Source organism: Ascidiella aspersa, chromosome 1 (genome assembly GCF_963924565.1).
Source record: "Ascidiella aspersa chromosome 1, kaAscAspe10.2, whole genome shotgun sequence".
Classification (NCBI taxonomy): domain Eukaryota; kingdom Metazoa; phylum Chordata; class Ascidiacea; order Phlebobranchia; family Ascidiidae; genus Ascidiella; species Ascidiella aspersa.
In genome coordinates this window covers 10,334,642-10,469,158 of record NC_139447.1, presented here as the reverse complement: position 1 = coordinate 10,469,158, position 134,517 = coordinate 10,334,642, and the positions used below count along the sequence as shown (strand labels likewise).

The window sequence follows — 134,517 nt, the reverse complement described above, 5'->3', positions numbered from 1 at the left end:
GCTTCATATAACAAAATCTCTGAAATTGTTTTACCAATTTTCTGTATTTTATTTATTTATTGATTTAACGACAAACTGATGGCAGTCTAACGACTGAAGGATACCTTTTGTCGTGACATATATACAACGCGTAAGATGACAGTTTTCAGGAACAACACGTTGACAATATTTTACGGTAAAGTTTAATCCTTGTGTAATCGAAAAAAGTGATTTCCGTGACCAATAGGTGTTGTACCTTTTATTGTAACAAACTTGTAGGATGTTAGCAAGCTGCAGAATTAATGTCCAAACGTATCAAGTGAAGAGAACATCACGAGAATGTAACTCCAAGAAAGTTATCTTGGTACAATGTCCTACATTTAAAAGTTTGGAGTATATTAGGCAGGGACATCTAGCCACCGCTGTGACTGGCTTAAAGCGATAACGTCACAACACGGACCTGTCGCATTTAAATCGGATCAGTGCGGCACAATGCCCTTCTCACAAACGAGGTCACTCCATAGGCCTCGCTGTCATATAAATGTTCGAGAACTTAAAACGTATCGATGTCCTATCAAGGACAAAATACACTTGAGTTCATTTTTTAATCAAACGTTTGCGAATTATCCGTTTAAACATTTTAAATTAACAGATTTTGCGTCACGATTTTTCGGTTCAGGCCTAACAGCCGTAGCAGCAGTGTCGCGTTAGGCCTGACCTTTGTGTTGAACTGCTGACCCGCAGGTAACCGACTGTCGCTGCGATTTTGTCATTCAGCCAAGCAAGACGACTATTATTCTACTTTCGCCACCAGAAAGTCAGAAAGTCACACATGTCCCGCGTAGAAAAGTTTGAGGACGATTTGCACAACTCTTTAAACAGCGTCTTAGCCATGTTTTGTCATGTTTTTTTATGTTTTAAATGTCCCCTGCCCTAGAGTTCAATTTAAGTACAATAAAAATATTATACAGTTTTGTGTGTGTTTTATATGTTCATTTTCCGTATGTGTGTTACTTTCCACGACCCGTCAATAAGGAACTACCAACTTTGTCGAGTTATCTTAAAATACCAGTGTTGCCGAACTAAGTAGATTAATTTACCAAGAAGATACTTTTTATTCGTGCTTTATTTCTTTCCAATTCACGCCGCTGCTTCCATAAGACTGTCCCCCTCTTTCCCACTGTCCTTGTCTGGTCGTTGGCCTACTTCATTAAATAGCAGCGTTCAGAATTCGAAAATCGATTTTGCAGATCCCAAGTGCTGCAGGTCACAGAGCGGTCGTCAGGCCTTTCGCTCGCCTTACAGGAATGCCGTATCGCAGATTGAATGGCCCGAAACTCACACTAGGAGCGCTGTTGGTGTTTATCGGCCAGCCTTCGACAACTTGAAATGCTGTTGAAATTACCAGAGGAGCAGTTGTTTTACTTATATTACTATGCGTGGTAGCAACAGTTTATACATTGAAATCCTGTTGTCTAATTCAAAGAAAGAAATTGGATCCCTAAACCAGGGGTTCTTAAACTGATTTGGACTCGAACCACTGACAAATTGTTTCGCATGAACTAAATATTTAGAGATGACGTCATAAATATAAGTTATAAAATATTGTGCACAGTCTGCTAATTTTGGTCCCACAAATTCAAAACTGAAATAAAGTAAAAACTTTATTTAAGAACTGCCCCAAAGAGTTTTTTAATTAAATGCTATTCTTTAAAAAAATGTCCATTTTAAAAATGTATTAATTTGGTCTTCGTGAACCCACTAAATCTGTACCCCTTATGGGTTCACGTGCCCCATTTTAAGGACCCCTGTCCTAGATGTCCAAAGAAACGGTTCCCACCTGGAGTACACAGCCATTTCGTGGCTCGCACTCAATTCAGAGCCACTTACTAAACACATAACCCACTCTGGAACGCGTGTGTATTGCGATACACTAAAGATCAATTTCAACTTCATTCATCTTGCGGGGGAGCATTCATAATTAATGCACACGTGTCAGTGCCTTGCAATGCATGCCCGTTGCGTGACATGCGCGCGCAAAAGGCGGTGACCTTTTTCAAAGAACAGATCCAGGTCCCAGCTTAAATGGCGGTTGTAGAAAAAGGTTAGCGTTGTGTGGGTATTTTGAAAAACGAATTATTCGTGATTAAAACGTTGACCGAATTTTAGTCGATTACTGGTTTGGGGTTGTAGATAGGCGCAGTATGAATATCAAAGCCTATACAGAAGCATGTATCATTTTTAACGTTTATTCCATTTCAACAGATGGCTTTGGTGTTACACGTTGATTGAATTGATAGTTCTACTGCGGGGGTCGTTTGCAACTTTTTTTAAAGCGGACCTCCTAAACATTTTTTTCGTTCGCGTGGAACAGGGTCAGCATGGAAATTTTAGTCATAAAACTAAACCCCCAAAACTAGTCAACCTAACCCCAAAGGACGATGCCCCCAGTTCAAAAATCTCTGTCCTATAGTGTTATGTTATGTCACAATAAACGAGATTAAACAACATACTGTGAACAATGCAAGAAAACACCCAACAGTGCACAAAACATGTTTTGAAGAAGCTTATGTATCAAGAAGAATTGGAATCCAAACCAATATGAAATGTCTCTCGACACTCTTGAGCGTTCGAAACGGTATCCGAGTGGGGATAAATGTGCGTTAGAAAACCGAATACCTATATTAAGTACAAATAAACATCAACATTTATAGTAGGCCTACATTATTAAAAAGAAGAACCCTCGACGATTTTGAGTGTCATCTTTTTTAGTGATCCCAAAATAGAGTCATTAATTGTTTATTTACGAAAAAGTTTATCACGATTAAAGCAAAAAAATGAAAATATTTTGTTGGTAATTTATACCAGTGTTCGCCCAACTATGGCCCACCAGCTTAATTTATCCGGCCCACGAAATATTTTATCAGTAATCTCAAAACACGGCCATCAAACGTTTATTAACGAAAAAGTGTATCGTGTGCAAATATAAGCTAGTTACTTAAAAGAGAAATATATTTAGCCACAAAAAGGCATCAAATGCAAGTGTACGTGTTTGCATTGTTTTGTTGTTATTCTATAGAGCCGGATGATTCCTTATTAAATGAAGAAATACATTTCTCTGTCAAATAACTAGAATTTATCAAAGACTGACTTTGACTACGACAGGAAAATCTATAGAATTGTCTACTGATTTAAATGAGTAGCTTTTGCATTATGATTTTAAATGTTTTTTTGTTATAAATTTTGACGGGTCGACCGTAATTTCACAGAATCAAAACAGGGGAACCGCTAAGTAAAAGGGGATAAAATGCAGGCTTAAATGTCTCAAAACATAAAGACGCTTTAAAAGCAATACACGAAATACGTTGCCGATTTGCCAAAACAATCTTTGATTAAGACCGGCAATCGACAGACACATAAACGCAAATAAAATCATCGACATTAATCCAAGAACGTCAATTTTCTTATCGCCGCGTGATGGTATTGATTGGGTACAAGGAAAATTGATTGATGCCGCAGCGGTTTTCTTCTCAGCCGAGCGAGTGCCGGGCATTCGACCGTTTACAAAACATGCCTACAAATAAAGGCTTACATTTTTCCGTTATTTCAGTTGCAGAAGTGTACAGTTAAAGACCATTGAATATGTCGTACATCAATCTTATACACTGTAAAATAGAAAAGGATACCGAAAGCCAAACAGTTTAATACTTAATCGTCAGAAAATATCACCTTTATCAGTTTCACACACATGTATAGAGAAAAACGGAAAACTGCCATTTACCAACAGGTAAATGCTTGAGTGCCTAAAACGATCAGATTATTACACTTTTGGCATATATAACATATATATGAGTCGCTCAAATTCATTATTATTTGTACAGGAATATACGAAAAACAAAACAAAAAAACACAAATGGATAACGCTGCACAGTACGTATATCTACTCAAGCATCTAAAAATATAAAAAAAATCTTTATGGTTTATACCGAAAAATCAAGGGTTCTGTAATACAAAGCAGTCATCTCACCGAAAACTCACCGAAAAAGGCAAACGTTTCCGGTGAAGCGATATGACGCCTTTCGTGTAAACAAGCACGTTAAGGTCCTGGACGGAAGCCGCTCTATTCCAGGGATGCTTTGACGCGACAGCGAAGGACGCAAAACACGGTAAAGACGTCAGGCACATCGCCATTGATTGTATTCGTATTGATCGAGCCCCCACCCCCGTTTTATCTGCTGCCTTTCGGCGGTGATGGGACAAACAAGGTGATCTCTTTTTTTCGTTGAAAGCTTAAGCAGCCCGAGCCTGTCAGAACGGGAACTGATCAGTTATTATTTTAGAGAAAGGAGTCGTATTTTTTTGATCATCAGAGAAAGGAGTCCTATCTATAACGCGTTTAAAGCAGGCGCTTTGCTATCTTACTGTTGTTGTTCGTTTTTAGTCTATCCATATTGAAGCAGCTTTGAAACGCAAAGTAAAGTCATGCGAGCTCGAACAAATCGCCCTTTATATTATTTATAAGGGAACCACGGATTATTTTATTCTGCTGTGTGTCATTTTTTGCAAACCTAATGCTTAAAGTCGATCATGACTTAGGGATAAAATTTAATGTTATTGAATATCATTATTCAATATTGTGTGTAGGTTAGTATGCTAAGAATGTCCCGATTTCTGTTTTTACCCCAAAATGCTACTTTGTCTAATAGCTTTTTTTAGTTTCACGGTCTGACCAATTCGTCAGCAATGTAGGTCAATAGGCATCTGAATGTACAAGTGTTTGACATTTGCCTTCCTATACGACAAAATGTAATTTATTACAAATTAAGTAAATGGGTATTTGATAATTATATATTTCAGATTTTAGTTTAATTTCTAGGTTTCACTAGTTCGATAATCCGAATTATAATTTACCTCGAAAAAACCGGAAAGCTTTAATTTCGATTCCAATCCAAATTAGAAAAAAAATGGGAACAAGATGTATTTGTCGAAATCTAATTTCCAGCAAGAAAAAGTGTTGTTTTCCAAAGTCAGGAAAAACACGTGAAAAAAGGACGAAAGTGCTTTCGCCGAAACTAGGTTAAATGGGTCACGACTTTTTACTTGGGACCCGGACTTGTCAGGTCGTTGCCCTGGATAGTAAAGTCGGTTTTATATCCGGCCGCTGCTTTTCTTTGCTCGTTGATTGACGCCTGGCCCAGCACACAACTATACCTCAATACACTTGTGTCAAGTTTACCCAGTCGCGTAGTAAAGGTTTTAAGTTATTCCGAGAAAACGAAACTCGTGGGCTCTTTTGGTTTCTTTAGATACTGGAATAAAAAGTGTGGCCTGATTGTTGTTCAAAAATATTCTTTTAGACCTTTCTACAATTTATGTAGTCTAAAGATCTAAACTAATACTAGTTAATTCGAAATAGGATGCTTGTTTAAAACAGTGTTTCTTAACAAATGGCTCGTGACCCAAAATAGGCCGCCGACTGCAGCGATAGTTCACTTAGTTAGATTTGTCGAGAGCAATCCAGTGAAAGATTACTGTAAATATAAAAAAGACATGGCTTAAATTAATTTAAATCGAAAATATATTCATGCTATTTGTCTTTTGTTTTGTTTGCTTATAAAACGTTCAGTGATAAGACTAAGGTCGCCAAGGCTTCATTGCTATTCTTACGCTTAATATTCGGGCCTCCACGAAAAAAAAGTTAAGAAACAATGGTTTAAAATAAAGGTTTGGTGTTAATCAGAAATTGGCATTAGTATTTATTGTGGGCTGATACGAAAGTGGAATATTCAGTTTTGTCAATAAAATGTTATAATTAAATAGTTGTTGAGGCAGCCGGGGGTTGTGAGTTCGAACCTCACTGCAGGTGCTTTCATCATTGATCGACAGATTGGTTAGTCTGCGAAAGTACTATGATACGTAAACCGTTATTGTTGGTCAGAAATCTACTTTCTTATGTGTGTGTACAGCTGAGATTCGTCTTACACGATAGGATAAAAAGTTTCAAGCAGTTTCTCAGCAGCGGCCATTAAACCCCAACCAGGCCTATATGAAGAGTCGGCGGTATTTCGACTTTAAATTAAACAGCGATTAACGTTCGACAGCTGAATCGAACAAAAGTCACGTCAATGCAACCGCCCTTTGCCATTTTTAGCGAAACGCGAAAACAAAATCAATCTCGAGAGCGGGGGCGAGCGAGCAACTCGTCTTTATTCGACCAGTGCAGTTGTGGAACGCTGCTCTGGAGCGTTTGCAGCGATGCGTCGATCAATTACTCGCCTTCAGAGAAAGGTTTAGAATGGGTTTCGAGTGATTTTGAAAGCTGACCGGCGCCGTTGTAAAGATACGAAATGCGAAAGCGATACGGTCGTTGCGATTGAAGTGCATGAATATACGTCAGTTTAACTTTGCGCGAATACATCGCATAAACAAGTTTAAAAATTACGGTGCTGAAATATCAGATATTTTTTCGTCAACATGTTTAAAATCGTTAAAGTTGCTTGAAATCTGCCAATAATTTAATCGTTGTTAAACACGTTAAAGTATCAGGTGGTACCCATAAAATCGTTCAGGTATTCATAATTTAAACATAAAATTTAAAATTGAACACGAAGGTGTTTAAAGGTTTACAGTTTTAACGTAGTTAAAACATTTTCGTGTTTAAACTAAACACCGTTCTTACAGTGAAATAAATCGTATTGGACCGGGCCGCAAATTACAAAATTAAAATTTCGACGTAACCCCATAATACGAATAAAAATGCATGGACTCAAAGAATGGCGCTGAAAAGTATATCATTTTGGTACATACGGAAAATTAGACTATAGCAAAAATGAAATCAGAATGCAAAATACACTGAAACATTCGTGCTCACATGTGTACAACTGTGATATAGAGCATTAGAGTCCATATGTTTTGACCACGATAACGGCTTACATAAATATTAGGCCCCCGTTGTAGAACAACAGAATACGTAGATTATTATTATCATTTGCTGGAAATTGTCGAACTATATCTATATAGTTGACCGGGTCCTATTCAACCTCTTGCAACGCTTTTATAAATACGGAAAATGCCCAGAAGTGTCGCCGGGCGGGGGGCTTTGAAAAAGTTAAAAGGACGTTACTTTTACCCTCCGCACCACGCACCGCTTGCTTTACCGTGACCACCAGCGACGACGCCCGCGTGCCATTTGTTGAGTCTGGCAGTCGCCTTCGTTATTCACGCCTTATAAATCGTCCGTCTACGACGCCAAGAGAACCTGATCCACGCGTTCGCTGCCCATCGCCGTGACAATGAAAAGGACAGGCCGTTGAAAGGCGAAAGCATTCGAGGTTGGAAGAATAGGGAAGGGTGCTGTGTTGTACGACTAGGTGCGACGTGAAAACTGATTTTGTTTTGATCTTGGCTTTATAAATTAGCGAAATAAAGAGTCGCAAAGACAACAGGCAGGAACTCGGGAAAATTTAGAAAAAAAATTTAGCTACATGTAATCGTTAGTATTTGTTGTTTTTTTTTTCAGTAGCAAGAATGGTCAGTAAAATGACCAGTTTAGACATATCGGCCTACACACGGGTTTATAACGCGCCGTTCTGTACAAAAGTCAAATTCCAGAAAAAATGCACGTGCAAAACTATAAAGAAAAATCGTGCTTAGAGAATGATCTCTTAAAATATTTCGTTTTTTAAAGAGTACTTTCGCGAAACGAGTTCAAAGCCAAAATATTTGTTGCCGGAAAGAAACTCGCTATAATAGTTTATCAAAAGCAGGAATAACCTTTTTAAACCGGTAAGCCTGGACCAGAGTCGGCATGAATTGTTTTAGTGGACACGCCATACATTGACGCCAAGAAACAGTATACTTAAGAAAACGGCTGCCTACGGTTTAAAAATGTTAAACTGAAATGAAGTCTAAATACATTCGAGGAGATATTTAACTCTCTTTGAAATCTTTGGAAAACTATTTTATTTTTAAAATAAAATTACGCAACAAGATTTTTAGTTGGGTCTTTATGAACCCCATAAAATAAGCCCACCTACCCCAGGGGAACCGCGGACCCCAGTTAAAAATCCCCGTTATATGGGGTATCGGATGGAAAAACATGCCTGTTTGTTTTCTCAACTCTGGAGTTACCGTAGATCCAGTCGCACAAAAGCAGATTCCCGTCGTAAAAGCAGGCGTGAATGATGAGTCTGTCGCACCACCAGATCTCTATACCGCTTTACGATGTTTAGATTGCCAGCATGTAACATATGTTGAATTGCTTCAGCGTATAGCCGTTTCCGATCCATGTTGAAATCGCTAAGCGTTTATGTTCCTGTTTCTCCGACAGTGCTTTTCGGCAATAAACGCTTTACAGTGGATCGGGCGGAAATTATTTCGACTGAAACCGCCTGAAAACACAGATGCTGTTATTGTGCATTCTTGACGCTATTTTTGTCGTGTTTTTTCCGGTGCTTGTGAAAGGCACTAAATTTCAGGTTGATGCCTCGAATTTGACACTGGTCTGCCTAAGATTGTTTTTTACTTGTAATTTTAAACATGCAAGTATATGTACTGAAAAGAAGTTCGTCCGGTACTTAATGATTTATCTGACGTTTCGGCTTCATATCCAGGATGACTTCATCTGGGAATCATATTCTCGGATGAAAGCATTCTGGATAGGTAGCCGTAATGTCGGATAAAATAAATAAGTACTGGACGGACTTATTTGCTGTATATTCCTGGTGGCAACAGTATATGTATATAGTTAAAGCTGCTATAACGCAAACAAGCCTAAGAGTTTACTTTCTACGAGGCAAATATTCTTAGCACCTTATAATCTAAATACCCTGGTTCGCCAAAGAAAATTGTAATATGCTCGTGCTGAGTCGTCATCATAAACGTGTATTGTGAACGGCCGGGAGTGGTTAAAATAGAAAAGTTTATAGCTGCTTTTGGTACTTTGGGTTTCAGCCTATTTACGACTTTATTTGTTTTAAAGTGCTAAAATGTTAATTGTAAATATCAGCTAATTTAAGGGAAAGATATATAATTGACTAATTAACACTGTTAAAAGCGCTTTACGAATAACACCTCTAACGTTTGGTCCCTTAAAAGCAGAAATGGCCAACATTTTAAACCAAAAGATGAAGCACTCCCTGGTAGAAAAAGGCGCCAAAAATAAACTGATTAACATGGACCGTACACACGCAAATGTCAACACAGTCCGGTCCGCTAAACGACATAGTGTTTGTGTCCACAATACCCTGTTAAGGTAGAGAGGTACACATTACCCCGGCGCGCAAATGGAATTGCCCGAGAAGCGCTAAAAATCGATTAAAATGCGGCAAAACAGCTGCCGTGACGTTATAGTGAACGCAATTCGTCGGTCAGCTTTGCCACGCCAACGTTTACAATCCCACAAAATCGCGCAACGCTTAGCGAAAAGTACGTTGGTGATATTTTCTCTTGGCGCAGATTCACGGCAATGTGGTTTTGGTGCTTTATAAGGGCGCTTTCTCACGTCGGCGTTTAAAACAACGTCACGCCTTTCAAGCTTAAATATGAACGACCGGGATCTATCTTTTACTGTGATGTTGCCGATTCGTGGACTGTGATTGCCCAAATTACTGCCCATTAAACTAGTGTGCAAGCCATATTTTTTATTTGATTTTAATATTACTTTATTTGAAAAATATTATTCTTCTTGAATTATGAAGCTAAGATATATTTTGAACAATAGTTTGTATTTCAAACTAATTAGAATGTCAAAGTTAATATTGTAGGATTTTTTATAAACAATCCTCTGTTTTAAAAATTCATGAAGGCAGCCATTATTTAAATTAAAAAAGGGCGCTGCTATAGGTAAAGACTTGCAGTTTTTGCCTTAATCAAACACTGTTACAGCATTGTTCATAGATTTGCAGTTAAACTACCCTTAATTATTTTTACATTGTTTTGTGTTAAACAAGGGATTTTAGGCGACTCTAAATTAAACCAGCTAACTAATGGGAGACAAACATTTAACACGGTACAGAGAAAACAGAGTTTCCTTAAAAAACGCCAATAGTGTTTAGCAATATAATTCTCGCAATAATCGCGGCTTCTTATCACCAGCCTCTGATTGCAAGCTCCCGGCCGACGTTACTTAACGACCCCTATTTTTTTTTACCAAGTAGATCGTGGCCTTAACCCACCTCCAATACTACTGCATCACAATGCTTCAAGTATACCAAATTAAAATCGTTATCTGCCCTCTTTGATGCACTGCAGCAGCGCATTGCCGAATTCAATTGCAATATAATAAGCACGAAATACCTTGGGGGCCGCTGGTCAAATTAGAACGTGGCGCAAGTCGGATCAATACGGCATTTTTCACCAACGCCTCTGAATGTTTAAAAGCTTTTTAGTCATTTTTGCACCAAAGCTTGATAAGCCGAGACGACTGCTGTAAAGCGATCCAATATGAATATGCCCCGATAGGGCATTAAAATTAGGTTTTGAGATCGTCGCGTTGTATTTTTGCCAGCCAGTCGCCGTAAACTGGCATAATCCTGCCAAAAATACGATCAACAAAGACCGGGACGGTCAGAAAATCAATCGCCGTCCCGCCATATGTTGCTTTCGCTCACCGTGCGAAATGCTTTTGCGTTATAGTAGCACAACGAAATAGCCGTCGTCGAACAATCCGCTGCGCCGAACGCAATGCGATACTAACGCTTTTCCAGGTCGTTTTCGAAACGGTTAATGGTTGACTGTTAAAGCAAGGACGTGAAAGGTTTTGGATGGTTGGCAATCGAGATCAAAACGCTTCGTTTTACCGTGCCTAGAAAACCTGCTTTTTGCGAGGGGTGATAAAATAATGTTTCCGGACTAATCAGCCATAATAGGCTTGAAAAAGAGGTCATAGTTTGTGTACATTTCAGCAAAAATATGCTAAATTAGTCTGAGGTATATGATAGATTGAGAAGTCTTATAGGAAGAAAGGTCATAGAGTCGTTTGTAACATTTATAGTCGCGAAAAAAATTATACATAAGTAGTGCGACTTTCAGTTAAAGGGAAGAGCAAGACTTTTAACTAGAGGTTGTCTTCTATCTAGTTCAGAACAACTATTTAAAACCCTTGAAACTGAAATCGTTTTCATACCAGCCAGGCCATTTTTTAAAGGTTATGCGGTGTTTACAAAATACTCAGGTTTCTTAATCAATTTCTGTCATAACGAGCAATTACGAAATCAAGCCATACAGAGTGCAGCTTTTATAAATATGAAAAAAGTGCCCTGTCGTATCAGCTACGAGTCGTAGGAATGCAGATATTAGCCAAGGGAAAATATGGAAATGATATGACTTAAAGTTGACTTGTTTCTAAAAATGGCCTGACAAGTGATGACTTGATGTGGGAGTTGTACTTTTAATCAAATTGTACTTAACTTATTTTTCAAATGTCTTGACTGGCACTCAAGTTATTTCAATGTGTTTCACTCAAGTTATTTCAAACTATACAGGTTACCCACTTTAGCCAGCCCGAACTATGCAGGTCAAAGTAGACCAATCAGGAATGCAGTTTTCAGTCAGCCGACGACGGTTATGACGAACGCGTGCATCCACGCCGGCGAAATCTACGAGTGTATGACGCGTTGGGACATGCAGCAGCCGATTAACGAAAGAACGAGATGTCTGGAGATAAAGCAGACGGGAGACCTGCAACGGCCACCTTATAGGCCTTTCCGCGCATTACAAGCCATTAGTTAGCACAGAGTCATGACAGATGTCGAAGCAGAATACCCGTGGGTTGTTCGTTTTCTTGGGTTACACCAGTGGTTCTTAACTATTTTAGTGTGTTGCACTGAATATGTGATAAGAGAAATCACCTCGACCCTTGCAAGATAAATGACGACCTTAACTCATCAGTAACAGCAGAATACTCTAACAAAGCTAGCAATTTAGGTCAGACACACTTATTTTAATGTATCTGACTTGTTCTAATACTGTTGCGTTTGTTTTTTTGCATATACTGACGATGCCTTTGTTGGCGAAATATAGGCTACATATACATCTTTTAAGATCTTTTAATGGTGTCTCAACTAATTTGCTAGCTTTCCTAGAGTATTCCGCTTTTATTGTAGTGTAATGTGGTTAGTCTTAAGAAGAACTTGTTTTTAATTAGACTTTTTTTTAATTATTGAGATATTACCTGACACAGCTTAAATAATAAACAACACTGCCGTATAACTTGCATTGAAATCAGCATGAAAAGTTTAATCATGACTGAATTCTAGTTTTTGTTTTTTAGCCTTAATATTATCATTTGTAGACTAATATTATCGTCAAGATATCGCCTGTTTAAATTGTTAAGTATCGATTTGGATTGATTAACTAAGTGTTAAGAACCACTCAGTGTTAGGGTTTGCAAAATAGCGGGCATCTCGTTTTTTTAAAAGGGCGTATTGGATCCGTATTTGTTGACCCCCTGCCGGTTTTGATGACGTCACACCCTCCAGGATAATGGTTCAAAATGCTAGCTTATCGGGCTGCCAGTTTGAGATTATTATCTAGTCCCTGGGGTTTCGTTATTTTGTAACAAGGACCTCTGAGAATGAATTATTAGTTTCCGATAAGCACGAACTGCTGATTGTTGCATAACCTAAAAGAGCAGGACACATTTTACAAGTTTTACCGGGAAGAAATTAAGCAGACTATAGAGATAGGTAAGAAACTAAAGCACCTTGATAACCGTCGTTGATGACTCGCGAGACAACTGCCACAAGAAATGGAACATGATTTAATTGTATATTATAATGTTTATTAATTACATATTATATATGCAAGTCATTTTTTGAGCCAAAACTCTATATTTTGTTTACCACAACTTAGCTTTTGTAAACCAAATCTTAATTTTGTTCACTCAAATTTTAGATTTTTGTGAACCAAAACTTGTTGATTTTTTGTGAACTGACACTTAATATTTGTATAATTGTGATAAAAAATCTATGTTGCCATGTTTAAATCGGGCCGCAGAGCTTGATTGGATTTCATTGCGGCGCGAGTAAAAGATACCGCTATAGGGCTTTCGTCCCATCGCCAGCAATAAGCCGGAAAAACCGGGCGAGATAGCGAGAAATACCAGCGTGCCGCCGCACCAATACATTATTGATTACGCCTTTTAGTTCAAAGGCTTTTGCTCACCACTGACTACTGCCTATACAGCCCCACAGCAGCAACACAACTAGCTTGTGTACAGGTGGACTATAGGTCAAAATAAATGTTTCCGATGTTTTGACTGAATGAATGGCATCGGACGGGCGGCGCGCTGATCGCCACCAGCCAAGGACTTTGTACCGAGGATTTAAAAAGGCAAGAAAGCTCGTCGGAACAGGAAAGAGGAAAAGAAGAGCAAGACAAAGAAGAAGAGGCGGCGATAGTTAGTGGCGAAATGTCGGTGCGCTTTCGGCCGCGGCCGCTCGCTCGCCGAAACTCAAGTTTCGTGGCCACGGCGCCGATCAGTAAGTGCTCACTTTCTATATCTCATTGTTTGTAGATTTTCATTGCGACGCCTGAAAAGCTTATATACCGGACTAAGAAGAGGTGCCAAATTAAACGTATTTAAAAAAAAAAAGAAAACAAACTAGAATTTTACATTATTTAATTCAATCAATTTAGGTTTGGTCAAGTCACATTTTGCTCTAATTCTTTGAATGAGCCAACTGAAGTGATCTAATTGTCCACGTTGTCATCATAAATAAATACAAACGAACGGGGTAGGTATAGGGACCGATAAATAGATACCATCCAACGCCTACCTACAGTTGGTTTGTATCTATTTGTCTTATCCGATTAAACATTGTAGGTTTTTTATACATAGTGAAAATGGTCTAGGGTAAATTGTGGCTTTAATTGCAAGTTTTTAATCGAACAGACTGAAGCAAAAGAAACACGCTGTAATGCGATTGATGAGTTCAACATCACTTTCTAGTTTGGAACTTTTTTTTAAGTCAACTTAAAGAGTGAGCAAATTGTGTTTAGAATTTCGACAATTTTTGTTTTCAAAGTAATCTGATCACCTGAGAAACGGAAAGAATCTTTGAGGTTTTGTGGTATATATTTTTGTATAGAATTTGAAAAAAAATACCAACCCACACCATTTGATATTGAAGAGGCCCAGTGGTTTGTTAAAATACAAGGCGGCAAACCAGATACAGTGTTTGTCATGACGTCACAAATGTCCTCTCAACCAGGGACACAACATAAATTAATTCCATCAGGGTTGTTGTCTTTCTTGTTGCCCTGAATCGAACGGGGTATTTGATGGCGTCTACACACGACTGAAGTGCTTTGTATTGATTGGCTGTAGCTTGGATGTTGCCAACCAAGACCAATAAATTTTTCAAACCTAGCCATTCAGGTTAAACCGTATTTTAATTTTCAGTTTTGATAAGATAACTTAATATGAGCATATACTTGTTGTAACTCCATATGTTTTTGGTATATTATATGTGTTATATATATATATATAGCCTATAATGCTTTTCAAAGCGTTGTAAGTTTAGTAGATCGTTTTTGGTGAAGAAATATTTTTCTATGTTGAAAACAGTTGCAATTTCTTTCTTAGTATGTAATAAACCATCTTAATATTCCTATTTGATTAATTCATACCTCGCACAAAGTTGTAAAGTGTATGGAGAATTTGATACTATTGCAGTGCCAATTGTATCAAATTCTTAGGGAGTTTATGTTATATATCGAATAGGCATTTGTTTAACATGGGGTATGGCAACATTGCGATGTATTTTCCAGGCAGTGAAGACCAAACTACTGTTTTACAGTCATTTGTTCCGGTGCTACCTTCGCAAAAGTCCCATCTTTAGCCTAAAACAATATCGTGAAACAACGCCGAAATTCGCTCGGTCTTTAAAAGCTGCTTAAATTTTTATGTAAGAACTTTGGCGGCCTTTTTTCCCAACATTTGCGGTTCTCATTTCATTTTTGCTGGAATTTTTTGTATTCGTATTAAAATCCGCGCAGTTGACCATATGTTTATTAGGCGATGTGTTGTGAGGGTGTGATTCTGTTAAATATAGAAAAAAATTGGCACTTGTAGGCCTACATTAAATATTTACATGCAGAGAAAAGCTATGTACTAGCACGGTGTTTTTTGTTGTGTTGTGTTGGTCTGTTGAGATTGTTATGAGTTGGATATTTATTGTACATGCTTATCTAGTCATGTAGCGTTATATTTGATGCCTTTAAAAGCTGCTTACTCACAAAGAGCATAAACGGAACCTCACAATATGTCAGAATATATTCTCACTTGTTCCAGTAAAGTTAGGTAAAAAGAAGAACCTTTTTACAAAATGATCTATTTTATTTCAAATATACTTGGTTTTGTCCAAACTGGCGATTAAAATACTTCCCTGAATGAATTTATTCTCAAATGGTTTTCCGCCTCTAAAGGTGTACCCTTGGGTAAGGAGATTATCATTTTAGGAATAGTTTCCTAGCAAATTGGCAACATACGGCAAACATAATTGGAGTCGCTTTTACAAGGATTTAACGGCGTTTCCACTTAATAGTTGTAAAAGAAAAAGTTGTAAAGAAATAAGGTATTTTGGACTGTTAATGTTCGTGCTAAACCTACTGGACATTGCGGCGAAATTCACTACAGTAACTGTAATTGGGAAAGAGGGTTAGATTAAGCCTCTGGATATCCAATCTGTCTCACACTTCTTTTCTATAGTGTGCTGTACAGCAGTAAAAGGCGCGAAGCAGGCAAGGGTGCTTCCAAGGACGTTTTTAAATTAGTCGAGCAACTTTATTTCGTCTAATGGTTTCGACCGTTTTACCGATCGATAGCCAAAATGCGTAAGTAATCCACGATAGCGGGTTGGTTGGCTCGACTGGGATTGCTATATTTTGACCTGGTTTCCATATGACTGGCCCTGTTGTATGCATAAGTTATGTAGTAAATTTTGGCGTGGCACCACTTGTACTTAAGTTGCAATCTCGTTTTTTTTCGTGAATCTATTCACAAGTGTCTTCGTTTTTTTTTTGTATTTTGATTGATAAAAAACCTGTTGTAATCGCTGAACTATGGGAGAACTGGGGGATGATCCTGAATTTGTTTTTAAAAATAAAATTATTTGGGGGGTTGCATGGCCTGGTCATCCCTGGGTCGTACGCCAGTGTTGTGTAAAGCTGGTAATGGGATAGGTTGGGATCATTATTTATCAGTTTTTCCCCCTAAAAAGTCAACCGTTACCTGCTGACAAAAATTTGAGGTCTAACATGGTGTACAATACACAATACACTGTACGAGCAATTTATACCGTGTAAGGAGTTTTGCTCGATTCTTAAGTCTACTATAGTAGTTTGCGACACATTATATTTTGTTTAATAATTCTGAATAGGGCAGGCTGGCGAAAACACCCATTTGTAACATTGCTTACCCACAGCCACATAAGAATTTTATTGATGGTAATACACTGTATTGTTAAACACGCAATATTAATACAATCGTAAAATTGTCCATTTTAGCGCGACTGAATCTGTCTTGTTTAAAATTCAATCTGTAAACTGTTGTCTAGCAAACAAAGACGTTTCGGGCGTTTTGGCATGAGACAAACATTCAAGGCCCTCTTTTATTGCCACGTCTTATTCGCAATGTTATTTTAACTTTTCTCGCTATCACCATATGTCTCCCTTCAACGTCAGTCGCACAGAACAATACAATGTCACGATAGTCTTTGACAAGGTCATCATTTTTAACCCAAGTTGCCTATAGGCTTCGTTGGCCACTTTTGTGAAGATTCCAACTTACTCGTTTGAGAAATACTAGAAAGTTGTTTTCGGCTCAGCAGTTACTTTAAGTCTGAAATCAGTAAAAATATATTTTTAAGTCTGTTAAGTAAGGGTTAAGAATTTTTTATGTCTTTATATGTCATAATCAATCCTGTGTGTCATATTACAGCCATGTGTTTACAGCTATCTTCAAAATACCCAGGAAAGTTTAACGCCTGGCAAAATTTCTTTCAGAATTTTAGATTTATAATTTTGGTGGACGAAAACTTGAGTGCAAAGTTTTAAAAGTGTCAGCGAACCGGTTTGCATTTAGCGTTGTCTACGTGCCTGTCTTCATTCTATTCTGCATGAGTTCCTTGGGAGTTTGAAACTAGTTTGAGCGCAACTTAATAATGAATCTCAAAGCCAAAAAGGTCGAGTAAATCGACACCATCTTAAGAAGTTTCCACAAACAATTGTATCATCATCAGTTAATGTGACTGAAATATATATCCAAACCTCACTTATATGATTTGCGCGACCTTTTTGGCTTTAAGATTCATTACCAAGTTACATTACAGATCCGTGCATAGTGTATCTAAGTTATTCGTAGTCCTAACAGGCGAACAGTTGAACTAAATTGATACACCCTCTATTAATTTTACCTTGTACCTTACTTACTTTAGCAATAACGTTTCTGAAATATTTAATTATCTAATGAGCATGTAGCAAGGCGCTATGACTTGTCGTATTTGAAAACAATAGTTATAGCCTACTCATCATTCACTGTCTTACTTTCCAACTAGGATGACGCTGTCTCGAACTTATTTTATCTTATCCAGCTTAGTTATCTCAATGTCTAGCTGTCAGCTGTCATTTGAAGCCATTAATTATACCGGATATACAGTTACTCAAACTTAAACAGTGACTCAAAATTCGCATTTGGGCGATTTGAAAATTCGCATTTAAAAATTCAATAGAAACTAGCTAAAAAAGCCATTAAACGATTAATCATTTACTGTGTAAAATCTATTTATGATTTCTGTAGTTTGTTAAAAACTTGTTTAAGCTTCGTAAGGTACGATTGTACAATTATTATTAACCTTATGAAAACATTAAGTATAAACAAATTTGTTTACAAAAATAGCATGTTGTTTAAATAAAAGTAAATACGTTAAGCAAGTGAGTTTTATAAGAAGAGAACCACAAAGTTCAAAATCCATATCTTTCAACACCTGGTTTTGAACAAGCGCCAAGCCGCATAAACTCCACTGATAGGCCGTAAATTCCTACATCCAGATGGCAAAGTGAGTTAAGGCGCCGACTGTGCCGCTGATTTATCGGGCCTCTATTATTAATGAGAGCTTTATGCCGTTGGGAGTTGTAGACAGGTGTTAGACCCTCTCTTAGCCGTGTCGCACTTTGCACTAGCTATAATGCGGTTTAGATTTTATCCTTCTGAGCGCGTTCGGTCTGGGGCAGAATGTTATGGACTTTCAACCGGGGTTTAGTACCCCCTGGGGCGCTTTACATGGGTGGGGGAGGGGGCACGGGACGACAAAGGAAGACAGCCTTTATAATAATGGCGGTTTTAAGCTTTTATGAGTGGTCACCTCATAACACTTGCTCTCAAACAACTTTTGTGACCCCTGTGGTATAAGTTAAAACAATATGCCACCGAACGTCATAATAGAGGCTGTAAAGCCATAATGAAAGCCACAGAGTTAACCATGACTGAAGGGTAATAGTTTTATGCTGGTTGCCCCCTAGCGGGAAAGACCCCATTGAGAAACTGTGGACTAACAATATAAGGTTTTGCACTGATTACGTTTACAAAGGCAGTAAAACAATATGCATTCGTAGTTAAAACGGCAGCTATGTTGTGGAGTAAATTTCGTGTAAAGGGTGAAACGGGAATTCTGCGGTTTCTGTATTGGTGTTTGTCGAAAAAAAGCCAGGTGTGAAAGACGCGTTTCGGATTCTGTGCCAGACACGCGTCGTAAACTCTCGCTGCTTCACAACCTGTAGACTCCCGTGCCACTGGGTCGTAAAGATGTCTTCGCGCACAGCATCGCAGATGTGGTATGCTCACGTTCTTGTCGTTCGCGTGTTAAGCTTTCAACTCCGTATCCTGCCTTCTGTAGAGAATGTCGGTCAGCTGTTTGATTAAAGAACTCAGTCAGAAGCGATCCTAGTTTTTCAACAAAATATGCAGCAACCAATGCATTTGAACACTTTGCAACGCCACATTTATAAAATACATAGGTTAAATCCGTGTTGGATTGGCGCCAATGCTACGCCATAGTACCGTATACGAACCCAAACTACGACTTTGGGTTTCGTGTACCACATATAATAAGGTATTATATCTCATTGTGAAACATTTGAGCTGGTTTCGCTAAACTTGTCTAAACGATTACTCCAATTAGGGCTGTTGTGTCGCAAGATTTCCATCGAGCCCTTTTCCACCATTCGCCGTCAGTTGCTCGTTAAATGACGCCCGGTCATACACGACCCAATTAAGAACAGAGCTAAGCCACAGTACAGAATGTTGAAACATAAAACTAAGTGACTATCTAATTTTTGCTATACTATAACGTATATTCAACAACAACAAGCACAATAAGTTTAAATGTTTTGTTTACAAATTAAAATCAGGATTACAACTGCAGCCACACCCAGGACCCCCATGGCTGGATAAGGCCGTCACCCAAGACTTTTGTAGACCGCGGGCGCGTTGACATCTCGGCTGAGTTGCGGTTTTAGGGGAAGGGGTGAATACACTGGGTTTCGGCTTTACTTACGCCGCCTTGACTTGTCACGGTACTTGGTTTGACGTGGTCGCCCATGTGTTCTGTGGTATCTTATTCCTTCTGACTTTTTCTGTGTCGCTCGTCTAACTTTCGGGTGATCGATATAGATTTGAATCAGCATTGTCTGGTTTGCGAGGTTACGCGGTCTTTTTTCACGTTGATAATAATCTAACCCACCATGAAAATTAGGTATTTTTACTTTTCACATGCAAAGGTTTGCAAAATTTGCTTATTTGCAAATTACAGTCGCCGCAAATGTATTTTGCATATTTGGGGTCGCTAATAAGTTTTTATTATTAAAAGCCTACAACGCACGGCAACCTTTTTTCTTTTCTTTTTTTTGTTAAGGAACGCTTCACGATTTTGCGTTTAATTTCAATTTGAACGTTTTAATTTGCTTTAAAACCAGAACGTAGTTTATAGACAACCCAAAATTTTAGGCAGCGTGTGCTTAATCGTTTGTTTATAACTATTACTTAAAAAATCTAACACTTGGTGTCGGTAGAGAATCGCTAATTCAGTGATCCTTCCATGACGTAATGCGAAAAGAGTTTCTAATTGTCTCTAACTTTGTTTTCAGCGAAAGCGAATCTTATAACAATGGAATAAAAACTTTAAATGTTGTTTGTGTCGTATAAAGTCCATTTGTTAGAATACCAGTACTGTATCAAATGTCCTTATCATTCGACTTACTATCGTGATCTGTGGCCATCCCACGTTTGCAGTTTCACAATGCGATTGCTCATTTTCAAGCACAGTTCAGTCGACGGCGCATTAACCTAGATTTAATACCTCTAACTGATATATAGTTCATTATCGGATTTTGCAGAGGGAGGTGAAGTCGTTCTCGCATATTATATTGAAAAAAACGCAAACTCATAAAAGAATTTGGCATTGTGCTCGAGCCTCGATATAATGTCATTTGAATAACCTCGATACAGTGTCATATAATTTAATATGAGTTGCACATAGTAGAGTTCACATTCCACAACATGCCATGGATTGCACAGTGCGTTTTGGCTGATTGGATTTCGCTAAAACGGGCTAAAACATATTATTAACGCACATAAATTCGATTTTAAATGGTTCAAGATGTCATAATATACTTCCTGCTGGATCCGCCCGTGCTTTGAATCTATGTCAACGACGGGAGAATTTTACGGCTTAAAGCCACAATTAAAGCGTCCTGGAGATGGCAGAAAAAGCCGAGCCAGTCGACATAAGGTTGTTGTCAGCTCACGGCACGATACACAGTCAGATCTGTTGTGAAAACACTCAAGGGCCTCGCAGTGGGTTGTCTGCTCTTCCTACAACGATCATTTGTCTACTCAGGGTCCTCGGTCGCGCCTCGACGCCCACGGTCACGCCTGAGCACGTCCGTGACGTCACAGGCCAGGTCGATCGGTCGACTTCGTAGCTTCGAGGTGTCTCTCCCGCTTGAAAATCGCTGCCGGGGTTTTGTGCCTCAGCCCGTTAATACGAGTGCCGCAAGTTGGTCTAGTTGTCACGATTTGACACGTGAAGATTTCAGGGTCGCGTTGAGGAAAGGTGAAAATGTTTAATCGGTGGCAAATCTACGCCTTTCGGATTCAGCAATCGTTTCAAATGGTGACCGTGTTCCTGAACCAGACGCCGCTTCTTTCACGAGCTGTTTACGCCCAGCGCTTTGCTGTTTTAAAGGGAGAGGCATATTTCGTAATGCTAGGTGTAATGTTATAATCTGTAGTAGGATGCAGGTTCTCGCGTTTTGGCGCACAAACTTTAAACTTTAGTTAATGTACAGAACCAGGCGTCCCTTTTTGCGCAAATCTTTGCCTCAATGGAACGTTTAGTCATTCTCGCCGTTTTTTTAGGTGTATAAGGTCGAGGTGCAGTGTAGCAACCTTCTGCAGACGGCGACATATTAGCAATGCCTCAAGAGACTGCTTAAATCAGTGGTTCAATTCTTTTTTTTACCAGGTTACAGATTTTTTAAAAGCGTTTTATTTGCATTTCAGACAAAGGGATAGAAAAAGGTGTCGTAGTGATTATTTGAGGCAGGTGAAAGATTTAATGCGCTTTCAATTGTTTTTACATGTGGTTCTTAACTTTTCGGACCCGTTGTACACTTTTGGTTCGCAAAAATTAGGGTCCGGCTATAATCGCTTCACAGCAACCGTTTGTTTCTATAAGGATTGTTTTGTGAAATGCGATATGAATACAACAAAATTGTATAAGAATATAGATTGAAAACACTTTGCGTTTGATTCCAGATTTAGTTAGTTATACATTAAGCCGATAACTGGGCATTAAACAGGTCAATACATTTTGGTTCCTTATATATATGTCACCACCAAAATCGTGCCACACACACATTGAGAACCACTCGAAGAAACCAATTCAAGTTAAAAAATCGAATACCGTTGTTGTTTTGTGCAGCTCTGCTTTTTAGTTGTAGAGGTGCAGCTTTGGAAATTTCTGTGTACGGCTCGGCATAGGACCGTGCGAGCTAATTTGATTGTCGACTGCACAAATGGAGGTAAGAAATCGATATTTGTCACGGCCAGATAGCCACGTATTTTACCGGCACCTTTTTCTTGTTAAGATTAACGAGATTGCTTTTTAACCAGATGACCGAAAAATCGAATACTGTAGACTGCGAAACAAATGCGGTTCTTATTTGTATTCGGCCTTTTTTGAAATAAGTTGTGACTTGCAATCAGTTAATTATAAAACAACACAAAAATGTTAAAAAATATGTTATATTCATTAAAACTTAAAACTTTATTAAACTAACATGATTACAACATTTTGCCTTTAATCGGTCAGCTTGGTATTTCAATATAAGGTATTGTTCCCACAGTTTAACCAAAATGATATTACCATTTAAAAAAATTATTTGGCTTTTATTGCAATGATCAAGTCTTTGAATGAATGGAAATTAGTTAAAGTCTTATGTTTCACGGGTACAATCTGCTTGGCGGTAGTTCAGCTGTTGCTCTGTTAGAATACCTCAGAAGATCGGAATGTTAACAAAAATGCTGTTGTTTAACAGCATATAGATCACGTTGTTTTCCCTGCTTAAAATAAGCATGCAGCAAATAGCGAATTGTGCAGTCAGCAGACATTTGCAACTAGACAAATTAAAATCAGGTAGGTTGTAGCAATCCTGCCAAGATAAAAGGCGATGCTCGACCCCCCCCCCTATTCGACATTAAGTGACAATCGATAAGCATGAGGTCGCGCTAATTTCCAAATTTCGGCAATTAGTAAAACTGTGGCCGTTTGCTAAATTCTTCCTCAAGTCAACCGTTGTTCAACTGACCCAATTTTACCGTTTGTTAAACTTACCTGAATTAAGTCATATTTGTAGTTGTTTCTCTCTAGTTAACCTTTGGTATTAAACCGCCCTAGTTCTGTGTTTTTTGCGTTTTAGAATTGAAAAGCTGCGATCAGTAAGTTTAGCGCAAACAGTTTCACACCACCAAAAACGCCTACGCAATGTAAAAAATTAAAATCGTTGATTTTCTTCCTCGCTAGAACTTAAAACAGCGAATTTCAGCTCTGCTTCACTTATTTTCCCCTAGCCCTGAAAACATCCGACAAACAGGGATATAAACGGTTGAGATCAGTAAAGTGATGAGGGTAACTTGCAGTTCCGCCAGCCGTCACGTCACGCCCATTGCATCCCTTTGCTGTGTTTGGACAGGGTTACGGTGTCTTATTCGTTGTCTCCTTGTTATCGCCCAAGTTACAGATTGACAACAGCCCTCACCCCTCACCCCCCAAAAAACGGCTTTCTTTGGTTCACCTTTATTTTTGGCCATTTTAAACTGTTGTGGCTCAACAAGATAACTAGTTATCTCTATTGCGATCACGGAGAAGGCTAGAAATTGGTCTATATCATGCCTGTGAAAGCTAGCTCCATGTAGAGGCCTTGTAAACTGGCTACAGGGTAAAAAATGCATAATAGAAAAGGTGACTGGCAAGAGGGTTGTACAAAATTCAAGCTGCAAAAAGGAGTTTTTGCGATGTTATAAATAGTCAGAAGCTATAACACAAAAACAAAAGGCTGAAAATTGGCCTAAAATGAAGGCTTCACGAAGTTGCATGTAATCTAACACGCATAGGTCACAAGGTTGTTTTCTGACACACCCGGTTAGGCATTTTGAGTTGGCATTTGCTTTGGCTTATCGCGTGTTGTTCGTTTGACAACAAGCGAGAAACATGGCGGACGTTTTTTTTGCCGACGGGCATTTTCAGTGTTGTAAATGAATTGTGCAATACGCCGGTCGCATTTTTGACTTTAAAAGTTTGATTGGACAAAATGAAGGTCTTCGAATTACGCGAAGTTTCGTGTATTTCGAACGGTTTCGAAGGTACACTCAAGTAACTTTTGTAGCTTAAGAGTTTACGACTTGAATTTTATTTGGGAGGCCGGTAACAACCAAGCAACAATATTTTAGGCGGCTGGTTTTCCTCGAAACAAATGCTCTGAATTGGAGCGCATTTTTGCAGTTTTAAACTAGGTTTGATTTCTTCAATTATTATTTGAAGGGTTGGGCGGACACGGCGCCTTTCGTTTTCATGTTGGGGTTCACGGTTGTACATTTGATTTGAGTGAAAAACCATTAATCATCAACAAAAATGTAAATGCGTCTTTGGCTACTGCAACCCATCTATGTCTGCAAGCTTCAAATTGGTTGTGATGCTCGTTTTATGAGGTTCGAACTACAACTTTTTCTAATTGCCAGGCTACCGACTATCGAGGTCAAAAAAATGACATTAACATTAGGAAGCGTGCTTTAATTTTGTCGAGTCTTGGCGTCTCGCCGCCCAATAGCTTAACGTTTCTATAAAACCACGAGTTTAGCCCAGGGGCTGGCTTGACACCGTCGTCACCCGTACTTGATTGCCCAATGATTTACTGCGCCGTCTGCGCCTTAAATAAGGTAGCCAATCAAATTCGGGTGGCCGCAGTGGCGCTTAGGCGACCTCAAAACTGAAATGTGCTCGTCTCAAGGTGCCAACGCATACTGAAACGCACCCAAAACACTGCAAAACAGCACCAGCTTGAAACTGACACTACATCGAATAAACACCAGTTTGTATAGCTTAAGATATTTCTTAAAATATAAAAAAATACTTTAAATTATTATTTTAAATTAGGACAGTTTAATTGTGAAAATCTTAAAACACTGTTGTTGAAAAATGGTAATTTGCAAATGTATTAGCGTTATATTAGAAGCTAACTTGGGTTGGATCCAAATAAATCGTTTAATTTTTAAGAGGCCACGAATAAATCATAACATTTTCAAACTGTAATTTTATCCATTTTGCCAGTTATGACGACATATGGTTTCGGACAGGCGCACATTTTAGCATAAGGCTACTTCGAATGCTTGTAGCCTCTGAACATTAAAATAATATCGAATACGCCTACTAAAACAGTGCTAATCAGGCCTAAAACGTTAACAAAATGAAATAAAGAATAATAGAGCCCTCTGATTTACCAAACGTAGTCCACCCGCTAAGGTGACAAATCGCCACGAATTTGCGTTGTAAAATAAGGTAGACCGATGCTTGTAAAAGTAGGAGAACGAGCTGTCTAGGAAACATGACTTGTCTTATGAAGTGTTATACAATGCCGTTATTGGGATGTGCTTTCGCGTTTTATATGGCTAAGCAACTTATTACTCCCTGACAAGTTTACAATTATGCCAACCCTGTCCGACAAGGTTAGTAACCCAGATGTCATCAATAAAATGTTTTCGAAGTCATTGCGCCTTAGTTTAGAGAAGAGCCCTTTCAATGTGATGTTCAAATATTAGGCATTTATTTCAACGATAGACCAGTGAAAAATGTCGTCTTAGATCAATTATATCGAAGCCAGTAGGCGTTATTTAATACCAATCCTTTTTTAACTTTAAAGCATATTTGCGTGAAAAAACATCAAGGCTACTTTTTCCAGAAGCTTCCACAGGGCGTCGTGTCTAATCAAACATAAAAAAAACCTTGAGTCAATCACAAAATCGTCGCCAGCAGCGGGTCTCAAACTTAATCAGTGGCATGCGCCAACACGCCCTCTTCCCCTCGGTAGAAAACTATCTCGAAGTTCGAACCGCGATGACGTAATATGTGTGACGTAGCAGCAGGCAGCAAGCTTATAGGTGAGCGGCTTTAATCGGCCATAGGCTGCGAAAACATGCCATCAGCGACTAGGAATGTGATACGACCGCACGTTCATCAGTGCTCGCTTTACCACTCCTGGCTTTCTTGTGCTCAGTCGCCTTACGACCTCCCCTTAGAGCGCAGGCCATTTTAGACTCTGGCGTCTTGCCAGGCTTTCGTGGCATTTTTGCAGCTAACTTTTGCAAAAAATTGTAGACCTATAAATTTGGTTTAGGCCGTCACACAAACTAATAAAAAGTAAAACAAAAATTGTGCTTTACGAAGTCAAGAATTGGTTCAAAACCAGTTGAATTCAGTTGATTCTCACGATTTCGTGTAACTTGATCGAAATAGTCAAAAATTCGTTAAAATAAAGGGGTTTCAAGCGTCGTCAAAGTAACTAGTATGAAAATGAAAGAAATTAAAAATACTGGGAATAGGATCTTACATTTAAACCTTAAAATTGGTCTCAAAGCGAAATCCGACACCTTATAAACCGGCACGTGGACGTTTGCCAAAAAAAAGCCCAAAATGGGCCCCAATAAATTTATCTTTATTTAAAGCGGTTATGAAAGCTACGCAAAAACGCGTAAAAACAAGTTTGCCTGCGCTTTGCGAAATCTAGCATACCGACTTCTTATACTTCGTGCCTTTGTATATTTACTCTATTGTTGTGCTGGCCCGCCTATCGGCTTGTCATCGCGAAATTACACAGGAGCGTCCTGCCTTGGCTTTTGTGACATCGGGACGCAATTTATATTATGCCTTGTAGGTGTTCATTGACAAAGTCGTGTTTTCACGAACCAAAATAAGCTTTGGAGGGGAAAATTAGACCTGGTGGTACGGCGTTGCTACAATCTCCGACATGACCTGTTTTGTTTGGCATTGGGAAATTTTTATAAGCAAAGTGAACAGTCGCTTAAAACAAGAGCAAGAGAGACTTAATAGATGTATGCTCTTTTTCATACCCCCTTTCGAAAGATGGAAAGCCCTGGTCTCTTAAAATGTTTTTGCAGTCTGCAAACCTTTAACAATGATGCAGTTCCAAACATGTTTTTTACCCAATTCTGTGTTTACTTACCCCCTGGACAAACTGATAAAACAAATTGTAAGTTTTGTACGCTTGCCCCCACATCGTGCATTTAAAATACATACAGTACAAGTCGTTTGAACCTTCATTTGTGCGTGAATCTAGCTAATCTAGTGTCTGTTAAGGTTTATATATTGTTTCTAGTGGAAACAAGAGTTTACGCTTCTTGAATTTAAATTAAAAAAAAAAATGATGTCAGTTCGCCCAGTGATAAAAACTTCTTTGTTAGCAAATCCTAACAGAAACTCTCTAGGTTTATGCGTAAACGAACAACAAACGATAATATACGTTTCCATGCACAGTTTTATTGCAAACTTAAAAAAGTGACATTTCGTTCTATTAGTTTGTACAGGGGTCAGTAAACAGAGAATTGGGTATAAAAATGTTTGTTTAAGTGTTTTTTAAGGTTTTGCTTTGGTGGCTGCTATGCTATAACATTTTAGCAGCTCGAAACTATTTCGTTTTTGTCCAAGAATTTATGTAGAAATATTTTCGATACCGATGAAGCATTTTGAGAGACCGTTTCTGATCCTCAGAACATCCACAAAGCACTAAGCCTTAAAAGTGACAGATACTCATTATGTATAACACCAGGACTAATTAGTAGAATTACGATGTTGGAAGGTGAGAATTTGTAACACGGGTACAAAAAATTAGCCAGAATAAGGGAAGTAACTTCGCTTTGCTCTGCAAAGCTTTGTCTATTTGCAATGTCGTTTGTCTTTGGCATTCGGAAGAAAAATCCGACAAACACTTGTTAAAAACTCCACCTTAGATTCATGTTGGCCATTCATTTTTGCAATTTGTAAACTACACACTTGTATTTTGGGTCTCCTGTGTCAGTTACTTTGCGATTTAATGATCAGTAGAACGTTTTATGTAGCTTTCTTAAAATCGACATAACTGCCAATTATGTTTTATTAAACGCCAATAAGTAAACATTTGAGGCAAAACGTGATGATTATTTTGGCAAAACATTAAAGTCTCAGCTTCAAACACGTCACCTTTCAAATCAATAACCTCCGCGCTGGCAAACCAAAAGGCGCCGCTGATGATGTGTTAAGTGTGTTCTAGGGAGTCAGTTCGCTCTCTCAGCACACATACAAGTAGGCCAGCTATGTCTGATCGTTGAATGCGGCGGTGTTGCAAGACGAACAACACTTTGCCGGTTAATATCGGCGCGGCTCGGCCGACTAAAGCACCACATCACAACCGGGCTCGAATAGCTTTGGTGGCCAATTGGCGGTCCCCAGCGGGCCGCGTTCCTAATGGAAGTGTGGGCGCCCTTTTTCTTGGCCTTCTCTTTTGCGCACGCGCCTAACCTTGCCTCCCGTGTGTGTCTGTTGCAGGACTGAAGAATGATAGTCCGAAGGCGAGGGACCACGAGTTGCCCAAGCGCGGTCGTCAGCTACGAAACAACAACTACAACACCACCACCACCAGCATCGGAGCAGGCAGCGGACAGCAGCGCGATAATAGAAGGCAGCAAGAGTTCAGCAGTGTCGCTGGAGGAAAAACAGAGGCAATCCCTGAAGAGTTGCCCCTACAGCAACAGCAGCAGCAGGAGAGCTCGGGGCCGCCCAGTTCTCTCGCGCCCAGCTCGCAGTCGAAACAGCGAAAAGCAAACGGCCTCGGCGAGCCGACGACTGTTGCATCAAGCGTTAAAGGCCCGAACGCAGAGACGAGTACCAGTAATAACAAGCAGGCGCCGCCCGTTGGCGCCCCTATTACCGGGTGCGCGGCACCAGTTGTAGTTGGTGCCCCCGCGCCGCCCCAGCCAGCCCCCGGACCCCCACAGGGGGGCGTTGACTGGAACAAGGTGATCCAGGCTGCCACGCAGCAGTACAACACCATGAACGGCACGACGCGAAAGCGCAAGCCCGTACAGGATTTAGGCAAAGCTGAAACCTCCCTGCTCTGTCTCTCGCTCAAGAATCCCTTTAGGAAAGCCTGCATCAAGATCGTGGAATGGAGGTGAGAGATTTTCCCAGAAAATTCTGTTAGTTCTGTGACAAATAGGTTATTGAAAGCCAGCCCATATACAGGCTTTTCTATAGCGTCATTTTCATTATTTCTAGGATTTTTCCTTTTTGTCAAGGTCTACAATTCTACATCTTTATTATTATCATTAGTCCAACGGGTGTAAATGCCAACTAGATTAATATTAGCCTAAATTTCGAGGGATTGTTTACTAGAAAGCCTCACTATTATAAAAGGATTGCTAGCCGACAGCATTTTTCAGAAAGATGAGGTTTTAACAAAGGTTCATACATCAAGGGAAATATTATATCCTGTTAAGAAATACAGTATGCAACAATGAGTGTTCCGAAAAGAAATTTCGAGATCCGAACTTACCAATTTCAACAAGGTTTATTATGCCAATTGTTTAACTTAGACTTAACTTGCTTAAGAAATGCCATTTCTGAGATCATTTTAAAAATGGCTTGTTAACAAAATTATATGTCCGGCTTGAAATGACATTTTTAATATTGATATCCGAGTAAAGAAAGATTACGTTGAAGCTGCGATGACGAATCACTGTTTCGCACAAATAGGGGCGTTTATGTGACCTTAAACGCCTAAATATAGTCCGAAACAAATTGCTGAATAAATCACATAAAATTTAGCCGCAGCTATAACTTATTAGATCCTGTTTTAACTCACCGAATAAATAACATCGTCACGCAGCGTTAAATCTAAATAAAAGCGAAAACGAGGTTAAAACGCACGCCCAGGAGCCCCTTTCACTTGAATCAATAGGAAGAAGCGTTCGTAGTTGAGGCAGAAAGCTGTAGTGGTTGTTGGAAACGAAGGTGCTTTCTGGTTTGCGCAATAAGCAATAGACCAACAGCTGTGCCGACCCTTCACCGGCAAAGGCACTTCGCTCCATCTGAGTCAGGCCCTGTGTCTCCACTCTCGGGGGGTTTGTGCCTCGCTTTATGGGATAACCAGTTGCCACAAAGCCGCAGTTAAGTAGCGCCTCGGTTGGTAGAACGCTCGTCTACAGCCGTATGCTAATTCAGCTTGTAGGAAAATATCCACCCCACAGATCAAACTGTTTGGTACACGACACCCTTTTATATAAATTAAGCTTTTTGCAATCATACAGGTTATTTGTGCTGAACAAAACATTTCTCGCTGTCTGCCTTGACACAGATTTGTTAAGTTAAGGTATATCTTTATCATCCTTTTTTCCTTTTGCATATCGAAATTAAGAAAAGTGAAAATTAGTATTTGGCCTTAAGCTTACGTAGCCTTCTGGAGACCCTTTAAATTGTTAAACTGATTGTGATTGTCCCGGCCCCCCCTCTGCAAATAAAGACAACGGAAATGTTGATTATTTTTTATAAAAGCAAAAACAAAGTTTTAGTTTTTTTAGTTTTTTCAAGATAACAGGCAACAGGCCTTCAGGATTTTTAAATAACACTATACGATTAAATTTCCACCTAAAAATACATTTTATCACGATAAGGGGGATAATATATTTCAAACAATGTTAAAAAAGTTTCTTAAAAAATATTCGTTAAAAAATCTCGTTTGCGGCGTTCTTCCTTCAAAGTGGTTTCGATTTCGCGTGTGACCACGGAGCCGGAAGCTTTATTCATTCCCTTGCTTTCCACGTCATTTTTGCGCATCGGGCCTCATTTCCTTATTTTAAAACGCCAATGAAATCGCTTCCTCTCTTGCAATATATTTCGGCTCGTATGAATTGGGTAGGGGGAATTTTAATTACCTAACACGTTTATTTTAATACAGATGCCTTATGTTTTCTTTAATAAGTTTGGCTGCCGGATGTGGTACCGACTTTTTCCCAAGAGTTAATAAACAAAACAGCTATATTGAAATAGGGCTATCATATTTTCAACACCCAAAAAGAGGACATGTTTTTGCCGGCAAGTAAAACGAGAGTAGAATTGTTACGTTTAAGTTCAATGATGTTTTATGCTGATTTTCGGTATGTCTGGTTGTTTTAGGATTCTCTGATTAATTTTCGATGAGAAATTTGTTGTTGCTGGCCGACTTGAGCGCAAATGTTGATTTGTTTGTTGCGAGCGCGATGGTGTTGCTGTTGGCGGCTACGAAGAGAGTTATAAGTCACGATTTAAAATCCAACGTTTTAAAGTGAATAACCACACACCTTTGTTTTATTAATGGGCCGTTTTAGGCAATCGTTTTAATTTTTTAAACCAGCAATTTAGCATGTTTCATTGCTGCAGTAATTGTTTGGGAATAAATACAACGCCTCGCCGAAAAGTCTTGTTGACAGTAAGAGCAACTTATTCGAAATGCGAAAAAAACAGGACATTTTGGCATTTTTGGGCGTCCTCGGAGGACCGTTCACTTTTCTTGAGAAAAGAGGACAAATCCTCCTAAAAGAGGACATATGGTAGGCATAACGTAAGGTGACCAACTTGCTATACGTTTACCTCTTAACGTATTCATTAAACTAGAGGTTGTTGTTTTTATAATGCGGAATCCTTAAAAGGCGGACTTCAAAAATGTATGGTTCATTAGAAGTTTAAAATACTTCTAATGAAATATAAGGGGACTTAAAAATGGGTTCGCGTGGACCAGGGGCGAGAGGAAATTTGTCAGAGATAACGTAATAAAAAAGTAATTTTAAGAAACCTGGTGTTTTCAGTCCAACTCGTTGGCAAATATAAACGGAGAAATCACCGAAGCGACCTGTTTTCTTTCGAAATAATTCCATTTTAGAGTTTTACACAAAGTCAACTTTAAGCAATATTTTTGGTTAGGCAAATATATATATATATATTTTTAAAGCTTTAACTTTGGAATATAAAACCAAAAATTAGGCCGCGGTTTTTGAAGTACAAATCATATTTTCTCATTCAAAATTTTACATAGTAAAAATTGGCCTGATGAAGTATACGAATTGTGTAAAACCTTGTTAATGTTAAGTCCTGACATTACCTAAAATACTCTTGCTCGATTATAACAATAACTTGATTGATAATTAATCACAACCAAGGGTTCTAACTTTAAATATGGCATATTTAACAATATATGGTTTAAATGCCTTTCCGTGACCTATATAGTACGTTTACGTAGTTCGTTCAGCTAACTTGGTAATGAATTGAATGGATTCTAAATTAGACAAAAGACAAATTTGCAAAGGTCCGTTCAAAATTAGACAACGTTCGACAGCGGTGGCGAGCATATTTAGCATTCCTTAACATAAAAAATTGAGACCCACAGTTGCATAGAAAACAGGCTTGTAAACAGAGGCGGCGGAGTCTCTAATTTTCCGGCCAAAGGTGTTCGTTTTTGAGTGCGACGGCCAAATTGTAGGTGCCTTAAGTGGTAAGAGGAATATGGTCGGTCTGTAATACAACCCTGCCGTTATGTGGCACGCGCTAAGGCATTGCTCGCATGGGATTATTAGCCAACGAGTGCTTTTGTGTGCTACATTGCGGATCCTTGCATAATGCATTAAAAGTTGCAAGCCTGCTTCGCGGCTGATAAGTGATATTATCGCATTGCAGGTACGCTGGGAGCCTGGGACAACATTTATTTTTGACTGATCTGATATTGGTGGCTAATATTATGTAATATTATGGGTTTTTTTTGGAAGGTTAGTCAAATTTTTAAACTTTTAAGACATTTTTATGAATCCGATTTTTTTTTCAAAACAATTTTGTTAATCTGATTTTCACAAAACGATTTTAGTTTTAGAAATTATAATTTTTGTTTGGGTCCTGAGGTACTGTATCAGGCTGTATAATAGATGTTGTAAAGCTATTCATTGTGGAGATGTTCAGTGTAATAAATGATCGTTTGGTAAGACAATAGTTTTTTATTGTTTATTTAATACCTCACCAGCGTGCTACACTTTCCAGGCGGCTTAAATTAGGATTGTTGAAACGACATGCCCGATGTACGCAATCTAAAAAAAATAATTATTTTGACCGCCTTTAAATTCTTAGGTTGCTACAATTTTTTTATTTATTTCGTAAAATTTATCCTTCGCAATCTGCAAAATAATGTTTATCCATGGAAATGATAAACTCTAATATATTTTGATGGGTTTAAACTTCAGTTAATCATGCAACAACTGTTATAAATGTAGCACAGGTCTTTCTTATATGTAAATAGTTCAATAAGGTAAAACTTGTCAAATTGCCCCTCGATATTTTATGAAAGTCTTAAAGTTATGGAGTCAGCTTAGCTAAGCAAATAAAGAGGGTGTTATTGTTCCTTTGCTATATTCAGTTTCGCGTTTCTTTCACTAATATTGCTAGCGAAAGTAGAATCCCTTCCATTGCCCAAATAAGAGTTATCTTAACTGTGGCGACACACGATTTTTGCGGCAACCTTGCGGCGCTTTGAGTCGGGTGCGAGGCAAATTACACGTCATTAAAGCAATTTCCTTCTTCACGCGCTTCAAAATTGAAACACGAACCCACCATAAACCTGGGTGTTCGCGGTTGATCTTTCTAGGTGCCGACCTAACAACAAACCACAGCATAAATCACTGAAAGACGTGCAACTTATCAAATTTAATGATATGGTATCGAAAATGTTACTTGATACCCAGTTTTAGTATTGGTACTCGTCTGATACTCGGCTGGCATATCTGTGCCATTTCGATAACCAACTTATATAGGAACTGTTTTGAAACGTTATGAAGCGATTTCTTATTTTGGGGTTTTTGGCAAGTAGCATTGGCATGACCTACATGTTGGTTTTTATCTTACGTTAACCGTGTGGGTGTGTATTTTTTAAATTTTGACGTACTAGACCAGTGAAAAAAAAATAGAAAGTCATCAAATTGCCGAACACAGTTGCAATTTTAAGCGGTCTGTTGCGACCGTTCAATACGCCTTTGGCAAACCGATCTGACACGGTTTGTAGCAAGCCAGGTAATTGCCCTGAACTTACAAAGTTCGTTTTAACCTTGGCCTGTGCACACTTAAATACTTCTCATGTCTCCGGGAGCGTTCAGCTCACTTACAGAAGTCCCTTTGAACTTTCGTCGGTGAAGTTTAAGTTCGGCCCAATTCACGCCGGGCTATTGTTTCCTCGCCATTTGATAGCCTCAGAACCCTTTGCACAGCCTTATAAAACTGCGAACCTGAAGAAATACAACTTCTTTAATTACAATTCTCCTACAACTTCGACTTGGCATTTTTGGCGTACTTTATATGTTAAGGTTCTCCTGTTTCACAGGTTACATTTATCAAGTAACTTTACAGATTCTAGTGCTTTTCTAACATTACAGGGTGGGTCTTTTATATCTTGTAACCAGGCGCGGATCTAGGAATTTCGTTTAGACAGGGGTGGTATGACATTTTTTTAGAGATGACATAACATCACAAAGTTACGTCAAAATGTTACGTTGCAAAGTTAAGACAAAGTGTAATGTCACATAGTTGAAAAAGCTACAACTATGTTTGTAAACGGTCTTTAAAAGGTTTTATATACTGTTGAAATCACCACGGTTATAGTAATGTGCGCTAACTTGTCACAGGCGCTTAATTTTGTGACATCTGTATAAAATAGTAAGCACTGACCACAGCCAGGTCCAAAACTTTGACATTTTTCATTTTGCTTTGCGCTCATTATCCATTTTATTGAAAATCTTATATTAATTGTTTTCTTTAAATCTCTTTCATCCAACTTTCATATTTTGTCTCTTTTCCAAGGCAAATTTTCCGAGGTCGGTGATACAGTCATTGCATAATTGTACAGGTGGTTTCAGTACTGCGAAATAACCACCTGTCAAGCGAAAATCTTTTAACTTTTGTTTACTTTTGATTAATATATATCCAAAATAGTTTATTAATTAGTAGACATTACATAACCCTATGAATTTTCTCGGTGTTGACCATGCGTACATTCATTTTTTCGCTAAAATGTTTGCAGAAAATATCCTCAGGCCAAAAATTGCGAAAGGTTGATAAACGGTTATTCAACTTCAAGCTTTGGCATACACTGGTAGTTTCAGTACTGCGAAATAACCACCTGTCAAGCGAAAATCTTTTAACTGTTTTTTTACTTTTGATTATTATTTATCCAACAAGGTTTATTGATTCGAAGACGTTACATAACCCTGTGAATTTTCTCCGTTTTCACCATGTACATTCATTTTTTCTTCTAAATTTTTGGCAGAAAATACCCTCAGGCCAATAATTGCGAAAGGTTGACAAACGTTTTTCCAACCTCACTTTTTACTTTTCGCCAGGCCCTTCGACGTGCTTATCCTTCTGACCATTTTCGCCAACTGTGTAGCCCTCGCCATTTACGTGCCATTCCCGGGCGAGGACTCGAACTCCACCAACGAGATTCTGGTAAGTGCTTGAACCTGACCTGACCTTTCCACTGCCGTTTGCTGATGCCGAGAATCTAGCACGACTCGTTCCGCATCGAGCGTTATCTCACCTACACGCTTGTAACTCGGCACTTTGCGGCTAGTTAGGTTCTCGGCAGCTGCTTTTTTGCATGAAACGTTCGCTTTACAATGTTTAGTGAAAAAATATGTGTCGGCCCGAAGAGATTGGCACTGTATTAAAGCTTCTAACAGTTTTTTTTTTATTTAATAAAGGGACGCAACAATGTACAAAAACAACCAGTAACTTTTTTAGTTCCTTTTTTTTTCACCAAAAGGGAACGGAGTACACGAAACACTTTGTTATTATTTAAGCATGCCTATAGATCTTAAACCACATTAATCTGAGAGGACAATATTGACAATAACTTAGTTTCAACACGAATAAAATATCTGCATTTAAAACCATGCAACTCGGTATTTAAGCTGTCAGTTGTTGATTTATATTTTATCTCGACCCATATTTGGTTGGCGATGTATAAAAATATCGCAATAAAGCTATTCGTCTAATCCAGGCCTTATAACTTCTAGTCGTACTATACTATAGGGCAGTGGTTCTAAACCTTTTTGTCCATGCTGCACTCCTTTCAAATCACAAACCAGTTCTTGCACCCCCTTCTATAATTTCTTAAATAACAAAATCATTGTAATTTTGTTTTTATACAAGTAACTGATAACACAATAACTCAATACTAAAATGTGAGTTAGTTTTACATTTTATTGAGCAAAGAGAGAAATAACATTAATACATTTTCTGTATCTGATTCAGCATTGCATCAGTTCTCGCGCCCGTTGGGGGTTCGAGCAACCCTGGTTAAGAAACCCTGCTATATGGTATTATGTGCTAGAGCCAATGCGATACTTCATCAATGTGGTAATTTAGTCATACGAAATCAACTTAACTGTAACATCGTATTTAGTCTATTGTGACACGGACAGTACGAAATAATCACAACAGTATACGTATAGTAATAATCACGTCCAAAATCGCGTTATGGCGATTTGCAAGACCTAAAATATGACCCTTTAAGTTATTACGACCCAAAGTTTTCTAGTTAGAAATATATACAACAAAATTATCGCCACAAACCAACGAAAAATAAACTTCCTAGCGGCAAAGTATATTTTTGGCTGAATAACCTGTAAAAATTACGTTTGCACATTTCAACATAATTGTATCGGTTTGAATGGCGGAAAATTTATCCCAAAATGTCGGGTTTGGGCATCGCAACAAACAAATAGGTAACGTCTAGCTCAAGATCGAACAAAAAACTTAAAAAAATACTTTTTTTGTTCAGGAAAAAGTGGAGATTGTTTTTCTTGGAATATTCACGATCGAGTCGATTATGAAGATCGTGGCATTCGGCCTGGTGCTTCACCCTAACGCCTATCTACGCAACGGCTGGAACCTGCTCGATTTTATCATTGTCGTTGTTGGGTGAGTAAGCTACTGGTGATTTGGATATCTTTTAACTCTTGTTAAAACACTTAAGTATCGTTTCATACACACCGGCCCCGTTTTCGGCGTCGTCTGTGAAATAACATTAGCAAAAATAACACGTCATTAAAAAATAAGTAAACTTAAGTTATGTGATTTACGTGCCTTTTTCATCTCTTCGTAGCGAAGAGCAAGAACCTTCGGGTGTTTTATGTTGGAAAGCTAGGGGAGAATGTAATAGGGGTAGAATTAGCAAAGGTAAGGACAGAGCATGCGGAAACTTTTACATGGAGTGTAAAATGGTTACACAAGTTCTGAACATGAGCACACAGAAACCAAAGATGAAAAATTAAAAAAAAAACGTAAGACTTCGTAATAAAGGCGGGCGAAAAATTGTATGGGGCCTTTTTTTTAGCTTATTGGTTGCGGGAAATTTCAAAGTCGGGAGTCAAACAAATGGCCAGAATTATGATTGAGTTTATTTTTGCATATAGATTACCGAATATAACAAGGCCAAAAGCATGGAAACAACTTTAGGCTTTTTTGCGGGGAATTTATCTACTCAAAAACCTGAAAAATGTTCTGTTTTCCAAGTTAGAACTCATTAAAAGCGTTCCGCGTCTTAATAAAATTAGATCAGACGGCTTAACCTATTAGGCGTAGACGTCTGTGATGTTGCTTCGTGGCACATGATCTTGCACATCGGATGTGGGCACCTTGGTGGTTATAACGGCGCGCTGTATTAATCTTACGACTGCTTCTTGGACGTCATTCGTTGCGTCAGAGCCTAGCAAATCCTTGTGAACTTTTTTTTATGTCTGAACGAATTTCCTTCGAGCCTGCCATTTATCGTAGAACTTTTAACCTGCCAAAACGACTTGATTTTGTGAGCATAAACTTGTAGCAGACTCTATGCAAAAGTATACCGATGTTTCTGACACACATTATCGCGATCCAATACGATACCAAACTACGTCTTTACTATGCTTAAGACATTGAAATTAGACATAATTAAAACGTTCAAGAAGTTTAGTATCTCCAGTTGCTTACCTAATAAGGTTGCCTTCCACATTTTAATCGATGTGTTAAAAAGCAAAGCTTGACTGAAATTCGTGTATTACTTTGATATCGGATCGGCACCGATACCGTTCTAGTATCGGATGAGTACCGATACTATACCACTTTGCATCGAGTATCGGCACCGATCCGATATTATCGGACATCCCTAGTGTACAGTGTGTCTGTATAAGGTACAACAGGGAAGATGTCAAATGTTGGTATCGGTACTCGTCCGATACTAGGGTGATATCCGTGCCGATATGATACCAAATTAACATAGGAGTTTTATCTATAATTTGCGCCCAAAGACAGTTATTTCAACATTAAAAGGGTGAATTTGTCGGAATTTGTAATAGGTTAACATCTATAGGTAACTAAACCTATTGTCCATAAACTGTTTTGCTTATTGGGGCATAGCAATGACGTCATTTGGTATAGGATCGGATGGCGATACTTTTTGTTCAAAATATCGGGTATCGCTATCTAAACAAAATATCAAGTGCATCCTTCAGGTACTTGCGCTCCTTGTCCATTTAATTTAACATCTTATACTAATTGTCTTCTTATTGAAAATCTTGTTCATCCAACTTTTATATGTTGCTCATTTTGCAATGACAATTTTCAGAGATCGGTGTTATAGTCATTGCATAATTGAACATAATTGAAATACAATCAACTGGAACATTGTGTTTTTCTTTGCAGGCTCTTCAGTATCGTTTTCGACCTTGCTGACATGGGAAGTACCGACAAAGTGCGGGCTCTCAGGGCCTTCAGGGTGCTCCGGCCTCTGCGTCTGGTGTCTGGCGTTCCCAGTAAGTACACACACTCCTAGCCTCCTACTACTAATAATGTTATAGTCATACAACTCATAATGATATTTTTTACGAGTCTCTGGGCCCAGGAAGCAATTCAGACAGGCAACCCGTGCTTCGTTAATTTGCCTTTTAAATGCTGTTTTTAACACTGTTTGAAGGAGGCCAGATTAGAATCCCTTCTAAAAGACTTTTAACCTTGCATGAAATTCGGAAATCACTCGAATGACATAATAATTACTCCAAACACTATAATATTTTACCCAAAAATCAGGCGCTTGAAACATGCGTGTACTACAAAATACACGCAGTATTGTTTTTTTATAATGTTGCGTTTCTGCAACCTTGCAATTTCCTGACATCTAATTAGGTACCTATACTGTGCCAGCACCAAAATCAAATAATAAATTAGCGGAAGTAAAAGAAAACCTTCAAGCGCTATAGAGAAATTGTGAAACAATTTACTTCAAGCTTTTCTGTTTTTTTCAAACGCCGTATGGTCCGCCAATTTTCAACCCTTAAAATTGCAACGTTTTGAAGGGTTTAGTGAGAAATATATAACCGTAATTATTACTCGTTTCAAAATGTTAAAACATAGCTTTGATAAAATATTATTTTTGCTTTAAGTTTACAACCAAAGTGTAAACAACAATCCTAAACTTTGTCATTTTTAAAAAATATTAATTTTACTCAACGTCCAATCCTGCTGTATACCCCCAAAAATGTTGTAGTGGATCAGGTATTGACCGTACTTGAGTGACGGTTAAACAAATTCCTTTAAAACTATTAGGAATTTAAAATTCTATTTATATTGTATTGAAAAACTTCAATAATTTCAAAGTTCATTTACATTCTATTGAAAAACATGAATAATTTGAAATCTAATTGTTTTGCACTCCATTTAAAACAAAGCTAAATGAATTTTATTCTATAAAAAGTCATCTTATAGGCCAATTTAGCCTATACCCATATAACACAACAAACGATTTCCGAGCGTGCAAAGAAGGCCAAGCCAATACTTAAAGCTTTGATATTACTTCTAAACAAAGCACCCAACTTCAAAGGCAAGGTTTCAAAATAAATCCCATCAGGGCAGGGGCAAGGCCGGACAGTGGTAAAGGCCTAGTAAGCTTCTATTTCTGTCCCGCTGACACAGCACCTATTTTCCGACTCTCTGATGTGCAACACGCGCCCGAGGTCAGTCGTTCGCGCCGACAGCGGATACTTTAGCTTGCCAGTGACGTATGCTTGGGTTCAGAGGTCAAAGCAATCTCAGCTGCCTTCATTGCACTTTACATCTCTAATGCTTAACACCAAGACTGGCAAACCTAAGGTCCGCGGACTTTGTGTGGATAAATATTAAAATTAGTTATGATTTTTTTAGTTATTTTTCGGCAGAAAGTCACAGCTAGTTAAATATTTAAAATATTGCCTAAAACAATCAACAAAATTTTTTTAGCTCTCTCAAACAAATTAATGAATAACCATGTTCACTTTTATTTTTTTTAATTTAAACCAGTGGTTTCCAAATTCAGTCTCGCCTCGCATTTGTAAGGTCGGCTTAGCTTTTATCGTTTTTACATGTACCTATAGTACTCAAATCACATTTTTGGCCCAAAGTTGTTCAACAGGTTAACAAATGCATACCGACGACAACATAAATGTTATCTTTGTTATCTTTATCGCTGACAGCGTCGGGAACATTTTTAATTGAGTTAGGTTCCTGGTTTAAACGACTCGGCATATTGAAAATGCCATTTATTACTTGACAAATTCGTTTTCATACAACGCCAAATTTATGCTTCTATGCAACATAGGTGGTCGTTATGTTTCAATCCATGGCGTTGTATCTTAGCCAACCCACAATTTAAATATAAAACAACACCACGTTTCCTGTGATATCGATCAACACCCCGATTTTTTTCCCTTATGAAACGTCGTCATGTTTACTGCTGTGTTCCGGTAAGTGTTTGACGAACACACATTTGTGAGCCGCATAACGTGAGGACAACGATAAGACAGCAGACCGGGTGTAAACAACCCGAATGTTTTTTCTCGACACGCGATCCTTTTTGCAAACATATTAGGACCGTTAACGTTTTATGGTGTTGACCTTGTAGAATAAAGGATCTAATAATCAATATAGTAAAGATACAAGGTTCGCTGCAGACCTGTAGGTCTTACAAATATAGCCTACTAATTTATATATAATTGGAGTCCGAGACAACACGTGTTATAAACATTAGTCCAAACAAGTCATATCCAGTAATCGGCATTTTCCTTCATTCAAAATTAAAACTGCCCTATATTGAGGTCTAACTCTAACCATCCTTTTTAACACTGCAACCATACTGTATCTAAAAAACAATTTAGAAACATTTTTACCAAATCTTTGACCGCACGCAATATTCCAAATCAAACAATAACTTTCCAATTTTTTTGGAAAAGCTTGTCGCAAAGCAACTTTTGAGTTATTCTACTCTCAAAACTCGGGCCCAAGTGTGATGTCATTGTGTCCAAAGATCAACTCAACTAATTGTAAATACAACTATGGATCACTAATTATCCGACTATAGATACTCCGAATGATAACAATTGCATCCCACCTTTTCAAGTGATGCTTTTATTTACTTCTCAGTCACATTAATTGAACACGATTCAAGTTCGTATCGAAAATTCTTAATCAAGATAATGTCGATCTACTCATTGGGTCGAATCAAGTTTGAACAACGAACAACGAATCAAGTTTGAACAACGAACAACGAATCAAGTTTGAACAACGACTCTAGACTTTGTCACGCCGTAATTATTGTAATCCAATTAAGACCAAAACCTAACCGATACTGCCTTGCAGCATGTTGTATGCAAAAGTAATGCAAGTGAATGGAGCTGTTCCGCGATGGCCCGTTGGGAGATTGAGTGGACAAGGCATTGTAGCCCCTTGCTGTGGCGAAAACGCCCTTTGCTAATGCCTCTGTTCGGTTGCAGGCGATTTCCCTTGGGATCCCTTCAAGTGATCTCTCCAATCGAGTTAAACGAAAGCCCTGGTTACTGTCGTATTTATAAGTTAAGGCGCCGAAAGTGTCTCTTAGATTTCGTTTGGCACATCAAAACGCTTTGGCGCCATTTTATGTTTTGTTGACACTCTATTTTTAATGTGAAAAATTACTTCCAACAATTACTTGTCGCACCTTTGTTATCGCCGTAACTAAAGGCGCCTTAACAATCCCGAGGCTTATTTTTTTTGTTAACCCATCTTTATTGATACCGGCCTATTGAAGTGGTATCGAATTTATTTCTGAAATGTATATTTAAAAACTAATATTTTAACAACAAGATATAACACAAGAAATTATAAGAATGCTGACTTCAATTAGGTAATGGAAATTATGCGCCTGCAACTTATTTTAGTGCTAGATTTGAAAAGGCCTTGCGATAAAGACGGTTGTGTACCTTGAAAATCTGAGAGAAGAACGTAGAGTTATTTTACCTATACAAATAGAACTTTAGTTCTTTGGCTCTTTGGCTCTGTAAAAGCATTCTTCGTGTAAACATGGCCAAGGTCACTACTATACACGACCTTGGCCTGCAATGGGAAACACTGGCATAAACGCCATGACTTTGGTCGGAAACCAATGGATTAAATTATTAAAATGGTTCGGTTGTTGTTGTTTCTCTTCTTATACTTTTATACAGAGGCTTTCCTAGATTGTTCCTCCTTTTCATAGCAGGCCTGCAAGTTATGCTGTGAGACATAATATTAATATCAGATGATTCATCAGTTTTTGATCATCTGTTATTTCTTTAGACCCCATAAGGAACAAATGTTTTAACTGGCTTTTAATGCTGAACGCCATAATTTTGGTAGATAGTTTGTCTGTTGCTCATTTTTTAAAGTTCTTTTGGTAATTGAAAGGCCTCCAAGTTGTTTTGAAGTATACTTAGTTTTTAGGTTTTTTATTTTGCTACCCGATTTGACGCAGGTTCTACTTGTTTTTAGGTCTTCAAGTGGTGCTGAACGCCATTATCCGCGCCATGCTGCCACTTTTGCATATCGCCCTGCTCGTAATGTTCGTCATCATCATATACGCCGTTATCGGACTCGAGCTCTTTAAGGGAAAGCTTCACAAGACTTGCTACAAGAACGAGACCACCGCAGATAACCAAATAGGTAAGTGCATTGTTTTCATATAACGTTGCTGGGTGACTTTGTCGTCGGGGCTAAGTTTTTTTTTTGTGTGATTGAAGTAGGCTAATTATTGAATCTCATTTTCTATTAAGAAATTGTATGGAATTGACAATACAAATACAATGAGTTCACCACTTAAATAAGGTACTCTATAAATTAGTGAAATAAAATTTGCACCCTTTTAGACTAGGGAAAAATGTGAACGAAATGTTGTGATTACAGTGATCCCTGTGTTACTTAAAACATTTATCTTTGTATATGGCCGTATTTGTCCTAATTCTAAATAGAGAAATCAGGTGGCACTGTATAAAGACAAATTGTATTTGATTCTCGACAAGCTTTCGCACAACCGTGCTTCATCAGGTCAAAGTTAAAACATTTATGAAGGCTTAACTTAAACAAACTATAGTAACGATTTTACTGTTCTACAATTTACAAATTTTTTTAACTGGAAAGATTTACTTTGTTTACTGTGGCTACTTTGCCTTTATATCGGCATATCATCATTTAACCTGTTTTGGTAATTTTATCCGGATACGGTATTCTAATAATTGTCTTCGTATTAGCAGTAAATATGTCGACAAAAACATTATTATGTACTCAGAACAAAATACATGCTAAATATTTTTACCGAAAGAGAATCAAAAAGAAAAAAAGGTGAGGGAGAGAATAAAACGCGAATGACGTTACGCCACGACGGCAAAATTCCCGCTTCTAATTCAAAAACCCCTCCTATTTCAGTCAAGCTGTCAGCTTGATCGGTCGATCTTCCAACTTATTCGAAATAATTCTCCCCGTATTTGTTGATTCAGGCGTGCGGGCCATTCTCTAAACTTTTCAGCATTTTACCCTACAAATAACAAAGGGCATTTTAGCACAAAAAATATAGTTGGTTAATCAAAATACGATCAAAAAACTCAAATATAAACCGTTTTTGTCATCACCTTACAGACTACGTCCTGGCCTTCGACGACCCGGCGCCGTGTGCCCCTATCCCGGACGCAGGGCGCCACTGTCCAGTCGGCACTACCTGTCGGGGCGGTTGGGAAGGCCCCTCGTACGGCATCATTAACTTCGACACGTTTTACTTTTCCGTAATCACCGTTTTCCAGTGCATCACCATGGAGGGCTGGACTGACGTGCTTTACTACGTGAGTTTTGCCTCTTTGGCATTTTTTGAAGTTTGGCGAAAATTTATTTGGGCAAGTTTAAAGCTAAGGGAACGGAGAGTAGGGATGTCTGGTTATTTTGGAACGGAAACGATGCCTTATGCCAAGTGATACTATTGGTTCTCGTCCGATATTAGGACGGTTTAGGATCGTTAATTAAAAAATTTCAGCCACGGTTTGAGATCTAAGCGTTTTTCCACTTTGAAAGACTATATTATTTTTGTGAAATATTGCTTATAGACACTATTCAAAATAAAGCTAACTAAGAATTAAATCTTTGAATCACTTTTTATACTCGAATTTTTAATGTAATATTTTTTTAGAAATTTTCCTTTTTAAGTAAAACTTAAATGGACGCAAAACGCAGTCGTAGTGCACAAATAAATTTAGTATCAGATCGGCACAGACACCACCGTAGAATCGAACGAGTACCGATACTACCACTTGGCATGGAGTATCGGCTACGATCGGAAATTATTGGACATCCTTAAAGATCTACGAAGTACTTACCAGGACTAACTCTAAAATTTGGAAACACCAAGACTGATGTCATCGTTCAGTATATAATAAGCTTTACAACCAATGTTTTGCAGACGAACGACGCGATGGGAAGTCTGCTTCCATGGATCTACTTCGTTTCTTTAATCATTGTTGGCTCATTTTTCGTCATGAACCTTATTCTTGGAGTCTTGAGCGGGTAAGTAAATATGTTTTCATTTCGATTGGTTTAGGATTTGGCATTCGGTCCATGAACGCCTCCCCTTACAAATCAATATTTAAAGTCGTTAATTATGGGAACCTATCGCCAAGGTTAAAAAAACAAAATATTGCTTTTCTACTACAGACAAGTTTTTCCTTTATTATATCTAAACAGGTTGTAAAAACGTTTTTATTAATGACGACCAGACGAAAAGTGCTGCGAAACAAAATTATTTTTTGCTTCTCTGTTTTGAAAGTTTATTAGGCTGGCTGACTAGGCCGTAATGACAAGATTAAAATTTTTCATGAATATGTTCCTGAATAACTGAAATAGTGGATAAGAAAGCTCTTATATTAAAACCTGCGGTAGAAACCTTATGTAATGGCGGAGGGAAGGGCTTAGCAAACAAGCAATTTATTTTTTCTGTTGGGGAATTTCCTAATTTATTTCAGTCGGCAAACTTTTTAAGCTACCGAACTTTCCCAGCCAACAATAGAATTGACCTTTTTCAAAGTCATTCTCGGACGAAAACGGTTGCACTGTTTTAAAACAATCGTTAGCAGTCAGTTTAGGTGAAATTTCCTATTCAAATTAACGTTTTGAAGTGTTTTTCGCCACCCTTGTCAAGCAGAAGGATACACTTACAAATTAATTAGATATTTGAAGGAGCAAAACGACGAAAACTTGAAAAACATGACGGCGTCTTGTTTTACCATTCTCCTTCAGACAAATTGCGGTATCCCTGCCCAGATCGTATTACTTTCATTTCAACAGAGTTTATAAACTTTGACGTCATGATGACTTTAATTTTTAAACGTCTGCGGCTAAAAATTTCTAAACAGTAGTTTAAACTTATGAAGAATTGACAAAGAAGTTTGCTCTTTTCTATTGGTGGTATTACGAGTGTGAAATTGAAAAAATCTTTATTGCTTATTACGCCTATGAAACGTAAACGGCACTAAAATTGAACAAAAAACGTACCATCTTTGTGTTAACCGGACTACTTTGAAATTCAAAGGACCTTACAGCGAGTTTATTCAAATTCTTTGTAATACATTATCACGTTACATTACAAATCCGTGCATAGTGTGCCCATGAACAAAAATTAACATCAATATTTTATTTATATATTTCGTTAAAAGTGTGTTTGCCGGATTGCTAATGCTGGCACGCAAGGTATGTGTAAAATTTTGGTTTGTTAGCGGCACAAATCCGGGGGTATGATGTTCTAAAATCTCAGCAAAGGTCACCAAAGTGTTTACGGCGCCGCTGACAAAGTCTCGCGGCGCTTAGTTTGGGTACCGCTGCTATATACGTTTGACAAATACATCCTACTTTCGTGCATAGAGTTGTTCAAGGAGCCTGAGAAGTTGATTGCTGTATATCCACCATATTGGAGTAAAGTATATAATACAGATTTAGGGAAACGAGTTGAGACTCGAGAGTCGACTTTATTTTCTCGGCTAGAGTCGAATCAAGTTGTTTTAAACCCCTTTCGTACTTTTGACAAATATATGTTTTCGTGTAGAGAGTTTTCCAAGGAGCGTGAGAAGGCGAACGCGCGCGGAGAGTTTCAGAAGCTTCGGGAGAAGCAGCAGATCGACGAAGATGTGCGCGGTTACATCGAGTGGATCACACAAGCCGAGGACGTCGATCCAGTTGACGAGGACTTGGACGGAGAGGATAGACGTGAGTTGTATAGCGGTGTCACCAGGGTCATGTCGATTGATTCTAAGCCAGTGATTCTCAAACTTTTATGGTTTACGGCACCCTCAAAACTTATAAATAGATTTTCGGCACCCGACTGGAATCGTAACCAAATAGTTATCAAGAAGCTTATCATTTGCAAAAATCACATTCCCAAAAATTTTTAAATATTTATTCGCATCCTTGAGCATTTGAAATGGCACACCAGGGCGCCGCGGCACGCCGTTTGAGAACCACTGCTTTAAGCACTTAATTCTGTGGTGCCCTTTGGGTCAAATGATACTGGTGTTACATGTTATCTTGAAACGTTATGATTAAATTAATTGGATTCTTGTTTTGAAAATATTTCTTATATCTACAAACATTTATAAAGAGATTTAAAATAAAATTTTCGAAAAAAAAAGTAAGAAAAATATTTCAAACGGCCACTATAGAGGCCTGAATCGTCTGATCAACTCGAACTATTTCAATAGACACTAGGGCACACCATTAAATATTCGGCTATAAGAATTTCTGTTGTGCCACCTTCCGCTCGTGCCCTAAGTACGTGCTTATTTTGCTTAATGGTTAACCCAGCCCTGGATGTCACAGGAATCTCGTTCATGTGAGCGTGATGAGTGTCAGTTTCGTGCGGTATAATTTCGTTAGACCATTTACATTTGTTTGTTTTTCATCTTGTCAAACACCTTGCTTTCCTGAGGCATTTTTTCGAACACGATTTCGTCAAGGCAAAAAGGCAAAATGACTTAAACAGGTCAAGTCATTCTATCTTAAGACAATAATAAATAGCCATCTACATTTACAACTTTACGCATAAATATTACAGAATTGCCCAAAATGTATTCACATGGTGTGCAAAGGCTTGGAACTCTTAATTGGAACGCTGAACTTAAATTATTTTTCGTTAGGAGGATTAGATTACAGGAGTGCGGTGGCATTTGCGAAACAGTGATTACACTTGAACAGTTTATCGATTGGCTTATATTTTGTGGCCCGACCTAGCATGGAAAAGGAATTCGCACTGGCATCACGCAATAGAAATAGCAGTAGCATTACAGCCCCGGATTGAATTAACTGCCTCCAATCAGGACCTGATTATGCGGTTAAGGATGTCACATTTGCATAGGCGAGTTCAATTGCTGCACGATGCGTTAATTTGCAGTTGAAATTTGTTAAGGCGTCAGATGGCAGCATTCTCTAGTTAGATAACAATAAACTAATGCACAACCCACTTCCTATTTACAAAAAAGTACCGTCTTTTGAAAACAGCAGTCTAGAAAATGACTTGAAATTTCAATATTTTGTGTTTGCAAACCAACGTTTTAACATTATGTGTTTGCAAACCAACGATTTTCATATATGCTAGTTTAAAAGGTTCCTTTTTGAATGAAGCATTTTGTTTTATAAGAAATCGAATGAAACCGCTATTTTCTCAAACGTTTTAAAAAAGTCTTGGAGTATTATTTTTTCAAACTTGTAATATCGAAACTCTTTTCATTTTTAAGAAAAGAGCTTTTGCTAAAACATTTCTTAGAACATATTACATATGAAAACAGAAGGAAATATCCTTTTCAATAAAAATCAGTTTTTCGAAAGATATTTTTCGCAATAAAATCAGTCATACATTCGTCGTGGTCCAATATGAACACTCAATTTCCACGCAACGACCTACATAATTTTGAGTCATATTTTTACGTAACGCGCCCTATTAACACATAATTAGCCTCTGCGTACATACGCACATGCCATAGCAGCATCTGGTTATAACCCGCGCCAGATGCCTATGGATTTCGGATTAGTATGGCGTACCGGCTTTGATTAGCACCTGGCCCAATCATTCACATTCAGGCGCGCAGAAGCAGCGGCTGATCATCAAGGTACTCAGTCGATCACCGTCTGTTTTCTACCACCATGTCATGTTTTAACCCGCAATGAGTGACGAGTGTTTTTCAATACCATACTCCAGTGTTGTAATGATTGAAGTTTTTGATTGAAGTCAAGTCATTGAGTTCAATAGCGTGGGTTGAAATGAATTGCTTTAGCGCATTTAAAAAAAATTTGAACTATTTTTCTCAATTTTTGCACATAGAATGATTGCATTGCTATACGTTTTTTGTTTTTCTGTTTTTTTAGTTGAGTTATTGCTCACAATGGAATGATTTTACCAATTTTAATGGTTTATCATTGTATGTAAGTCATTTCAAACTGACTTGTTGACAACACTGCCACACTCTATCTGCATTTACCTTTACTATAGCTTAAGAAGAAGTTCTAACCTTGCGATAATTGGGTATATTGTAGGTATGTTTAACTAGAGTTTGGCCTAAGTTCAAGCCTTCATCGACTTCTTCTATTTGTCTGTTTCGTATAACAGTTGTTGTTTAACTCCTAGCGTTTATTAGACAAAAGGGTTTTCGGACATATATGGACTTTTGAGGGGATTATTTAACTTAGCGTTTCTCAACTTCTTGCGCGGCGACCCAAACTCGAATCGTAAGTATGTGAACGAAACGTTGGCGACCCAATTATCTAAAACAAACTTTTTAGTAAGTGGCAAAAATGTAACTAAAAAAGAATAAATAAATTCGTATTTAAATAATATGCGCCATGTCGTCGTATCTATCCAACCGTTTTCCTAAAGTTTAGAGAAACTTAACCCAGAACAAAATCTCAATAAATCCAACAATGCGGACTAGACTTTAGTCGACTTAAGCCAAGTCATTTTAAAAGAGTAAATTTAGTGCACTTAAAACTGATACAAGATCAGGGAAGGGAGCTTTTCGACTTAAAGATAGGTTATCGCCGCCGGGTAACTCAGCAATGGGTCACATCCAGTCATCCACCCACCCCACACACACACCCAACTATCAGTCCACCGGACCATTGACGCAATTCAATCAGTCGTAGACGTCAGAGAAGACCTGGAATAGAAGTGTGCTCCATTAGCTGGTGTCCCAGGGGCCGGGGCCGTTCCAGTTTGCCCTCGTATTTCGCTGGTCGTGAGTTTGCCTCGGCGCAACTGACTTCGCGCTATCCGCTGCTACTGATATGTGGGTTTCAAATGTCGGAATGTCGAGATCAATCAAGCTTACATCACCTTTCACCCAGTTACTGGTGCACTTGCAGCGTCATATGCGCCCTTATTGGTTCGGTCCGAACATGCCTATTTTTACTTAACAAATTGGGATTTGGGTTTACCAAAGTGCTAAATCTACATTAAGTTCACCAAAGTACATCTAATGGAATTATAGTTTTACGACTCTCGATAATTCAATAATTGATTTTATAATTGTTTACTATTTTATGGGATTGACACCGATATCACCTTAGTATCGGGCGATCACCGATACCGCCACTTGGCATCGGGTATCTGCTCACATCCGATTTTATCGGGCATCCCTTGTTCTTGTTTTGCATGTAGGTTGGCAAACTGATATTTCAACTAAGTTTTTCAGGTATTGTTTTTTACTTACTCCAAATATGATTACAATATGTAAATATATTTTAAGTAAATAGTAAAGTTTTTTTAAGCTTCGGGTCCTGAAAGACTTAGTTCGACTTGTAGGTTGGCAACAGAAAGTGACTTTTCAACTATATTTTTCAGGAACTCTGGATGGAATGGACGACAACATGAGTGAGGACACGGCGGCGCAAGCTGACGAGAGCTGGCTGCAACGCCAAAGGTAATTGACGACTAATATAATTGCCTCAACATGTTGTTGACACTTAGCTCCTCTTGGAATGTACGAACCGCTCGTTGTGAAATGCACGAGACGTCACTTGTTTGAATGAGTTTGATGACTTTACATGTAAACAGGTCTCAAAATGGTTTAAGAAGTTGTTCCTATTATTGATATCCCATTGAACACAAAACGTTTTTAATATATCTTCAAATCGTCTTAAATTCAACTCGCCTTGATCTTATTCAAGTTTCCAGAAGGTCTAAAATCGTAACGGTAATAAACTTATGTTGAAACACGTCTAAACGTATTTTAAAAACGAATTTAGGCAGCGACATTAACGTCCTCAAGCATATTTCAATCGTCTAAAACTCGTTCCCGTTTTGGGTTTGTTTACGTCTCAAGAAAATCGTTGCGGTCTTGTATAGGGTTTAAAATGTTTCGAGAAGTTATTGCTATTGGTGCAATATGTAAAGTACTGTAAACAAACAAGTTTTTTCGGCCTTGGAGGTCACTTTAAAACAGTGCTTCTCAACTTATTTGTACACACCCCAACTCTATCCATCTCATTTTCGTTGCGACACTTTTTTACCAAATTGGGTTTACCTTGCGTCCCACTTTGACTAACCTTTTTATTAATGTTTGCCCAGTTTTACTTTGCTTTGTTATTTTCGGGCACGCGAATGTGGCGACGGCAAGGCATTTACCACAAAACTGGTGTCATTCAGTTTTGATGCAACGCCTCTTCTTAACACTAATATTAATAAATAATGTTTCTGAAATGCATGAAGAAAGTTGAATATAAACAAATCACAAAAAATGATTATGTTTCAACACTTTAACGGTTTTAATTTACTTTAAATAAATATTCGATTTGTTTAATTTAAATAACTTAGCCAAAAGTGTAGGGCCCGCCAGAAAGAGCTTTGCCATCAACAGTTTTAAAACGCTGCTATAAAATATCTAATTAACCTCTGCATCCACGTTTGGGTAATTTAATCAGCAGCGGGCGTCAACATATTCGATCCGTGTCTGAATTTAATTCACGGTACACCAGCACTGTATTGAGCAAAGGATGTTGACTCCAATTAAAAAATGCCAAGCCATTCACTTCTTTTCGAAACAATAAAAGTTGCTAAATTCCTGTTTTTTGTAACAAACTTTTATATATTGTTCTGCAATGTTTCACTTTTTTTGGCTATCTTGGCATGGTTTTTGGCTTACATTCGCGCTTCATATGTCACTCGATGTTACCGCTTCGACTTTGTTTTATTTTCCCCTCATTCCGCCACTTCTCCGTCATCGCCATCGTCATCAACACGTTACATGACGTCATTGCTTTTCAATATCGTAAACTCCGCATGACGTCACTACAGAAAGAAGCTGAGCAAGACGTGCTACAGGTAATATTATTTGGTGTTGTTGCTCGTTATGTCGATAATGCGTTGTCTGGAAATGTAGGTCAAATATTCGGTTGGGCTTATAACAAAAAATAAACTTAAAAAGAAAAACTTAAAATCGTTGTTTTAAACTTAAAAATTGTTGGAGCATATTGTATCGAGGTTGTATAGTTAAACGTTGAATGAATGTCAAATCGAACAATTCTTTATTTAGTTTCTAACTTGAAGTTGAAATCTAATGTTTAAAATGAATGAAGAATTACTTAAAACGTTCAAAATATGCTACCTATGCTTGTATATGGGCTTTGATATTAATTCTAAAACAATAAGTTGTATGACGCGATAAATTTGGGTAGGAGTTATTCTTATTTTTGGTTTTAAAGTTTTTTTCCAGTCGTCGTTATGTTGGCTGGTATAGCAATGAAACATTTCATACATACAGACGCAAGACTTTGTTCAATGGTTTTAATGGAGTATACTAACAACACGTAAAAGTAGCTGCACAACATCAGTTTAAAACCTTGGTATGCTATATTTTATTACACCGCCGAATTTGTGCCGCACAAGATCGCAACTGTCAGTTTGTAGAGCTCTGGTCAGTTATATTATTTTTTTTCGAATTTGTGCCGCAAAATAACTTAATCTTCTATTTTTTCAAATTAGCCGGCGATGGAAAAGGTGGAACCGCAAAACTCGCCGACGCTTCCGACTAGTGGTCAAGTCGCAGACCTTCTATTGGCTCGTGATCGTGCTCGTCTTTCTCAATACGCTCTCGCTTGCAACCGAGCACTATCTACAACCTGACTGGCTCACGCAAGTTCAAGGTAGGCAGTTCGCCTCTGCAGAGAGGAATCAGGTGGCACTATATAAAGACAAATTGTATTGAGTTTTCAGGTCAATGTATAAATGAAAACAATTAAAATGCACTTAGAAGCACCAGCGAGAGTAAAAGGCATTTTTTTGAGAAGCTAACAGCAAAATTTTTTTTTTATAAGTTCTTACATTCTAACTTACGAAATGTGGGTTATTTCTCCTGGAAACCGCTTCTGTTTATGATAAACTTGTATAAATAAAAACAACACAAAATTTTGTCAAAGTCTAAATATATTCGATTTTGTAGAACGTTAGAGTGTTGATATGTATGGATTTACCAGGTAAAACAGTGAAAATCGGAAAAAAATAATTGGAATTTTTCAAATTTGTAGACTTTTTCTGTGATACATTTGTAGAAAAAATATTAATATTAGTTCGTCTAGAAATTATTTTCAAACATTTTTAGTTGTTTCAGGTATTTTTAAGGTTACAAAAATTAAACCTAACAAGTTTAAAACCATTTAAATATACCTTCATATAATAAGCCCTACAAAACGTTTAGTAAATTTGTAGTTCATATAGAGAAATACCGCAGATAATTCCAGAAATTTCGAATCGAAGTTTCGTACAATGAGAGAGTCTTCAAATAGGTTTAATCGGACCCGTGTCAGTATCGTTTCACAGCGCACTTGAACACGAGAAATTGACTTACAGCTGGTTAACTCGTGTTTGTTCCGTTGTTGACATTCTACCCGACTGTCGGAATTCGGTTTAGTTGCGTTCAAAAGGAACCTCTGTGATTGCGAGATTGAAATTTCAATGTATTCCGGTACTGTTACCGTGTGTGCGATTTTGGTAAATTTTACATACCGCTTCATGCTAGTGATTTTCGCCTTCTTCACAGCATTCGAATGGGAAACCTATAGGTGCATGTCTGTGTTTCGTAACTTTTTTTCGTCAGGGCGCACATACAGACCTTTAAACACTTCGAAATGGAGCGAATGCTGCAAAGGTCTTATAAGAAGCATAATTTATAAAGTAAGGTATGCTCAATGAGCTAAGCACTTGCAAACCCTCTATTGCGCATAAAAGCTCTGCGGTCTATAGGGACGAGCGAAAAACTTAATGCTATTTCTACACTAAAACAGGACGATAAAATTCAAAAATATATAATGTTTTGCAAACCAGGTATACCAACGGGACAGGCAAAAATAATACAATTAAGTTCGGGATATATAGTTTCGAAAAACCTTACCCAAAAACACAGGTCAAAATTAGATTAAAACTAGAATTGTTTTATCTTTTCCGAATTAGGTTAAGAATAATACATGTCGCAAATTAGTTTAGATTTAGCAGCAATTTGTTCTCATTAGTCGATTTATACAACCAAATATTACCAAAAAATACAAATTGTTCACAATGCTAATTGTTTTACAGTTTTTGAATGCGACAAATGCTGCTCATTTGTGCTCAACCAAGAATTTATTATCTAGGACTCTGTAGGTGTCCAAGTCTTGCCGAAATACGGTAACCTAATCATCTCTAGACCCTATATTCTGCCTCATCTTCCGCAGAGCTCGCGAACAAGATCTTACTTTCGGTGTTCACGCTTGAGATGTTGCTCAAGATGTACTCGCTCGGTATGCAAGTATACTTCGTGTCGCTCTTCAACCGCTTTGACTGCTTCGTGGTTTGCGGAGGTATCGTCGAAATGCTGCTGACCAGTGCTAAGGTGGGTCTTTCATTCCTTATCTGTACATGGCCTTATTGGCCTATATTTTATCACTTAAAGAGTGTTTATCAACCTTTTTTTCGCTGCGATCTAATTATTAAGCGTAAGTATAAGGGCGAAGCTTTGGCGACCGAATTGTACAACGCGAATGGGAGATTAAGTTTAGAGAATTCATCGATCTTTTTGGATAATTATACACTTATTTCACTAAGCAACAGAAAAGATAAACAAGGCAACTTTACCAGATTCACATAATGAACATCACGATATTAACAAAAATGATTAGACCTTATACTGCCATCGCCGAAAGTTCATTTAAATTATTTTAGGCCTCCTTGGAAAACTCACATAATACATATTTTTATTGAAAATAGTAGCAGCAAAACGCAAAATACACAAAGGGGACATTTTTTAATTTCTTCGGAGGACCATTAATTTTTCTTCAGAAAAGAAAAGAAAAAAAATTATTTAAAAAAATGACGTATGGTAGCCCTAATTTTTGCCCACTCAGAGGCGTTATTAACGTTTCTTTTGTGATAAATCAAAGTGTGAACACGCTTTTTGTTGTCAAGTCATTATTACCAAGCAATTTTAGGTATTACGAGAAAACTACACAAAAACTCCCCCAAAAAGTAAAAAGAGTTACACGATATGTTTAAACTTGGCATTAGTAAAAGGTTAAGTGCCGACAAGAACACATCACTTTTGATAACAAATCTATGAGTAATCGCACATTTATTTTAGCAAACAGTAATGACTCATCTTCCACTTGCCTTTTCTAGGTCATGGAGCCTCTTGGAATCTCAGTGTTGCGTTGTGTGAGGTTGCTACGGATCTTTAAGATGACCAGGTAATGTATACTAGTCGTATTACGAGGTATTCACTTGTTTACACAAGTCTTATTGTTTTACCAATGGTCGGAGGCCATGAGTTCGAACCTCACTACAGTCTAGTTGTTTGGCATTGTCTTGCTTGCACAAAATCCCTAATTGATCAACTGATTTCGATTAGCCCCTCTAAAAGATCTCGATGTGTTTTACCAATCTTTATAAAGACTATATATAAAACTAAAAAATGGTAAATTATTTATTATTTAACGTAAATTTCGGTAAATTATTTTTTGTACGATTTGTTTTCAGTTTTGGGTTACCCTTTTCACATAAACATAACAAACAAACTGCTGTAGCGTTTCATTATGACGAAGCTGTGATTATTACGTCATCGTACAAAATTCAGTGCCGATATATATTTAAACAAAAAAACGATCTGATCAGCGAAATCACTGCCTCTTGCATTGGAAACAGCAAAAGTCCGTTATTTCATCCTCCTTGATTCCATATCTTCCTCAACCAGGTACTGGAACTCCCTGAGCAACCTGGTCGCTTCCCTCCTCAACTCGATCCGCTCAATCGCTGGACTCTTGCTTCTCCTCTTTCTTTTCATTGTCATCTTCTCACTGCTCGGGATGCAGCTCTTCGGAGGTCGCTTTAACTCAATCGCGGAAGGCGACGAGAAAATCAGGTCCAACTTCGACACGATCCTTCCAGCGCTGCTCACTGTATTTCAGGTGACTGATGTTGTAATGTTGTATTTGTTTCTTGTTTTTTTCTGTGGCGTGGGGCTTTATTTCAGGTGGCTGATGTTGAATTTTTTTTTTTTTTTTGTGGTTTTATTTTATTTATTTTTTTTTTTTTTTGGGGGGGGGGGTGGGTAGTGGTGGTAAGAGAACCCAAAAGCGCCTGAACCTATGGCTCAAGTGTTTTAAAGATGTACTGTAACACGTTACTTGATTTGTTTCTAAACGCTGCTTACTGTCTTTTGTAATAATAGTGATGTTGCTTTGAATATTAAATATTATTTTTGCAATTATTGTTTATATTTGTTATATTTTTGTATTCCCAATGCAGCTGAAAAATTAACAGTTTTGTATTATTGAAGGTAACGACTAGAATTTAATATTGAAAGTAACGACTAGAATTGATTCATTATCGTTTGTTTCGAGTAACTCCCTGTTCAGTTAAGACAGCGTCAGCAGTATGCAGAAATCAATTAGGCCAAAACTAAACTTATGTTTTAAACGTGCTGTTTGTTTACGTCATTTGTCTTGACTTGAGGTATTGCGCTGTTTGGAATTTTGATATTTAAAACAAGTTTTTCATGTGTCGTTAAAAAAGAATGATCTTTTTCGGGCGGAACCCATTTTATATTTCACTTAACTGTTTATAACTGTTTAACTAAAAGAACGTAAACGGTGGCGATCAAGCATCTCAAACATATTAACAGCCACACTGTTATCTTTATCTCCCAAACTCCCATGTAAAATCACGCATCTTTTCTCTGGGAATCTTAACCTAAGCAACAGCAGCACTTCTCAATCAACCGTTTAAAACAGCGCCCCTTAACTAGCTCTCTTGGACTTAGATCCTAACAGGCGAGGACTGGAATGTTGTGATGTACAACGGCGTGCAGGCGTACGGAGGCGCCAAGAGCGTGGGTCTCATCATCTCCATCTACTTTATCGTGCTCTTCGTCTGCGGCAACTACATCCTTCTGAACGTCTTCCTCGCCATCGCCGTCGACAACCTGGCCGACGCTCAGAGCCTCAACGTGGCGCAGAAGGAAAAGGAGGAGGAGATCAAACGGAAGAAGACGATGAGACTAAAGAAGTTGAGGTAAGCAAAGATGGCCTTTTTACCTGTAATAGAGTAGTAACAGTTCCACGGCCCCAGAGACTGTTTAGATGCAACCGATTCTTAGTCTTATGACTGTATTAAATGCTGGGTGAACAGATTCTGAGAGTTGGTAAAAGGGTTGATGAAAGAAACTCAGGTAAGAAAGGCCAGGTATCATGCTGTAGTTATAAGCCGCAATGCGAAGGCCTAACTTATATTTGAACTGACCAAATTAGGTAATGCTTTAATTTCAGCAGATTATAGCAATACTATTTACAGATGTTTTGGTGTGAAGTATCTGACCTTATCTCAGTAATCGATTGCTTACCTAAGATCAAATGGTTTAATGTTTTAGGGTCAAACGTTCTACTTGCCCATAAACAGTATTTATAGTTTTGACCGAGCTTTTGTCGGCCATAGGACTGTTAGTTTAATTGGGGGTTATAGGTATCTTGTTTTTTGAGGTCGGCGTGGTCTTTGCAGTTTGGCAAAATAAGCCCAAATAAAACGTATTTAGGCACTTAACGAACTTTAAAAAAAACGTTCATCTCTACAATAATATGGAATATAACAAGAGCAACATTCAGATGTGGACATTTTGCATTTTTTGGGGTCGCTCAGAATTTAATCGTGGACCCATAATCAATTCTTACATTAAATAAGCTAACAATGCGTTTAATAAATCTTCGCCTTTCATCCGTCGCAAGGAAACTCTTCAAGAAGAAGGAGACGGTTAGCGTGGAGACAAACGGGACTCTGGATGTTGGTAAGTCGGAGCAAGGATCCAAGGAGCACATTCCCCTTCATGATCTCGATGATGATTCACTCGTTGAAAAGGACAACGTTCCTATCAGGTACTAACAAGTGGTGTACAGCTTTTATGGTTTCTGGAGTCGGTCCGGTTCCAACTGCAAGAGTTTCCCAGTGGATGTCCTATCAAACAATTGGTTACTAAATTGAATTGAGTTGATTGCCATTATTGATTTGATTTCTAGGTATAGTTTTAAGTCCTTAATATTTGGTCAATTGTAATTATTTGTGCAAATTATCTAAGTCTGGCTGCAAATGGCGTTGCAACAAGTTTATACATACCGCCGGAGGCAACATTTAATCTTCAAGCACTTCGCAATTTTTTCGCCAGGATTGAGGTGACCGAGCCTTCCGAAACCAACTCGGAGCGCCACATGCCGGATGAGAGTGACTCGGGTTCGGAACCTGAGCTTCCGGTTGGGCCAAGGCCACGCCGACTCAGCGAACTCCACCTCAAGGAGAAGGCGGTTCCAATGCCCCAGGCCACTTCATTTTTCGTTTTCACGCCCACCAATCCGTGAGTAAAAACATTTAAAGAAGTTGGCTTTAAAAGGCAGTCCTGAAGCCTGTTTGGCAGAGTCAATTTACAACAGAACCAAATAACCAATTTCTGTACCTGGCAGCGGAAATGCGTTAACCAGGCCAATGCCGCCATCAACTATAACCTTATGAAAAAAATTAACAATTAACTGAGCGGTGAAAGTAGTATAATTGTCCGACGACAGGTTTCCTATCAGAACGCATGGAAATTTTTGGAAGTAACGTCACAAAGTTGAGTCATAAAGGGGACTTTCTAAAAACATAGTAATGACCAATTACCCATAGTAAACCTGCCGTTATCGTTCGATACAGTTCACAAATATGCAAGTTCAATTTTGGTTTAAATACATTCAAGGATATAGCGGGTGGCCTGGTGAAAAAGGGAATTATCGCCTGGTAAAAAATTTACCGAAAATTTATTTTATCGGAAAGGCATTTCTGGCAGCAATGATTGTACAAAAACTGTAACAGAAAGTCTTTTTTTGATTTTTGCTGCCCAGATTTCGAGTGATGTGCTACAAGATCGCCACCAACAACTATTTTAACCACGGCATCTTCGTGTGCATTATGCTCAGCAGTGTAGCTCTTGCGTGTGAGAACCCAGTCCATACCAAATCAACGCTCAACGAGGTTCTAAAGTAAGTCGTACTATCAGTGTTGTAAACATTTTATTTTGAAATGACTTTAGTCCAAGACAAGTCATTTGTGAATAAAACTAAGTCCAAGTCAAGTCTTTACAAAAATAAGTCCAAGTAAAAGCATCAGTTGCCCAAGCCAAGTCACTATTAGAGCAAGTCATATCCAAGTCTATAGTCACTTAAGTGCACGACCGGGTACTAGTTTATTTTTGAATCCCCGTCTTTCACTATAGCGTCTGATTTCGGTACAAAAGTCTAACGGTGCATAGATGCGAGAAGAGCTATAGCTATTAAATATAACTATAAATCTATAAGATTGTTAAGAGTTTATAGTTTGGACTTTAGCCCTACGCATTGCCCAGGTTATCACGAATGATACAAGTCGCCTTAAAGCAGTCTCGCACCCCTTTAGTCAACAACATGACTTAAGTGAAGTCACTGTTTATAAACGATATGACTTGACTTAGGTATTTTGGTAAAATGTCTTGACTTGTCTCAAGTCTTTCCAGCTATACAAGTCGTGCAGTTAAGCACTCTTTCCAAACTTGATAAAATGATCCAACACCCAGTTTAATGTTACAGAATGGCATTCAGTTTCAGTTTGTTTTTCCTTTGTTTGAATCTCTTTGAGGCGCAAATTTGTACTTGTTATTTTAAAATGTTGAAACAGCTTGAAAATGAATGTCAAAGCAAAATAGGTCGTGTAAATCGAAATCTTCTTAATAAAGACGTTCGATTAGCACTTCCATCATCATCAGTTAATGTGACTTAAATCTATTCAGCATCACGTTTCGAAAACGTCTTTTTTGCAATGATGTCGATTGACTCGACCTATTTGGCTTTGAAATTCATTTTAAGATACACATTAGAGATTCTTAAGTAGTGTACCCATATTCGAAATAGTCGTTTTTGTGATTGGACTGTCAGATTTCGTCTGCGTTCCAGTGCAAGATAAATACGGGAAGTATATGCCTAAAACGCTGATTATATCGCCGAGATCGGTTTGTGTTTTTAGCTGTGGCGTTCTGCACATATTGAGTTACAATTTCGCGTCATGCGTATTTCAATTTTTAATACATAGACTTATTGATGCATTTTCATACAAACTAAATATTGATGTTATTTGTTCGACTGAAGGTTTTGGAGTTCCATCTTAAACTGAAATTTTTTAACGCACTTTTCCGTAGATCAACGAGCAAAATGTTTCCTTTCTTTTGTTTTCTTTACATTTTTTTTATTGACTGCATTGTCGTACAAAGTAATTTTGACGTGCTTTAATGTTTTCTTAACAATAAAAAATAGGAAATTTACAACTTGTGTTCCTCCAGGTACTTCGACTACGTGTTCACCGGCGTCTTTGCAGTCGAGATCCTGCTGAAGATGGTGGCTAACGGCGTGATAGTGCACAAGGGTTCTTTCTGCCGCAATTCATTTAATCTTCTCGATCTGCTGGTCGTGGTCGTCTCTCTTATATCCATGATAGGAAAGTAGGCGCATTTTACTCTTACTGTTGTTCTCTTATGTTGTGTTTTAAAGTAAGCTGTGCGAGCGTATTATAAACTTATTTCTAAACCCAAAAAAGGTTAAGTTGCTGGTCTATCTTTTTAAAATAAACCAATTAAACATTATTTTTATGTTGCATTTTAAAAACATTTTTGTGAATGGCTTAATATAAATTGAATGCCGGACATGCCCAACAAATCTCGGTGAGTCTTCAACAGAATAACTAAACAATTCGATCGATTTTTTATAAAAGCAATGCAAGGCTAGAAAAAACAATTAGCCTACGGTGAGGTTCGAACCCACTACCTCGGCCATAAAAAGACCGCCGCTGTGCCAATTGTTTTACATAGACCGCTAAGCGTAAGGATAGCAAGTCTAGAAACAACCACATAGGCCTATGCTAATTTTATTAGTTGATTTAAAAGTCTAACAATTATAATTAGGTTGTTTAGCAAACGTAAGGTCTGGTCACCGCTTATGATTGTTTATTGGGCTATTTGGAATATTCAAAACTGGTTTTAATCGGCTCTTTTTTACCATTCGAAATCCATGTTGCCATTACAGGATGAAAATAGTTACCCTTTCCCCGCATAAGTGGCCTTTTAGTATTTTGGATAAATGCACAGTTTTGCTTTTTGGCAGTGTTTGGAAAACTTCTTTTGTTATAAGGTTGACGCGTATATGAACAGTTGAAATAATCTTGTTATCCATTTAGGCTTATTTTACTCGACATATTGAATCATATTTGTTTGACCAAGCTTTCTTTGTTGTTCAAAAAGCTGCTTGGGTCAGCTATCATAGTAAAATATATACAAATGAAGCTAAAATATTTTCAATTAAGTTTATCAGTTTTTAAAGGATTAAAACCGATACAAAACCGTCTAACCGATATAGAAAGCCATAGCAGGTATTGGTTTTAATGTATTGTCTTGTATACCCCTATATGTGACCACCTTAGAAGACTCGAAAAGAAATACTATATACATATTAGGGCTGTAAATTTACGGTTTCTTTATGGTGGCCTAATGAATTAACAACATCAATGTTATTAGATATTTTGGTATTCATATTTAGCAACATTTTTGTGATTTTCTGGCGTGTGTTATTCAAAACGTCATGTAAGAATTGATACGAAATAAGAAGAGTAATATAGAAATACCGCTGAGTTTCACTGGGACGCGTAATTTGGCATTCTGTTTAGTGCGTTGCAATATTAATGGCGATCCCCTTCCTTTCCGAAATGAACCGGCGGTTATGCGCAGATCCGGAGAAAAATGCAGATCGTTCGCATCGGTGTGTTACAAAACTCGCAACCCACCCCGCCCGATTAATATTGCATGATCGAATGCGATCTGGCAACTTTTTAATCTGTCGGCAACTGCCAGGGCGATTAGACCTCGTGTCATTGGCTTGTCGGTCACACACTGAACCTATTAATAAATATCAAAGGCGTGTCCTACGTAGATCGGCTGCTTTGTGCCTTCCCTGGAAAACAAACCCTTTATCTCTTTGCAAAGTCCACGGTTACGGACGTTAGCTTCATAAGGACTATAGGGATGTATTAAATTATGTATTATGTGTAATATTACGATAATTAGCATTCGGGTATATTCAATACAATAGTCTGGCTTATTCCACAATATTCGCGGGTGTCTGTAACTAGTTATTGTAATTTCCATACCGTTACAATATCAAGTCATTTCTTGCTGGAGGTTTAAATTAACTTCATATGGGTAAAATTAAGACATACAATGTTGTGTATGTGTGTAGTTATTATTGTCCCTTTTCGCCGAGAAATGACTTGTTGAAATATCATTTATTTCCCAAAAGAATTACAGAATAAATGCGTCGGGTCGCCAACCATTGCAAAAGTCTACATTAAATTATTAATATAATTAGGTCCGACCTCGCGTAACCCTCTGAAACCGATATTGCTAGGTGTTATCAGGTATCGCTTTTTCAAATGTAATGTTATTGATACACCTGCGTGCGACCTTAATATACTCAATAAGAAATTTGTTTATTTTGGATTAGACAGTACATCGCGTCATCATTTTTCATAATGTAATTTTTCACCCCCTTTGTAAAATCGGTGAGTTCTAGAAAATACCACAATATGAGCTGTATTGACTTAGTACATTGAAAGCCATTGCAGACTCGCCAAATCTGTCGATCAATGATGCAAGCAGGGCCGGCTAAAAAAACAACCAGCCTGCAGTGAGATTTGAAGTCACAACCGCCGGTCAAACCGGGACTGTCGCTCTACCAACTGGGATACACAGGTTTAGAGAGGATCGAGTCGAGAAACAACCATATACCAATGCTTGCCACATTTTGTTAGTAGAAGCAAATTCACATTGGAGGGATCTACAGTACCAGACCATTGTTCAATGAAACATGTATCGCCTTACATTGAAACTATACTCAGACTTAAAACACTTCCGTTTCTTTCTCAGCTCGGAAGGCTTCTCAGTCGTCAAGATCCTTCGTGTTCTTCGAGTCCTGCGTCCTCTGAGGGCGATTAACCGTGCCAAGGGACTCAAGCACGTGGTGCAATGCGTGTTCGTCGCTATAGGTAGGTGACAAAAAATTCTAACTGAAGGTTCCTGCTAAAGTAACTTAGTAAAAGATTTACAGCAAAGGTCGCAATTAAAACTGAGAAGCATGGTGTAGAGCGGATGTTAGTTTCCTTCTTTTAATAAAACTACAACTTATTGAATGCTCATGAAAACCAAATGTACATCTTAAACTGCAAAAAAAGTGAAAAAAACCTTTTAAAGTTAAACTCTCTTATATCGCAAGCTTATGGCTAAAATTATATTAATTTGGTGTTGGATCGGAATCCAACGACCTTAGTATCAGACGATACTACACTTGGCATCGAGTATCGGCTCCCCCCGATATTATCGGTCACCCCTGGTTATTTATGGAATAACTACCAACGTGTGACTATTGTTAATGCTCCAATCGTGCCCAGTTTTGGAAAACGTAACTGTCCCGAAAAACAACAACGTATGTCGTACCAGTTTAGCCCTAATGGGTTAAAATCTCAGTTTATTAGAAGGTTAGTTGACAGATGCACTCTTTTCTATCACCTGCGAAACGTGGCATTAATAATAAAACCTCTTTAAAACGTTGTAAATATGTTGTATATTTAAATTAACCAGATTACATTTTTTCATAACAAGCTTTCAAAGAGAAAAACAAATTTGTTGATGGGTAGTTTTTTTATTCAAGTGTAATGTGTAATTTTTTTTACAAACCCAATTTCAGGCACGATCGGTAATATCATCGTCATCACCACACTGCTCCAGTTCATGTTCGCCTGCATCGGAGTGCAGTTATTCAAGGGCAGGTTCTACTACTGCACAGATGACTCAAAATCAACAGCTGAAGAATGCAAGTAAGTGGTCTGGTTCACAGTCTCAGATACTCGTATAATACGGACTCGATTACTGGTGTTACAATACTTAAAACCGTTATTAGATATTGTTTGTACTGTAGTGTCTAGACAAGACAAATCGCCAGTATTGCTATACCGTATTGCTGTTCAGCTTTTGGATACCTGTGTATAGAGTATATATAGTCACATAAGAGCAAACTTACGCATAAAGTCGTGCGTAAATGCTCAAAAACCCGTTAAAAAGACAACCTTAGATGTCGTGTAATTCCAATGTAATTTCATCAAGTCTTAAAAACGTGTTAGACTAATAGATAACTCCTATAAACTTAACATAAAAGTAAAACTGTTAAAAATACACAAACTGAGAATCATATTAACTCTTTGCTATACAATTCAAGGGTGCGAAATATTGCTTAAATCGTAATTTTTTCTCACCATGCAACCAATAAAAATACATCACGTAAATTGTGACACGTTCGAATGTATAGGATTTGCTTTGGTAGTTTTTATTGTTTTGATTTAAAGTAGGTGCACACCGTATAGTGTTGAACTAGACTTATATGGAAGTAACTTATAGGAATCACACGCTTAACTGAAGGTCCTTTAAATTCAACGAAAACTAAAATACAAGTTGGGAAGGCAAATACGCCGAATAACATTATGATGGCTGAATTAGAACGCATATGACAATAATACTCGTAAGACGAGGATATATAATTCCAAGTTATATGTTGGGTCAGAAGCAATAAACGTGTATAGGCATTTTTGAAGACTTTTGATCAATACTTCTTTGGCTTGCAGAAAGTAGAGTTGGTCTGACTTAGACTTCCAAATGGCATGAGTGTGATAAAATCTGTTTGCATTTACTACTTAACTAGGTGTTCTTGAACTATTTTAACGCGGACCCCTTCGAAATATTTTTGGGCTGTGTGAACCGGGGCCGACATGAAATTGTTCAGAGATGACATCATAGAATAAGTAGCCCTGAAAAACCTGCTATTTTCGTTCAAGGAAATATGAAACCTAAAAGTGTAGATACATTCAAGGATAAAGCGGCCAAGCAATTTTTTCTGTCAGGACCCCTATAACTATACCATAGGCTCCACTCTAAGAGCCCCTGAACTAAACGTTGTTTTCCTTAGGGGCGAGTACTACGTGTGGCCACAGGATGGCGCCTTCCCCATCACGAAGGAGAGGGAATGGAAGAACGCCGACTTCAACTTCGACAATGTGGGAAACGCGATGCTCGCAGTCTTCGTCGTGGCTACATTCGAGGGATGGCCAGGGTGAGAAAGTAGCACTGGAAATTTCCCAAACCTTAAAAAAAGGGTTACAGTTTCGTGAGCATAGGTTAATGAGAATCATACTTATTGTGGCACACTTTAAAGATTGGTGTTAATTTGGGTTTGTATGAAACATTGAAAACTAGAAAAGCCTGAAGTAAAAAGACGAAAGTTTTAAAAGATATTAAGTGTCTTCTATAGATCAATTCTGTGCAGTAAATTTTTATCAAATATTCCTAAATTTTTGTGGGAGGGTTGCGATTGTGTGAGCAGAATTTTGAGTAGAGTCACAACAAATAGAGCACACAACAGACCAGTATTTTCTTGATAAAATTACTCTTAAAACCTGTCGGCACACCTGGCGAGCAATGCAAACCATCTTTTGTTTTTGGATAGACCGATGTTTCTTATAAAATACTTATAATTCTGTATATTATAGGCCTCAAATGAATTTATCTTTAAAAACTGTTGGAAAAAATAAGCTAAGGCAAGAGAAAAAGTAAAGGTTAAAAAAATATTTGCTATATTTTACAATTTTTCCACTTGTCCGCGGCGCACCTGGCAACATTCCATGGCGCACCAGTTAAGAATCGCTGCTGTAGACACAATATTACGTTTTACATACCGACTCTACTAATAAGTGTCCTCTATAGAATAATTCCGTACAGAAACGTTTTAATAATGTTTTATCGAATGTTACCACTACTACTAAACGCTAACAGCCAAAAAGTAAATTTTCAGTTGATAAGAGGTACACAATAATAGAATTGTTATTTGAGTTGGGTTTCAATTGTGTAAAAAAATAATTCATAATGTTCAAATTTTATAAAGTTTATTAACTAGTATAAACCAAATGCCGAGATCAATACCGCCTTGAAATTTTAATTCGTCATTACAAATTTACCACGTGTCCAGTTAGCCCAGTGTTTGTCAGCCTTTTATGGCTAGCGGCACCCCTCAGAAATAATAAATAGATTGCGGTAGGCCCCACCCCTACGAGATTTTTCCGTAGGTAATTCACTAGAATGTCAGAATAAACAAAAATGGAACAACACACACCAACTCTACACAACATAGGAAGCTATAATTGGGTTTATTCCACTCTAATCTTACACAAAATGTTGTAAGAGTTAAGCACATTACAGATTCTTAAAAATTCTCAACACTTAAGCATTGGAATTGGCACCACGGTTGAGAACCACTGAGTTAACTCGCCGCTTCTTCAAACTTGCGTAGACTCCTGTACAAGTCAATCGACTCTTGGAAGGAAGGTTACGGTCCCAAGTACGACGCGCGTCCAGCAGTCGCGCTCTTCTACTTCATCTACATCATCGTGATCGCCTTCTTCATGATGAACATCTTCGTCGGTTTCGTGATCGTCACCTTCCAGGAGCAGGGAGAACAGGAGTACAAGAACTGCGAGCTCGACAAGAACCAGGTGAGAAGGATAGAAGTGTATATAAGATGATTGGTTTAGACAAAAAAAATGGTTGAGAAAGAAATACTTTTTCAGAGAGAAAAACTTTTCAGAGAGGAAATCTTTTCAGAGAGGAAACCTGGTTAATAGAAGAAAATTGGTTAAGAGAGAAAAACTGGTTCAGAGAGAAAGACTGGTTCAGAGAGGAAAACTTTTTCAGAAAAGAAAACTGGTTCAGAGAGGAAAACTGGTTCAGAGAGGAAAACTCGTTCAGAGAGGAAATCTGGTTCAGAGAGGAAAACTGGAGACTTGTTCAGAGAGAAAAACTGGTTCAGAGAGCGAGACTGGTTCAGAGAGGAAAACTGGTTCATAGAGGAAACTGGTTCAGAAAGTAAACTGGTTTAGAGAAGAAAACTGGTTGAGAGAGGGAGACTGGTTCATAGAGGAAAACTGGTGCAAATTTAGGAGAGGGGTTTAAATTCAAGCTTTGGTAGAAGTAGGTGCGAAGAACAAGCGGAATGACAGGTATAACACGAAAAATATCAGTCAAAAGAGAAAAATTATTTAAAATATATGAGCACATCATATACCAGAACATATTGTTTTAAACGCAGGAAAGAGGGCAATTGAAAACCTTACACCTAGTCTAATTTTACAACATATTTATTAAAGGTAATACAGAACGAGACCGCTCAAATAGAGATAATTCGGTATAAAACAAGTAGAAGAAATGTTCGCAATGTAGAAGAAAAAATGACAGCGAAATTGGCAAAACACACACCTTTCGTGCATTTCTCAAACAAAATTGTTGTCATTTGTAGCGTCAATGCGTGGAATACGCGCTGAAGGCCAAACCGACGCGGCGGTACATTCCCAAGAACCCTTGGCAATACAAAGCGTGGTTCGTCGTCAACTCAACATACTTCGAGTACTTTATGCTGGCCCTCATTCTACTCAACACAGTGTGTCTGGCCGTGCAGGTGAGGTCGCCAAGCAATTGTTTCCCCCTAACTAACTATACATGAGTGGAAAATATGTAATTTCTGACCAGTGTTGTAATGACTTAGGTCAATGACAATGACTTGACTTGAGTGCAGTCGCATTTTTCAAATGACTTGACATTTTGGTCTTGGTCTTTTAACCAAAATGACTTGACTTGGACTTACGCCCAGGGACTTGGTTTAAAATTAGGTGTTTTCATTCAATATTTTTTAATAACATTTATTTATTTGTTTAAATGTTTGCACATAAAACAATTCTCTTACTATATGTTATGTTTTGTTATTTTCTAGTTAAGATAATTCTTATTATCAGCATAACTTGACTTGAAGTTGATTGACTTTGACTTGTCTTGGGGAACTGATTACTTGGAAAACATTTTTATTTTTTTATTTCAAAGTAATAATAACTGGGTATTTTGGGGGGATGTTCTTGAAATATTTTTGTAGACTTTTAAGTCGTTTTGTTCGCTTTACAGCACTATGAGCAGCCGGAACAGTTAACGGAGATACTGAGCTACATGAATTTCGTCTTCACCGCACTTTTCACGCTCGAAATGATCTTCAAGCTGATCGCATTCAAACCAAGGGTGAGTGCTGATTTCGAACACTGTACTTATTTAGTAGGTTACCGCTTTATGCTTTAACTGATGATTGCCAATCAGTTATAGGTAGGGCCGAATAGTTTGATTTTATATATGAGGAAGTTATTTCTTTTTTAAACGCATATTGTTTCTAACGTATTTAAAAAAACACTCGTTGTTAACCACTGCCTTTATACTATTTAAAGTATGTTTTGGTTTAAATACTGAACATACAGCGACAGCTATCATATTTTAAATTATAACTGTTATGAATTTTATCCCTTTTATTAGGCAAATCCTTAACACAATATGTGTTGCTACATCGATTGTGATTTTTACAATTTGTTTACCATACGAAATAACATGTTTGACAAATTAGCCTTAAAGTCTGAAAACAAAGTAAAATAAGACTGTAGACGTTTGTTTAATATAACATATATATTGCGACATACATCATTAGTTTCCTGAAACTTTAAAATGATTATGCAAGTGTAGCAAACCTACAACCTTAACCGTATTACCAAAAATAAATCGCATTGCCAAAATATTACTGAATAATCATTTTCGTAAGCTTTATTTTTTTGTTATAACATAAGAATTTGCGGAAGCTTGCTGCCAATGGCTTTATAACGATACACTTTTATTACCTGTAACACAGGGTTACTGTAGCGACCCGTGGAACATTTTCGACTTCCTGGTCGTTATAGGAAGTATCGTTGACATTTTACTGGTCCAACTCCACGTAGTAAGTCGTAGTGGTGAAATGCTGCTGATGGAACTAATTAGCGTTTGATGATAATGCTGGTAGCAGTGTTAGTGGTGGTGATTCTTAGTGATTTGTATGGTTTCGATTATAACGCTGCACTGGCGACGCGGTAGCTGTACAGGGATTTTCCCGGCGGCGATACGTTTTAGGTCGACCAACGACCGACTGTTTCACATATTTGAGCACGTTAAGCCGCGTTTGCTTCGTTGCAAACTTGTAAATCAATTGTCACTGTTAAGATTGAAGTCCAACCATAGCCCTTGGCATTGAGTGAAAGACGTTTTGATCTTAGTGCCATGCCATATATATTTTCAAATCACATCAAACAAGTCTTTTTTAAGCACAACCTGGTGGTTAAGAATTAAAGATAAAACATGTACCTACTATAGACACAAATACGAAAAATGTTAATAAGTTGAAATTGATAATTAAAAAAAAATAATTAAATTGTAGTCGCCTCTTTCCCCCGAAAAACGCGAAGAACGTATCGTCGCCATCCCAATCCGTCTGTAGTTGCATGAAACGTCGCGCTGGCCGTCGTCACGTGATTTGGCCGCCCTCGCAATTGCCTCTTGATCTTTAACCTCCTTCTTTCCTGACGCGAACCGAATTGACACTAAATGAGTTCTGTCATAGGCTGCAGGAAAAATATAACCTTAGCACCTATAGGTTGGTAAAACCACCCCTTTTTTAGCAATCAACTTAAAAGAACGGGGCTTCCCAACAGTGGCCTTGCCTTCAGCCATCCTGGAGGCCACACAGCAGTAATCGGGGTGCAACGAGCATATATCATTTTAATTATTATTCTGCGAAACAATCTGTGGTTTTCAGTATGACCTTAGAGGACAGCGTTCTTGAAACGCTCCGCGACGTATTTTTCTTTGTTATGTTAACTGGGGGCAACATAATGTTGAGATACCGAGGAAGAATGGCCAAAACCAATTAAAGGTTCAAAACCACTGGCTAAAAAAACGAAAAAAGCTGAAAATTTTTCTGGCTTTACAATCACATACAGATGCTCTGCTCTTCAATTTTTCACCGTTTTGTATTTCGTTTGCCTTTTATTCTTCAGCATTACTGCGCCGACCCCTGGAATATTTTCGACGCCATTATTGTGATCGGCAGTATAGCCGACGTCTTTGCCAACCTCTCGCAAGCAGTAAGTCGCCACATACCCACTCGCGCACACATGCCCCCTCCGAGCACGCAAGGACAGACAAACACCCCCACACTGTCACGCACGCGGTGACGTCATAAGCTCGAATCACCCCCCATTTGTTTTACTCAACCGTGTTGCAAGCTTCGTCTGTCGTAACGCTTCCACCGGCATTTGGCTTGCTATACGTTTTCGACTAAAGTTACTTATAAAATAAAAATAAACAGTTTTGAAATAGGGGTTTATCTTTAACGACTTAATAAAATTGGAGAAATAAACTAATTAAACCAACCAGCGAATAAAAATTAGAAAAATAAAGAACCTAAGGGCACTTTGAATCGAATTTCAAGAATATTAGCGACTCTAATACAGACCTACACGACAGATTTTGAAAACAATTCAGATAACTTTTAAATACTTTCAATGACCTTTTTCGGAATCCTACTGTTTACCCTTTTTTTCTAATTTCCTATTCCGAGAAAAATTGGAGGTACTTTGTTCCGCAAAGAACCCCAACAAAGTCGTCTGTCGATATTACAGCCTATAATAAAATCACAACCAACAACAATCCGCGTATAGCCAGAGTTTTTACAAAATACATGAAATTGCCGTGCGGTGATTTTTTATTATTCATGATTTTCATAGGCATGACAAAATGCCACAAAGTAAGGCACAATCCAACATTCGGTAAACATTTTCTCACCCATTGCACCCACGATCCGTTTTTTCAATCAGAAAAAAACATTTCCTTTGCCGTTTCACGTGCATGCTTAACGCTTTTCAATCACATTTTGTAAAACGCCTTCTTGTGCATGTTTTAGAAGCGCCAATCGGATTTTCAGCATGTCTTTCCAAGCTACCATGGCTGTGTGTTTAAACTGTACGCATGTTTTACACCCAAACCGCTCTAATTAATCGGTGTTGTTTGTTATTGTATTCAACCACGATATGCCCTATGAGGAGCACGTCATAGTCCTCTGTCATAGACACACGCACGCCTACTGCATGTTTGTTCGTTTGTACTAAAATAGAGTAACTTTAAAACGTATTTTAGTTTAACTAAAATAAATGTTTACAGAAATAACTATAGGGATGTCCGGTATTTTAGGGTGACAGGTAATACACTTTTGATCATGCATCATCACGATTCACCTGATAGTATAGTCTACCTTATGATGTAAATAACGCATATAATGTCAAACTAATCACATTGTCCCCATCAAAGACAATTAAAGCAGCTCTTTTATCATAGGCATTTTGACTTAGTAAACTATATTTTCCGCTAAAAATAATAAATTTCTAATTTTTCGCTAAATATATAATTATCACTGCGTAAACCGCGGTTAACATGGGTAAGGCCTGTTTCAGGATTTTAATCATTTTGTAAGGTTGGCCTTACTAATAAATAATATTTGTTATCGAATTTATTTAAATAATAAAACATAGGCTCAAAAACAAGGATTCATTACAGAAGTTATTATAGTTTATTATATATAGGATATATAGGACATCCCTAAGCGCATCCCTAAAATGTCAATCGCACCTCGGGTCGACAACAAATGGCGGCCAAATATCGTTTGTATAAAATGCCACCTCGTGTCATAGCAACTGTAAAAGATCACTCTGTTTGTTACGAAACCAGGGTGGCGAAAAGTCTTTCAGCATCAACTTTTTTCGACTGTTTCGAGTTTTGCGTCTCGTCAAGCTGCTCAGTCGCGGCGACGGGATTCGCACGCTGTTGTGGACCTTCATTAAATCCTTCCAGGTAAGTTTTGCCTAATTTGCTAGACATAAATTGCTCGCTTTTGTTTTGTTACTGTGTTTTGAGTAGCGGAGCGTTTTTGATACCTCGTCTTTTATATATTTCTTGTCCTTCCGCAAGTATTGCGAACTACATAGTACGAGTTTTATTGAATTGTTAAGCGTTTATTGGCAAGTAGGCTATGTTTAATCGGATAATTTAAAAAAAGTACAATCATTTAAACACAAGAATCATAATGGCCTATTTTTCATAATCGGCCATTTATTTTTAATGAAATACAAACTACGAATTATGGTCTATTTTCCCTGATAGACAATTTCTATTCATTTTAGAATAAATGTTTATTTCCGGAGTGAAATAGGCTGTATTACTCGCCAGTATTGTAAGAATGTTTAAAACACAATGTCACCAATTTCAGTATTAGCGCATAGTGGTATTGGAACGTTAGATTAGAGCAACGCTACATTTTTCTGTATACTCAAATTGCTATACGAGTCAAATTAAAAACTCTAGTCATTATGACGTCAATAATGTCATTAAATAACTCGAATTAAGAAAACTCAAGTCATTATGACGTCATTAATGTCATTATTTTAGTAGAACTTAAGAACAATAAAACCTGCTTCAATATGAGCTGTAAAACTCATATTATGTCAATCTAATACTTTTCAAACTGTTCCTCCTGGAAACAAACAAGTTAACATTTTCCTTCCTCCTCAAAGGCTCTTCCCTACGTCGCACTGCTCATTGTGCTCCTCTTCTTCATATACGCTGTGATCGGCATGCAGGTGTTCGGCAAAGTCAAGCCGATTCACGGGGAGCAGATCAATCGAAACAACAACTTCCAAACTTTTTTCCAGGCTGTCCTGCTGCTTTTCAGGTGGCTGCAGACAAAACGTTGTTGATCACAACTAATTTAAAATGACATAAGTTCCAGTATAATCATTTATAAATTAACTTAGGGCTAAGTCGAGTCTTAAAAAAAAAACTTTCCACAATTCTAGTCTTTGCGAAGTGAAATATTGCGACTAAAGTATTTCGAAATGACTTAGGTCCAATCAAGTCATTTCCATAATAAATAACGTTTAAGTCCGGCATTGCTACAACAAGTCAAGACCAAGTGGTATAAAATTAGTGACAAGCTTGCTTTTTTATGGAAAATGTCTGCAGGCTTAATTTAACTGTTGTTGGGCGAGACCTGATCAGCAGGCTGTATTGGCCCAGGTCTGTTTTAGACGTCAAATTCAAGTCTTGTTAACGTCAGAAGTCAGTTTATCTTTTATGATTAGTTTTAAGGAAAAAATATAGATGCTCTGGTAGACGCAATAAAAATTGGGACGCTCACCAATGATTCGAACTTAAGCGAAAACTTGTATTTAGAGATCATCATTCAATTGCTTTCAAGACTTTAATTTGAATAAAGTATATATAAACAACGTAACAGTATAAACTTTAATAAGAATTTAAACGCGTAAAACTTACGGAGGTTGGTAAACTAAAGTGTCAGCTCTACTTTTAGAATAAAGTAATTAATAACAATTGCACATTGTTTGCCGTTTTACATTCCATGTCCTCAAAAAGGATGCGTTACAAAACCAAAATAGCTAAAAGCGAAATCTTTTCTCTACAAAAAATAACTCACCAATAGTCTTTGGAACATCCTGTACTGATTAGAATTGCAGAATACTCAAAGAGAAGACATTTTAGCTCACTGTCAAACACATGTGTTGTTGCGTAGGTGCGCCACCGGAGAAGCGTGGCAGGACGTGATGCTGGCCGCCACCGCTGGTAAAGAATGTGACGACGAGTCAGATTGGAACATCACTGGCAAGGCGACCATCGATGATAAGTTCAAATGCGGTAGTGTCTTCTCCTATCCCTACTTCATCTCCTTCTACATGATCTGCGCCTTTCTGGTGAGTAAAAAACGGATGTTTTGTCCCTTTGTATAACTTTTTAAACGGATGACTGTATATTAAATTCAATTGTGCCAACACTGTATATACATAAATAAAAGGTCTAATATTATCCTGTTTGTAATGCTACACTATTTATATATATAGTAAAGAACGACTGTAAAACCAATTTGTGTCTTAACTATATTGTTTTATGTTTATCAAAACTCGCGCCACACTTACAAGCAGTAAAACTATTTCAATTTTTCTGTGTTATTTTATAACACTTTGCTATGTATTATGTTTGAATATTGGTAAAACATTAAAGACACTCTTCAGAACAATAAAGCTGGACAAATATATCTATATACATTACACCCTTCAAGCACGTCACCGTCCTTAATCCATATAAATTTATTCAAGGATTCGAATGTTTTAAATAATTTTCAACGAATAAAAAGTTGTAATAGCCGCCAACTTAGCAATTGTAGTCGATGTAATTACGTCTCAACTGTTTTGTATTTCGTTTCGATTTCAGATCATAAACTTGTTCGTGGCGGTAATCATGGACAACTTCGACTACTTGACCAGGGACTGGTCGATCCTGGGTCCTCATCATCTGGACGAGTTTAAAACCGTCTGGTCCGAGTACGACCCGGAGGCAAAGTAAGACCCAAGCTCTTCGGAGTTGGCGAATGTCTTTATTGTTTGCGGCGTTGTTTTACGATCAAAGTTTGACGAAAAGGAAGTTTAGGACTTTACAATAGCTCTAGCGGAAAATGACCGGGGATCTATGAATTATATGATGTTCAAGGGGAACAGCACAGCATATGTTGAAAAGACATAGAAATACAGACAAAGTATTTATTTGGAACGTCATTTATCTTGAAACGTAAATTTATACTAAACGTTTGATAACATTTTAGATTGATTTAAATCTAACAAAAACCTACAACCATTGTAATACCGTTAACGCTTGCAACGTTTTGAGTAGAACTTTGGAACAGTATATAACTGTGCACTTATTTTCCTAATTTAATCCCCACACCGATCGCGAAACCATTGTTTTTGCGCTTCACCTTTTTTAAGTCAAGTTTGGGCACAATACGGTCTGTCCGTTTCGAAACGTCTTGATCATTTCAATTTACTTGACTTATCTGACTTTGACACTCACTATTGCTTTTGCCTTCAGTAAAAATCCCTATCTTTACCACAGGGGCCGCATCAAGCACGTGAACGTGGTGAAGCTGCTGCGACGCATTCAGCCTCCCCTTGGCTTTGGCAAGCTCTGCCCGCAACGCATGGCTTGCCGCAAGCTGGTCACCATGAACATGCCGCTCAACAGCGACGGAACCGTTATGTTTAACGCAACGCTCTTCGCGCTTATAAGGACCTCACTGGGAATCAAGACCGAGGGTGGGCATTGTTTGTGGATTTGTTTGTATTGACGTCGACGGGTCTTAAATAGGTTACAAAAAAATTTAATATTTTTCATAAAATGATAAGGGTTAAACATGCAATGTGGGCATTGTTTGTATGCCTCGTCGCGAAAACATAATTTAAGTAAAGATGCGATGTAAGGTGTTTTTCAACGAATTTTGGCTACATTTGTTTGTGCATCGACGCAGCTGAAGTAAGTTACAAAAGCATTAAATTTATTTTATATTATGATAAAAGTGGAACATTAAATGTTTTCGCATGTCATGGTATATTTGTCCTCATTTCTAGACAGATATTACTAAACATGAAAAATATCGGTCTTTACTGGAGAGAAACTTAATATGTGCTCACTGGCGTCATTTTTACAGTTATTTTGTCTATACAGTAAGCAAAACAGCACTGTGTCCTTAAAAGAGTCAGAAATTGTGAATACATTAAAATACGAATAAACGCATACAAAATAATAAATCGACACATCTGCAGTGCTTTCAAGTTTCGTGTGTATTTCGGCGTGTGTAGGCAACATCGATCAAGCGAACGAGGAACTTCGAGCTCAGATCAAAAAGATCTGGAAACGAACTTCGATGAAGTTACTCGACCAGATTGCGCCACCTGCAGGAAGTAAGACTTCATGTTTCTGCTTTTTGATTGATATTTGACTCTAGGTGCTTCGTTTTTCTTAAAAACTGTTTCAGCAAAATGCCCCGAACTGGCGATCAAACTTCGATATTACAGCTTGGCAGGAAAAAAATTTAAAAAAAAATCTAAAATTCTAAATTTGACCAAGCTTAAAAATGTCAAAAAATTCTAAACATAAGAATAAAAAAAAAAATAAAAAAAAAATATTAAAAAACATGGAAAACTTTAAAATGCTAAAAAGCAAAACTAAAAAATATCCCGGGTAAAAAGGTAGGTTTGTTAAAAAGGTAGCAATGCAAATCAAAAAAACACATTGTGCCTTGCAGACGCAGCTTGTTGGCAATATCGCGCCATACAGTTTGACCTTATTTGCTCTATTTCCCCACAGACGACGTAACTGTATAAGTAAGTTCTACGCGACTCAAACATTAGCCTACGTCTTGCAAATCTCGTTGACGCTTTAGCTCGTTTTTACCTTATTTGGTTTTATTTTTTTACAGACGACGATGTGACGGTGGGCAAGTTTTACGCCACTTACCTCATCCAGGATTACTTCCGCAAGTTTAAGGAGCGCAAAGCCGCAGAAAAGGAAGCTGCAAGGGGAGGAAAACTGGCCGCCCCCACCAACATAAAGGACGTCGTCAGTCTACAGGTCAGTACCTGTTTCATTTACGACATTATCTTCCACTATCCTTGGGTGGTTTCTCGATCAACAATTTTATTGTTCGTCAGAGTTTTTTTTAAGATATTGGCCAAGAATCAATTTTTATGCGAAATGCAATTTCTACTGAGATCAATATTCAAGCGACACTCTTGGCGTTGTATTGCCGTAAGCTGCTTAATAAACACAAAAATTGTGGCATACTTAGTTTAAACTGCAAATTTACGTAACGAAGATATTTTTCTACCATCCAAGTGTTTCATTATATAGTTCAATCAGGAGTTCAATTAATGCGAAATTTGTGTATCTCCTACTTTAGTTTATTATTCGGGGAAGGTAGAACTATTGTATTACGAATGAAATATTTTAGAGAGGCGTCACAAAATTACGTCATAACGAGACATCTTTAACGAGTAACCCTAAGAAAACAGGGCTAATCTTTCAAAGTATAATGCACAAATATGATATTAAAAGACATTCAAAAATATTGTAAATGGCCCTGGTATAAAAAGAACATTTTTCCATTATACGGCATATTTGCGAAAATTGTTTTACCGAAACGACGTTCTGGACCGTTCCGTCTTACTTTCTTCACTGCTATTATTTTGTCTACATTAGGGGGTTCTTAAACTTTTTTTACCGCGGACCCCTAACATATTTTGTTCTCCGTGTTGACCACGGTAGACAAAACAAATTCAAAAATGACGTCATAAATGAACGTCACAATCAAATAGACTTCAGAAACATGATTATTTTTTACGTCACAAAATAAATAGACTTTTAGAAATATGCTGATGATTTAAGTAAAATGGAGTCAAAAATACATTCAGTGCTAAACGATTTAATTTTTAATTAAACTCTTTTGTTTGAAAAATAAATTACTTTTTACCTATATACTAAAAATAGTTCACGGATTACCAAAGGGTTACAAGAACCCCAGTTTAAGAAACCCTGGTCTACATACGTACTTAGCAGTGTGTTGCCTCTCATATAGGCTGGATTGCGCGCTCTACATGAAGTAAGTCCGGAATTGAAACGAGCCATCTCAGGTAATTTGGTGCCGGGAGATGGTCAGGCCAACGTATCTAACGATGAAGAGGACGAACCAGAACATAGGGTAAGTGCAAATCACCGACTAGCGATATGCCCTGTGTTTCTCGTTATGTCCAACGGTCAACGTCGTGAAGAAAAATATTCAAAAAACACAACAACATATAGTTTTTAAATAAAGATTTGAATTTTTGTTTTACATAAGAGCTAAACTGTAAGCGTCGTGAAGAAAAATATTTAAAAACGCAACACCATTTTGTTATTAAATAAAGATTTAAAGCTTTAGTTTTAACTGAGAGTTTCCTTTAACTATTGTTAGCTGTTTTCTTTAAATAGTGATGAAGCTGAACCGGGTTTATACTATTGATTTAAAATGGCTGTCTTAAAATTGCTGCTAGGCTAGGAATATGCTTAAATTTTAAAACGAAATGACAAGTTAAAGAATTATACATTCACATTCGTGTTCCAACAAAATAGCAAGTTGCATTTTTTTAGTATTTGTCATACCAATTGTATTTTTCGTTTTAATTGCAGCGACGCCACAGTCTGTTCGGCATTCTGCGTCGAAACAGCGCCACCTCGCAGTCTGCCGCCTCCAAGCGTCCGCTCAAAGTGGCTGACGACGACCACAAGAAGCGCTACAGCGGCAGGTTCCTTACCTCACAAAGGTGAGTAACGCGTGGAGCGTAATTTCTTGCCTTGACAATTCCATAATAGGTTGTGACGTCTACATGTGTCCAATCGCTAGCCTGCGTAGGTTACCTTTAACTTTCACTGAAATCTAATAAAATTGACAAGGTCAAAACGAAAAGGAACTGAATAGGAAGGGGTGCTTTTCAAGATGATGCCTATGCTTAAGTTTTGTGACCGCCAACAAAATTAAAAATGTTGAATTTCATATTTATTTAGATGAAATCACCTTTAAATTCTATTCAAAACAGTTTTTTAGCTGCTTAAGAGACCATTCGACTAGTTTGAGAAACGTTTTTGGTCCCTTAAAAACCATAAACCTTGCGTTATCCATAAATACTTTTGCCCTTGTTCTGGCCTCAATTAAACAGAAGACTTTCTTTGCACATTTAAGTCTTTTTGTTACTTGAACAACTTTTTTGTAGTTATCGTTTCCTATATATCTTATTCTTAAATCGGCCCGCTTATTGCTTGGTCAATCTGTCACACTTTAAATTTGAGGTGATCAAAACAACATAAGAAAATGTCATTGTGTTCACTCAACCTGCTTCCTTATCTAAAAGCACTTAAAGTTCTCTTCGCTTTTGACCTGTTCCTGTTTTTTAGTTGTCTTACGTGAACAACTTTTATAATTTTCTTGTCCTATATGTCTTATCAGCCCGCTGATTGTTTGGCCAACCTTTCATTTCGCAATATTACCCTAAGCCAGCCTTTCCTAACCTGGGGTAAATTTATCCCTGGGGGTAAATTTCCTCACTTTAGGGGGTAAATTAGCTGTAAATCAAAATATCCACATCCGCTGACGAGACAAAAAAATAGTGCCAGCTGTAGGTATTGGTAGCATAGTTTCCTAGAACTGCTTTTTTGAAGCTAGCCTAGTACCCTATTGATTTTTATGTATCGATAACGTTATGCTTCGCTAATTGATCATTTTTTAGTTTCTTGGCAATATCCTTATCTTTCAGTTACTTCATTAATACGTCATTTACTGTTTGAATAAATCAGGTTCTTCGGCAGTCACGGCATAGATTAAGGCAGTGGTCTCCAACCTGTGGGTCGCGACCCCAAGTGAGGTCGCCTAAAATTTTTGTGAGGTTGCCATAACTCACCATATTCGTAATGTTTTAGTACGATTTGTGTATTTAGTTTTCTTTACAATGAGGTATAAAAATTGCTGTTTTTAGCTCTTAAAGACCTGCTATATCAGTTAACGTACATTTGACAAAATTTGTGTTTTTTGATTTAGCGCAGAAAATGTCGCACTTTTTCTAAAACCACACCAAGTTACATGTACAAGTGTGTCAAATGTAGACAGTAGACGGAGATGTTGAAAATCGTCCCTCATTTGTAACATCATAACAAATGCTGTTGATTTCTAGTAAAACATCTGCGTTTTCTAAGGTTGCATTCCACAGGCCAAATTGTAAAGCATATTCACTTAGAAACACAAACAGGCGAAGAGGCTTATCGCTAAAAACATTTTTTACTTGTCATTATGAATACATTCCCCGGCGAAGTAGATGCCCGTTCTGCTGCATTCTATAGCACTTGTTTTAACATTGCCTATAATTGTCTCCAAAATGGGGCCGCAATGTAAATTCTGATTACATCTTATTTAAATTGGGGTCGCTTATTTCAAGGATTGGAGACCACTGGAGAACGTGTCTGCGAGCAGTTTTGAAAGTTCTGATACACTTTTTGAAATTTCAGTGCTGGTTATACATGTGATTGCCTAATTTGTCACTGGGTACGGCTTAACTGGCTAAGTTAGTTTATTGTTGATCTTTTTAGTCCAATGATTAAGACTTTAAAGAACTCATTGACTGATTATTATAGTTTGTAAAAGTAACAAAAAAATGTAATCTTAAAAATGGCGTGTCCCAAAAGATGAGAAAGCACCAGAAAAATTATTTTAATTTTAGATTTACATATTTTATTGAGAATGGTCTTTAAGTTCCTCAGTGTGCCTCGTGCGTGGAAACATTTTTAAACAGTATCATGAAACCGACTCCTTTAAAAAGGCACCTAGCAAATTCTCATCCAATTATGATGAGCAAAAACTGGCGTTTTTTAGGCAAAACTGTCCAGTCTGAAATGAAAACAATAGACCAAACTGGAATGTTTTGACAACAACTCGTTGCCAAACGCAAGGGAACCCGTCGCATTGATTTTACCTGATGTAATTTGTTAGTTTCCTTTTTCTAATAGATGAGAACTATTTTATATAATGGGGGTAGATCTAATTTTCATCTTTGTTAAAGGGGTAAAACATACAAAAAAGGTTAAGAACCCCTGCCCTAAACATCCTTGCCATGATAGTTGAACTGAGTAGAAGCACAACAATAAGTTTATACATATATAATATATATACATATATCCGTATTTTTGTTTGGTCAACCTGGTTCCATAACTATCGTTTCTCTCATATTTCTCCAGCCCGCTCATAAACCAGCTCACCCCGAAGCCCAAGTCCCTCCACGACATCGTTTCCGCCGTGCGGGGAAGCCCCAGTCTCGACCTCTCGCCCGTGTCTTTCGAGGGGGCGGGAAGCGGCCGGGCCCGGGGTGGCAAGTCGCCCCAGTCGTCCTTCTCGACCGACGCCACCCAGGTCGGGAGCCCGGAACCGCGGGGCGCCTACCACAGCCGGGCCGCCCTGACCCACGGCGAAAGCGCCAACCTGAACAACTCGTCGTCCAATTACAGCTTCTCGAGTTATCCGAGTGAAGGGGAGCTAGATTCGGTCGGAGGAGGGGATTACGGTGTTCCGAGGCCCGCACAGCAATACGCTATGGCGCGAGTTGAGCCCATGAGGTGGGTTTTTGTTTTCCAGCAATAGTAATCAATTTAAAATTGGAGCTTAATGGTTGGAAACAACATTGGAGTATAATGGTTGGAGGTTGTAGTAAGGCGTAGTAAGAATACCAAAACGCATACTGAAATAGGTAGCATTTTGAACACATCAACATGCTGAAAATGACAAAAATAGATATTTGAAACGTTCATAATGATACTTAATCCTGCATGGCTTTAAGATAAGAACATATTTGTACTATAACACATTTCGGAATAAGACCAAAACATGACTAATATATAATAGTTGGAACATCTTTGGCGCTCTTTGTGAAAGGCCTTGGTGGTTTTGGATGGTCTGTCAGGTTTAAGTCTTATTTCGAATATAGTTTATGGTGAGCAAATTAATTTGGACAATAATCAATATTTGTAAAACGACAGTGCTTCGCTCAGCAAGTAGATTGCATTTTTTGTTATATTTTTCTAGATCTAGACTTATAGTGTCATTGGGGCCGAAATATATTTACCTTTTATTGTGAAAATCTTACAAAATGCCTGACTTTTGTTGAATTTGCTATACACCTTAACGTGGAGATTACAAAATGGCTTAATTTAACGACCTACTTACATTGCATGTGATTTGACCAATGGCGGCGTCTTTGCTTACTAATGCTTGGTTTACAAAAACGCAGGCAATTAACTGAGAGCGACTCGTGGCACGATGTTTACCCGTGCGACGACCAGCACTGCCCGCTGCTTGCCCGCGACGCCTACAACGACCAACACCATCAAAAGAACCATATAAACCATCAACAGCAAAATGATCACTTGTACAACAACCATCACCAGCAAAACCAGCAGCACCCTAATATCCAGCACATGTACAGCACCCAGCATCACAACCAGCAGCCCCCAAACCAGCACTTCTACAGTGACCAGCAGCTTCAAAACCAGCACCCGTACAGTGACCAGCAGCAGCTGTACAGCAGCCAGCCGGACCAACAGCCCCACCTAAACAACCAGCAGCTGTACAGCGACAGCAGCGACTGCGGCGAGCCCGGTTGCTATGGAGACGACGACGGTTATACGCAAGACGACAACGAAGACTACTTTGAGAGCGCTCGTATGCGCAACTGGAAAGGCAGCGACGACGGAGGTGACTGTCGCTGGCAAGACGAGACCGCCTTCAACGGCAACGCGCGAAGTGGTCGCGCTGCAGTCACCGCAAGCGCGCCGCGTCGTAGGACTACGCACCCCAGTCCGGTAGGCTCTAGAAGTGATGAAATGCTGAAACGAAACCTTCCCAAACCACCAGTGGCTTCTAGGCCGCGTCCGGTCTTAGCGCCCGCGCCCAAAGAACGGCGCCGCTTGCTCCCCATACCTCCCCTGCGGCGTGGCCCCGGCGGGAGGGCAGCGGCGTCTGCGGCACCACGAGGGCCCAGCACCCCACCTATGGCGCCGCGAAGGTCGAAGCTGTCCATTCCGGGCATTTCGAGGTCGGCCGCTCAATCGTCGGACGAGGATGATATGATGTTCGTGCCGAGGAACAGGTGCGTAATAATTTTGTGTTTTTCGTTAAAAATCTCGCTCGAAATTTCTACGTTCGGCGCTAGCGAAAGATCGAAATTAGGTATTTTGTTTGTAAAATTCAGATAAACGTTGTATTATTTCTCCCAACCTAATCTCCCTTATTAAAACAGAGGAAGCAACATTGCGGTAAAAACTCTGCACGATAGCAACGTTTTTCAAAAATTCACCGAAACGCGAGCACAAAGCTGCCTTCTTCTTCCTATCAACAAAACAAGTCGTACAAAGATAATTAAAAATAAATCCATCGGTGTTTAGGTGCGCCAGCGACTCCGGGCCGCTTAACAACAGCAGCAACAACGACTACAGCTATCAGCACCATAACAACAACGATCACAACGGTCATATCAGAGGCGGGCTTGATCCCTCAGATTGCAGGCGCAGTGCAGAGCGTCGTGGAAGCTGCGCTGATCTTATCGAGCAGGTTTTCGCTTCCGAGGGTCTCTCTTCGCTCGCCAAGGATGACCGCTTCGTGCGCGGCGTTGCCATGGAGATCGCGCAAGCGTGCGAGCTCTCGATGCCGGAGTTGAACAGCGCGGCCAGCAACATGCTAAGGTGACGCTACAAAAACACCAACCTTTAGGGGGCTATAACGTAAAACTTATGGCAACGTGCTCCGTATAACACAATAAATGTGACGGATGCGTTAAAATCAAACCATTAAACGGAAACTGGGCACCAACTTGGTCCAATAAGGCACTTGTCATGTGCGCGTTTTGTCCGATTTAAAGTGGCTTGTTTGCAGTTTTAAAGGTTTCGCAATCGTTGAGATTACGGAAATAAATGGCTTGACTTCATTGAATTATAGCACTTGTCTTGTAAAAGACTTGACTTGATTAAGTCTTTTCAACATCTTTAACAATGGGCTATCATAGCCACCAAAAAAATTAAAAACACACACGAGTGACAACGCTACTCACCTGGTTTGTTGACATCAAAGCTAAACCACTGATTGGAAAATTAAACTTGTTTTTAATGACGCCATAAAGAATTTAACCGACATGTGTTTTAATGACGTCATAACGAATCTGACTGCCTTTAATTATGATGACATCATAACAATAACGGCCGACTTGAATTTTGATGAAGTCATAACGAATTTAACCGACTTGTGTGTTTTATGACGTCATACTAAATTTAAATTACTTTCATTGTGATTGCGTCACAACGAGTTTAACCAACTTGTATTTTGATGATGACGTTATAACGAAAAACATTTTTCCATTAAACAGGAGTTCGCGTTTCGCCAGCGAGGAATCGTTGGTGTCGGACGCCCAGGCCTCTTCACGTGACACGTCCTTCTATACGGTAAACGGCAGTCGGGACTGGCCCAGTAGCGGGGGCAGCGGCGCCGAGGAGGAACAACGGGGGCCGGTCAGGAACGCGTCGCGGGCCGCCAAGCGCCTGGAACCGGGTCTGGAAGGCGAGATTTTCGTTGTTCCCAACTTTAAGAGCTAGCCGGGAGCGAGCGAGCCAGCGAAACAATTTTCCGCCGAGCTGCAGAAGCCGACGAAAACCGGTTTCGGGCGGTTTCACCCGGTTTGTGAAGTGGTGACGTCGATGACGAGGCGAAACGAATTGAACCTTTTTTCTTGGAGCCCAAGGCCGCACGCCGCAAAGTGTTACTCTCCGCCCCCGTTTCACGCGAACCGCTTTTGTTTTATTGCCACGCGCTCGCTCACTAAAGTGTTGGTAAACGAACGACGAGGAAGGTTTCTTGCCGTTTTCTGTTTTCGAAAAAATCGCCGCGTTTTTTTGATGTTTTTTTCTCTTGCGCACGCGAATCTGCCGAGTCCGCGGCTCGCGGCTTTTTGCTGTCAGTGTTTCTTTTTATTCTTTTTGGGGGAGAATGATCGATCAAGTTTTGCTCGTTGCTCATAAGAAAGCAGCCGTCGGAAAAAAAATCACTTTTCTTCAACTTCCACACCCTATCTCTAGGAATATTAAACATCAGACCCTTGAAAGAAACGCAACTATCTTAAAAACAACAAGAGTAAACTGATCCATTCGTGAGTAGGTTTTTTTCGTTGATTTAAAACCTTTTTTTTTCTGTAACTTTAAAGACCCAAATTTTTTTGAAACTATTTGGGGGGAAACGGCTTAAACCAGAGGTTCACAAACTGTTCGTCGCAGCGCCCTGATAATTCGTATTAACTTTTTTGAAGGCGTCGCACAAATATCCCGTTTTGTATCATAACTCAATAAAAGTAATAGATTTCTTGCAGAAATTATCACGTCGGAAGTCCACTAATACTTTTTTCCAGTGGTGATGTTACATTCGAAATAGCTCAAACGGCTTCCAAGAAAATTCTTTTTAAATAAACGACGTCGGTTTTTGGCCAATTACGCAAGGAGAATATCCGTTACACTGTGCAGCAATAGAAAGCGGGTCAACGTTGTGTCAAAATTTGTTGATTTAAAAATCTGTTCAACTCACCTTCGCGTTTAAACTGTCATATCGCAACCAGCTGTGGATAACCATGGTCAACGTTTAGGTCTCTCAATTCTACTAAACTTGCGTTATTCACGGGCTATTTGAAAATAGTAAATTAACAGTCGTAAACCTTTGTTCCCTTTAGAAATACCACCAATGAATTTTGGATATTGTTTTAGTTTTTAATTGGATATACTTGGTCTATATAACTCGTGTAAACTCATATTAAATGAAACTTGTTGAACTAAGAACAAGTAATTTTAGAAGTACAACTGAAAGACCATGTAAAAGAATAGCTAAAACACGGTGCGAAACTATTTGTGGTCCTTGTTTATTTCGAACTCCGCTTTAAACTGCGCAACTTGGCGAAACAGTGCTAATCCTTTAGCAGCGCATCTTTTCGCGTTTTTCATCCACTATCCATCTCCGTTGAGAGTCCGTTTCGTCGCCAATCAGACATTTTATTTCGCTGCCGCTTCTCTCATCTGAGAACGCGTGCTTCCGTGCGTTTACCTTTCTCTCATCCAAGTTCCGCGTTTGCCTTTTCCCCCTATTGTTGCTTTTTTCTCGCTCTCTCACCCACACACACACAGCGCGTCGGTTTCTTATGTCGAGTTGTCCCTGGAGTTGAGCCCCCTTGGTTCTCTCCCGATGGACCGGATTGTTGAATTTGCGTAAATTTTGGAGAAAAAAAGACAAACGCAAGTCGTCCGCCTCATTGTTTATCTTCCAGGTTCGCTTGCCCGTTTAAAACTTAGTTTTAGCATTTCAAATCGATCAGATTGGATAATGATTTGAGTGGAAGAAAAGCAGTTATCGGGATATTCGATACTTTATGTTGCTTCTAATCAGTGTTGTAAATAAGTCATTTCGAAACATCTACATTCCAAGTCAAGTCAATATTAGAGCAAGTCATCTCCAAGTCAAATAACTAATATCAAAATAAAACAATATATGATACTGTTAAAACTGGTAAACTCGTCTGATTATGAGCAATAGGTCAACTAGAAAACATTATAATAAAACCAACATTTAACAATCTAATTGTTCAAGTGCAAAACTTATACAACAGATAAATAGCTCACTTTTATAAAATAACGTAAAACGAAAACGATGACGTGAGTCCAAGTCAAGTCTTTTGTCCTAAAGACTAAAGTGAAGTCATTTTACCAGAACGAGTAAAGTTGAGCTAAGTTAGTAAATAACACGACTTAAATCAAGTCATTACAAACACTGCTTCTAATACAGTTACGATATTTTTTAAATGAAGCATCTACTGAACAATTGTAAACTAAATCTAGTTGAAAACCGAATGAAAAAGTCAGGCGGTTGTTTTCGGAAGTGAATAGTTTTAATTTGTAACGATAACATGTATATAATATAATCGAACTTCAAATAACGACGCCAAGTCAAATGAGTTAAATAGCTTCTATTGCGCGATAAAACGACTCGGAAATGTATTGGCACGCGAGAAATGGCGGTAAAACGCAATGGATAAGGCGCAATATATAATAGAATCGCATACTATTTATGGAAATGCGGGTCACCTCTAAATAACGCAAAATACAAGCTTCACCAAACTAACGCAAGGGGACAATTAAAACGCTTTAAAAGGGCTTCGAAGCAGCGAGAAAACGAGAGATTGTCTGTCACCAAAACCGTCACCATGTACAAGTGGAAAAATCAGTTGACTTCATAACGGTAATTTGCTACATCACTATTAAGTTTGTACCTAAACAATTATAGTTACTACAGGAGATTCAATTGACGAATGGTGGAAAAATTAAAAGTTCTGGATTAAATTGCAAAACAACGACAGTGAAATACAAACAGCACCAATTAAATCATTTCAATTTCGCGATAATTTGAGCAATCACCAATAGGGATGTGCGATAATATCAGAGCCGATACCCGATACCAAGTGGAGTAACGGTGCTCGTCCGATACCCTAGGCCAAGTGATAGTATCGGTTCTTGTCCGATACAATGGTGTATCAGGCGGATCTGATACCAAATAATTTCAGCATTTTAGCTAAGTTTTGTAATTCAACGTCTAGTTTTATACCTAGAATGGTATTGTTAGGAAAATTTAACTTTTAAATTTGATGCTTCCTAACGCAGAATGTAAACACTCCGATAATAATCATGACCGATGCACTTATAAACTTGCTTATGTGACCACAGTAATGACGTAATTCGATTTTGAATCGGAGAGCGGTACTTTGTTACTCAAAATATCGGGTACCGGAATAAAATACCAAGTATCGGACATCATCCCTATTCCCTATCATTCACCAATTAGGCAAAAAACAATATCGCTAAATCAGTTCACAAAAGCAAGCAGAACACAGTGGAGGGGAAAGTCCCAGGGGGGGGGGGGGGGGTAACAGAGGGGTCTACCAGGTGTCCCAGGGGGGCTGATGATGTATCACCTTGTTGGTGTAGTTCACCGGTATGTTGACCACCGCCCAAGGTACTCTGTTCGCGATAATCGAGTCACGGATTTTCTTCCTGCAAAAATACAGCAGCGGCTTGCTTAAGTGGAGTTATGGAGGCAAGACGAGTAATGCAGAGCTTAAGGGTTGCAAAGTTGGAGCCGGACTCGAACATCCGCCACCACTTTTGTGGCGTACACATACATAGTTTTGTTCTCGCTATAAATCCACATGTAGTAGAAAATTAACCCCGGCCAAGAAGTAAAAAGTTGGTGACTATTGTTTTTTGAAGGTTGGAAGTGAGCAGCTTAATCCGGTTAGACAAAAAATAAATAACGTCCCTAATAATTAAATTACCTTGTACCGTGTTTTTAAGGTGTTTTTGTTGTTTATCGTTTTCAAGAGGTCCCTCAAAACAAAGGGGCAAAGACTATGTATGACGGTCGAGTCCGAGGCGCGCGTGCGCAGTATTACATTTAAAAGTATTAAGGCAACAAATTCTAAGTGTGAAAAGGTGATTAATTAATTGAATATTGACAAGACAACATACATATTGTGGGTGTATAAGATATAGAACACCCTTCTTTAAGTAAATTGCTGGATATTTACCCTATTTTAGTTACGTAAATAGGTGGGAAATAGAGTCCAGTCGTGAGTCTGGTAGTTTTTTTACCGACTCCGCACTCCGCAGCCTTTTCAAGCTTTTCTGCGACTCGTATCAGTGACTAGGGAAATCCGGTAAAATGGAATTGCTGCAAGCAAACGTTTTCGAAAAAACACTCGAACGCAGCTATGAGCGGAGCATATATCAAAACAGATTATCTATTCAACCGTGCATTAGTGAGGTACTTGCTTCTGAACAATAAATTTTTGTTTCATTTACATTCCAAGCAATTATCCCTGTAAAATTAGGTATAGTGACACCAATGAAACTAAATTCTTCAATAAATCTAGCATTTTTAAATTGGTCTGTGGCCCACCTAAAATGTTTCCATGACCCACCAGTGAACCATAGCCCACTGGTTGAGAACCGCTGCTTTAGATAGAACAAAAATATTCCACTATTTGAAGACTTTTGGAAAAAACGCGGGGTTTGACTTCTCAATATGCAAATCGAGTCAATAAAAAAAAAATAGCTTGTGGCAACCCTGTTTTATTAAATAAATAAAAAATCAATTTTTACATAAATAAAAAAAAAACTGTAAAAGCCAGGGGTCGTTACCCGTTCATTCCAAGCATGAAGTAGACCGGGATTTGAACTTGCCGCTCCGTTCCATCTTGTACCATATCAATCCACACTGTAGAAGTTGGATCGTGGTCCGTTATAATGACAGCCCTGGCTCCACATGCTTCGGCGTGCAGCGCTTTCGTGACGAACGAGCATTCGCTGTCGTAAAAAAACAATGCGATATAATTTAAAATGAGAATAGCGGTTTGGTGCTGAAGGTGATAGTACATGGTTGTCACACAATTTTATGAAAAAATGTGAAGCCATTCAATGACTTTTCAATGAAGTTTTTGGTTTTAAAATACCTAAAATTGGATCGCTTTTGTAAATAATCCGAAAACAAAACAGCAGAAAATACATGGTCAACACAGTTAAAAAAACAATTTTTAATTGTTTTTTAACGGCACTATCAAAACACATACCTTAAGCTAGACAACAAACAAATTTGAAAGCTATTCAAAAACTTAACAGGAAAAAACAGGGCTTTGAATAATATAAAATTGTAAATCATTTCAAAGATATTCAAAGACTATTGAAGATTCAAGACTCTGTGTCAATCCTGCGGTATCGGAACTCGTCTAATACCCGGCGTCGATGCCGATGCGGAATTCGCTGCAATGACGCGTTACGTCACGAAAACCCTTCCGCGGTTGGCAGGCTAGTGTCAAGCAGACATTAAGGTTTTTTCGCTCTAAACCCTAACAGTAGTAACCAAGGCCGGGCTGTGATTTCTTCCAATTCTTTATTGTGAATAACGCAGTTAAAGACACCATTTCACGAAGATGTTCTGTCAATTCGTTGCATAGCTATTGACTTATGTTTTTTTTACTTGTGTAAATGTGATCACAATCAAACCATCAACGCACGGGAATACTTTATGGACGCAATTTTTTTTTATCCTTGTCGAAAAATTTTTTCAACACAGAGTTGCCAGTTGCCACACACTTCTACAAAAAAAAAAGGTTAAAAATTTTTTAGGGAGAATTTATAGGTTATAAAGACATAAAATCGAACCATTTTTATTTCGATAAAACAACATTAATTAACACCAGTAGTACACACAAGTTTAAAATTGGTTTTAAAGGCGTTTTCTAAACATATACCTTAGCTGGGCATAAAATAAATACAAAGACTATTTAAAGACTTTTGGAAAGCATGTGGTTTTCAAGACTTTTTAATTCGAATTAATTTAAAGATCAAAAGACTTGGGGCAACCGGGAAGCAAAATATCCAAATGTCAAACTGAACCTAAACAAGCAATACTCCAACACAACCGCACTACGGTACCCCATAATCATAAGTTTCAGCAGCCTGTCCTATCAGAAAACAAAAAGTGATATTTAATTATCCAGCATTTTTTGGCATTGCACACTGAAAACAACCCGCACTTTTTGCAAGACATAGTCCCTCCAAGTACACCAGAACTAGGGATGATTAAAGTGGAATATAAGATCTTTAGATTTGAATCCCAAACTGGATTTTTTTATATATATCCATTAGTGCTGTTTTTGTCACTAAAGGGTATATGTATGTATTATGAATATTAAAAAAAGTAGAAGGTAAATAATTAATTAAATATATACTAGGATTCAATATTCTGGATTCATTATTCAAAATTTAAAACCTAATATTTTAGGATAACTTGGGATTCTACATTGAACTTTGGTAGCCACAAGCAATTCAGTCAACAAATCAAAGCAGGTAGGTTATACTTACAAAAACAACCTTGGTAATAAATGTATCCATACCCGCGTTCAATAAGTGCCACTCTTCCCTGCAGCATGTAGCTGTTTTCGATTTGTTGCCCGCAAGCGTGCTTGGGTTCCACCAGCACCAGTTGAGCGCCGTGGATTGTGTAGCTCATCACATCGCCGAAGTCGCGTGCCTGCCGAAACTTGTAGGTGAAGGCCACATCGCGAGGATATGTCACGTCAAGGTAAAGCTGCTCGTTGAGGCCATATCCTGAAAAAAACAAAATTCAGTTAGAAGGCTTTCCCAGTCATGTAGTTGTGAATATAAAATCTAAGTCAAGGATTAATGCTCTAATTAAGTCAAGTATTATTGCTCTAAATTTTAGGTTAACTAAAGTCATCAACAGTTTTGAAATGCATAACTGAATCCAAATTGCAGTTAAATCACAATTTTGTCACCTTTAAGTATATTGCTTTATCAACTCAACTTTAGTCATGTAACTGGATGGAACACTAGCTGTAAAGTCATAGACGAACAATGAAATCTTAGTCAGCAAATTTGTCTGGAACCCGCTCGGAACTTAGAGTCGAACTCAAGTTTATCTGTTCAGTGAGAGTTAGACTATGGTTGTTTCTAATCGACCCCGCAACCCTGCTTTATACTATGTTAACAAACTTACCAGAGACAGTTGTTGCTGGGAGTTGAAAGGCAAACCAAAGAGCAATCAACAAAACGGTTTTGAAAATAAACTGAAGTGTGTGCAACATTCAAGCTTCTTTCCAACTAGCCGCCCTAACAAGAGCACAGACAAAAACAAACCTATTGCACTGAAATACACAGAAAAATGTGATGTTGTCATTATTTTGTTACCATTTTGCAAAGAAAGTTTTAGGCGTTTTTTTCTGATGCAAACAAACAGATTTTTCGCACCACTTTTAAGTGTCAATAAAACAGAAAACAATGTCGAAAAAAGTTTTACCACACAGCGTGACAAAACAACATACAGACAAAGAAATGAGATACATTTTTAATGAGAGGAGTAGATATTGTCTAACAATTAAGTTGCGTTTAAAAGTTTTGCAGTTTCCAAAAAAGTAAATATTTAAATATAGCTCTGGCAAGTTGCAACCAAATAAAGATAATAGGGTTAAAAGCGCAGTAGCAATAAAATTAACATACACAGAGCAGCTTGCAAAAAGTCTTGGGAGATTACATTTTTATCGCAGTGGCACCACAGGCTGTAAAACAAAATAAGTGGTAATTTAATACAGCAAAAAAGACTTTAAATCGAAACACATTTGAGTTGTTTTGTATCTTTATAAAAACAAGGTGAGTCGGTTTGTCTATTTTGTGGTTAACTTTTTTGCCACACATAAATACTTCAGAAATTAAAATGAGTCTTATGTGGCAACAAACCCAGGTTTGACCCAGGTCTTATTTCGTCCACGGGTTGCAGGATATCGAGGCCGAAAAGTGGCCAATGCGGCCCTGGCACTATATCTTGCTCTTGGGTGGACTCCAAAGCTTCTGGGTCTCCTTGCCACAAAACGGGTTGGGGCAAGCTTGACGGGGGTGGACGGGGCACTGCTCTTGCGAGTCACTTTTATCAGGCGACTGCAAAACATTGTGTTGTCAAGTGCCAGGGCAGTTTCCACAGAACTTTGCTCTTCAAACTCCAGATATGCAAAGCTGGTAATAACAATAATATCTTGGTTTAATGTGCTGTACTACTGTTTTTATTTCAATAATAACATATCTTTTAGGAACCAGCACATTAATTTAAGTTAGTGTTTCTTAACCAAAATTGGGTCGGCGATGATTTGGTTTGGCAGCTTTTAATCTAAAATTTAAGAAAATTGCAAAAGCATAGATATGGCTTATACTAAATTAAACTATACTTTAATATTGCTATAGTATTATGTAGAGATATCGGTTTATCCTTAAAACTGGTGGATATTTAGCTTCTACTGATGTATCAGTATCAGCAAATTTTGGCAGATATTTTCTTTATAAATGGCATAATTGCTCCAGAGAAACTAGCAAAATTTCTATTTTTTTGACCAAAAAAGTTTTTGTTTGGCATCATGCCAAGTTAACATGAAATACAAAAGTTTAATAAATATAGGTCTATAAACTAAAATGTTATTATACATAGTGTTGCTTTTTAAATTTTTTAAATTAGTATTCGTTTTTATTCCCTTCAAAATGGCAAACTACTGCAAAACAGCATTAGGTTTTTGAAAAATATTTTACAATTTTATAATAGAACAAGTTCAGAAACACATGATGTAAAAATTAAAACTAAGCCTGAAGCCCAAAAAATCCCTGTGTATTGTTGAATAAAATAGTTTGCTGTATTGCACAAAATTTTTATTCTTACCCTTTAGGATGACCAGTAAATTGATCTTTCAAGATGGTCAGCCTTAGCACTTTTCCACATATGCCAAAATATTCAGAAAGTTTTTTTTCGGTGGCTGAAAAATGAACATTGGCAACATGAATTGACCTGTTAGTTTCCGGTTTCGCTGCAGTTTTTGAAGCAGCGGGGTTTTGCTTTAAAATGTTTAGCTGCTCTTGTTGTAATGTCTTTAATTTTCTTGCTTCTTCTTGCATTTTCAAAAGTTTTTCGCGCATAATAGTCAGTTCATCATCACTGGTTTCAATACTGTCCTTTTTAATCGTAAGTGGTTTAACAGAATTCGTTTTTTGACCTTTTATTGTTGCAGATGAAGCACTACTTGGAGCCACAATTGGAACAGCCTTGAACGGTTTCTTTTGTGGTTGCTCGACTTTTGACGGGGAATCAGGTTTCTGATTTTCGTTTTTTGATTTGGAAGACGTTCCGTCCAGGGTAACGATAAAACAAGGGCTGGGTGATCGTCTTTTCGTGCTTTTACCCTGTTTCTTGACGGATTGTCGTTTTCTTGGAGGTGCCACTGGTTCCGAATCAGAAGATTGCACAGAAGCGTTAGGAGAAGGCTCTGCACTCTTTGTTACATGCAAATTTCTGCGGTCAAATTGCACCGAAGAGTCGTCCATAACCTCAGATGCATTTCGCACAACGCTGATTTGTTTCCTACTATCTTCAGCATCATCCGACAAAGAACTTCTTGAAACAAAGCGCCTTCTGTCTCCAGTGTATAAATTGTTATCTTCAACAGTAGAAGAAACCGGCTCCAAATCAGATTTTAAACTTTTGACTTGTTTTGTTTTCTTGTATTGCACTGTTTTGTCGTCATGTGAATCATCGCTTGGGGGATGTTTTGAGAGAGATTTAGTTTTTTTTATCACAACTGAACTGTCAATGTTTTTTCGTTTAAGTGTTCGTTTTATTGGCTGCTCTATTTGAATTTCAAAGTCTTCCTCGAAATTTTGTTTACTCTTTTTGGGTTTAGTGATTTCAGGGGAGCGATCTTTAGGTTTTCCCAGTCTTGACTTCACTGATTTTACAGTGTCCTTTTGCGATTTATCTTTTGATTTTTTGTGACGTTTCATGCTTGTCTGGGCCTCGGAAACAGCTCTTAAAAGCAGCGACTTATTGGCCTGTTTTGTTGGAGGCAAACGCGAACGTCTCTCCGGGACAGAAACCTTGCTGATGACAGCGCTGGAACTAAAGTTTTCTTCTTCACTTTCACTAATGTATTCTCGGTTGGTTGAAACTGAAGATTGTACGGTGCTCGCAATTTTTCTTACAACAGGTTCGTCATCATCATCCTCTTGTTTGTCGTTCTTATTGTATCTCGGCTGCTGGCTTGATTGTCTCTTTGACTGTGCTTCATAATTATCACTCTCTTTCCAGGAGCCTTTGCTTTCTTTAACCATATCCCACTCTCGGGTCTGCTTGGATGAGTGCTTTCGCTTCAGAGAATCATCTTTTGATGATCTTGAGCGTTTCAGTTTTTTGGTTTTTTCTCTGCCCGATGATCCCTTCTGTTTATCGTCATGCTTTGAGGAAGATTTTACAGATTCCAAATTTCGACTGTTGGAGGATGAAGATTTGTACGTTATCTTTTCTTTTTCCTTTTCCACTTTAAAACTTTTCGCGTCTTTATCAGCAGACGTCTTTGGTTTTGATTTACTTCCGGTGGCAACAATTTGTATTTTCCGTTTGGTAACCACCTTTTCTTTATTTTCAGAGTTTGATTTTGAATTGTTTGTGCGCTTGTTGGAAGTTTTAGAAGAGATGGTTTCCTTAGACAAACTAGAAGCCTGTGTTGCTTCAGGGGGGCCTTCAGCTAGCATTGAGTCATTAGCTGACATTTCATTAGAGCCATACAACTCCAAGTCCAAAACATCTCCGCTGTCTGGCAGTATTTCTATCTCAGCTTCAGCTGGGGCAGAACTGATTGCTGTTGGTTGAGCTTCCACTTTTGAAGGGACCTCTAACTCCTTTTTAATTTCCAAGTGGTTGCTTTCTTCGTTGACAGGCGTAATTGAAGCAACAGCGGTAGGCTTCTCTTTTTTATCAACTTGCTTTGTAGTAGAGGTAGAACTGGATGACTTGGGCGCAGAATCGTCTTTTTTGCCTCGCAAAGTGGCAAGCAGCTCGTACAGCCATTTCGTGAAGACTTTGGTGTTGTTGCCGAGAAACAGTGAGAGCGATTCTGTCATCTGCTCCTCTTTTTTGCGGTTTGCAATCATGATCATAATGTAATCAGGCAGCTCATCATCAACATAGGAGCTCAGTTCAATCAGCTTGGCCTTAATGGCTTGCTGAATACTTTGACTGATATCTGCCCCTATGCTCATTTTTGCTCAACTGTCAAAATAAATAGAATTTTTATTAAAGTCTTACCAAAAATCTGTATCATCCCAAAAAGATTTAGTTTATTCTCACAATTTAACTTTTTTTCAGCCTGGTCCACTGTATAACTTATGAAGTAAATGACAATGTAATACAAATGAAAAAAAATCACAGCATTTATTATAAAAGGGCATAGATTTTATCTGCATTGGCCAGATTGAAAACTTTGGACTTTGCGTTAGATAGACGATTTTGCAGCTTATTTCAACTAAACAATTATAACATTACCACCATAATTTTCGCAGCTTTAATAACGTTATTTGTAAAAGTTACACAACTGAAAATGAAATATTATACTAAAATCCAAAGTGGTGTCTTAGCTTGCATACACAAGTTTTTAAGAAATTTATGTGAACGTCCGAAATTGGTAACCTTTGATATTGCACGGGGAAGACGATTTTGCAGCTTAAAATTGCACCGAGCAGTATTTTAGTAAGATTTGTGCAGCTGTAATAATGTTATTTCTAACATTTTCATATCTAAAAATTAGCACAATTGAGGAAATCTTCATGACCATAATTTATGGCTATTTTTCATGAAATGCATGGCTATGGCTGACTGAGCAACTGCATCATTCCTGTCTGTAAAAGTTTTATTATTCATAAATTCCCAAAAATATTAAGTATTTTAAACTTTCTTGAATATACGAATAGGCATCCCATTTATTTATGACTCAATTCAATACTCGCAAGCCGGACTGCATTTAATTGCAAATCACGCCGAGATCTCAGGTGCGCGCAGCACGAAATTTTAAGGCATGAAAATAGGTTTTGTGCAAACCTGCGGGGCAAAACCAGGCGCTGGTCTAGAATCCTACCACAGTTCTAAAATCAACGCACAAAATTTTAGTTAGGGTGCGGGTTAGCGTTTGGGTGTGGGTGGGTCAAGTAATATTATATGCTTTGTTTAATAATAATGCTTGACCCACCTTAACCCAAACACTAACCCGCACCCTAACCCAAATGGTGTTTCGTTGTGGTAGGATTCTAGACCAGCGCCCAAAACCACAATTCATATTTTTTTATAAGTTGAATGTGCTTTTTTTAACGATTAACCGGAAACATTACGGCCAAGTTTAAATAGTCACCGCGTTATTCAATAATTCCGTCAAGATCCAACTTAAATTCAGCAATACACCACTTTTCGCTGTAGCGAAATTATAAAAGCAAGTGGACCAGGGAAAAATCTAGATTTGCAGATGTTCTAAAAATTAAATGTACAATGCCTAGCGTTCATGAGGGGTGTGGTTGCTACAAGCAAGTAGTCGCTGGCTCTTAAGGCGAAAGCCAACGTTTTTCTAAGTCTCTTATACGTTCTTTTTCACACCTGACTTCTAGAAGCAGGCCGCTAATATGTCTGTCCTTAACTTAAATTCTAGACAGAGTCACTTTACTCAGTTGATATTCCTGGTTGAGTATATTCACAAATATCAGTACACACGATAAACTAAAACGGTAACTAAAGCAATCGAATATCATAAAGTAGGATGAATCACGAGTCGAAAGGCCGATAACGGTCGGTTCGGGTGTTGGTCACACGCCAGTGGACACTGGTTACGTACCTTGTGACGCGTTGCTGAAACTGGGTAATTCATTATGGTTCTCAATTTCAGCACCATATTTCGTTAATCTTTTTTGTATACAAATCACAGCCATATGCGATGAAGCCGGTAATACTTTTAGTTGTTTACTGGTCTCCTGGGTGGCGCCCTTGGTTTTAAAAGAATCATATCATGTCTACATAATAAGCGGAGATGCAATGATGCCAGCAATTGTATTGCAAAGAGTTCTGTTTCTAATGTTAAAATGGATTACAAAGACAACAGCGATGAACGAGTCTACTTGCATGACTATAAGTGCTCCCAATAGGCTACCGATGTACGAGATGCTTGTGTGGAACTAGGTGTAATAAAGCATCAGTTCAATGCGAATGCGACGTCAAAAGTGACCAATTAAACTGCGCAAATTGCCCCCAAAGATCGGCCTTTTAAGTGTAAAACTGTAACTGAATGTTGTCGTTTGAGTGATGTTTACGACAGAATGGAAGATTGGGACGACAATAGCGACTTGTCGCATTATGCCACTTGCACTTTTGTCGAAAATTTACTGGAACTAGTTGTATCTGTCTGAGGGATGTTAGCGACGACAACAGCGATGAATTGACCTGCGAAAATTGTGTCGAAGCGGGGCCTTGAAGGTGTAAAATCGAGATCAATTTATTCATCAAAGCAAGGTTTGCGACGAACGGCAGGACTGCAAAGACAACAACGACGAGTTGAACTGTGCACAAACACGCGACAAAAACCGACCCCACAAATGCGCTGATGACAGAGGGTGTGTGAGTGGTACAAATGTGGACTATGGCTGAAAAACTGTCACGACAATAGCGACGAATTGGATTGCGAGCGTTGCAATTTAGGTTCAAACGACTTAAGTCAATGCATTTAAGTCACGGTTTTCAAATGACTTGATTTGAGTCTATTGGACAAATGACTATAGTTCCAACAGCTTTTTATGAATAACATGCTTTTAAAAACGTAGATTCATAGTTCTTCTTCTTTATTCACTGATGAATCATGTGATGTTTCGATAAGAGTAAAAACGATTTTCAACCCAATAAAAATGTGATTAAAATTGTATACACCATTACTAATGTTGTAAAAAGTTATTTTTGCACTCGTGGACTGAAAAAAAGGCCTGTTCCCCTCATTTTTTTCCGCAAGACAGTGTACCAAAATACGTTCATTGTGGATTATTTTATTATGCACTGAATTGTGAAAAAGTTGGCTCCAAAAAGAGCCATTTTTCAAAGGAATTGGAGTACGTATAAGACGTCGAAGAACAAAGCTTTCTCAATGTGGCTGATTTGATTTTTTGCAGTTTGTCAATGCCGAGTTCCAGTATGCCCAAGCTATGTAACGAATTTTTTGTTCTTGTATTTCTGTCAGCCTTTTGTAATTTTGTGTGGCTATAGGAAACAGGTTATTTGTCATTATGTATTCAAGCAATTATAGATTTTATGGTTGAAATAATTTCATTTCTAAGTTCTGGTTGAAATGAATTCATTCCTTGAAATAAGTTCATACTTTTTTTTGGAGAACAAACATGCGAAGAGTTTTTCGCTTCACAATATACTGCAATAAAAAACACGACCTGAATAAAATGCTCAAATGGTCGTCCGCTACACCATGATGAACAGTATTTTTGTTAGCTGCATAGTAAAGTAACTCGTGTACATAAGGTGCACTGGAGAACTTTTAAGTTGGCAACAAACCGGGAAAATGTGGTTTGTGTTAAACAGAATCGCGGTTACAAAATAAAACCGTTAGTGAATGGCAATTCGATGTGTGGAGCTTATCTGTCCGACCTTCGTTGTTCGCCGATGTTTTGATTGAAATGCTGTATTACAAAAGTTAATATCTGTTTTTCAGGAGTAACAGTATGTCAAACTACCAACTCCGCCTTAAACTAATAGATCTAAAAACACAGGCCCATGGTACATTTTCCAGAAGTTCTGTTGCCAAGACAAAGGAATTCTCATCACAAGAACATCAACCCGTTGGAGAGTTCCATTGTGAAGAAAAACTGAACCGGATCAAAGTGAAACTCAGATGGAGAACGAAAGCCAAACAACTTCAAAAAGGAAAAATTAACTTTACAAACTTATAACAAAAATGGAAAAGTTAGTCAGAAACGAAAAAGCTTTGAGTTTCGATGCCAAATTTGCGAAAAGTGTTTTAAAGGCCGTCGCCTGCTCAATAAACATGTGTACACTTTAAAATCCAAAAACACGAATGCAAGTTTTGCCGGAAACGGTTTGGAGCAATTAACAATGTCACTTATCACACAAGAAATCACATTGGGGAAAAACCTTATGTTATGAGTGCAAGAAATGTGGAACATTTTTTAGCCAGGTAGGAAATCTTAAAACGCGTGAAAAATGTCATACCGGAGAAAAACCTTTTAAATGCAAAGCTTGTGCGAAATGCTTCGCCAATCGTAAAAGTCTTAACAAAGATAAAAAAAAACTCACATCGGAGTTAAACCTTTCAAATGCAAGAAATGTGAAAAATGTTTCAGTCAGGTAGCACATCTTAAAATACACGTGGAAAACAATTTAGTCAGAAAGGACATGTAAAAATGCATAGACGAACCCACATTGCCGAAAAAAAATACAGATGCAAAGTTTGTGAAAAATGCTTTAGCGGTGGAGGAAATCTTAAACTTCATGAACAAAATCACACTAGATAAACAATAACCCATGCAAAGTCTACGGAAAAGTTTTAAGTCGGGCAAGACATCTTATAATTCATGAACGAACTCACACTGGCGAAAGACCTTACTTTCATGAAGGAAATCACGATTGGGTACAAACATTGTGGGAAATTTAATGCAACTTAACTAATACACCTTGTATAATGAAGAAATGTAAATATATATGTGAAAGTTTGATTCTTAAATTAAACGCTAATGAACATATCATGGATAATATTATTAGCTAAAACAAGTATGACAATTTATTTCGTAAATACATTTATTAAGGTTATCTGATTTATTGCTTGTTTTTAGTATAAAAGACAGGAGTTAAAATGTTTTAATATATTGTAAATTAATAAAAATAAACCTGTTTTTACTTTTTAATTTATTGTTTTTTGTTTGTTTTTTTATTGTTTTTTGACAAAAGAGATGCGGTATTTTCTAGCAATAGCCCTTAGCGACAAAGAAAAGGCTTGTTATTTACTTATTTTCAATACTAAACATTTGGTTAAAAAAGATTGGTTGTTAAACGAACATCAGCCTTCAAGTAATGAATCGATTTGTAAAGGCCAAAGTAACTTACGTTAACGAAATTAGGAGCAAAAGAAAGGTTGAAATCTATCAACAAACACAAAATCCAACAAAACACAAATTCCAATGTCACACCAGCGAATGTTGTTCAAAAAGCGTTACCTTTTTAATGTAAATTTGTCAAAGTTTCACTTAAAAATAATTTATGTAAGGTCGGGGGAAAACTATTTGGATCCATTATCATATTGAACATTAACAAAAGAACTTATACCGAAAAAAAACCTAAACGTGTCAAGTTTGTGGAAAATGTTCTCTCAGTTAGGATCTGAACGAGTAACGAATAGACTGTGAAGATGGGCAATACGAAAATTAATACGAGTGGCGAGTCGAAAAAACAGTACTCGGCACTACGAATATTTTAGTAGTAAAAAACGAGTCTTTAGAAATAACATGTGCTGTAAGGCTAAACGACTTTTTGGAATGGAAAATTTAGAAATATTTTTTAAAGACATGAATTAAAAGGAACCACACTACGAAAGCTATTAGTTGAAAGGGATTCGTGACATCATTATACTTAAAATCATTTATCGTTTTACTGCATCTATAAAAACAAGGAAAATTCAGCAACAAAAACACCATTTTACAGTGTCAATATAATATAGTAAAGCAGTTAGTGTTTGGATCTTTTACATACGAGAAGTTGAAGCATTTTCGTTGACAGATTCGCTTGGGTAAAGCTTTTCTGACACTGTGATGGCTGTTGAACTACCAGGGTTTGGTTGACTGGATGAGTAGTGGGTAGCTGTAGTGATGTCGGATGAACGAAAGCTAAGACCTACGGTTTGGATTGCTCGGCGAAAGCAGCTTGTGACAGGTTGCCACCAAAAGTCGAACATGTCCTTGCGTTTCACACAAAGAATGTAAAAGACGAATATACCCTGACAAACAAAGTAAAAAACGTGATATATTTAATTTAATATTCCATTTTCTAGATTTATCTTACATAAAAATAATTTAATGTCGGACACATTTAATTATAAAGCTGTGGGTAAAGGAAACTGCAATTTAAATTGAAGCTTCATTCCAATAAATTTAGAGTATCTCTGGTTAAGGTATGTGACATTCCCCAAAGAGAATACTCAATGATAACTAACCTGGAATGCATTAAAAATGGAAAATATCCAGCTTAGTATGAGATTATAAATTGGGTCGGTTGACAAGAGCATCAAAAATCCAAATATCCAAGTTATTCCAAGCGTAAAGGACAAAGTTACAGCTCTAACAACGTTTTTGCCACGATTTTCCTTGGAAGCAGTCGACTGAATCTGTCAGAAATACAATTTAGTTTTCCAAGGGCTCAACATGAATTTTGAACTATTTAGGATTTTTCTTTAGAGTGTTTCTTAACCTGATCGCCGACTATTAGATGGAATTTGTGTAAGTCGATCTTAATTGCATTCCTGTCTATTTGTTTACATTGTGTTTTTTTCATCTAGTTTAAGATGCATTAAATAGGTCGAAACAGAATTTGCATTTTGCACGAGAAACAGCAGTAATCGTTTTTATACAGTTGTGTAACGACAATCTTTGACAACCTTAAACTCGTGTCAAAACTCGTGCTGAAAGTGTGATCCAACTTTATTCCGCTAAGGTGCCGGCAACACCTCAATTGGATAAGGTAAGTCACAATAAAATTTTCAGGAGGCCCGAACTTGCGAATGAATTAAACAAAACTGAACAACTGAATGTAAAAAATCTCAATTAGATAGGAACCAACGTTGCAATAAGCACTTGTGATTAAACCAGACCTGTTCCAGAAAAGTTTACATTGTATTTACGAATATTACGCCAACCCAGTGGTTATAGAAAAGCGTGTAAACATTTCTGTAGCTAAATTTTAAATCACCACAAAAATGTATAAATGGAACTGTAAAACAACCATCGAATTTTTATTAGGTTAATATTGTATCTCGCTAGCCGCGTAAAACAACAAATATTAGACAGGTTTACAACAATAACAATTACTGTCAGTGTCACGTAAACTAAACAAAAAAGTCAAAACAGATATGTCACTGAAAAAGTTCACGTTACGTGAGCCTGAAGTCCTGTATAATGTAAAAAACAAAACGGAGTTAGGCGACAAAAATTGCAGTTTGTGCAAGGTAGAGATATATAGTTATAGAAGTAAAACAGATTTTCCCACTAGGTCCATGGCCCAGTTGTAAACCTACTCTATTGACCCTTTGGTTAAGAAGGTTGTTCCGAGTATTTAGTTTGGTTACGGCAAATTCCCATAAGCACCTATTCTCGGCAGTCCCAAATCTAACAAAAAAGAACATCCTACCGCCTTTCTCTTGCAAGAAATCTCCCTCATTACGAGCACAAGCACCCCAAGGTTGTGGAGCAAGATCAGTCCAATGATGAGGAGAAATCCAAAGTAGAGGGAGTATCCCTTGATCCAGCACATGTTCTCGGCACGGTAAGTTGAAGAAAGAAACGCCGGGTCATCTGTGAAAGGAAACACTCTTTACGCAAATGCTTAAGAAAACACTGCGAATTACAGTTTACAAATTCTAGATTATTTGCTTTCAATTTAGTAGAAATGCCTTTTACGGTTTTCTCTCCAAAACTAAACAGACGAAATACGAACGCGTTATTTTCACTATATGCACCTAATCAACTTTTTTAACTGCGAAAAAATAAACGCTATAACGTAAATAGGCTACCTTTTTCAGACTGCGGCTTTTAGGCTTTCCAAGGGTTTACATTTGTTGTCAGCCTCTATATTCATCTAAGTACGACAATGCCAATATGTGTTAAAACAAAATATTGATACTATTGGCACTGTATTCTTTAGAGGATTGTTCGCAATTTTGATATACCATTTCAATCCCTAAAATCTCCTTTAAAAACACTGCTTCTGCTCACCTTCGAACAAACTAGGTCTTCATAAAGCCATTTTAAAACAATTGCCACTCATGGTCTGACCTAAACCTAAACGTACCTTTAATATTAAACGAAATTAACTATGTTTTCCACGAAGAGTTTTCAAAAAGTGTTTAAGAATTCGTTTCCGTATAACAAATATCTTGCAAACCAGTAAAAAACAAATATCTTGCAAACCAACATTTTTTTACCTTTTACGCACAGGTTTTTGTTTTGCTGTTGCTTGTCAAAGTATAGTTGTGTGAGACAAAGGTTGCATCCAACAATTACAATAGGAATTCCGTAGGAAAACAAACCCGCCTTTATAATGTAGTTACCAGAAGTGGAATTGACAAGCTGCATCAAGTAAAAACCAATATTTGATTCTGTTTTTAACTCAAGTGTTAAATAAGTTCTGCTGGTTTACAAACTTATTTCTAGTGGTTTAAACTTTTTCCAGTCGAGGTTGCTCGTTAATAAAACTTACTGTACTTGTTGGATGGAATATACTTCGCAAAATAAGTGATAATTGAGAAATTGATATGTCGGCTGTCCGAAGATTTTGCTTATGTTGATTGTCCGAAACAATAATATAAAATGTTTGTAACAAATGTCTACCATATATAAAATTATAGTGAAACAAAATTTTTAAAACTTTAAAATTAAATGCTCATTCTGCCTAATATCTCTATAAAATTCAACTTGTTAAAGTTATGCATAGTCCATATAATGTCACGTAAGTTTCCTTTAATCCTAAACAAAACAAATGGAAATTGTTTTACATTGGTAAAGGACTTGTAAAGCTTGTTGCTGTAGACTGCCATCCAAAGCCAGGCCGTTAGAAAGCTTAATTGCATCAAGGCACAGATAGTCGTACAGGCCTCGTTGTTAGCAACCATTTCAATGCCAAAAAGAAATAGAAGATAGGCAACTGTTAGGTTGATGTAAATGTGCAGCTGGATCTGGTTGGTGACTTTTTTGCGAAGTTCTCTGCAAAATTGGAAAAAAAGTACTTTATGAGTTATATATAGCAACGCAATAAAATAGATACACCCACATTATGGGGATTTATTTTTTCCTGACCATTGGTAAATTAACCGGGATAATTTTTATAACAGACGCTAAAACTCATGCTGATCTTATTTGCATACAAATTAACAACAGTCCTTGAAAAATACTTGTACCGAAGTAACGCTACATACGAAACGTAACTAACTTGTTTATAAGATACAGCACCACAGTTGCACAGAAACCAAGTATTGAAAGTGCGCAACCCACGTCACTGACTGTTGCGAGCGCTACATCTGCCGGAACCTCAATTTTAGACTGAAACAAAAACTTATTTATTAAGATGATGTCAGATATTAAACGTAGGAGTTCTATGGGTGTGAAAATCAAGGCTTTAGTTTTCAAATATTCGCTATTGTTTAGCAGGAATATTGTTTGGATGTCATAATTGAAAAGACTCGATAGTATGTCCAACTTTTTATATAAATTTCACTTGGAATTCGTACCACTAAAAGAGCAAAGTTGGTGAGATGATTGCATTTGCAAACTGGAGAATTAGCTTTATTGTCAAGACAACATCCATCGGTCTTCCAAGCGACGGCTTTAAAATCCCAGTAAGCACATTTTTGATCTATTTTTTTCACCTGTCGAAACAAAGATGTAAAGAGTTTAAAAACAAACAGGAGGGTTAAAAAAACAAACCAACCCGTAGCCGAGATGCCATGCGGGCTAATATTTAAGTTGATGGGAAAAAAATAAGGTGATTTACAAACCATTGTTTTTCTAAAGGAAAACTTGTTTGTTGAACCAGAACAAACTTGTTTTTTACTGCTGTCTCGTGCTAAATTGCCTCAAGATGTTTGCGTTTATATTACTTACCTTTAATTTAGTTAGGGGTAGTTTTTGTCCGTGTCTAGTTTTTTCTTTCCCGGATTTTATGGAAACTGGTGGATTAAGATTCTTTAAACCAATGCCGTTACCAAGCTCACCAGATATAACCTGTAGAAACATGCCCAATATAGTTTGACACAACCTAACATTTACCAACGTTTTTTAATCTTTAAATAAGAACAAAAGCTTGCTTGAAAGGTGTTAGGTTTATCTATTAACTTTTAACACATTCAACTGTAGTTATTGTCACTATGGTATCTCGTTTATTTAGGTCTGGCAATCAATTGCACACCAGTAAGCTAAATTGTTGCCTAAAACTAAAAGGCCTATGGCGTGCTTTTTTAATCCTTAGAAATGCATGGGTGTTTCCTCTTGCTAAAGGATCGAGAACACTGTACTTCATATCTCTTTTTGATAGCACATGGCTAAAAGTATGATGGTTATTGCTACTCTTTAACACCGCGACAATATCAACACCTGCTGACTCCATTATCAACGTTTTTACCCAGTTCACTTTATTTTCGGACGGAAAGAGAGAATCTCCCTTGTACAGGAAAAACACGCTCCTCAGCTTTGACTGGTTGGTTTTCTCACTGGCTTGCGACAATGCAGAGCTGGGGAGAGACAGATTCATGGCGAAAACGTCACTACTGTCAGCACGAACTTGTTCCACTGGAGCGAACCACAAGCCCGAGGCAGCTGACTGTAAACTGTGTTCGGACACCTTTGGGTAAAAATAATATTACTTTGCCCACCCTTTTATACACCCTAGCGTTATATTTGCAAAGTGCCGAAAATCCATCAATCGATTGACTAAAGCAATTTTTAGCTCACTTCCTAAATAAATTAAAAAAAGAATTAGAGGTACAGTAAGAGACACTGCTTTGAAATGGCCAAAATATCAACTTTTTTGATGTATCCTGACATTCGCGTGAACGCTATCCGAAACTCCTGCCCTAGGCCTACCAGGATTTATTAGCAATTATGGTCAATATATATATATATATATATATATATATATACTTTAAACTCGACGTTTTCGGATATATGTGCATAGATTAAATTACCAGGCCGAGCTAACGCGCTTATCAATCTCCTAACCTTAAGAGTTATGGACTCAGTTGCAACTTCCAGCACTGAAGAAGTGTTGCTGTCCAGTTTGACCGCATGTGCAAGTAAGTTAAGTGATTTCAGAAGGTTTTGACTCATCTTAACAGTGAAGCCAGTTTTTCGTATCGCTTCGCTCGAGATTGATTCAACCACGTGGGATGTTGTGGCCACAATGTCCGTTAGCAATGATGTTGTGACCTATAAAATGAATAAGTTATGAAGGTCGAAATTTATAGATATCAGTCTTTTACTAAATACACAATTAAAGCAACTTGAATAAAATATTGTTAAAAATAGTGTATCGTTGATTTATCTTGCCAGTGTTGAAACAAAAACAATCTGGTGCATAAAAACCTTAACCTAATTTATAAAACACAAAAAATAAATTATTTGCATCTTTAATTTAGAATGCTCCCTAAAAACACAGAAATTGAAATCAGTTTAGGCATTATATTAAACAAAAGAGTGTAACTTTGTTAGCCTAGTTTTGCATCGCTACGTTAAATGATGATTATGTTAGTTAAATCATGTTTTGTTGCCGCTAAGCAAATTTGTGGCATATTTTCTGCGAAGTTGTCACGGAGGTCACCGTTATTTTTTTACTGTGCTGTCAAAAAGCCATAATGTTAAATTATAGTTGCTAAGTAGGTAACAGTAGCTCACGTTGATATTTCCCGCTTGTGCCCCCTGACTGACTGAATTGACGAAATTGAAGATCACAGTTTTCTCTTCTGCTGTAAGGTTCGATGATCCTGAAGTGATCAGTTGTAAGTTATTCGCACTCTTTTCCACAGAAGCTTGGGTCATCGCCGTCGCGTTAACCTGCAAGTTGTATCTTAGTGAAATTACGTTTTTTTACATACACGTTACTAATTATGGGTAAATCAAATATATTATTTGTTGTTGAATGATATTCCGTCTACAATGCTTCGTTATGTATACTCCCAGTTAATCCTAAAGGGATTTCAGGATTAACGCATACAGAGATTAACGCATATCTTACAAACATCGTATAACAATTGTATTTTGCCTTAAAGATTATTCAAAAATAGATAATCTTTGCGAGCCCGTCCAATCACTTCACCCTGCGTTATGCAGTTTTCTATTTAACCAAGATGGCAACGCTAACTCATAAGTATACTTCCAACAGTGGCCGACTATCACCATGTTGTAAAACACTATGATGCTGTACAGAAGACCAATCCCAAATGACCTATTTTGTAAAATACTGATCATGCTCGTAGAGAAATATATTGTTTTTTCCAAATCAGCTGATTTTCGTTTTGTTCCGTACTAAGTTGCCATGTGTATCAGGAAATCGTTTGTTGTTCAACATTCGGATTCAGGCAGGTTATTTTATTCAAAAGAAAATTTTGAACACCTTAAGCAAATTTAATAAGGCGCTACACTACAGTTAAGTCATCACCTAAAACTAAATTGCATTCAGTTTATTCATGATAAATTGGCTTCCAGTTTACCTTAATGTCGTTTATCTTGAGTTGGCAGCTTACATTTGCGAAACTAGAGTTGTCGAATTGGGAAGTTTGCAGCTGTCCATGTATGGTGATGTATTGATGGGGTCTACAACTTATAGAAGCCTGAGAATAACCTGGAAACAACAAAACGGCCACCACTTATATATCATTTAATAAACGGTTTATTAATGTATACATAGATATAGGTATTACATATCATTGTAGTGTTTCACAGCCCATGGGTCACCACTCAAAATTGGTTTACCGTTTTATTTGGTTGGGTCGCCGACTACAGTAAATCAAATTATACGATATGTTGAGATTTATTCTGAAAAGATTTCCGAAAAAATGAAATAATTTGAATCTAAATTAATAATGCGGGTCAAATAATTTAAATCTAAATTAATAATGCTAATCTGTTTGCTTAAAACAACGTCTGTGAAGAGAATTGGGACACTAATGTTTCGTTGTCATACTATTGAGTAGTTTGAGAAGTAGTGGTTGCTATGCCGCACATGTCTACATGCAACTTGATTAATCCATTACCACTGCTCGATAGTTTTACAAAGTATGCAGTCACGAGTCCGATACCGGTTCTGGTAGGCCAGCAGATTTTTATAATCCTTAGGAGAGCGTTCGGTCTGTTTGTGCGGTCGTTATCGTTAATCAGTGCGACTTCAGGATCGCCAGATCACTTAACAATTATTTTGTATCAAAATTTTAGAAGGCTACTAGACATACCGTTGGGACAGATTTCTCCAGAGTAGCTCAGTTTCCCGACAGCCGTTGCTGGAAAGTGGAAACCGTTGTAAACTTGTCCCCGACAAAAAGCTGTAAATTTGGTCGTAAAACGTTTGTCGCAAAAGTTTAAATATCATTTTAAACGAGTGGAATTTATTAAATAACGTGTTTGAGTGAGCGTATAATTAAGATAGGTTATGAATGTCTTTAAATGGCATTCTATTAGCCGTGTATGTCTTTAAATGGCAAAGGTATTAGCCGACTTCTTGTATGTCTTTAAATGGCAATTTAAGCTATTAGCCGACTTCTTGGTTGAAATGTGAAAAGGTCAGTTGAAAATCATTTGCTACTCATTCTACTCGTAAAGACGACTCACAGCTATTTGGGAATCCGGACACCCAAGGAACTGAGTTGGAATTTCTGTACTCGAGGTAACTTTGAAGCAGCTTAGAATTTGGTTGTTGCCAGCCGGAAAGTTGAACAAGATATCTGCAAACAGTCACCTTCATTAGTTGTTAATATTGTTTACAAATAAATGCCTACGTTTAACAAAGGATAAAATGGTCTATGAATTCACAGATATTTAATAATTGTTGTTTGACAATAATGTGAGTTTTTTGTTGTTTCTAATCGAGATTTTTATTTAAGATCTGACCAAAGTGGCGTTTATAACTTTTTGTCTTTAGAAAGATGTTCATATACTTTTACTGGAAAACTACAAATAAATTGATGGGCAAACATTCCTTAGTAGCGGAGCATAACACGGATAAATCGTGACGTCACATGTAGATGAAGTGTTTTCGCAAACAAAAAATTGCTTCACAAAACCAATACCACATTTTCGTCATATTTACCCAAACAATCAATAAGCAAGATTTGTAATTCCAGTAGCCTTAACTAGTGCGGTTCGATACTTCGTAGCTTTTGCAAAACCGAGTTGTTAAGTGGGAAATTACAGTAGAGAAAAAACGTTTAGTTGTCTTGTGCTATTAACTTCAATAATCATACGTTCATTAAAATTCACTTTCCGCACACGATTATACGCCTTAGGATCGGGTATCGGCGATAAACGGACGTTTCAATACAACCAAAACAAACCTCGTAGCATTGCTGGTGATTTCAATTACGATTATTTTTTTTATGTTCGGGTTTCCGTGGCTAAATGCTGGCAGCAGAGAAGATGCCAATCGCTGTTTCAAGCTTTTGTCATGAATTGTGATTGCATCTGGCGAGAGGTGTTGACTGAACTCGTGAACGTAAAGAGCTGGAACGCAAAATACAATAGCGTTACAATAGTCAGGGATACACCTCGCGTGAATCACGGTAAACAAAAAGTTTCAAAAATGACATCAAAATTTTCGTCACAGTAGGCCTACAAATAGACTATATAAATATGCGGATTTCGGTCCAAAAATTGGAAAGTGAAATGGAGTCTAAATACATTCGGTGCAAAAACGTTATTTTTTAAACAAACTGTTTTCTTTGATAAAATGATTACCTCTTAAATAATAAGAAATATTTCAAATAGACGTTCACGGACCCCCTAAAACTAGTTCACGCACCGCCATGGACCCCAGTTCAAGAACCCCTGATCTAATTGTACACATATATAACTGCATGCCAATTGGCCTTTCCTAAGTCACACTGACCAACAAGGGTGCACTTATTCTAAGTATCAATAGATTTTAATATTAAATAACTCTACTCTTGTTGATGTATTTCTAAGCGACAGATTTGCAGGACTTATATATTTTATTTTTGCGGTTTTATACCGTCAATCTCTTTTAGAAATGATGCTTTTTAATTAATGAATACATTTTCACTAAACCACAAAAAGCACTACTAAACTTGTTTCATATTCGTTTTCAAGTCCAACTGTTTAATAGTTACATTTTTCTTTATCGGGTAAAGATTACCTATGCAACTTCCCTTTTTATCTTTGATGTATCCAGTAAAGCAAGCACAATTGAAACCGTCGGCCGTGTTTGTGCAAACTGCGTTGCTGGTGCAGTTGTCTGAGCCATCGCTGCACTCATCAATGTCTGCAATGAAATAGTAAAAAGAGCAATATGGTAAAGCAAAAATAATTTCGGCAGTAACCTGGTCAAAGAGTCAGGACGATTTAAATACAGTGAATGTTAGAAGTAAATACATCGTCTTGCTAACTACTATGCTAGTAAGTTTATATAAACGTTGGTATACGCAGCTGGTTTAAGTAAAACGGTGATTTTGAAGGTAATTTATCTTTCAGTAGGAAATCAATAGAGTTCAATATACTTTGAAGGTGTTATATGACTTTCGCAATGCATTTGCATATAGGCCTACGTTGTTCGAAAACACGCTATCGTATATTGTTGCCTTTGTAAATAGAGCATAGTTCAGCGTACCATTGCACGTAGGGGCTGTCACGTTGTAGTTATCACCCAGTGATCCATCACATTTTAGGGAGGCTGATCCATTTAACTTAAACCCGAAATTACATGTCACAAATACCATTTTCATATACGTGAGATTGGAAGAAGGGATGATAGCTCCATTGGTAACATCCAAGGCCGTACATGAGATTTCTGTAAAGCATGGCAATTAGATTTTAGTTAAAATTGATTAAAAAACGTTTCACAGACAATATACGGCTTTATAAAGTCAGATTCGTAAATTATAAACTAAGCATTTGTTTTAAGGATACCTGATAAAGCGTTAGATTTTTAAAGCGGATCTTATAGCCAGACAAGGTCACATGAAGAGCGTTTTATTTAACCTTAACCTGAAATTAAAATAAACTCGTTAAAAAGCTTGTCAGAATCAAGAAAAGTTATAACCATACAAACAACATTATCTCGTATGACAAAATCTGATTTAGTAAAGACCCTATATGTTGGGCAAATTGAAATGAGCAAACCAATTAATTTAAACTATTCTTATGGAAGGAACGCTAGTACATTACCAATGCAAGTCAGTGAAGTCGGATTCCAGGAGTCTGTCGCAATACATCGCGCAGAATACGACGAACCAGCAGATACCTTATACCCAGTTTTGCAGATGATTAACACTGTGCCTGTGTAGCCACCAGAAGGGATAGTTGGGAAAGTCCCGTTTGTCAGGGTCGGTGGAGCGGCGCAAGTGGCAACTGTTGGAAAAACTATTTATTTGGAAACTCAGGAAAAATACCTTTTTTACCGTATATTGTCTTTTTTGTTTCGCACGTTAAAACATAAATTTTAACCTTGCAAATTTAAACTGTAACTCACCAACACATGTGGGTAGAGCAGCCGACCAGTTGTTAGATTCGGTTCCGTCGCATACTAAGGTGGAATTTCCAGATAAAACGTAACCAGCATTGCAAGTAACAGTTATGACTGCGTTGAAAGCTGTTTTACCAGAAGTTCCAACTCCATTGGTTATTGTCAACGCCTCGCATTCGATAGCTGTACAATGTATATTGTACATAAGTATGTGATATTGTTATTTTACGGAAAGTACAAATATGTAAGAATGAAATGCAAAAATGCAAAAATAGAAAGATGAGGATAAAAAAACAAACCTAAGAAAGGGCATTGTATATCGATTTAGGAATAGTACCGTTCAGCTAACGCTTTAAAGTTAAATGCCAAGGTCTTAGTAAAGACAGTAGCATATAACTTTGGTTTGTCACAGTTACACAGACCCTTGAAACTCAAACTCACTTGCACAGTTATTCAACTATGTCTAAAAGAAAACTCTTCTCGTGCTCAATAAGACCTTCTTATGTATTCGTTAATTTGTTAGCCTTAATAATACAAGTTTATTTGGTGTTTTTTCCTTTTATGATTGACGGTTAAATATAGCAGATAAATATCTGATTATACAGTTCTAACTAATATGGATTTAGTTCAGTAAACACCCCTTATTATAAACTGTTGCGTAACCTTTGGAACACAAATTAAACATATTTAAATATTAGGGTACGTAAGATCGTTTACTTCTATTACATCTAACTATGCTTATGTCAAGAAACGCTAAAGCATTACCAATGCAAGTCAGTGAAGTCGGATTCCAGGTGTCTGTCGCAATACAACTCGCAGAATACGACGAACTAGCCTCATATCCAGAGTTGCACGTGATTATCATCCTCCCTGTGTAGCCACCAGGAGGGACCGAAGGGAAAGTCCCTTGTGTCAGGGTCGGTGGAGCGGCGCAAGTTGCAACTGTTTGAAATATTTGGAAACTGAATCATTGAAAATTGTTCATGAAAAATTGAGTCGGTTTTTGCGAGCTAGAATAATAGTACAGTTTAGCATTGCACTATTGGTACTATGTTGCCCCGAAAGAAAAACTATCGATTTAAGTAGTACAACTCACACAAAAAACGAAAAAAAGACAAATATAAAATTAATCATTTTATTAATCGTTTAAAAAATATTACCATTTTTTAATTACTTATACTTAGGGAACAAATTATCGCAATATTTAATACTAACCAATGAAATCGGTCAATATCTCCTAAATAACCAGAGGTCTGGTACACTTTAAATGTAAACCGTAGCTTTTAAGTCAAAGCAATTAACTTAAAATATTTACTCTTGTCCCACTTTCGCTTCATTTTAAAACAGACACTAAACACCGATTGCTTATGTAACCAAAATAATCTAAAATTGTTGATGTTTAAATTTCTATTTTTCAATCTGTACTGTTCAGTGTAAACCAGGGGTGTAAGTAGAAAACTTGTTTTACCGAAACAATAAAATATTTTCTTACTGGAACGCATCAACATTCCAGAGATGACGTCACAAAGTGACGTCATTACGGGACGTACTAAACAAGTAACCTTAGAACACCTGAGGTTATCGTTCGATGTCGTGCACAAATGTGCCACTGAAATCTTTGGTAAATAAATTAAAAGAGTTGGTGCGATGGTTTTGATAAGAAAAACATTTTTACCGACACAGCGTATATCTGCAAAAGGTTTTTAGTGGAACCCCGTTCCGGTAGCAATTCGTTTACCGTAACGCCGATCCGGAACGTTTTGGCTAACTTTTATCACAGGTGTAAACCGAAGCGACGTATCGCCCAACCTTGTCACTTATTTGCATTGCTCCTATTTTTAAACAAATGGGATGTTTTACCTGTGCATGTCAATGTTGATGGTGACCAGGTGTTGGTTGCAACTGTACAAGTCGATGTTGGTGTAGAAGTAGCGAACCCAGAATTGCAAGTCACTGTGACTGTATCACCGTCCGTAAAACCACCAGAAGCAGGGAGAGCATTGGGTGAAAGTGTTCCTTGGGCAACGCCAGGTAGAGCAGTGCAGGCAGCTGCAAGTACAACAGTAGGCCTACATTTGTAGCTGTATAAGTAATCCTTTTACAAATTTGTGATTTCGCAATTAATATTTGCTTGTATATTACATGTTTGCTGATTTATAACATCAGTATTATAGCATTTGAACCGAAAAACTTAGCTTTAAATAAAAGGGGAAAATAACTACTTAACACTTACTACGCTGCTTAAGGTCAGTGAAGTTCCGTTTTAGTTTCTCGGCGAAAGCTGGATTTGGGGTGATTAAATAACTACAACTTTAAGTTATTACTTAAGTACTATTTAATAATTACCACGAAAAAGGAAGGAACGTTTCCTTCTGGTGTGTGCACTTAATATCTTGGACCCTACCTGCGTGATAGGGCTTACTTCTTAGTGGAAACAGGTTTTCAAGGGAATTGGTCTGGACCACTACTGATTTGATTTCAAATTTCCAACCACATTTTGGTCAACGTTAACAATCAAGTCACAACCTTTATTTGGTTTACGTCTACGTTCTCTTTTGTTCTTTTAATTCAGTCCACCAATCGTAATCCAAGTCAAAACTTTACGAATTGTACAAATGTAAATTAGGCCGAAGATATGGCAATACACTTTTTGAAATACTGAGCAAATCACTGTTTCTGCTGCGTATGTGCGACATGGGCAAGTTGTGATATACAGTAATTGTGTTTGTTAACAGCTTTGGAAGTCAATGTCTTATGACGACTTCTTACCAGCAGGCTGAAAATGTGCTGTTGCTCACTATAGTTAATTAATATACGTTTTCCATTTTGCGCTAATTGTTGTCCGTGCTTGGTTCCTTTAAACTAATTAAAATCTATATAAGTTTAAATTGTTAAACTGACCAACACATGTGGGTAGAGCAGCCGACCAGTTGATAGATTTGGTTCCGTCGCATGTTAAGTTGGCTGTTCCAGATAAAACGTAACCAGCATTGCAAGTAACAGTTATTGATTCGTTGTAGGCTGTTATTCCAGTAGTTCCAACCCCGTCGATTATCGTCAACGCCGCGCATTCGATAGCTGTAAATATATTTGATATTGTTATTTTAAGGAAAGTACAAATATTACGGAATAAAATGTAAAATATAAATAAGACGATATAAACAAATATTAGCAGGGACATTGTATATTCATTTAGGAATAGTGCCGTTATTTTAACGGTTTTAAAGTTAAATGACAAGGTCCTATAGTAAAGACAGTAGCATAAAACTTTGATTTGCTGCAGTTACATAGCATAATACACTTGAAACTCAAACTCAGTTGCACAGTTATTCAACTTATCAAACAGGAAACTCTCCTCGTGCGCAGTAAGACCTTGTTAAGAATTTGTTAATTTGTTGACCTTAATTATTACTAATTTATTTAGTGACTGTGCCTTTTAGGAATGACGGTTAATATGATTATACAATTCTAACCAATATACATTTAGTTTAGTAAACACGCCTTTTTTATATGTTATAATTGTTTTAGATAAAGTACAAATATTATAGAATAAACTACAATAATAGAAAGATGAGGACAAAAAACAAATATAAAAAAGGCATTAAAACTGGATATTAGTAACAGTATCGTTCATTTAGAGGTTTTATAGAGAAATGACAAGGTCCTGGCAGGAGCAAAAAACTTTGATTTTCACAGTACACAGCGTAATACCCTTGAAACTTAAAATAACTCGCATATTTGTTCAACTATATCAAAAAATCAACAGAAAACAAACAACAAATCTCCTCGAGCTTAGTAAGACCTTGACCTTATTAATACTAGTTTATTTAATGTTTTTCACCTTTTTTTTTCGTACACGCCTTCTTATAAACTGTTGATCTTTGCAACGCAAATTAAACAATATTTAAATCTTAGTGTACAAAAGATCGTTTACTTCTATTACCTCAAACTACGTTTATGAAAAGAAACGGTAATGCATTACCAATGCAAGAGAGCGAAGCAGGATTCCAGGTGTCTGTCGCAATACAACGGGAAGAACACGACGAAGCAGCAGCTACCGCATACCCAGTGTTGCACGTGATTGACACTGTGCCTGTGTAGCCACCAATAGGGGCCGGAGGGAAAGTCCCTTGTGTCAGGGTCGGTGAAGCAGAGCAAGTGGCAACTGTTTGAAAAATTTAGAAGTAAATCACTGAAAAATTTTCACGGAGAACAGTCTGTTTTTGCGTGTTTGCTTAAGAGCACCCAGCAGTGTATAGCACTGCACTACTGGTAGTATGCTAACACGAAATAAAAAATATCGATTTAAGCTCAGTAGGCTACAACTCCCACGAAACATGTGTTTGTAGGGCGTTGTAATTAAAAAACAAGACATTATGTTACGTAATGTTTATTCGACTAAGTTTTATATTTGGAAATGTCAGGAAAGGTACCTTTTTATTTACCGTATATTGTCTTCTTTGTTCGTTCGTTAAAACAAAAGTTATACTCTTGCAAAATTAAACTGTTAAACTCACCAACACATGTGGGTAGAGCAGCCGACCAGTTGTTGGATCGGGTTCCGTCGCATGTTAAGGTGGCTGTGCCTAATAACACGTATCCAGCATTGCAGGTAACAGTTATTGCTCCTCTGAAAGCTGTTGTTCCAGAAGTTCCAACTCCGTTAGTTATAAACAACGCCGCGCATTCGATAGCTGTACAATGTTCATATATATATATATATATATGATATTATTATTTTATGGAAAGTACAAATATCAAAGAATAAAATGAAAAAATAGAAACATGAGAATAAAAAACAAATATAAGAAAGGGCATTGTATATCGATTTAGGAATAGTACCGTTCATTTAACGTTCCTAGTAAAAAGGTTTTAAAGTTCCTAGTTAAAATAGTAGCATAAAACTTTGGTTTGTCACACTTATACAGCGTAATGCATTAGAAACTCAAACTCGATTACACAGTTATTCAACTATATCAAAAAGAAAACTCTTCTTGTGCGTATAGTAAGACCTTCTTAAGTCCTTGTTAATTTCTTGACCTTATTAATACTACTAGTTTACTTGGTGTCTTTACCTTTTACGATTGACGGTTAAAGCAGATAAATTATACAATTCTAACCAAAGTGCTTTTACTTTAGTAAACACACCTTTTTATGAACTGCTGCGTAACCTTTGCAACACAAATTAAACCAGTATTTAAATGTTAGGCTTCACAAGATGGTATACTTCTATTAACTCAAACTATGTTTAAAAAAAGGAACGCTAATGCATTACCAATGCAAGAGAGCGAAGCAGGATTCCAGGTGTCTGTCGCAATGCAACGCAAAAACGTGGACGAACCAGCAGGTACCTTATAGCCAAAGTTGCAGCCGATTGAAATTGTACCTCTGTAGCCACCGGGGATCGAAGGGGGCAACCCTTGGATGATGCTCGGTGCAAAGCGGCAAACGGCAACTGTTTTTATAGTTTTAAAACAAATCAACTAGAAATATTCAGCAAGAATCTCCCGATTCCCGAGTCCGACTCCGGTCAAATGTGTGTTTTTGTCGATTCCCGAGTTCGTCCCTAACTCTACAGCCTGTATTCCGCCAATTTACGAAACTAAAAAAAACGTGAATATTCAGCAATGCACTTATAGGGGTGTCGTTTTATTTATACACTCACAATACATGGTTGGAAAATATTCGGCCATATAATATTCCACCTTTGCAATTTCCATTTGGCGGCCATATCAGTTTTAAAATTCGGTACTGCGCATGCGCATGTCGGACTCGGGACTCGGGTAGTTTTACAGGGTCTTACTTGAGTCCCGAGTCCCGAGTCCGACTCCGACTTCGCAGTCCTGGTTGATATAAAATAAAACAAGTACACTATATGAAACATGTTTGTGGGAAAAAACATAAAAAAATACAAACAATTGATTTCTCAACTCAAGTGCGAACGGAATTGGTTGAAAATGAACTTGAATAAAACTTGGGCGACTTGGCGTGTCTTTGATTTTACTATTAAATAGTTGTAACCAAAGGAATCGGTAGATTTCCACTAATAAACATATGTTTAACACAACCCTCCGTTTTTAAGCAAAGCAACTAATATAACCAACGGCTTTATACAAACCGCAATTTGGCAAAAGCTTCCAAATTTTATCACAAGAGAAAACTTGAAAACAGATTTAAGTGAGATATATCATTACACCGTATATATTACCGGAGTACCCAAAAGAATTATAAGTATTTGGTGGAACAAGTCCCTGTGCTGCTATTTCTGTGTCGGTATTTATCGCTTAGCCGTTTGATTACCGAGCATTATTTGCAATCTAAAACAGGTGAGCCTTTACCTGTGCATGTTAACGTGGGTATAGACCAGGTGTTGCTTGTAGCAATACAAGTCGATGTATTAGTAGTAGCAATATCGAACCCAGCATTGCAAGTCACTGTGACTGTAGCAGAATTAACAAAACCACCAGAAGCAGGAACAGCATTGGGTGAAAGGGTTCCTTGGACCACGCCAGGTAGAGCAGTGCACGTAGCTGCAAAGGCATGATTATTTTATCCTTTTATGTGTACGGTAGTCTTGTAAAATATTTCGAAACTTTATCTATATAGAGTTTGTTTCTGGTGTTCCACTTTGCAGAATTAGTCCATAAAGTATAGTTACTTTGCTTTATATAAATAAACGGAATTATGATGGAATGCGTAAAGTTACGAGTTAGACTTTAAGAGTCCACGTTACATAAGCCTCTCTGCATGAGCGTGTTAGCTGACCCGCGTCAGAAAGCGCGCGAAAGCCTACAAAAGCACGGGAAAACGAATTGATCTTCATCAATTTATCGGATTTTGTTAATATTCATCATTAATTGGTGGCGTTATGTCTATTTTTGTAATCACATCTCCAAGGATACTTTATATATGCAGCACTATTTTCAACAAACCTAATTAAAATAGTTAAATTGTGTGGAAACGATAACTGCTTAAATATTACGATAATTCTTTTCCGCAAATAATATTAACAAGACCCATTACCTAAGGTGCCTAATGTCCACATACCTGTTATAGCCTAATATGTATATATATATATTAAAATGTTGGTGAAAATATACTCAATAGATAACTGAATATAAGAAGGTTGAAATGAATTATAATTTTATATAATTTTTATTAATTTTTAAGCAAAGTAAACGTCAACCCAAGAGATAGAAATTAGCTTAACGCACTTATTAAGTGACTAACCTACCTTTTACGAGCGTGCTAGGCTTAGCGCGCTTTAGCACGATAAAAATCAGTCAAGCGAGGCGTCGCCGTGCGTCATTTTAAGTGTGTCAGACAAGCGCGCTAGTTCACTTATTTTGCTCATGTAGAGAGGCACCCTGGTCATATTGTAAATACTCATATTGTAAAAACCTTGAAACTTTTATTGATGAGAGCTCCGTGGTATGCTAACAAACCAAAAAAATCTAATGTTTGCGCAAGTCGCGAAAAGTTTGATTTTGTAAAATAGCCAAAGTCTATGAGGCATAACCTCATGCCTAGTTTTAAAAAGAGTAGGCGGGCCAGATTATTTACGTTGGCGGGCCGGATCCAGCCCGCGGGCCTTAGGTAGCCCACCCATAGTTTTTTTGGGATGCCTTTGACGTTACACAAAGACAAAACATGCAAAACTAATCATTCCATTCTGAACAACATCATATGACGGACTACTTAAAGCAAGTGGAAGTGATTTACTATAAAATACAAACTGTTCAAGCTTGGGTTGTAAAATCGTTTTTCAATGGGGAAATTATAACCATGTAAACCGTATGATATATTTCACAAGTTAAATTTTAAAAACATATATATATTCTTAACCTAGATTAAATTGTAGCTTTTAGGGCAGTGGTTCTTAAACTGGGGGGCGCGCCCCTATTGGGGGGGTGTAAGGTTCACAGGGGGGGGCGCGAAAATTTGACAAACTTATCCCGGGCAGGATAACTCTTAGGATTTAAGATCGCGATAGATATATAAGATATAGATTTGTGTCTAAACTATGATATACCAAATGTAGTGAGCCTCTATAAATTGTCGTACAGCTTCAAGTTTCATCAAAATTTAGTTTAAATTGCCTTGTTCAACATTTTAACTGAACTTCGCTTCATGTTCGATAAGGAAGTACGCCGCGGGCCGGACTAATTGACCCGTCGGGCCGGATCAGGCTCGCGGGCCGTATAGTTTGGTGACCCTTGTATTACTGCCGAAAAAAGAAACCACTGTTTATTTACCTACGGATGTATCGATGAACAGTACGACAAGAGTGAGTCCAACGACGAAGACGGACAACCTTCGCGAACTTACCATCTTCTTTTCCCTCGGACGCTGATTGCTTTTTAAGTTTAGTTTAAGCGCTGGCAAAAAATGGTGTATCACAATGATACTGGCGCGCCCTGTTTATTTGATCTTTTAAACAAGATAAAGCGATCACTAACCAGTTATACGAAAAAATACTTCCTCAACCATCAAGATAAACCTGTTTTCACTGGTCACGTTCATAGAACTATTTCCATATTTTCTATTTTTTTATTTTATTTTATATTCTATACTTTTTACCTTAAAGTTTATTAATTGTAACGAGGCCGATGTAAAGTGGTGAATTTTTGTTCTTAGGAATATAATCACACAATTCGTCTTTTACTCTTGTCTGAAACCGCATGGGCTTGAATTGCCCGAAAAAATGTTGTCCAATCAGCTAATTGGATTTGTGGTGTAGATTAACCTTGGGTCGATATTTAGGTTTGTCCGGTATGACAAAGTATTTGTTAATGCAAATTGTCGTTTTGACGGGAACTATCCTCAAAATATTTAAAAAAAAAGGCGCCTTTTTGCGAGAAATTGGCGTAAGCAAAACACTGTTGGAAAACTGAAACATTCACATACACAATGTGTATATTGTGTGATCAACCCTTCTAGAGTCGTACTGACCGAGGATAACGGCACACATAATATAGTACACATGATACCTCCGAAAGTCTTTCCGAAATCAGTCGGTCTAATCAGTATTTTTCTGCAAGTCGGGCTAAAAAAACAAATAGCTCGAAGTGAGCTTCAAACTCACAACCATCGGCCGAACCGGGACCGTCACTCTACCGACTGAGCTACGCAGGCTATATAGTTCGATTTTTTAAATAGTTTGGTTTAAATCCTAATTCGGCCGACTGATTTCGGACTTCGGTACGCCAAGAATCATATGTGTACTATATTATGTTTGCGGGAATATGGTAAAGCAAATTCAAAACTACTCCTGAAGCCTGCTTACATCCTTCACTGCTTCATAAGGTCTCAAATGTGCCCACTGCTATAAATATTCTTTTAGAGAAGGCAAGAGAGCATATGGAAAAGTGAACTGCTGTGCTCCATCTCCGGAAGTATCGGCTCCCACCAGTTTAAGGTGGGAGTGTGTCGTGTTAGAGTGTCGATAAACATATGCGAGACGCCTTAATCACGCAAACAAAAACTCCGACAACAACATAAACACCCGGTTATAATTGGCGTTTTACTTTTTAGTGGATTAAGCAAGCAAGTCACTTCGTTAATACAACGGGAAAATGTTGTATTTTCGTCACACAAGGGCATTTGTTTTTAATTTTTGTTGCAATAGAAAATAACACATTCTGGATAGGATGATCTTCAATCACTATACTAAAAATAAGCAGGTAATTTTAGATCAACCTACTTTACACTGTCATGCAATTTAACACCTACTAAACACCAAAACATGGCAGTTTGTCAGCACGTTTAAAGTTTAACCTGTTAAAATTTCAGGTGTTTAGACGTTTTGCTGTTTGTTTGAGTATAGGTGCTTAATCTACTATTCCGTGTTTTCAAATAAATTTCACAAGACGTCATGACTTATAAGGTAAAAAACATTTATTATGCGAAACAAAATGAATTGAATGCTACGAAGGTATTTATGTAAATAGGCGATAAACTTAAAAATCGAACACATAAGCTATGCTGACAACAAGGTGGGATACAGTTTTATTTTAATTGTTTTTGTTGATTAGGATGTTTTGGCAGGGTTGGATTTATTATGAAGCAGTAAGCTTGTGAATCGCATATGAAATAAATCAATCAAGTGCTGGCGAACTTCGAAGTTCTGCTCCCGGTAAATTAAACCACTCTATCGAAAAACATTCCTTGAATATTTTGGAGCATAAAATAAATTTTTTGGAGCATAAATTTTTGAAGCGGTTGTAGTAAGACGTATAGTAAGATTATCCAAGCCGATACAGAAGTTTATCTGTTATTGAGTGTTTTCGTTCCAAAAGTATTATAAAATTGAGCTCTTTATCTTGAGTTTTGCACGTAAAATCATTAGATTGCTTCATGTTATTTTTTACTAATTTTTAAATAAATAACATATCACGTAGATTTGAGTTTTGTTAGCTATCGACCTGAAAAAATACGAATAATTATATTTATTTTTCTCCTGGCCATGTTATTATGTTACGTTGTCGAAACAAATGTACGCGTTACGGGTTCAAGAAAACGGAAGTAACTCATTTCAGCTGGTCTGTACAAAGTTGCATTTCTCTAACGAGTTCAGCGGCAGAAAGTTTATAAACTTTGTAAAAGTTGGATTTATTTAACTTTTCTTTGTACAGCGAAAACGAACACAAGACAGGCAAACTCCATATACATATATATATATATATATATATATATATATATACCAAGACGAAATACCCGGCGTTGCCCAGGTTAAATAGAATATTTACCAATTATTTTAAATAGTAAAAAATAATTACACCCCCATAATCGCCATAATGTACGAAGTCTACCTGAATTTTGTCTGGTTAAACAAAATGAAACAATCCACCATACTGTGGGCTCCTTATCACTATTGCACATTACGTTGTTACATGTTAAACTGCTGGCCTTATGTTATAGCCCATGATTATGGAAGATAAATGTGGTAATCACAATATACCCCAAAAGCAATGTTACGGATAGCGTGAGATCTTCGTAAGAGGCATAAATAATGCAAACATGTTTTTGTAATCATAACAAATTTGCTAGGTTAAACGTTTGTACTGCGTGTCACTAAATACAAATTTACGATCATGTGATGTGTTTTAAATCATGTCATATCGTGTGTCCAAAAAAAGGTTAACCTATAATGCTTATCCACAATCAGAGTAACACACCATAGCCTGTGTGAAAGCGGCATTAATAGAATGGCGTGTTTAATTATGTGACTTATCTGCGTGGCTTTAAAGATCTAATTCTTGGTTTCCGTAAATTGTCATTAATTTTTGCATTTGGTTAAAACAGTGTAGGCCTAAAATTAATGTATAAAAAGCAGCTTTGTGCCTGAAATAGGTCACTAAAGGTAAGGCGCGAACGCGCTCTGACCATTTAATCACTAAAACGCTGCAATAAACGCAATATTTTGCATATTTTACGTAACGAAAATCCGTGACATATGTGGATCGAAAATCACTAACAAACGTAAAAAAGTCGTAGGAGCAATTGTTTAAAATGCGCGAAATTCAAGCAAATACGAAATCCCGGTAGGTACCATGCATACGAAAGAAAATCCCGTTTGAAAAGACAATTTGCTTAGCGTTCAAACCGCTGCACACGACATTTTGCAAACTCAGTCCAAATGTTGCGTATAGTTTATACTCGGTTAGGGTAGCTGTACGTTGTCTGTGTAAGTGTCTTAATACCTCATGAAAGAATCTTAAGGAAAACGCTGCAATAAACGCATTATTTTGCGAACATAGGCCTCATATAAGTGGGTAAAAAAAGTAAAAAGCTATTTAACATAAAAGTAGAAATTTTGTCACATGAAATTTTATTTTTGATTGATTCATTTATTTTATATGCTATTCACAAGCTTACAGCTTCATAATAACTGTTTATTCCACCTTATTGTGTGAACACTTTCATTGTATTTAACTTGTGCAATTCAATTCTTATTCATTTTTTTTTCGCATAATAAAAGTTTTTTACTTTATGAATCATGACGTTTTGTGAAATTTATTTTGAAACACGGAATAATAGATTAAACACCTCCTCGAACAAACAGCAAAACGCCTAGACGTCTGAAATTTTAAACAGGTTAAACTTTAACCGTGTTGACAATCTGCCACGTTCTGGTGTTAATTAGGTGTTAAATCGAATGACAGTGTATGGCGTGTTTATTTGAAATCACCTCCTTTAATTTTACTATAATATTGGTTAAACGTCATCCTATCCAGAACGCAGGTGTTATTTTCTATTGCAACATTTCTAATACTATAAATCAGCTTTAAAAATTAAACTTAAATGCCCTTATGTGACGAAACTACAACATTCAACCGTTATAATAACGAAGGGACTTGCTTGTTTAATCAATTAAAAGTAAAACAACAAACATATCCGGTCGTTTGAGTTGTTGTTGGACTTTATGTTGTTGTTGGTTGTTTTCTGTTTACAGACACTCCACACTCCACACACCTTGAGATGGTGGGCGCCGTAGCTTCCGGAGATGGGGCATAGCAGTATACTTTTCCATATGCTCTATTGCCTTTCCCGGAAAAAGCTTTACGGCAGTGGAAACATGTGAGATTTTATGAAGCAGTCAGCGCTTAAACCAAACTTTAGGAAGCAATTAGCGTCCAAGGGAAAAGAAGATGGTCAGTTCGCGAAAGTTGTCCGTCTTCGCAGCTGGACTCACTCTTGTCATATTGTACGTCGATTCATCTGCAGGTAAATATACAGCGGTGTCTTTTTTTGCTGAAATACAAGAGTCACTGCGGCCCGGGAACCTGGTCCGGCCCGATGGGTCAGTTAATTGCCCGCGGCGCATTTTCCTAATGCGCATGAAGCGAAGTTCAGCTAAAAAGCTGTCGAAAGCAATTCAAACTAAAGACAACTATATATGACAATTTAAAAAGGCTCACTACAGTTGTTATACCATAGTTTTTTTCGTATTACGGTTATAACTTTAGTAAAGTTACACAAACTTTGTATCCGGCCTGCGATCTCACATCTTATCCGGCCCGGAATGGTCAGGCCTTTCAGTTATTTGGTCCGTTATGAAAAATAGTTTGGTATCCACAGCTGTAACACAACATTCCGCAAATTGAGATATCCGATTTTTCGGTACATTATATTCCCGTTACCGATATTTTGGGGGTTAAAGTATATACTCATTGTCAAATAAGTGCGAAAAGGTGATATGCCCCTGTTAAATAATAATTATCGGAAATTTCGTTTACATTCGATTACTAATTTTGTAAGAAATTTGACTTTTAAGTTAAACAGCAATTCGTTAAATCGCAAGCCATGGGTTAAATACTGAAAGAATTGGGTATCGGCCGACAAGCAAATGCTGCCACTTGATCGAGTATCGGGTTTGACTCGATATTATAGGACACCCGAAACAGTGCAACGGAATGAAAGCATTTCATGCTAATTGTTGTTAAAATTCAGTAAAAAGTGAGCATTTAACTTTCTTGGTCTTGTCTTTGGGCAAAATTTCACGTTTTGATAACAATCGTGAGTGGCCACCATAATTTTCCTCATAAATGTTCGATGTACAGTTTATTTTAAGGTAAAAATGGGCCCGTTTTAACTGGTTCTCCTTTTAAGTATGAAGTTTCCGTGCTAACTTTTTATTCGTACGATACACGATTTCTTTAATCTTCCTTACAAACTGAATATTCTTGTTTTTCGGTTAGCATTTTGTAGCATCCAAAAGCAATTAATGCACTTTGGCGATCGGGGAGATTTTTGCACATTTAACAAGAAACTCAACTAAAGAAAATGCAGTCCAGTCGAATTTTAGTAATGCTTATTTTATTAAATTTTATTTAAGCAAAAATGCCACTTATTAAATACGTAGAGTAATTCCTGCTCTAAAACCTTTAGGCCGACCCTGGTCGGCGCAAACCAAAAAACATATTAGGAGTCGGCGTTAGAATAAGTTTAATGACCCCTGAAGCAGCCAAAACAAAATATTTTTATCTGAAATGAGATGCATGCCATAAACAGTAGGCAACACTTCTGAAAATATAACAATTTTCCACGGTGAAAAACATTACAAACAAATAAAACTCCGTCACAACAACGAGAAGACGAAACCCCTTTACTTGGTATGTAGGATTCATCTGTTTTATTTTATTGTGACGCGTAGTAGGTTGCGAGCAGAGGATAATCACTTTCTCCCATTCAATTTCAACTTCAACTCAGCACCTGCAGAAATAAACCAATGCCTATCGTGATAAAACGTGTTTTGGCATTTAGCTGCTGCTTTCGTATGTTCCATGCAGCACCTGCTTCGCCCCTTTTTAAACAGCTCAATTCACTGCTCCTCCTAAGAGAATCTTCACCCTCTTTCAGCCCTCTTGGAGGGTTTCTTAGTGGTTTAACAGTCAAAGTAACTTGTAACAACGGTTTCGCTACTTTTACGTAAGCATCGTATTGTCTCGGCCTAAGCAACACTTGGGGAACAGCAATTTTGACTGATTAAAATCGCTTACACCCGTTTTAAAGTGTAAATAAAACACAGGTATGAAAAGACTAGGCGATACGCCGGCAACACAGGGTCACATCAATTATTCTCAAATGTTCTTGTTCCACAGAAAATGTGTTCAGCAGTGCATTTAGAAGTATAGTTTAAAAATGTTGTTGCGGACACACAGTGTAATGTTGCAATGTCATTAGCCAGTGTATGTTAAATGCCATTAAGCCCGACTTACATGCCATTAAGCCCGACTTACACAAATTCAATCTAATAGTCGGCAATCAGTTTAAGAAACACTCTTAAGAAAAATCCAAAATAATAAAAATTCATGTTGAGCCCTTGGAAAACTAAGTCGTATTTCTTACAGATTCAGTCGACTGCTTCCAAGGAAGATCGTGGCAAAAACGTTGTCAGAGCTGTGACTTTGTCCTTTACACTTGGAATAACCTGGATTTTTGGATTCTTAATGCTCTTGTCAACCGACCCAACTTATAATCTCATCCTGAGCTGGATATTTTCCATCTTTAATGCATTCCAGGTAAGATATCATTTTGAGTAATCTTAGGGATTGTAAGATAACTTGGACCAGATATACCCTGTAGAGTAAATTCATTGCAATGAAGACTCAATTAAAGTTGCAGTTCCCTTTACCGACAGCTTTGTTATTTAAAGTGTCCTATTTTAAGTTATTTTCATGTAAGTAAGATAAAGCCAGAAAAAACTAGCTTGTTGTGAAATTTTCGTGTCTTAATTACGGAACAATTTTTTTACGTTAAAAATGGTTTATCCTATTGGCCTCGTAAAGATTTCAGGTATTTACCATTGCTAACATGTCCCATTATTATTGGTCAGTAAACGATTGAAAGACATTAAATTTAAAATAAATATGTGATTCAAGGTTATATTAAATTAAGTATATCCGTTTTTTACATTGTTTGTCAGGATATAGTCGTCTTTTACATTCTATGTGTAAAACGCAAGGACATGTTCGACTTTTGGTGGCAACCGGTTACAAGCTGCTTTCGCCGAGCAATCCAAACCGTAGGTCTTAGCTTCCGGTCATCCGACATCACTACAGCTACCAACGACTCATCCAGTCAACCAAAGCCTGGTAGTTCAACAGCCATCACAGTGTCAGAAAAGCTTTGCCCAAGCGAATCTGTCAACAAGAATGCAACTTCTGGTATATAAAATATACAAACATTAACTTCATTACCATATTATATGGACACTGTAAAATAATGTTTTTGTTGGTGAATTTTCCTCGTTTTAATAGACGCAGAAAAATGATAAATGATTATATGTAAAATGATCTCACGAATCCCTTTTAACTAACAGCTTCCTGCGTGTAGTTCCTTTCGTGTGTTTAAAAACTTCCCAACTGAAAAAACAATTTCTACAAACTTGACATGTTTAGGGGTTTATTTTCGATATGAGTTATTTTGTGAATGTTCAATATGTTAATGGATCCAAATAGTTTTCCACCGACCTTGCATAAATGATTTTTAAGTGAAACTTTGATATTTAACAATAAAAAGTTAACGCTTTTTGAACAACATTCGATGGTGTGACATTGGAATTTCTGTTTTGTTGGCATTTGTGTTTGTTGATAGATTTTAACCTTTATTATCACTCTTAATTTCGTTAACGTTATTTTGGCCTTCACAAACCGATTCATTACGTAAAGGTTGTTGTTCGTTTGACAACCATCTTTTTTAACCAAAAAATTATTATTGAAAATAAATACCAAAATGTAGCGCATCTCTTTTGTCGCAGAACAACAAATTAAAAAGTAAACAACATATTAAAACATTTAAAGTTCTGTCTTTTATACTAAAAACAAGCATTAAATCAGATAAACTTAATAAATGCATTTACAAAATAAATTTTCAGACCTGTTTTAGCTACTAATATTAAACCACAATATATTTATTCGTTTTTAATTGAAGAATTAAACGATCACGTTATATTTACATTTCTTAATACCAAGCTATAATAGTTAAGTTGCATTAAATTTTCCAAAATGTTTATACCCAAGCGTGATTTTTTTCATGAACTTTAAGATTCCCTGTCCTGACAAAACATTTTCCACAAACTTTACATTTGTAAGGTCTTTCGCCAGTGTGAATTCGTTCATGAATTATAAGATTTTTTGCCCAACTTAAAACTTTTCCGCAGACTTTGCATTTGTGTTTTGTTTCTCTGGTGTGCGTGTTTTCATGAAGTTTAAGATTTCCTCCACCGCTAAAGCATTTTTCACAAACTTTGCATCTGTAAATCTTTTTTTCGGCAGTATGAATTCGTCCATGTATTTTCACATGTCCTTTCTGACTAAATTTCTTTCCGCAAACTTTGCATTTGTAGGGTTTCTCTCCCGTATGAGTTCGTTCGTGTATTTGAAGATGTGCTGCCTGGCGAAAACATTTTTCACACACTTTACATTTGTAGGGTTTTTCACCAGTATGTTGTCTTTCATGCGTTTTAAGATTTGATACATGGCTAAACCATTTTTCACAATTCTTGCATTTAAAAGGTTTCAATCCAGTGTGAGTTCTTTCATGTATCTTAAGACTTTCTGCACTGGCGAAGCATTTTGCACAAGTTTTGCATTTGAAGGGTTTTTCTCCGGTATGGTATTTTTCATGCGTTTTAAGATTTGCTGCCTGGTTAAAACATTTTCCACATTTCTTGCACTCATAAGGTTTTTCACCAGTGTGAGTTCTCGTATGAAAAGTGAGATGGCAAATTGATCCAAACCGTTTCCCGCAAACCTTGCATTCGTGTTTTTTAAAATGAAACGTGGACAAATGTATATTGAGACGGCGGTGGTCTTTAAAGCACTTTTCGCAAATTTGACATCGAAACTCTGAGTTTTTTCGTTTGTTATTAATTTTTTTATTTTTCGTTGTAAGTTTGTAAAGTTTCTTTTTCCTTTTTGAAGTTGTTTGGCTTCTGTTCTCCATTTGAGTTATACTTTGATCCGATTCAGTTTTTTCTTCACAATAGGACTCTTCACAAACGCGTTGACGTTCTTGTGATGAACATTCTATTGTCGCCGTAACAAAACTACTAAGTAATATACCATGGCTCTGTGTTTTCAAATCTGTTAGTTCGAGACGTAGTTGGTGATTTGACATATTGCTACTCCTGAAAAACAGATATTAGCTTAAATCTTTTAACGCAATCCAATCTAAGCATCGGCAAACAACGGGGGTTGGACAAATTATCTCCAAACACCGCATTGGTATTCACTAACGGTGTGTATTATTGTAACTGCGATTTTGTTTAAATCAAACCGCATTTCCTCGGATTGTTATCGCTTTAAGAGTTCTCCAGTGCCCCTAATGTCTACTTTCTTTACTATACAGCTAACAATATGCTGGTTATCATGATATTGGGAACGACCATTTAATCAATTGATTCACGTCCTGTTTTTTGCAAGATATCGTGTGGCAAAAAACTCGTTGCATGTTTGTTCTCCATAATTCCCTTTCTCTGTTATGCAATCTGCTACCTTAATGTGGATTATAACCATCTATTTCCCAACATTTTCCTTTGCTCAATGTCATTTAACTCCAAAGCGGTAGAAAACAATTAACTTTTCGATCGCTATACCCACGACTACGAGACGTGATTTGATGCGTAGCTATACATTCACTGAAAGCAGAGCTAGACTTAATAATTAGAAGAAAATTTAAATAAGGCATTCTGACAATATGCAATGTTAAGTTGCTGCGGCAGTTATGGTAGTAAAACTTTATGGTTTGTAACCGTGGGCCAGATAAAAAAAAACATTTGTCGTGCCGTACTTTGGTGACCCATTGGTTAGTCATTTTTTGCACTTTGTTTGGAAATAGTAAATAGGTTTCAGTGTAATTTTAATCGATTTCTAAATCTTTCAAACGAGTCCCAAACCAGGGAAATTAGTCAATAAGACTTAGAATAGAAAAAAAAATAAGGACGCTTAACACGAATGTCCGACAATGGAATATATGGGCCTTTAAGTCGGCTCCATGACCACGTGCTGCTTGACTTAATTAATTTGGGCAAAATGACTTGACTTAACTCGTTCGGTCAAATTACTTCACTAGACTTAAGTTATTCTGACAAATGACTTGGATTGAATTGAAGTGTTTTCATTAAGCAATTTAATATAAAATCGCTATATATCACAATTATTGCAAATAAAACAATCTGCTTGCTATATGACGCGTTTTTCTCTTTTTTTTAGCACAGATATGACTCATAATCGTACGATTTTACGAATTCCAATAGTTGAACGTTTGATTTTAAAGGCAATGACTTGACTTGAAGCTGACTTTCTCTAATTATGACTTTACTTATATTCGACTTGGACTGGGACTTAACTTGTTATTTAATCAAAAATACTTGACCTGAACTTAGGTCATTTAGAAATGGCTTCTTTACAACACTGTAAACCTCACTGCTACCAATTTATACGTTTTAGTCCCTACTAATAGAAAGTCTTTCTCACTTGCGCCCAAATAAAAAGAAACGCCCGTTGTTGATAACCTTTAACCCTAGCATCAGTTAAGCGTTTATTAAAGCGGTTTGTGCGAAGCTTTTCATGTGCGAAGTACATCGAAGCTCCACACATAAAATTACTCTTGAACAGACGGAAATCTTTCAACCAAAAACAGTTAGTGCATCTACTCGTATCACATAAAACCTACCAGCACATAGTATGGTATTGAAAGCTAACCTAGTATCGCAGATATGTATAAGTCCTCAAGGTACTGTACACCTTTGCTGTAGTTTACGAAGTCGATCGTAACTAGATCGCTAAACAATGAGCCTACAAACATTGCCAGCGTCCTTGTGCAACAGACCGAAACGTAAATAAAACGCGTAACTGTAAAAGGAGAAAACAAAATGGAGTCGCCACGAGCTTGCTTCAATCCCAAGCCTATACTTTGTGGAAAGTAATATTTTTAATTTGCTATTTTAATTTGAGTAAAAAAAAGTAGTTAATTATCTTGAAGAAAATGCATTTTAATTGTATTTACTAGATGGATTAACACACTTTTCGTAAGTTCACACAAATTTTCTATTAGATGGACTGTGCCAAGTTCAACGCCCGATTGCACTCCAGTCTCTTTTCGGTAAAGATCTGTGGCGTTCAATGCTTTCCCAACACCCTGCCAGTAACGTAATTCGCCATTAAATATCACCAGCTTCGTGAATTTGCAACGACACAACTTTTTCTAGGGTATATATATCGAGTTTTTTTTGTAGTAGGCTATAGCAGTGCTTCTTAAACTTTTTTAGTTTAGTTCACCCCTAGCATCTATCTCCAGATTTCATTCGCCCTTGTCTCATGATATTATAAAACTATCTGGTCTTAATAAAACAGCACAAAATGACTTGGGTTGTTTGGCAATCTATCATCCATTTCTGACGGTTCACCCTTTTTGGTTGGTACACCCCTGCCAAAATTGTATTCACCCTTGAACCATTCACCTGATTAAGAAACACTGGGCTATATCTTATCAATGAATAGCCAAATCCCTTAGCAAACTATCTTGTTTGTTTTCAGTATTGCTGTGTTTTACGTCTCTCTATCAGTCGATGAAAAATTTCTAAAACCGCCGATTCTCAGTCCTTGGTTACCGTATTCAGCTAAAACTAAAGGTAACTTGATCTACAATAACTGTGATTACTACAATTGTTTGGCGGTAATGGCCTCTTCATTGGGATTTGACGAAAAGCCACCAGACCAATGACTTTCGATTAGTTTGTTGCTGTTAGCTCTTACAAAAAAAAAATAGATAAACATCTGTTGAAAAACAATATGTAGGCATATAGCAAAATTTACATCATATTAACGAAGTTTTCGACTGACATACATAACGCTGTATCCATTACGATTTACATATAGTTGCGATTATAAAATATTTTATGCCACATTTTGACCATTTCAAACGTTATTTGAGTGGCGCCGTGTAAATTTTTGTCCTTACTTGCTTGTACAAATTAGCACTGTATGGATCCAGAATCCGTACAGAACAGTAAATTATTTTTTACAAACATAATAATGGCCATGTATGTGTTTTTGTGCTCTATTTGAACTTTTTACGTGATTTCGGTGCATCCATCAAGTTGTGGAAATGACCAATTGCTAATCTGTTTTTGCGCCTAACTTGTCCAATAAAAGTTTAAGGTTAGAGTTTTGCATATCCAAACTAAAAAAAGGCATTTTTTTAATCTAACTTCAGCTCACAGTTTGTCCAACTACAGCAAAATTCCTAAATTATATAAAAACATGACATCACGGTAAACGGTATATTTGAAAAATGTAACCCTTCCCCCCAAATCCCGGATCTCACCCTGTTCGCGAATATATCGTTTTTAGGATAGATCTGGGCTCTTGATATTGAATTTTCCACAATAAGAAAACTAAATTTTCTGCAACGCATCCATCTGGCGTATTCCAGGCGATTTAGTGTTATAATATTTTTGTAATATAGCCACGATGACCACGCCTGACTCTCAAACATTTTAAGATGCAACCACAATATGCTTTCTTTTTTCTTTTTTATATATTTAGGGAAGATTTGTGGGATTGCCCAATTGTTTTTTATAAAAACGGGATATAGAACAAAAATTCGAGTCTTGGTCACTTTGATTATGATAATTTACACTACCTTGCGGAAAACATTGATGTAAACAGGCCTTTGGTTTGGTCCTCGAGTACAAAACAAACATCCAACATTGATAACCCACATATATCCATGGATTGAACTTAGAATTTTCTGTTTTGTCAGAATTTTAATATGTTATTCTAACTCGGCTAATTCATTGAATTTTCTACTCAAAATTCAACTTCACACAATACCGTCATATTTGCATCTGGCGTACTTGCAGCACGCGAAGAAATCATACGTTTGAAACAAAAGTGCAAACAGCCGTTTGGAAAGTGTATCACTGTACAAAACTCGATAACTTACGGTGCATGGGCGTAAAATAAACTCGCGGGTATAAACAATGGCATGCAGTGCTTTTAAAGATGATCTGGCGCAGTGTTTCTCAACCTAGTGGTCGATGACCGCCAGCTCATATGGTTAAATGTGTTGAAATTTGTTCTTAGCAAATTTTTTTTTTCAAAATCTGTGTAAATTGTTGGAGAAATACAGGACATAGCGAATTTATTACGATATTGGTGTCACTTTTTTTACTTAGGCCTACAAAAAGTTGAATGAAGAAAATTCTAATCAATTGGTTTGCCATAAAAAAAGTTGAGAAACACTGGTCTGATAGGTCGTCGTTTTATTTGCAATTCTTAGTTTGTAACTTTAAAAAAATGTCTGCCTTTAGTGTATAACTGGTCGGCTATTTTGTCGGTCAAAAACCTGGTCGGTCAAAAACTTAAAGGTTGGTTTAAAAATGGATGCTTAACCAAATGCCTTAAATGCATACAAGTCTAACGTCGGGAACACACAATAAGACCTAAAAAGCAACAATACCTAAAGCAGAAAAAATCTATAAAACCAAACTATTAAGGCCAACGATAAATACAGCCAAATACGCAGTAATATCCAGTATAGCATAAGATAAAAATCGTCTGAATAAGACCTAAATCTGTCGGAATAAGGCCTAAATTCATCAGAATAAGGCCTAAATTCATCGGACTAAGTTCTAAATTCATCGGAATAAGTCCTAAATTCATCAGAATAGAGCCTAAATTCATCGAAAAGTCCTAAATTCGTCGGAATAAGGCCTAAATTTATCGGAATGAGTCCTAAATTCATCGGAAAAAGGCCTAAATTCATTGGATTAAATCCTAAATTAATCAGAATAGAGCCTAAATTTATCGGAATAAGTCCTAAATTCATCAGGATAAGACCTAAATTTATCGGAATATTCCTAAATTCATCAGAATAAGGCCTAAATTCATAAGAATAGAGCCTAAATTCATCGAAATAAGACCTAAATTCATCGGAATAAGTCCTAAATTCATCAGAATAAGACCTAAATTCATCGGAATAAGTTCTAAATTCATCGGAATAAGGCCTAAATTCATCAGAATAAGACCTAAATTCATCGGAATAAGTTCTAAATTCATCGGAATAAGGCCTAAATTCATCGGAATAAGTTCTAAATTCATCGGAATAAGGCCTAAATTCATCGGAATAAGGCCTAAATTCATCGGAATAAGGCCTACATTTGTCGGAAAAAGTCCTAATTTCATCGGAATAAGGCCTAAATGGCCCAAATGACGCCCGAACCGGTAGGTAAAGGGTATGGGACGATCGGGGGCCATCGGTCTGGCATCGGCTGTTCTGGTGACTACGTTAGGACGCCCTATAGTCCAGTGGTTCTTAACCTTTTATGCTTTGTTGCCCCCTTTGAAAGGCTCTCGACCCTCGTGCCCCCCCTGCTTATAAAAATACCAAGCATTGTGTTTAAAGTCTTTTTACTTGCTTTCCATCTTCACGTTAATAACCAATACAGCCATTAATCAACGAATAAATGCACTTACTTTCTAAAAAATTAACAAATAAGTCATTTTAATTTAACCTAACTTAGTAGTTATATAGTCATTACAAATTTTGTTTTTCAAAGCCACCAAATATATTTGAAATTCGTCTCTGTTTTGTACTGAGCCAAGATGTCACTATATTCGTCGAGATGATTACTTCATTTTCGTTTTATTAATGCGTTACTATTAGCCTACTTGACAAATAAGCTGCATAAACCGCTGTTTGTTGGCCTAAAAATGACCTTTTGAATAACCTGGTAGCGTACTTTATGCGTTTTCTGGTGAAATGTTTCTTTAACACTTAATGATTAGGTGAAGGGTAATCGGCAAGTAATAATTGGCCGCTCGAAAAAAAAAACGCTGACGCCGCAAGATACATGATTGTTTTTTATTTAAAGCAGATGTCAGAAAACTGTGTGACAAAACGTAACAAGAAAGGTTTATAGTCATAATAAAAACACAAAATCAATTTTGAAAATGGTGACACTTTGGTTTTCGCAATATCTAGCTGGAGAATTTTGCCGGTGGCCCCCCAATGACCGCTCTGTGCCCCCCCAGGGGGGGCGAGGGCCACGGTTGAGAAACCCTGCCATCGTCTGACCAGCGCCGTCACGGCGCCGCTGTTTTTGCACCGGATTTTTGGT

The 134,517-nt window shown here is 37.5% G+C and overlaps 6 protein-coding genes across 6 annotated transcripts; 2 read left to right on the top strand and 4 right to left on the bottom strand.

Moving 5' to 3' along the window:
- Positions 1-13,386: 13,386 nt before the first annotated feature.
- Positions 13,387-85,250, top strand: LOC146167430 (voltage-dependent L-type calcium channel subunit alpha-1D-like). Its single transcript, XM_083391030.1, has 40 exons — positions 13,387-13,460; positions 28,134-28,758; positions 34,991-35,096; positions 36,433-36,572; positions 38,334-38,443; positions 42,444-42,614; positions 43,584-43,783; positions 44,395-44,498; positions 46,030-46,190; positions 49,813-49,891; positions 51,265-51,291; positions 51,952-52,112; positions 53,676-53,833; positions 54,616-54,683; positions 55,187-55,400; positions 56,255-56,505; positions 57,213-57,359; positions 57,647-57,832; positions 58,356-58,493; positions 59,822-59,980; positions 62,453-62,571; positions 63,270-63,399; positions 64,542-64,685; positions 65,919-66,120; positions 66,921-67,079; positions 67,577-67,687; positions 69,520-69,606; positions 71,246-71,368; positions 72,088-72,245; positions 73,104-73,281; positions 73,799-73,926; positions 74,477-74,676; positions 75,220-75,321; positions 75,840-75,991; positions 76,995-77,117; positions 77,585-77,718; positions 80,177-80,551; positions 81,223-82,080; positions 82,376-82,672; positions 83,350-85,250. The coding sequence occupies exons 1-40, from the start codon at positions 13,391-13,393 to the stop codon at positions 83,573-83,575; spliced, it is 7,281 nt and encodes a 2,426-aa protein (XP_083247156.1). The 5' UTR covers positions 13,387-13,390; the 3' UTR covers positions 83,576-85,250.
- A 645-nt stretch (positions 85,251-85,895) lies between these two features.
- Positions 85,896-90,728, bottom strand: LOC146167429 (PRADC1-like protein). Its single transcript, XM_083390938.1, has 4 exons — positions 90,585-90,728; positions 89,962-90,175; positions 88,208-88,372; positions 85,896-87,061 (listed from the first exon to the last, which is right to left on the bottom strand). The coding sequence occupies exons 1-4, from the start codon at positions 90,670-90,672 to the stop codon at positions 86,947-86,949; spliced, it is 582 nt and encodes a 193-aa protein (XP_083247064.1). The 5' UTR covers positions 90,673-90,728; the 3' UTR covers positions 85,896-86,946.
- A 10-nt stretch (positions 90,729-90,738) lies between these two features.
- Positions 90,739-94,660, bottom strand: LOC146167428 (uncharacterized). Its single transcript, XM_083390937.1, has 2 exons — positions 92,286-94,660; positions 90,739-91,594 (listed from the first exon to the last, which is right to left on the bottom strand). The coding sequence occupies exons 1-2, from the start codon at positions 94,652-94,654 to the stop codon at positions 91,306-91,308; spliced, it is 2,658 nt and encodes an 885-aa protein (XP_083247063.1). The 5' UTR covers positions 94,655-94,660; the 3' UTR covers positions 90,739-91,305.
- Positions 94,661-100,182: 5,522 nt separating this feature from the next.
- LOC146167427 (adhesion G-protein coupled receptor G7-like) lies at positions 100,183-115,458 on the bottom strand. Its single transcript, XM_083385627.1, has 23 exons — positions 115,406-115,458; positions 114,947-115,053; positions 113,790-113,966; positions 112,749-112,937; positions 111,720-111,830; positions 110,895-111,071; positions 110,657-110,773; positions 109,563-109,688; positions 108,745-108,910; positions 108,023-108,135; positions 107,647-107,736; positions 106,909-107,039; positions 106,094-106,252; positions 105,422-105,628; positions 104,826-105,044; positions 104,309-104,428; positions 103,936-104,073; positions 103,638-103,747; positions 103,204-103,411; positions 102,634-102,778; positions 101,841-102,004; positions 100,651-100,821; positions 100,183-100,434 (listed from the first exon to the last, which is right to left on the bottom strand). The coding sequence occupies exons 1-23, from the start codon at positions 115,456-115,458 to the stop codon at positions 100,183-100,185; spliced, it is 3,450 nt and encodes a 1,149-aa protein (XP_083241753.1).
- A 10,320-nt stretch (positions 115,459-125,778) lies between these two features.
- On the top strand, positions 125,779-127,825 carry LOC146167426 (uncharacterized). The gene is made up of 2 exons (XM_083383305.1): positions 125,779-125,911; positions 126,316-127,825. Exons 1-2 carry the CDS (start codon positions 125,840-125,842, stop codon positions 126,562-126,564), a joined length of 321 nt encoding a protein of 106 aa, XP_083239431.1. The 5' UTR covers positions 125,779-125,839; the 3' UTR covers positions 126,565-127,825.
- On the bottom strand, positions 126,786-129,272 carry LOC146167425 (uncharacterized). The gene has a single exon (XM_083383302.1). It carries the CDS (start codon positions 128,508-128,510, stop codon positions 127,401-127,403), a length of 1,110 nt encoding a protein of 369 aa, XP_083239428.1. The 5' UTR covers positions 128,511-129,272; the 3' UTR covers positions 126,786-127,400.
- Between the last annotated feature and the right edge of the window lie 5,245 nt (positions 129,273-134,517).

Excerpts from the sequence above, each read along its gene's own strand:
- LOC146167430 (XM_083391030.1), top strand. The coding sequence starts at position 13,391 with ATGTCGGTGCGCTTTCGGCCGCGGCCGCTCGCTCGCCGAAACTCAAGT. Across the intron at positions 52,113-53,675 it reads CTGGCTCACGCAAGTTCAAG|AGCTCGCGAACAAGATCTTA; the intron begins GTAGGCAGTTCG and ends CATCTTCCGCAG. Across the intron at positions 55,401-56,254 it reads CGCTGCTCACTGTATTTCAG|ATCCTAACAGGCGAGGACTG; the intron begins GTGACTGATGTT and ends TCTTGGACTTAG.
- LOC146167427 (XM_083385627.1), bottom strand. The coding sequence starts at position 115,458 with ATGCGACGGAACCCGATCCAACAACTGGTCGGCTGCTCTACCCACATG. Across the intron at positions 108,911-109,562 it reads TAAAAAGGGAAGTTGCATAG|CTCTTTACGTTCACGAGTTC; the intron begins GTAATCTTTACC and ends TTTGCGTTCCAG. Across the intron at positions 100,435-100,650 it reads CCATTTTTAATGCATTCCAG|GGTATATTCGTCTTTTACAT; the intron begins GTTAGTTATCAT and ends TTTGTTTGTCAG.
- LOC146167425 (XM_083383302.1), bottom strand. The coding sequence starts at position 128,510 with ATGTCAAATCACCAACTACGTCTCGAACTAACAGATTTGAAAACACAG.
- LOC146167426 (XM_083383305.1), top strand. The coding sequence starts at position 125,840 with ATGCTCTTGTCAACCGACCCAACTTATAATCTCATCCTGAGCTGGATA. Across the intron at positions 125,912-126,315 it reads CCATCTTTAATGCATTCCAG|GATATAGTCGTCTTTTACAT; the intron begins GTAAGATATCAT and ends ATTGTTTGTCAG.
- LOC146167428 (XM_083390937.1), bottom strand. The coding sequence starts at position 94,654 with ATGAGCATAGGGGCAGATATCAGTCAAAGTATTCAGCAAGCCATTAAG. Across the intron at positions 91,595-92,285 it reads TTTACTGGTCATCCTAAAGG|CTTTGCATATCTGGAGTTTG; the intron begins GTAAGAATAAAA and ends TGTTATTACCAG.
- LOC146167429 (XM_083390938.1), bottom strand. The coding sequence starts at position 90,672 with ATGTTGCACACACTTCAGTTTATTTTCAAAACCGTTTTGTTGATTGCT. Across the intron at positions 90,176-90,584 it reads CCCAGCAACAACTGTCTCTG|GATATGGCCTCAACGAGCAG; the intron begins GTAAGTTTGTTA and ends TGTTTTTTTCAG. Across the intron at positions 87,062-88,207 it reads TTCATGCTTGGAATGAACGG|GAAGAAAATCCGTGACTCGA; the intron begins GTAACGACCCCT and ends GTATTTTTGCAG.